Here is a 144179-nt window from a genome sequence, read left to right on the forward strand (position 1 = left end):
ATGTATTTGTTTACAAAGATTCTGCTATAACTTATCTAGTTACGTGGTTTCTCTGGCTTAAGATTTTTTCCACCACTTATTCTATGTCTCAGTTAATCAGTATTTAAAGACCTATTTTCAGAAGTGATGGAAAAAAATCACATTTTTTTTTCAGGAATGAAAAGTATGTGATTAGTTTTGTATCTTCAGTTTTTGGCATTGAAATCTCTTTAGACTTACAGAGTTTCCTCGTAGCTAGGATAACTTCAAACTAACCTATGTGCTTCCTTAAGTGACCAGTCAGGAAATGTTATCTAAACCCAGCCAATACTAACAACTCAAACATACTTTTATGACCTCCAACTGGTTAATTCAATTGTATTTTATCTGCCCGTGCAACCTGCTGGCACAAAATGCCACAACCTGTTTTCTTAATAAAAAAAAAAAAAAGTTGCCAAAAAGTTACCACAATGCTCTTTTTTTTTTCTGCTGATCAATCCCCTGATTGATCTTTTCCTGATCAATCTCCATCCTAATATTTAAAGGATTCTGAGGATCTAGTTCAAATGTTCTCTCCTAAGCATATCTAAGATTTCCTGTGACTGTTTTTCCATCTCAATACCCGAAGTGTTAGTCAGTAACAGAAACATTTTCATAAGAGCTGAAGGAAGATGAGCTAGAGATTTGTTATTTTACAACTCACATGCATGCTTATCAATAGATTACATAGGAATATAAGAACTGGAACGCACCACCCTTTGAAACTGATGATTTAGTTCTTAGCAGAAGAAAGAGAGAATCTTGCAGCCTTGTTGTCTTCCAAAGAAGTATTCATAAGAGAAGCTTATGGCTTTATGCTTGATTACAACAACAGTGTGGCAAAACCAGTGATAACTGATAAACACATCTATTTCAAGACCATGAAGTAAACTTTATTTGCCCTGTAATTTTCTGGAGAAAGGTGTCTTAGAGTTTTTAAGGGTTTTTTATATATTCTAGTTTTTTCGCTGACTAGAAGCTGTAAAAATGGATAGAGCTATCCTACATGAAGGATATAACTTTTATAAATATTTCTTTGGGAATAACATTAAGTTCTTAACAAATATACAACAATTACTTTTTAAGATATATTTTTAAAAAGTAAATCAGAAAAGGACTAAGCAGTGGTTTTGGTTGATAACAATATGTAGCACTGTGTCGGTTGTTCTCAGTGTGACTGGCAGCATTGTAATTTCCAACACCAGCAGCGTTGGAAAGAAGGTTAAACTGTATTAAAAGTAAAGGTGCAACCTGTTACTGGGTACTGGGTTTGACATGTGCCTTTAAAAGAATAGTATCTATTTAAGGAGAGAAAGAGATACTTTAAACTCCTACACGTAAGCACTGTTTCCAAACTCCCTTTGAGAAAACTCTGGAAGCTGCTGGACTTTAAAGATTTCTGTTGGAATTGCTGTTGGAGTTTACCAGCTCCTCTTGCGTAAGTTTACACAGTGTGACGATACGACAGCTGCTCTCAGCAGATTAGTGCAATTGCGTACTATTGTCATTGTTTCTATCCATAGCACGAGATTATAGAAAATTGTCAAACGTCTTCATATTATGAACTAGTGACTTTAAATTATTCTCAGGCTTGTAGGTACGTGTTTCCAAAAACTTTTTAATCTTAACTAATAAAAGCTCATTGCTGAAGGTTTTACAAACAATGGTAAGTTGATCTCAGATATAAAAATATATAGGAATGTACGCTAAAAAAATGTATAAGGAAAAATTAATCTGTTAGGGATGACTAGCACTAGTCATTAATAAACTTTATTTAAACTTTATCATATGACTGTTATATATATTATCATTCTAGATATTATATATACTCTCTCTATATTGTAATTAGATATATATTAAAACTCTATGTGACTAGCTACACTAGCTTTTTGTCTCCTATGATGTTCTCACACCATCACTATGTACTTTACAAGGTAGAAAACAAAAAACATGTGCTTCTGTCTTCTGGTTTGCCAAGCTTGTGAACCATTGTATTTAATAAATTAACGAATTTCTGCAGCAAAGACTAAACAATTTCTAAGTTTCTAAGAAATGGTTGGCAGAGTTTTTAATGAGTCATCACAACTGCTTCATTTTGGGGAATCTGGGGATTTTTTTTTATATACAAAACTAGATCCAGCTTTTTTATATTTTGCCAAAGGTCAGTGCACTTTTATGTTTGTTTTGAAATCAGTTTAAATAAGTGAGTGATTTACTCTCATAGGATCAAAGTTTGGCCCACAATACTATGCATTTTCTCTCCGAAAGACAAATATTCTGAGCATGTATTTGATAAAGGTTTTTTCTTAATTTTAATAAGGTGAGGTAGTTCTTCGATAAAGAGAACTGAGGATTCTGGGCAGCACTTTTAAACATTGCTATGAGCAGTCCAACTGAAGCAGAAACCTGTTCAGTGAATGGGATAAGGTCCTACATTCTTGTAGTCATTTTGCATCCATGTTTTCCAGCAGCAGTTCAGATGAAAAACAGTCCAACTTTTCAAGTGCATAGTATGATAGGAAAAATGCTTACTGTGTCTTTGGCCAACTCATTTTTCCATACTCTCAGATCACTAGGTGTAAAATGGTGCTTTTATAACTTATTAAAATACATTATTAATATTATTATCACAAGAATAATGAAGACACTATGCTATTCAGATGCTAAAGGGGACTAAGTAAGTATCTTAACTAGATGTAGTATAAAAGCTTCCTGATTACCAGTTTATTCCGATAACATGAGTGTGGTTCCATTACTGTGTCATCCTCTCAAGCATTTTGTCTTTTTAATTGATCGATTTTACTTTCAAAGATTGATATACACACCTATAATTATTCTCATTTATTGATGTACCTACAGAAATGGGAACCTTTAGTCCCAAACTGTCACTGTAACATTAAAAATTCTTTTGGCTCATAAATGAAGCCTTCGAAACCAATTTACCTCAGGAACTCATCAGTGATGAGGGCACCATGTCGCTGTGGTAGTGAGTGTTTAAAATATCACTGTGTGGGTAGTATGTTGACATGCTACTTTTTACAACTCAAGCCCTTCTGAGTAAACAAAACGTAGAGTAAAAGTAAATCAGAAGTAACTTTATGTTTGCAAGTTCAGATTTCACTTTTAAAAATCATATATTTAAAATCAATATGAGCTGTATTAACCTATTCTCATACAATTTTGTTTATGTACTTTGTTTCATGATTAATCTACATTTAAAGATTGTTTGCTGAGCAGAACAAAGTCAGGGTATGAGGTGCTGCAGCAAAACTCAATGGTTGTATTCTCATTTTTATATCTTTGAGTGTGTAGACTCCAAGTACTGCTGAGGGCAAAGCTCCTAACAGGTTGTAAAAAGGTTATATAGCTCTTGGAAAGCATGTTTTTAGATATTTATATCTATATCTCTGTGTGTGTCTATGCCTATTTAAGTATAAATGTATTTCAAGTGCAGTATTCCTCTACATCCCTCTCCCCTCCAAATGGAATGATCTGTTGCTATGACCACTATTGCAGTGAGTCAACATCTATTTAAATCTAATAGGTTAGCAACGTGCAGTCAATCACTGGATTTCATTGGCTGAATATTCCCAAGGTTTTCTAATTAGTAGAGTATTCCTTACTACTTAAAATGCCACATAGTTTTTTCAGGCACATACTGCTAATTTAGAGCATTCTCTCCCTCATTCTAATAATTTCTCATTCTAGAATAATTTCCTTTTCTAATGTCAGGGATGTTGTTAAATAAAGACCCCATATGAGTATATGAATATGTGCAATCTAAGTACAGAATTGTATTTTTAAGACACACACACTGTCAACAAAACAAAGTGCAGATAAGCTACAAAAACTTTATCCCATGCTAAGAGAAATTAGCTTGGAAGAGACACGATGTGATTAAAACAAGCAAACTCGCTTCCAAGCAGCTCCATCAATTAGCATTTAAGAATACTTGAGGTAGTTTAACTGACACAATCTATGAAAATCATGTCATAAATCTGTTTGTAAGAAATCGTAATCAAATCAGGAAATATGTATTTCATATTCATACCTTATTAGTAGGAGATCCACATAAGAACAAAATTTAGAAATCCAGAAGGCAAGAATCATATAATTGTGGCTGTTACATTGAGGGTGGAAAAGAGCAGAGTGAACTGCCCAAATACTGTATTCCACAGTAATAACATATAAGCTCATACCTTTGTCTATACATGGAGCTGACTGATGCATCAGTATGTTTTCATTTCACTGACTTAATTGCCCAGGTGCACTGACATATCGAGTCTCTATTTGCCCTCCTTTTCTGTTTCCCGTCTGCATTTCTCCGGAATTCCACACTCAGATGTATGGTTCTGCTCTAAGGTTTCAGAACTGTTTAACTGCTTTGATAGTATGTATTCTAGCACCTTCGTTAAAGAAAAAATTTACAGTCTTCTAGCACTGTGAATCATTATAGAGGATAAACATTTTTGTTAATATCAGTTATGTAGTTTAGGTTAGGGTTTTTAAAAATATTTGAAAGAATTAAGTATTATTCTCTTTCTCTGGCAAGCAGACTTTAAGAATATCACAGAATCACAGAATCACAGAATCAACCAGGTTGGAAGAGACCTCAGGGATCATCGAGTCCAACCGCTGCCCCTACACCACCCTGTCAACTAGACCATGGCACTAAGTGCCATGTCCAGTCTTTTCTTAAACACAGCCAGAGATGGTGACTCCACCACCTCCCTGGGCAGCCCATTCCAATGTCTAATAACCCTTTCTGTAAAGAAATTCTTCCTGATGTCCAACCTGAACCTCCCCTGGCGAAGCTTGAGGCTGTGCCCTCTTGTCCTATCGCTAGTTGCCCGGGAGAAGAGGCCAACTCACACTTCACTACAACCTCCCTTCAGGTAGTTGTAGACTGCAATAAGGTCACCTCTGAGCCTCCTCTTCTCCAGGCTAAACAACCCCAGCTCCCTCAGCCCTTCCTCGTAGGTCAGACACCCTCCAGACCCTTCACCAGCTTGGTCGCCCTCCTCTGGACTCGCTCCAACACCTCAACATCTTTCTTGAAGTGCGGGGCCCAGAACTGGACACAATATTCAAGGTGCGGCCTCACCAGTGCTGAGTACAGAGGGACAATCACTTCCCTAGACCGGCTGGCTACACTGTTCCTAATAGAGGCCAGGATGCCATTGGCCTTCTTGGCCACCTGGGCACACTGCTGGCTCATGTTTAGCGGGCTGTCGATCAGCACCCCCAGGTTTCTTTCCGCCGGGCCGCTTTCTAACCACTCTTCCCCCAGCCTGTAGCACTGCATGGGGTTGTTGTGGCTGAAGTGTAAGACCCGGCACTTGTTCTTGTTGAACCTCATGCCGTTGGTCTCGGCCCATCTATCTAACCTGTCCAAATCCCTCTGTAGGGCCTTCCTACCCTCCAGCAGATCGACACTGCCACCCAGCTTGGTGTCATCTGCAAATTTACTGAGGGTGCACTCAATCCCTACGTCTAGATCATCTATAAAGATATTGAACAGCACACGCCCAGAACTGAGCCCTGGGGAACACCGCTAGTGACCGGCCGCCAGCTGGACTTTGCCCCATTCACCACCACTCTCTGGGCTCGGCCATCCAGCCAGTTTTTAACCCATTTAAGAGTCTACCTGTCCTGGTTTGGCCCAAACCAGGCCCATTAGTCTTAGAGAAACCAAGGTCACTGCTAAATTCCTCACTGCTTACGAGTGAAGAGCCGAAAGGGGGTCGCACCTGCAAGGAGGAGCAGACAGGGCAGGTGACCCAAGATTGACCAACGAGGTATTCCATCCCATACACGTCATTCTCACTTTCCTATTTATCACTAACCCACCGTCTCCTGGAGGTGGGGCCCAGGAGGGACGGGCCCTCCTGTCTCCCACTGGTTGGTACCAGCTTTGCCAATTCTCCAGTTAAAAGCCTGCAGGTGTGATGGTGGGGGGAGCTACTGCATTTTCCCCTCTGCCTGTGCTGGGGGGAGCAACTCTGCCTGAGGAGGATTTCCAAGCTCTCGATCTTGGTTTTGTATATATTTGTATATATTTGATTATTTCTATTATTCTTATTATACTCTTTTTCATTACTATAGTTTATTAAAACTGTTTTAACTTTCCAACCCGTAAGTCTTTCTCCCTTTTCCCTTTCCCTTTCCCTTAGGGTGGTGGGGGGGGAGAGGGTTAACAGAGAGCATCTGCCACTGGGTTAATAGCCGGCCCAGCTTTAAACCGTGACACCACCCATCGAAGCCCCGGGCAGCCAGTTTGTCTAGGAGGATGCTGTGGGAGACAGTGTCGAATGCCTTACTGAAGTCTAGATAGACTACATCCACAGCCCTGCCCTCATCTACTAAGCGGGTCACTTGGTCATAGGAGACCAGGTTGGTCGAGCAGGACCTGCCTTTCATGAATCCATGTTAGCTGGCCCCGATGCCCCGATTGTCCTGCATGTGCCGTGTAATGGCACTCAGGATGATCTGTTCCATCACCTTGCCTGGCACTGAGGTCAGGCTGACAGGCCTATAGTTCCCTGGATCGTCCTTCCGACCCTTCTTGTAGATGGGCGTTACGTTTGCTAATTTCCAGTCAGCTGGAACTTCTCCAGTTAACCAGGACTGCCGGTAGATAATCGAGAGTGGTTTGGCAAGTTCATTTGCCAGTTCCTTCATTACTCTGGGGTGAATCCCATCCGGGCCCATAGCCTTGTGGGTGTCCAACTGGCACAGCAGGTCACTAACCGTCTCCTCCTGGATCATGGGAGGTTCACACAGCCCCCTGTCTCTAACTTCAGGCTCTGGGGGCCGAGTCTCCTGAGGACAACCAGTCTTGACATTAAAGACCGAGGCAAAGAAGGCATTGAGCACCTCTGCCTTTTCCTCATCCCCTGACACTACACTACCCTCCTCATTCAGCAAGTGGTGGAGGCTCTCCTTGACCCTCCTTTTGCTGTTGATGTATTTGTAAAAGCTTTTTTTGTTGTCTTTGACTGTAGCAGCCAAATCAAGCTCTAATTGAGCTTTGGCCCTTCTAATCTTCTCCCTACACGACCTGGCCACGTCCCTATAGACCTCCCAAGTTACCCAGAAAAACACTGGAAAAACACTAAACTGGAAAAACACTAAACTTTATCAGGAGCTCCTTAAGAGTTGAATTTCCCAAAGTATTTGCAGACTTATGTGGTTTTATTTGTCTCACAGAAAGGATTATGTATGCCATGATTTAAACCAAGTTAACTCCTTTAGCCAAGAAAGATGAGATTTGAAGGCTTTTTCTAAATGCGTCTTATATCCAAGGATGTTTGCACACTCCTATAACAGAGTACGTAGCTGCAAATCAGAAATTTTCTCTCAGATCTGCTTCTTCTGAAGCTGAGATAGCTATGGGCTAACTATTTACATCTGAAAAATGGAGAGAAATGGCTATTGCACTACTAATTTACAGCTGGCTGCAAACTGGACCCTAGGCTACCGTAGCTACATAATTACTATAACAAAAACCAAATTAACATTAAAAGATTAAAAAAAAACCCCAACCCCTCAAATTCAAAAAAAAAGGTAACAAATACAGGAAACTATACTTTCTACTGAAACTAGCAGTTTGAAAATGCTAGTTTAATACTCAACTCTGCCACAGGCTAAGCAAGACTTTTACCCACTTACTGCCCCAGTTTCTCTGACTGTAAAAATCTGGATAATCTTATTTATACACTCTCATACAGTAATTTCAGATCCAACAGGAAAGAAATGTTAGAGAAGTGTGAAGTATATTTTTAAGAAGAACACAATAACTGCCCAAACAGACAGAATCTGAATTTCCAGTCCATTACGATGGCTCCCAAGTGCTACAGTCATCACCTCCATCGTCTGTTAATACCCACCCCAGTATCCTGTTTCTAAAAAGTGACTAAGACTGGATGCTTCCAAAAAAGATTTAAGAAACAGGTATAACCAAGGGAAAAAAAAAGTCTACAAGTAAAGTTTCTTACTAATCCCCAGCCTGTGCTGTTCTTTTTTTCAGACAATTTGGGTTTTGCTGGAAAAAAAGTGGGAGTTTGGGTTCTGTTCTATTTAGGTCTGTTTATATAGTCTTGTGGTCATTTTCATGCTAATACATGAGTATTTCACAGAAAAGAAAAGAAAAGAAAAACAAAACATTTCATCTATACCTTTCTCTTCCTCTGTTACCCTTCTCCAGAATGACTTTCTTCAAGTTCCTACTTCTTATATTAGATGAAAAAAACATATTTGAAAGATGTTTCTCAACATTTTGTGAGACTTCAACCCTTAAAAAAATCAGTGACAAACAGCCCTCTGTAAAACATAGGGGTTTCCCACGGTGCAATAATTTACAGATTGCATCTATAAATCTGAGTTGCAGATTTTTTAGTCTAGTCTTCTTGACATTATATCCGCATAATTACTAATGACAGAACTTGACACTCTCTTACCACAAACACGACTCTTTATTGAGGTATTCAGTCATATTTGATGATGATGGTCTTTTGTCAAGGCTTGATACCGGTAAAGGAGATAAAAATTATGCAAGTAACATCACCTTTCTTTCACAGCTGTTTCTAATTACTGACAGTTTGAAGACTTAATGGAAAATCCTTAAGGTTAAATAAGCATAAGCTGAAATAAAAAATAAATCAGTTTCCCTTTGATTTTCAGGGATTTTATTTATTATTTTGTAGTTTTCATTTGAAAACAACCAACTATTCAAAATTTTTATAGTTGATACACTGTATCTCATAGGTCTTTGGTATTTCCACCTCAAATTGTTCAGAAATCATGAAATAACTTTCCAAAATTAAGGAAATTTGCAGCAATATTGTGAATTATTAATGAAAATATAAACTGTGAGTTGTTTTCTTTCACTCTTTGGTTTTGGAGCACTTAGAATACTTCAGATAATATTTTCCACCTTTTTTTACCAAAAAAATGGATTAATTTTCCACCATTTTCCCTCATTCATGAGGCTAGAAACATTTTTTAACATGAAAACTTTTTTCTATATTTAACAATTCTAGAAACAAAGCAAAAAGTAGTACAAAAACATGAAGTTTTTTAAGACCTTCATTACATACTTTTTCATGGAAAAGTTGTGTATTCCAATATTCTATGATATGAAAGGAGAAGAGCATATATTGTTGTATGACAATAAAAGAGAGCTGGTAAGAAATATTTACAACTCAGAAGTCTACTGGGGACTCCCCAAAGCCATTCAGAATCCCCTTTGGTATTCTACTTTAAGTGATTACAATGTCCTCACAGAGGACTTACTTTCAAAAGAATAATCATGGAGGGTGTTAGTAGCTTCTAGAATGTGTATTTTTATTGTATCTTAAAGTGACAGCCATCTGGAAAGGTGTAATTGGCACCTACCCTAATGTCAGTGATTCGTATAAACTTTAAGATATATGTGAGAAGGGTGTGGGGAATTCACTTACCTATCCTCAAGCAAAAGAGAGGTTTATTTGTAAGTATTTTATCTGATCTTAAACTTTGGAAAATTTTAAATCCTAAAGATTTCAAACTTGTAATTGTCATTCCATAGGAAATATCAAAATAAACAATATTAATTGCAAAAATCTTCCCTTTCATACCAGAACACATCCTTCCTACCCTGGCTATATATGAAAGATGAGTTCCTTTACCAAAAAAAAACAAACCCCAAACCAAACCCCCCCAAACAAGCTAAAACAAGACACTGACTCTCTCTATGCCTCTTCAGCACATGATACAGAATCACAGAATCGTTAAGGGTTGGAAGGGATGACTGGAGATCATCTAGTCCAACCCACTGCTAAAGCAAGTTCGCCTAGAGCACATTGCACAGAGTCATGTCCAGATGGGTTTTGAATATCTCCAGAGAAGGAGAATCCACAACCTCCCTGGGCAACCTGTTCCAGTGCTCTGTTGTCCTCAAAGTAAAGAAGTTTTTCCTCATATTCAGATGGAACTTCCCATGTTTCAACTTGTGCCCATTGCTCCTTGTCCTGTTGTTGGGCATCACTGAGAAGAGTCTAGCCCCTTCCTCTTGACACCTCCTCCTAAGGTATTTGTGAGTATGGATAAGATCCCCTCTCGGTCTTCTCTTCTCCAGGCTAAACAGACCCAGCTCTCTCCGCCTTTCCTCATGTCACGGTTTAAAGCTGGGCCAACTATTAAACCTGTGGCAGATGCCCTCTGTTATCCCCCCTCCCTCCCCCCAAAGGGAAAGGGAAAGGGAAAAGGGAGAGAGACTTCCGGGTTGGAAAGTTAAAACAGTTTTAATAAACTATAATAATGAAAAAGAGTATAATAATAATAATAGAAATAATCAAATATATACAAATATATATACAAAACCAAGATCGAGCTCCCCTGAAGTCAGCCACGTCACCACCGGCACTGCAGGGCAGGCTCCGGGAAGGCCCAGGCTGGGCTTAGCGACGGTTGAGAGCTGGATTCAGGGATGCACGGATCGGGATCGGGGGCAGCAGGAAAACAGACGGAGTCCTCCTTGGACAGCGGCCATAGCAGAAAGAGAGCGAGACCCTCGTGATCCCCCCCCTTTATACAGAGAATGACGTGTGTGGGATGGAATACCCTCATTGGTCAATTTTGGGTCACCTGCCCTGTCTGCTCCCCCCTGCAGCTGCGACCCCCCTTCGGCTCTTCACTTGTAAGCAGTGAGGAATTCAGCAGTGACCTTGGTTTCTCTAAGACTAAGTACAGCAAGAGCCTTACTGCACAACATCCCTACCGGTACCTCAGCGATAACTACAAACTTCGAGCGTTACCAGTCCTGGAAGCAGACACTGTCTGCAAACATGCAGTTAGTTTCAGAAAGTGCAGTTACTTAGAGGAGACTTAGCTGAAAGTAAAAATCACTGAAAGGAAAATCGGCCTGGTTTAGGCCAAACCAGGGCATTCCACCCCTTATTCCATACCATTCACGTCATACTCAGATCACCACTACCTTTTCATTTTAAAATATATGCAGATAACATTAGTTTATGATTCATCTCTATACAGAAAAAAAAAGTTCATCAAGTTCATTTAGTTCAGGATTGTGGGTTTCCATCTGGCTAGGAGTCTCCCAGGGTAGGAGAGATGGTATGAGCTTTGTCACAGTTTGTGCCCACGGGTTGCAGGTTAAAGATGTCAGTCTCGAGGAGGTTACTGGACGCCACTTGCAGCTAGCTCCGGTCTCATCACCACTGCTTCAACCTGAAAGACACTTATGAACACTGTTAGTATTATGCAGCAATTAACATCATGCTGTTCAGAATTAAGTATTCTCACCCAAGATCAGATCACCTTCAGGGACACATTGGACTTCACCATCCTGCAGCATCACCCACCAAGTACATCCAGGTCCTTGAGCAAAAGCAATCCCATGAATGGGTTTACCTTTGCCCGTAGCAGGAAGAACCCAGACAGTTTTTCCCAACAGATTCCTTTCATGCACCACAGGGACTTTATCTGCTTCTACTGTATGTAAAAGGTCTGACTGAGCAGGGCCAGCTCGGTTGATAGATCCTCTGGTGTTAACTAGCCAGGTAGCTTGTGCCAAATGCTTATCCCAGTTTTTAAAGGTTCCACCCCCCCATTGCTTTTAGGGTAGTTTTTAACAGCCCATTATACCGTTCAACTTTCCCAGATGCTGGTGCATGATAGGGGATGTGATATACCCATTCGATGCCATGCTCTTTGGCCCAGTTATCTATGAGACTGTTTTTGAAATGAGTTCCATTGTCCGACTCAATTCTCTCTGGCGTGCCGTGTCACCACAAGATTTGCTTTTCAAGGCCCAGAATAGTGTTCTGTGCAGTGGCATGGGGCACAGAGTATGTTTCCAGCCATCCGGTGGTCGCCTCCACCATGGTAAGCACATAACGTTTACCCTGGCGGGTTTGAGGGAGTGTGATGTAGTCAATTTGCCAGGCCTCCCCATATTTATATTTCAACCACCGCCCCCCATACCACAAAGGTTTTAACCGTTTGGCTTGCTTAATTGCGGCGCATGTTTCACAATCATGGATAACCTGTGCAATAGAGTCCATAGTTAAGTCCACCCCTCGATCACGAGCCCATCTGTATGTTGCATCTCTCCCCTGATGACCTGAAGTGTCATGAGCCCACCGAGCTAAAAATAGTTCACCTTTATGTTCCCAGTCCAAATCTATTTGGAATACTTTAGCAGCCTGATCTGCTTGTTGGTTGTTTCGATGTTCCTCAGTTGCCCGACTTTTAGGTACGTGAGCATCTACATGACGTACCTTCACGACTAGTTTCTCTAGCCGAGCAGCAATATCTTGCCACAGTTCAGCAGCCCAAATAGGTTTACCTTTACGCTGCCAGTTGCTTCGCTTCCACTGCTTTAACCACCCCCACAAGGCATTTGCCACCATCCATGAGTCAGTATAAAGATACAGCCTTGGTCACTTTTCTCGTTCAGCAATGTCTAGAGCCAGCTGGATGGCTTTTACCTCTGCAAATTGACTTGATTCACCTTGTCCTTCTGTGGCTTCTGTGACTCGTCGTATAGGACTCCATACAGCAGCTTTCCACTTCCGATGCTTTCCTACAAGACAGCAGGATCCATCGGTGAACAGGACATACTGCTTCTCATCCTCTGGTAGTTCATTATATGGTGGGGCTTCTTCAGCACGTGTCACCTCCTTTTCTGGTGGCATTCCGAAGTCTTTGCCTTCTGGCCAGTCCATGATCACTTCTAAGATTCCGGGGCGATTAGGGTTTCCTATTCGAGCCCTCTGTGTAATTAATGCAATCCATTTACTCCATGTAGCATCAGTTGCATGATGGGTAGTAGGAACCTTACCCTTGAACATCCAGCCTAGTACTGGTAATTGGGGTGCCAGGAGCAGCTGTGCCTCAGTACCAATTACCTCTGAGGCAGCTCTAACTCCTTCATATGCTGCCAGTATCTCTTTTTCAGTTGGGGTGTAATTGGCCTCGGAGCCCTTGTATCCTCGACTCCAAAATCCTAGGGGTCGACCTCGAGTCTCCCCTGTCACTTTCTGCCAGAGGCTCCAGGGAGGACCATTGTCCCCAGCTGCAGTGTAGAGCACATTTTTAACATCTTGTCCCATACGGACTGGGCCAAGGGCTACTGCATGCACAATCTCTTGTTTAATCTGTTCAAAAGCCTGTCGTTGTTCAGGGCCCCACTGAAAATCATTCTTCTTTCTGGTCACTTGATAAAGAGGGCGTACAATCTGGCTGTAATCGGGAATATGCATTCTCCAGAAACCCACAACGCCTAAGAAGGCTTGTGTTTCCTTTTTGTTAGTTGGTGCGGACATAGCTGTTATTTTGTTGATCACCTCTATCGGGATCTGGTGATGCCCATCTTGCCATTTAATCCCTAAAAACTGGATCTCCCGGGCAGGCCCCTTTACCTTGCCTCTTTTTATGGCAAAACCAGCTTGCAGAAGAATTTGGATGATTTTCTCCCCTTTGTCAAAAACTTCTGCTGCTGTATCACCCCACACAATGATGTCATCAATGTACTGCAAATGTTCTGGAGCTCCACCCTTTTCTAGTGCAGTCTGGATCAGTCCATGGCAAATAGTAGGACTGTGTTTCCACCCCTGGGGCAGTCGATTCCAGGTGTACTGGATACCTCTCCAGGTAAAAGCAAACTGTGGCCTGCACTTTGGTGCCAAGGGAATAGAGAAAAATGCATTAGCAATGTCTATAGTGGCGTACCACTTGGCTGCCTTTGACTCCAGTTCGTATTGAAGTTCTAGCGTGTCTGGCACAGCAGCACTCAGCGGTGGCGTAACTTCATTTAGGCCACGATAGTCCACAGTTAATCTCCATTCTCCATTAGACTTTTGCACTGGCCATATAGGGCTATTAAAGGGTGAGCGAGTCTTGCTAATCACTCCTTGATTTTCTAATTGTCTAATCAGTTTATGAATGAGGATCAGGGAGTCTCGATTGGTGCGATATTGTCGTCGGTGCACCGTGGCAGTAGCAATTGGCACCTGTTGTTCTTCAACTTTCAGCAACCCCACAACAGAAGGATCCTCTGAGAGGCCAGGCAAGGTAGACAGCTGTTTGATGTCCTCAGTCTCTAGAGCTGCTACACCAAAGGCCCATCTATATCCTTTTGGGTCCTTAAAATACCCTTTCTTAAGGTAGTCTATGCCAAGGATGCACGGAGCATCTGGACCAGTCACAATGGGGTGCTTTTTCCATTCATTTTCAGTTAGGCTCACTTCGGCCTCCAATACAGATAACTCTTGAGATCCCCCTGTTATTCCCGAGATACTGACAGATTCTGCCCCTTTATGATCCAATGGCATTAGGGTGCACTGTGCACCAGTGTCTACCAAGGCTCGATACTTTTGTGGTTTTGATGTGCCAGGCCATCAAATGCACACAGTCCAATAAACTCGGTTGTCCCTCTCCTCCTCCTGGCTGGAGGCAGGGCCCCTCTAATTAAAGACTGGATTCGTGCAGCTCACAGGGACTGGACCTTCATTTCCCCTATTCACTCTTGGGAAAAAGGGATTTGAGGCCCATCTACCGTGACTGGGGTCCTGCTCATTGGTAACTGGAGAAGCCATCCTCCTAGGAAAATTCTCACTGATATTTCTGTTAGCTTGCAACTCACGTACTCGTGCCTGTAGGGTACTGGTAGGTTGTCCATGCCATCTGTTCATGTCCTCCCCATAATCACGCAGGGCAAACCACAGGATACCTCGTGACGTGTCCCGTTTTCTTTGAGCCGGTCCTGTAGGAGGGCGTTTCCTCCTAAAGGCTGCAACACGGGCCTGTGTAGGTAGAGAGTCAAGTTTATTCTCTATCCTGGACAGTTTGTCTGACAGTTGTTTAAATGAGTCCTTGTTTTCCTTTGTCAGTTTTTCCACATCCGAGACACGGGCCTGCAGTGGGGAAGAAATACTATCTTCATACTGTCGCATATAGTTAGCCATTTCGCCCACACTAGGTCGTGCCATAGCATCTTCTCCCCATACTAATATTGACAATGTATGGGCATGTGTTGGTGGAGCACCCTTCACAACCTTCCGGAACATGGATCCGTTGCATTCCACTTCATCAGGATTTACAGGATCTACAATGTCCTGAGGGTGTTTATAAATGATCTCTTGCACAGCTAGTTCTCTAAGGTAGTTAATACCTTTTTCTATAGTGGTCCATTTGCTCAGGTGGCTCATAACATCATCTTTATAGGGATACCTGCTCTTTACAGCTGACAAGAGTCGCCTCCAGAGACTGATACTGTTCGACCTTCTTGGAAGCATCTTATCAATACCACCATCTCTGGACAGGGATCCCAACTGTCTGGCTTCTCTACCATCCAATTCTATGCTATCTGCCCCATTATCCCAGCATCGGAGCAACCAGGTAATAATTGGCTCACCGTCATAACGACTAAAGTCTTTCCTTATACTTCGCAGTTCTTTCAGGGATAAGGAGTGGTAGGTTATCTCTACTTCCGAGTCCGAGTTCTCCTGTGATTGTTCTGCTTTAGAAGGACCTTTCTTGTCCTTCTTGTGTAATGGGTCTTCTTTAAAAAGACGATCAAGGAAACCCCCCTCTGTGTCAAGCCCTGACTCTGACTGAGAAGGGCCCTCACCTGGGTCATGTGCTGGCTCTGCCTTGGAAGGCTCTGAGTCATCATCCTTCACTTTACTAGCTGATTTCTTTCGGTGTTTTCTCCTGGTTACAGGGGCAGCATGATACCTACCGCTGTTGCTGCACTGACATCTAATCACATACCACACCAGAAACACATTCAGGACAACCGAAAATAAAAGCATGCCACCTAGACAGCACCATCCTAATTTCGCAAAATCTAGTGGAATCACCTTGGCAGAAAAGGAGAAGGTACTATTTCCCAAAGTAAAATTGGAAGTATAATCATTAACAGAATCAGCTAAAGGACTCCCAGAGTGCGCAGATAAAATCTCTGCTACCGAGGTCAGAGTAGTAGCAACCCAGTTTATCACGACATAAATCAGTATGAAACGCCATAACAAAACAATGCATGTTGACCAGTACCCAGCAATGATAAACTGCACATAAACACTAACAAACAATGGCAAGTAAGGTATTATTACACTTAACTCTGTAAAAGGCTTAATAAAGAGACGAGATAGCACAGCAATCAAAAATGACATCACCATCTTCACTATCTGTTTTAATTTCCAACCCCTCGTAAATCTCAAAGGAAGAAATCTGATACTCTCTCAGCTGAGCTCTCCGGGTCTCCTCCCACTGGAGCTGGGATTTGACTTATCAGAGCAACCTGTCGGAGCTTCTTTCAAGCCCCACGTTGGGCGCCAATAAATCTGTCACGGTTTAAAGCTGGGCCAACTATTAAACCTGTGGCGGATGCCCTCTGTTATCCCCTCTCCCTCCCCCCAAAGGGAAAGGGAAAGGGAAAAGGGAGAGAGACTTACGGGTTGGAAAGTTAAAACAGTTTTAATAAACTATAATAATGAAAAAGAGTGCAATAATAATAATAGAAATAATCAGATATATACAAATATATATACAAACCCAAGATTGAGCTCCCCTGAAGTCAGCCACGTCACCACCGGCACTGCAGGGCAGGCTCCGGGAAGGCCCAGGCTGGGCTTAGCGACGGTTGAGAGCTGGATTCAGGGATGCACGGATCGGGATCGGGGGCAGCAGGAAAACAGACGGAGTCCTCCTTGGACAGCGGCCATAGCAGAAAGAGAGCGAGACCCTCATGATCCCCCCGCTTTATACCGAGAATGACGTGTGTGGGATGGAATACCCTCGTTGGTCAATTTTGGGTCACCTGCCCTGTCTGCTCCCCCCTGCAGCTGCGACCCCCCTTCGGCTCTTCACTTGTAAGCAGTGAGGAATTCAGCAGTGACCTTGGTTTCTCTAAGACTAAGTACAGCAAGAGCCTTTCTGCACAACATCCCTACCGGTACCTCAGCGATAACTACAAACTTCGAGCGTTATCAGTCCTGGAAGCAGACGCTGTCTGCAAACATGCAGTTAGTTTCAGAAAGTGCAGTTACTTAGAGGAGACTTAGCTGAAAGTAAAAATCACTGAAAGGAAAATCGGCCTGGTTTAGGCCAAACCAGGACACCTCACAAGAGAGATGCTCCGGTCCTCTGATTATCTTCGCAGCCCTCTGCGGGACTCTCTCCAGTAGTTCCTTGTCTTTCTTGAACTGGGGGGCACAGAACTGGACACAGTACTCCAGGTGTGGCCTCACTAGGGCAGTGCAGAGGGAGAGGATAACCTCCCTTGACCTGTTGGCCACACTCTTCCTAATGCACCCCAGGATACCATTGGCCTTCTTGGCCACAAGAGCACATTGCTGGCTCATGGTGAACTTGTTGTCCAGCAGGACTCCCAGGTCCTTCTCCACTGTTTTCCAGCAGGTCAACCCCCAAGCTGTACTGGTGCATGGGGTTATTCGTCCCTAGGTGCAGGACCCTACACTTGCCTTTGTTGAACTTCATTAGGTTCCTCTTCGCCCAGCTCTCCAGTCTGTCCAGGTCTTGCTGAAAGGCAGCACAGCCTTCTGGTGTATCAGCCACTCCTTCCAGTTTGTGTCATCAGCAAACTTGCTGAGTGTACACTCTGTTCCTTCATCCAGGTCATTGATGAATAAGTTAAACAGGACTGGACCCAGTACTGACCCCTGGGGAACACTGCTAGCTACAGGCCTCCAACTAGACTCAGCACCGCTGATCACAACCCTCTGAGCTCTGCCAATCAGCCAGTTCTCCATCCACCTCACTGTCCAATACACGTTAATACTAATGAGTATAAATTGCTACACGAGGCTGTCATGTTCCGCTATTAGTTTGCCTAGCTTACAAGATATTTAGAATAAATTCCTGAGTTGAGCAGTCTTTCTGTGTGACAGCAGGATTATCAGTTATTTGTAGGAACTTACGCTAAAGTATAACTTACACACTGAAGTATCTTGTTATAGTTAAATAAGTACCTTACTACATATATGGCTTTAATAACCCTTGAGAAAAATGTTGGGAGTTTTGTTGTTCCCAGTTTCTAGCTATAGTGCTAGCTGGTTTAGCTAATTCTGCAATTATGACTTCTCAAACCTGCAGCTGGAATTTGAGAAATTCCAAACTCATCACTCCGACAAACAATTTATGCTTTTCTTTTCGCACTCATCTTTATAAATAAATGAATCCATTCAATCTCATCTCAGATGAGAACATTCTGTACATAATAAAATATAAAAGGGCTCTAGTCTGAAAAAAAGGTTGTGTACCACAACGTAGAGACTTCAAATATGTAATTTTTGAAGTTCCTGTTGCTTGGAGTAGAATTCTGACTAATGTGTTAAGGATCAAGACCCACAATAAGGTGCCTGAAGAAAGCTGAATACTGGACAAGCTAGGTATTGAGCACCTGGAGACAGAAGAACTGAAATAAGCTCATATGACTTTTCTCTGTAGAGCTAGGATGCATTTTTTCAACAACGTGAATATTTCCTTGCAGGAATGTCTGCAGAAACTTCTCTGTAAGACAAAGGTCTATGATTTTCCTTTGAAAAATGAAATGTGCTATTCTTTCCTTTCAGGATGTGGTTGAGAGGAAGAAAACAGCTATAGAAAAACTTATAACTCATGCTAGAGCAGGTGTGGTTGGAGCTCCCTTCTTTGGTTTACAGAATTAAAATATCGCAGTCCAGGAGACTGACATAATTAATAAATGACACGTAACAGTTCTCCTTCTGGCACAGCTGGCTTTTCTTTACAATTACATGGCTTCAACAGGAGGAGTCTACTTCCAAATTAGGGAGACAGGCAATTTAAATTCACATCTCCCCAGGGAAAGAGGAAAACTGAACCCGGGTCTTGTGGTCCTGAGTGAGAGCTGTAGTCACTGAGATGCCAGTAGTTTAAAATAAATCCTTTATATTCCCTGTGAACTATATTTCATCCTACAGCTACTAGTTCTACTCTCCTTTGGAAGTTAAGCATTGCCCCATTCAGTGTGTAGGTGTGGATTAGATTTAGGTACCATACAGGCAGTGAGCTGCCCCACAGATTCAGGCCTGAAATATTATGGTTATTTACACAAAGGGAACATTAGACGTTGATGGAAACTGAGGCATTATTTGAGTTTATGGACTTCAAGGATTAGTTGGGAATTAAGTAGAGAATTAAGAATTACAGTTCAGAGTTTAGACAACTGCCTTAGTCCAAAGCCATCTTTGACAATCTAACAGGCCTTTTATTTTCACTGCCTGTCCTAAAATCTGGGAGGGAACAAGGGACTCACACAGAACCTATGTCACTGAGCAAATATTCAGTTTTCTCCCTTCTTTGGTCTGTGTGGCCAGCCCTGTTAGCAGTGTCTGTGTGCTATCAGGAATACATGCTCAGACTTGCCACTGGCTGGACCGTGGGGCCTCAGCAGCCTCACTTCTATGGGCCTGGAACCAGAGGGGGCCACCTGCATCCTGAAGTCCACCAGATGTGGTGTCCTCTGACAACATATATCACAGAAAAACAAAAGGAATCAGAAAAATAAAAAGCTCTGTTAATGCTAAAGTATCTTTTTCTCAGAAAGAGAAACTCAACAGAGCGCACTGTTCAGTTGCAGGGAGCACTCCACATTTCTCAGTGTTTCAGGGAAACCGAATTGTTTCACAGATTACAGACTGCAGATATTTCAGCTGAGATTTGAAGACAGTGCATCTCCTCCTGGCCACACTTTGAATTCTTTCCTAGGGCAGAAGCCCTGTGAAGCTGTCTTAAACACTTAGTGGAGAGTTCACTGTATGTATGGTTTTACTACCTGTGTTGTATCCTGGAAATATGCATAAATCAGACTGAAACCCGCACTATTTGTAACAGAAGTTGGCAGGATAGATTACCATAACTCCATTTTTGTGATCTTCAATAGCTACAGCCAGGAAAAGAGAATCCTCTCCTTGAAGTCTCTCCCATGAAGGAAAACATCTGCCCACAGACATAACAGCTCACATATACATCACTTTCATCCCTGAGGAAAAAATTAGTGTAATTTCTAGAAGAGGAGACAAGCCATCCTTAATCTGTGGATGTAGTGGGGAACTAGATTTACTTGTGAACAGAGTTTTACTTCACTTAGGATATACAGATTGTGTCCAAGGCATGGACCCAACATATTTAATTTGATTTTGTTTCGTCCTTGGTATTACCTCCTAGCTTGTTGCTATTACTTCTGTCCTGCACTGCTTCCAGTTTGTCAAGCACCAAAAGTCTAGAAACAGTAACCTTGAGCTACTGAAAGCTTCTGAAAAATGAGCAGACTAATATAATTGCATGAAATTACAGATTAATGTGGATTTTTTTGTGAAAATTAATGGACTATGAACAGGAGTTCTTCAGAAAGAAAAAACAATTTGAAAAAGGTTTATGAAGGCTATCTTAGAAGCCAGAGTGTCCCAGAAGCCCTTCTAAAAACACGGCAGAGCAGGATAGCTACTGCACACATGCAATATAGTGGTAATGGCAGAAAAACTTTAAGACAAGTCAAAGTACATAACATACAACTGATCCCCACTAGAGCAGTCTGGGAATGTCTCCTTAAACGACTCCCTAATAAGAAATATTATTTTGTGTAGAAAAAAATGCTGATACTTTTTCTGTAATTTCTTGGAAAAGAAAACTAATTCGGTGTGTCTGGAAACAATTGGATGTGAATTGAAATCTTTCCATTTATTCAACTGATTATAAATTTTTGCTTTCAAACCATTTAACAATAAACAGTATTCTCTTCTTATGGCAAAGTGTCTCTTGAAAATTGTGGCTTGAACCATTTTTCGCATGAGATTTTGGGATGACTTTGATATCAATCACCTAGTCCTTATTGCTGAGTGAGTAATGGCTTTTGCAGGTGAGCTAATAAGGAAAACAATAAACAACTGCTAAGTTAAGGCCAAGAACAGGTATACTGAGTTCTGGAATGTCAAATTCAGAACAAAGGCATAAGATTTCATGTGCAGGTGGTCAACTTGTCAAAGAAAGCAGAGATTTAAGTATCCTTAACTGAACTACCTTCATTATAATACTAAAAATCACACCCATAGGTCAAAAAGACCCTTGCCCAGGTGAAGACCCTTCCCCTGAGGATGCGTAGATCGTATGAGTATAACTAAGCATTTATGCTAATTGTAATCAAATATACTAACCAATGAAAAGTATGTTATGCAAACAGAGGGATGATTTCATGTAATTGTTTGTGTATAAAAAGATGTTGGGATTTGCAGCAGGTGCTTGATTTGTGAATGATTCCACCGAGCACCCTGCGCATAATAAATACTGTATCTCTCCTGAGTGTGTGAGATTGGTTCATTGCACGCTGGGCACGAATCTGCTTTTCAGACAACTTTTTCTTCTAAGTTACAGTGTATCATTTTTTTCTGACAAAGCAGCATAGTGAGTCTTGAAAAGTATAATTCAGCCAAGGACTGACGACATTAAAGAACAGAATACCAGTTCCCTAAATGATGATTCTCAGGACATTATGGGAAAGTGTAGTTTAATCTTAAATTGACTCAAAGTGTAAGATTATTTTTCTGCATATATTCATTTATTGTCATGATTTATGAATTTCCCAGTACGTTTCAGTCATGCAAATATTTCCATATTTTATTTTAGGTTCCATTGTGCTAGTAAAATGCTTTCCTACAGGATGGAGATTTCAGTATTTGTTAAATTTATTAGTAACTTTTGTAGGCTTATAATTGGTTTAAAAATAACATGGTTTAATTATAATCTCAAAGGTGCGAGTGTCAATGCAATTTTTTAAAAAAAAGTTTTAAGGTGAAGGGTTAGTGCGATTAGTGACGCCACTACCATCTAGTGGGGATCTTTGTTGCTGCACTATGTCCACAGTGGTGCTCTGGAGTAGCAAAAGCAAATGCCTGCTGGTAGATACTTGAATGACTTCAAGCACATTTGGTTGTAGAGGAGTAAAGACATGAATGCTCATATAAGTTTATATTTTAAAATGTTTTATAACATCTCTCTTTTATTATATGTAATGATTTCTAATATCACAATACCTTTTCTGTTGTCCAAAACATTTTTTAGTACATAAGTGGATGTCTCCCTCTCTTTAAAGTCCTTTTTTCTCCACTATAGTCATTCTGACTCAACTTGTTGAAGTTTGGGTTTGTTTTCTTTAAGCGTCTGTTGTTTTGTAAATTTTTCTGAACAGGAGAAAAGGGAAAAACTGTGAAAGGTATGACTTATGATCATACAGGCTAAATCTTACTTGGTGTCCTTTATAAATAGCCCAAACAGTGTCTTTTATAATAGCTCAAAGTTTTTTCTTGATGTACAGAATAAAAGATAAGGCAAAAGCATTTCAATAATCCTTTTGAACAGAGCATATAATCTTCCTGACAATTTTTCAATAGGACTTTGGTGCAGCATAGAAAAGCAACCTTTGCCAATCAGCTGTCACGAAGTATGAATAGAAATACGTGTATCTTCCAGATCCACTACTGGACAGGAACCATGAAGAGCTGGCTTTGTTTGTTCCTGACATAAAAAATGCACCAAAAAATAGCTTCAGATGAAAAACAGACTCAGCATAGAAACAGCACGACCTCATGAGGTTCACTTACTGTACAGCATAGTCAATTCTCACCTTTAGAAAAGTAATGCACCCAGAGACTGCAATAGCTCTTTCAAAAAGAATCCCAGAGGGGTCAGTTACTGTTTAATAATGCCTTGTATCATTGTTCTGAACTTATTTTACTGGTAGCCAACTACTACACTCTGCCTAAAAGAACTTATTGAACATTTGGGCTTACAATAAAATAGAATATAGTGGAACAAAATAAAGAAGAAGTCAATTTTTACATTCTGATTGGGTGTTGAAAAAAAGGTATTTTTGTAGCATCTTCAAGGACAAAAAGCAAACCTTCTAAACACAGAATATTTGATGTATAATCTAGACAAAATGTAGAGAAATGAAAAATGTTTAAATGGATTTCAGTATTTTTCCTTTTAAAAGGAAAACTTTTCCCATGATTTACTATAAATTACACTTCCAGCTTCTACCAGTGTTTATTACTGCCTCCTAAATATATTCCTTTCTTTTTCCTTTCTTAAAGGAAAAATGGGATAGCAAATCACTAACTTAACTTAGCATATGCAAACTTTTAGAGTGAAGTTACGATCTTGTTTAAATGGTTAACTTCATAATTCCTAGCATAAGAATTTCATTCATCTTACTAAAAAGTCCCATATTTCTCATCTTATACATGTATTTCTTGAAATGTATTTTTTGCTTGCAAATCTTTCTAGTTATTAATATGATATGAGTAAGTTCAGGTTAGGTTAAAACTGAGGATCCTATTCTATAGGTTGACAAATCCCTCATTTATTTTCAATGTTGAGATTAAGAGTTTTATTCAAATTTCTGCCATGGTAATGTCTTTGCTTCCTGCCCTGGAGTTCTAGCAGTGACAGTAAGGATGTTAGCAGTGATGTGACTGCCATCTCTAACAGTTGTCAAATAGGATGATGAATGTCCATGAACAAATGAGTAAACCTTAGACTTCCAACCTGAAATAAAGTACTTCTCTTCAGAGGCTTAGGAGAATAGCAAGGGAAAATAAGTAAGACAAAGAAGAAACAGACAAAGGGCTAGTGAAGACCTCTAAAACCAGAAGTTAATTCAAGGAAGGAACAAAGGATTTTTTTCCCTAGCTGAGAGGAAATCTTTAGTTGCCACATCAGCTGAATCTGAGAGGAACTCGCTGTACAGGTCAGAGAGGAGACTGTATTATCTGCAAGAGTTACCTAAATAAGGAAATAAAATAAGGTTCAAGACAGAAGACTGTAAAAGGAAGGTGGTCCATTCCTAGAATACACAAGAGCACTGAGGACACCAAGGTAAGTAGCTACACAGCTACGTTTTCAAAAATTCAGTAGTGTTCCCTGGTATGGGCGTCTCAATTAAGAGCAGGGACCTTATGCTGTCACAGGATGCCACATCTGGTGGACTTCAGGATGCAGGTGGCCCTCTCTTATCCCAACCCCATAGATGTGAGGCTGCTGTGGCTCCATGTTGCCAGGTCCAGCCAGTAGCAAGGCTGAGCATGTATTCCTGATAGCACACACACACTGCTAACAGGGCTGGCCACACAGACCAACACAGAGAGAAAACAAACAGTGCCTTTGAGGCCACCCACACCACCAGACACCACACTCACACAAACATGAGCAGCAAGGACAGCTTGATCTGGTTCCTCTGGCTGCTCATGACTGAAGGCCGCTGGTGGGTGAGAAAAAGAGAAAAACTTATTGATGTGCAAGCACTGTTCAGCAGTAGCCAAAACACTAAATCAATGCTATTTTAGCCACAAATCCAAACCACAGCACCCTATGGGCTGCTATGGAGGAAGTTAACTCCAGTCCAGCCAGCCCCAGTACAGCATCCCATAATGAGTCTTGCTTATTCCCACAGTCTCTTTAAGCCGTATCAGAAGCTTTACACAGTCCCATAATGCTCTTCCTCCTGCATCTGTAGTAAATCCTATACCTACTCAGACAACCACCCCTGATTGATAGCCTGGATGGCATTATGGAGAGAGGGGTTTTGGCTGACTCATCCTGGTGGGTTTCCCCCTGGGGTCAATGGCATAATTAAGTCTCCTCTGATGGCATTTGGAGAAGGTGGTTCTGTGATGTCATTTCAATTATCAGGTCACCAGGGCTCTTCTGCCTGTGTTTTCCCATGATTCTTGCTGGGCAGCTGTGTTCCCTGTGATTAGCTTTGAATCACATAACCTAGCAAATTTAAAATTAAATATTATAAATACAGATGAAATATATAATTTCTATTAAAAATAATCATAATAATTGGTGTTTCAATTAGTTATATTTATCTTCAATTTGTTTCAACTAGCATTTTGACAAGTTAATCTTAATAATATATAATATGGTTTATCCTAATGATTTGAAACTAGCATAATGGAATTATGCAGAATGAAATATTTCAAGACCTCTGAATCAAAATGTGGTTTTATTTTTTACTGGGAGATTTTGAAAATTTGTTTTTCTCTTTCCAATTCAAAACATCAGAATGGTTTTAGTAGCTTTGAGAGGGTTTTTATTATTTAAGTTTTGCAAAGACTAGGAAACTGTCGTGGTTTAACCCCAGCCAGCGACTAAGCACCACACAGCCACTCACTCACTCCCCACCAGTGGGATGGGGAAGAGAATAAGAAGAGTGAAAGTGAGAAAACTTGTGGGTTGAGATAAAGACAGTTTAATAGGTAAAGCAAAAGCCACGCGCACAAGAAAAACAAAACAAGGAATTCATTCACTACTTCCCATGGGCAGGCAGGTATTCAGCCATCTCCAGGAAAGCAGGACTCCATCACGTGTAACAGTAACTTGAGAAGACAAAATGGCATCACTCCGAATGTCCCTCCTTCCTTCTTCTTCCCCCCAGCTTTATATGCTGAGCACGACGTCATATGGTATGGGATATCCCTTTGGTCAGCTGGGGTCAGCTGTCTCAGCTGTGTCCCCTCCCAGCTTCTTGTGCACTCCCAGCCTACTCACTGGTGGGGTGGTGTGAGAAGCAGAAAAGGCCTTGACTCTGTGTAAGCACTGCTCAGCAATAACGAAAACATCCCTGTGCTATCAACACTGTTTTCAGTACAAATCCAAAGCATAGCCCCATACCAGCTACTATGAAGAAAATTAACTCTATCACAGCCAAAACCAGCACAGAAATGTATTAGCAATTAAAAAGTTCAGTCTCATAGTAGAATATGTACTGTTATTTACATAATAGTAAAAATTGTGACTTCCATATTTCAGCTTTTTTAGAAAATTTTAAAAAGTTAATTTCATTACAAATTATCAACATGAGAAAGTTTGCAAAACAGGTTCAGATAAAAAATTAAAATGAAATCTGATAGAGAAGTATATTGTATTTTGAGACATAATTGTAAGGTAACGCTGAATTTCTCACTTAAATCTTTAAAGTGAGAAAACCATAATATTCTCTGCATATATTTACTAGAGTTCCTTTTCTTTACATATACAAGTCCCCTAAAAGTTATAGTTCATGTTTTTCTACATGACTCGTGACATTGCCTTGTCCTTCTACAGTATCCCACTGCTTACAGAGGAGTTTTGAGTATTTGTCATACAGAAAATGAATATGGCACAAAGTCAAATTTAATTAAAGCTTTGACTTTGGCTCTTTTTCTACCACCAGAAGCTTTAAAAGCACTTCTGAACTGATGATGCAGCTTTTCTGTTTCCGCTTAGATTTCCCAGACCTACCTCATGCTACATACACTGACAACACTGATGCTGTTTAATATCTGCGTAAGTGATCTGGACGATGGGATCAAGTGTATCCTGATGAAGTTTGCTGATGATACCAAACTGAGTGGGGAAGTGGACACTACAGAAGGGAGAGACAACGTGCAAGAAGACCTGGATAGGCTGGAAGAGTGAGCTAACAAGAACCTTATGAAATTCAACAAGGCCAAGTGTAAGGTCTTGCACCTGGGAAAATATAATCCAGGAGTGCAGCACAGACTGGGTTTTACCTGGCTGGAGAGCAACTCTGTGGAAAGGGACCTGGGGGTCCTGGTGGACAAGCAGCTCAATATGAGTGAACAGTGTGCTGCTGCGGCAAATAAAGCCAACAGGATGCTGAGTTGCATCAACAACGGCATCACCAGCAGAGATATGGAAGTCTTTATCCCACTCTACTCGGCTCTTATCAGGCCACACCTGGAATACTGTGTTCAGTTTTGGTCCCCACTATGCAAAAATGATGTGGACAGTCTGGAGAGCGTCCCGAGAAGGACCACAAAGATGATCAAAGGACTAGGAAGCCTGCCATATGGGGAAAGGCTGAGAGAATCGGGTTTGCTCAGCCTTGAGAACAGAAGGCTTCGTGGAGACCTCATCACTATGTTCCAGTACTTAAAGGGTGGCTACAAAGAAGATGGAGACTCCCTTTTTGCAGTGAGTCACATGGAAAAAACGAGGGGTAATGGGTTACAAGTTACACCTGGGGAGATTCCGATTGGACACAAAAGGAAAATTTTTCACAATGAGAACATTCAGCCATTGGAATAACCTCCCCAGGGAAGTGGTGGATTCCTCAACATTGGAGCCTTTTAAGATTCAGCTGGACAGGGTGCTGGGCCATCTTGTCTAGACCATGCTTTTGCTAAGAAAGGTTGGACCAGATGATCCTTGAGATCCCTTCCAACCCGATATTCTATGATTCTATGAATTTGAGCAACATGTTGAACTTCTTTTTTACCTCCTACTTTCAGATCAATTAGATAAGGGTAATGCTGTAATAGCGTCATATTAGCACAGGCGCTGTGCCTACAAGGCTAGGGACACATTTGGTTGTAGTGATATAGTATTTAAACATTTTATTTATTTGTTTGTTTTTTCAGTCATCAAAGAGGTCAATGAAGTTGGCAGTTGTGCAAAACTGCAATCCAGACAGCCCCATTGTCCAGTAATGAAAACTACTCTAGAGCTTCATATATTAATTTGCTCAAACCTACTATTGCATGTGTTCAAACCACACAGCTACTCAATATTGTGACTCCTGCCTGGTGGTGTCTGATTATTTGAACCCCTAGTCTGATTACTTTGCACTTCTTTCTGCTGAGATGGATGAGCCACTTGAGAGTAATCCATGCAAATTAGTTTGTCTACTTTGTTCCTGTGCATTTGCAGAGGTTTCTTCCTTTTCCTATTTTCTGCCATCAGTAAATTTTACTGCCTCTGAACTATATTTTTCAACAAATCATTTACACCCTAAGTAAAAAAATCTCTTCAGTCTTTACAAGTCATATGAAAAATCAGGGTAATCAGTCTGTGTAATGAACATTCTTCATTTTTTATTCCGAATTGCAGAAAAGGTCTAATAATGTCTCTCTGCTCCCTTAGAATAGAAGGCAGTCTAAGCATGCTGTTATCATACAGAATATCTTTTACACGTCAGTCAGAACATCTCTACCAACAAGTCAATACGACAAATGCATTCCTTTTAAGTGAGTCGTATTTCTTCAATACATTTTGTCCACTTTGTTTTTCTTATGCCTGCAACATTTTTATTAAGAGTAAGTCTCATAACTTTTTGATACATAATGCTTAAATTTAGTCTATGTAGAAATTACGCTTAATTCCTCACACTTTAAAATACGATAATGGAATGAGAATTCTCAACATGTCATGATTCAAATTTCAGAAAGTTTCATTTGCTTTCATAAAATTCATAGGATTCAACGCTTGTTGATTCTCTTCGTCTGGAAGTACGACAATGCCCTGCAGCAGAGTTTTTTCCATCACTTGTATATACCACACTCATATTCATGGTATTTTGTTTGTATTCTGGTCAGATTATACAGGAAAAAAGAAATCATATATGATATGTATTTATAGATTCACAGATTTCCATCTGACATGCAGAGGTGGTAAGATGTCTATCTAAAACACACACACACACACACACACACACATACACACATACACAATCTCTGTATAAGCTAACTTTGGTAATCAGTAAGGCAGACGGAGAGCCCACCGAAGGCACAGGGCTTCCAATATCTTCCAGTTGGCTATCAAAATGTCTTTCAAAGCTGTTATTAGGTTTCATAATCTTTTCAGAAGTTTTACCCCTATGTAGTCATTTCTCTAGAAGCTGTTTTACTTCCTCCACCCTATCTGTATTCAGTAGTTTTTCTTTACCAGACTTGTTTTCCAGTCTTTTTTCCCCATGTACTTTGGCCCTCCAGGCTAAACATAATCACTGTTCTGTCTGATGTATATTTTCTAAATCTCGCTTAATAATTGCCACTGTCTACTGTTTCTTTGTTATGCAAGCACTCATTCATAGATATATTAATGTCTTTGTAGATTTGCCTGCTTGATAGCGGATCATCCATGTCTCTTCAATGATATTATTATTTTTCACAGACATATACAGACAGACATATAGATCCATTTAAATAGATACATCAGTACTGATTCATCAACTTGGGTATCCTGCATCAAGTAGTGACTGAAATCTGAACGTCTTCATGTAAAAAATAACCGTGATTTGTGTATGTTTGCACAGCATTAAACACAACTAAATTTAATTGTGATTAAAACATCGCATATTAATTTACTTTAACTTTACCAGTAGTTATGCCTACAGATACTTAATTTGTTAAATAGCTGACTTTTTACTATGGATGGGTTTATAGTGCTTCAGGGAATGAGACATTTATCCTTGATTAAAGCTTCTGTACATGACCATAACAGAGAAAATAGAAACTGACATACTGCTGATTTTGTAACAGAAAAATATTTTCTGGATCACATTTATGCTTAACATTATATAGATTTGCAAAAAATTATTGAAATAGTTTCTTCTGTTCTTTATTCCCTAGGTAGCTGTATGCATTGATGCTGAAAATACTACTTCACTGGTACATTTTTGAGTAGCAACAGGAAGCATTTAAAAAGCTTCTGTTGTATTCAATTTTACTTTTTTTTCCATTTCTGGCAGGTGGAATATGTCTTTCCAGTTTTTCAGAAAGTCACAGAAACACTGCTTAGTTTGGTGAGGGTTCTTGGTGCTGTACTTTCTTCAATTAATAATGGAGCTATTTTAATTTACTTACACTGCTGAAATCAATGCCACTCTTCCAGTTTTCTAGGCTTGTTTCAAAACATCAGCTTCATGACATATTTTGAACTGTGTGTTTTTTCTGTGGAAGGTCTAGTTTGTGGTACAGACACCACATATTCAAAAGACATGTGTTTTAACCCACCATCACAGATCTCCACCCTGTGTTGCTGAACCACAAAGATGAATTATTCCTTCTGCCATTTTTGTTTATGTGTGCTTCTTCACAGATCATGGCAGTCCTGCTTTCCATGATATATAGGTTTCATTGACATGAAACTTAGGTACCTGATATTCTTAGGTGGATATGTTAACAATAGATTTCGTGTGACCTACAGAAGATTATCAGCTATAATTCACTACATTTCTAACCGTATCTTGAGAAGATTTACTTCAATGAAAGATTGTACTTTGCTTTAATTTGGAGAAGACATAGCTTGAGTGGAAGTAAAGCTTGAGAAAGGAGTAAATGCTGTGACATGCAAAGTGCAAGAAATGGTAAGGGCATTTGGCAGAAGGAGAGATGTCTCACTAAGAACAAAGAAGGAACATGGAAGAGGCCTGAGTTTAATTGGAAATGGGAATGGGGAATTTTATTACTACAGCAAGGAATGAAGAAATAATAATGGTGAAAGGATAAAAGATGAAAGAGTATTGTCATAATAGATTCCCAGCAAAATGGGACAGGATGAGACAACACTGGGAAGTATAGCATCATTCAGTGAAAAAAACATAAGACAAAGAAATATAGGAGAGAGAGGACTGTCATTCTCAAGAAAAGTGAGTTGATATCCACAAATGGACTCAGAAGTGGTAGTTACTAATAGTTGTGGTATTTGAACCTGCAGCTATCAAAACTGATCTGGTTGTGTCTCTAGGAATGTGATATATTTGTCATATAGTCAAGGTGATGATGTCTATGCCTTTCCTTTACCACTTTTTCTTATAACATAGATTGTAGGGACCCACCTCACATGTATTAAGTGAGTAAGTTTCTTTGAATACTGATCCCAGCTTGCTTACTTATTTGGATAAGATAAGGCTCTGAAACTCCTTTACTGACTAGAGAAGTATTCTTGGGATACTGCTTTTCTAATTTAGGAATCTAGGTTGAAATTAAAAACACATACTAGTCCATAGTCTTTCCTCAGGGTTTTTCAAGTGAAGGTTGTGACCAAACTGAATTGATGCTCTGATTTATTTGTGGATAAAAAGCAAAGAGTTCATATTTTTATTGTTAAGTATTCCTCTGTAGTGTAGACAGTGACATTTATTTTAAACACAAAAGGCTATATTTTGAGAACTCTGGGATTCAATAACTGATATCAAGTTGTTCTTTCCATTTTTTATTTTAGTACATGCAATCTTAGAATTTGTGTCTTATCTACTATCACTTTACTAGTTTTACAGTACGTGAAAAAGAAATAGTGACTTTCTGGAATTATGCTTATCAGTTGAAGCAAGTTAAGATCATCTTTGATTAGGTTAAGAGATATATTCTTACCTACCTATTCTTAATTATGATATTAAATTATTGCAGTTGGAATGAGTTCTTTTAGGAGTCCATATGCTTTTACATCAAAAAGCAGGAAAAATTCAGGCCAAATAGGAATGAGGTTTTAATTTCTTATCTCTAATGCTCAGATGAAACGAGGCAGTACTGAGTGTTCAGCTGCCGTGAAAATCTTTTGAATAAGTACCTTTCACATTAAAACATACAGATTTGGTCTGTTCAAAAGATCTGCAGAATTAGAGGCAGAAATCTCACTTGATTGTTGGTAGATTTATGTCAAAAGAAGAAAACGATGCATAGGAGAAAATTGCACCTTGCACGTACCACTGACATTTCCATTTCAAGCTTTATTCTAACTGCAGACTGCACCTGAAAAGAGATTTAATTTAAACTCAGTTCTTAAAAAGTAGTCAGATGCAACAGCAGAAATTATGAAATGCAGCTTGACACAACCATCGTTGTGTATTCAGAGTACAATCATCAGACTCAGCGTGGAGAAAGAAATGCAAGCAATTATCTAGTCTGTAGATAATTTCTTACCCATAAGTGTATAACTGAGATGTTGTGGGTGTGGGAATCACATAACTGTAAGGAAAACGTATTTTATATACTAATGCAGTAAGAAGTTGGCAGCTTTTAAAAGGTCATCATTCTGCAAGATTGTAAAGATGATCCCCATTTGTAGTACTGTTGTTAAAAACAGATGGCAAATTGTGATAAAAAGACCTTCACCCTGTCATTTACTTTAGCAAGTAATAATTTTATAAATTATTTGTAAAACATGATATCATTTGTTGGTCTTATTCAAAACAAAGTTGCATCTACCACAGTGGTAGGATGTCAGATATGTTTAAATTTAGGATTTTAATACTCACATAATGTCCATATTAGCAGGCTTTGACATAAATAGATTTAGAAAAGCCAGCACTTCTTTCTTTGCATGCAACTCCTGTACACTTTCGAAGCAAATACTTAAAAAATCTTAATAATATTTTAAAAGATCTTACTGTTTCTAAAAGAAGATAAATATTTAACCTATTTTTTTATTTAGTCCCAATGGTTCACAAAAGTTGTATGTGCAAGTGCAATTGCTTGCATGATAGTGAGACTTCCTTATGATTAGTTGCTTTATAGTTTAATTAGATTTAATCAGAAGAGCCTTCAAAGGAAACTTCTCAGAGAACAATTCTGCTATTGAGATTATAAACAAGTTCTATTATAAAAACTAGTTTCATTGCATCAGTGACTTACCCATCTATTATTTTAAAGGTGAAATACATTGATTATCCTATGCTCTGGTAGTGTATCTACTAAAGTAATTTCAGTCAGACGCAACCACATCAGCTTTTCCAAAACTGGCTTGTGTGGCAGATATTTAATGTAACAGAGATTCTTGGTTTGTGTGTTTTACATATTCAGCAAATATTCCTACTGCTGCCAGTGTAAGTTTTAGGCTTTGTCATCGCTCTTCCCTCCACCACCACCACTGTTTCCAAACTTGCTAAACAGAGTTTAATTCAAACCTGACTGCAATGATTTGCATGACTCCAAGAAATGCGTCATGCCTAATTTGTCTGAAGATGTTGGAATCAAATATAATAAAGTGAAAGATGGAAATTCAGATACCTTAAGAATTAAAAATAAGCCCACTAAAATCTGCCTTTCAGGTCACCAAATGATCTGAAGGAACAGTGCCATTCTAGGATTTCCATGGCTAAATCTCACTTCTCTCATGTCATTTCTAAATAATAATTTTCATTTTAAAATGATACAGTGATACTGTATGCTTCACATCATTACATTTTATTCCTTCTTATTACTCTTGCCCTCACCAGCAGTGAGTTTTCTCTCTCATATTTTGTTCCAGCTCTGCATAGTCAACATCTCCTAAAATTAAATGCATTTTATTAGTTCTCTTCTACTTTTGTCCCAAAAATCTTTTCAGAAGACTTTTGGAGTTTCTTCCTTCCAGGAGAGGTTGTCTTCTTTTTTTGAGGAGAAAATTGTACAGTTCATAATTGTTCTAATTCTACTCTCTGGAAGGGGAAACCTATTGTATTTCCTTGTCAAAAAAAAATTGTCAAAGAAACCTTTGAGGTTAGTATGGCATGACCTCAGTCTAGCAAATTCATGTCATCTTTAGCCCCACTTATCATTTATCTAAATCATCTTGGTTATGTTTATTTTTTGAGAAAATTCACTCTAATTGTTTTTCTCTTAGCCTAACGCTCAAAAACTTCTAAGCATTACATCTTAGAATATTTTTCAAAAATATTAAGCTGGAACCAGCCAATGGGAATTACTATTTTTTCATTTGAAAGATCTGAAGTGAGGAATAGTCATTGGCAGTTCAAAATTGACCATATGATAGAAGATGTAAGCCTGCCGTAACATTTGCATCTCTTACTAGCTTTAGTTATAAATTAGGGATGAATTACTTTCCCTGGTTAACATGCTGGTAAGCTATTTGTAAGACTCCATTCATGAAAAAAGTGTATGCTGTATATCTCCTTCCTATATTTATATAAAAATATTAAAATATTATTAAAATTTTGAAGGAATATAGCAAAATTTTTGCATCATTAAAATTGTTGATTTGCAATTAAAAGAGAAAAAAATGAAAGAAATTAAGAAAGAGTTGAAGAAAACTGTTTTATTGGTGATCATTTTGAGAATAAGTATTTCGAATTGCAATATTGTCTAGTTGTCCTGGTTTCATTGGAATTTGGTTTCAGTTTGTGGCCGGCCATGGTGATCAAGGCCCTTAGCAGTTAAATCCAGGGCAGCTGACTGTGGGTGGCCCACAGGTGTATTCTATACCATTAACGTCAAGTTGACTATAAAGAGAGGGCTTGCTAGGAAGAAGTGGGCCTCTTTCTGCTCTACTTCCTTATGATTCATGGTGCAACTTGTCAGTGCTCTGTAGATAAGTATAGTTTTGTCTGTTTTGTGTTGTCATTTTTATTGATTTCTTCATTTCATTAAATCTGTTCAACCTACAGGTCTCTCTCCTTTTCCCAATTCCCTTCCTCATTTGGGGAAGGGACACTGGGTGATAGAAAAACTGTTTATTGTTTAGCCCTGGGTGTGGGCTAAAAGTGGACACTAGTGTTACATCTGATTTTAAATGTTCCCATCTGCTAGTATCCTGAAAGAACATGAGGCTTGAGATGCATGTTTGTGTGACAGGTTATATACCGTTTATTAATTATGCAACATAAATAAGTCTGTGTATTAAATCTAAAAAGAAACATCATTAGAAAGAGCTCTACTAATGTAAACACTATGAAGAAGATTCTAAATTGCAGAAATTGACCTGAAAAAATCCCTATTTTAAAATGAAATCTTTTATTGCTGAGAAAGCAACTTTGTGCAAACTATTTTTCTTGGTACTATTTCTCTCTCTTTTGGGGCACATCTGTTAAAGCACTATTAGTTTTGGCATTTTCCAACCTCCTAGTAGTTGATTTTGTCATCTTAAGTCTTTTGCTAGAGAACGTGTGTGAAATGTAACTACTTTCAGCACGTACCCTTCCATTTATCCCTTTGAGATAAACAACTCCAGTACTTTCAGTCTCTCTTCATGGGAGATTGATCTGTGCCTTTGCTCTTTCTTACCAGCACTCTCTGAATCTTTAATCCAAAGACAAATTCTCCTTTGAGGGAGGAGGGAGAGCAGATCCTCATTGTCTCCGGTATTCTAAAGGCATGATACCATTCTACATCTGCATTCATGTAACCTGATTCTTTGTTTGACTGAAACTGCTCACTAAGCTGTAGATTTCACTGAGCTGCCTGCAGTGATACCCAGGCCCTTTACTGAATTGATACCAAAATTTTATAACCCTATAAACTGAAAGAATGAATCCCTTTATTCACTATTCAGTATGTGTTTATCAACATATTCTATCTTCACACATGTTCATCTGCCTCAAGGGGTCCCTCTAAAGTTTCTCAGAATCTCTTCTGGATGTAGCTAACCGAAATGACTGCAAACATTGTTACTGGACTGTTTTCATCCCTTTTCTTGGCATTGTAAAGAGTTTATAATGTTGATCACTGAAAGTGTTATGGGAAGCTCATTAAGAATGTAAGCATCAGCATATTGTTATTATTATTTGACTATTAAACCTGGATTGGTTTCCATACAAAATTACGTAACCTTGTTCTCTTTGGGGGTAGAGACAATGTAATTCTTTACTTGATAATGATGGAATCAGTCTCAATGAGCTTAACTCAGTGATGACCAATTTCAGTGGTTACTACTGTTGAAGAACTTGTTTAGAAAATCTGTCAACCTTACTATTCCTTTTCATATTTAAACCGAATACAAATCATTTTCTTCCATCAGAAAACTATTGAAATTTATAAGAACATTATTCTGAAGTGGGATGAAAAGTCAAAGCCTCAAAATTTTCAATAGCTAATATTCCTCTCCTCCTGTAATATTTGTATTTTAACTCAAAAAATTATGCTTCAACAACTTCAGAACAATTTTTACAATTTGAACCTTTTCATTAGTGTAGGAGTTACTACAATGTTTTAAAAAGACAAAATAGGTAAGAAGTATTGAGCCAGATCTCTTGCATTTTTTCCTGAAGTGAGAAATTTTCCCAAACAAGTCTTTTCCTATGAGAAAAGCGGTGTTTTTTTAAAAAAAAATTGTCTGTTGACTATTTGCTGTAGCTGTAGTCATTGTCTACTGATAAAGTGCGTTAGAGTTGTGACTCTGGGTATTTCAGTGCCGGAGTAGCTGCAGTCTGGAAACACCAGTGCTAATTTTGACTCAAAGAATGAGCTCAAGTTCAGTTACAGTCTCATTCAGGTTTGTAACCTGCAGAGATATAACAAACTCCCTTTGATGAAGCATTAACTCCTGTTACTGTCATGACATAGCATCATATTTCCTAGCACAACCAAAATTTACATGGTTTCAGACTCTTTTTCTCCACAGTATTCAAAGTAAATGTGTATTAGATTCCACATGTGTCCTGATCAGGACGTTCAGATTTCATTCCCACTACAAAGTCTTATATTAGGTATAATGTACTTAGTAAATTTCCCTCCCTTCCTCTCTTTTGGAAGCACAACACCTGTTGTTCCATTCTCCTGACACTCTTAGCCGCTTCTTGTGTAGATAGTGCATCCATTGGCAACAGCTTCAATAGCAGAGAGACATTCTTGGTTGACTATAAGTTTTGTAATGGCTGTAAACACGTGTCTCTAACTAGACCTGCATTGACTCCTAACAGGTTGGACGCTTTCAATTTGGGTGTCACAGTTAAAAGACAAAGTTTGTAAGACAGTCTTGATCCTGTTGTAAATTAAAATTAATCTCAGGGATAAAGAACTTTTTCTCTGAGAAAGTAATGAATAAACTTCCATTTTTGTTCTTGTCATACTCTTTTCGTGTAACAAGCTGCCAAAACAAAGAGCTGCTTTAAATATCAGACAGACTTTAGAGGGTCCAAAGGAGGGCTATGAAGATGATCAAAGGGATGGCGAACCTGCATTGTGAGGAAAGACTGAAGGAATTAGGTCTTTTCACCCTCAGGGGACCTCATCACAGTTTTCCAATACTTAAAGAGTGACTACAAAGTGGATGGAGGCTGTCTCTTCACAAGGAGCCTCATGGAGAGGACAAGGGGCAACAGGTGTGCATTGCATTGGGAGAGTTTTCATCTTGATACAAGATATTTTTCACAGTGAGAAAAACTGATCACTGGAACAACCTCCACAGAGACCTGGTAGAGTCCCCTTCACTGGAGGTTTTCAAGCCATGACTGGACAGCATGCTAAATAATCTCATCTAGGCTCCCTTTTAATGAAACATTTGATCACATGATCTTGCAAGGTCCCTTCCAACTGGACTGTTCTATGTTATCAACCATAAATTAGTTTCTCTATCTGTTTGTGGTCTGTCATTTCCTCAGAATAGTAATTAGTACTCAATTCAGCTAAAGAAGTTGCTTTAGATGTTTATTGAGATAGTGACTCCATGAGTGGCTGCTTAGGGTGTATTTCTGCAGGATAGGGTATTCAAACAAAAATCCAGATTATGATAATTATTTCTGGGTATAGTGTTTTGACAGTTATCAGAGGTTCTGTTATCTTCTGACCTTTGATCTCAGTTAGCTGGACTAACTATATACACTCAAAACTTAACCTTTTATAAAGGCTTTAAAGTTCTAGGCCACTTGAGTGAGAATGTTCTAATCTGCAAAGGTTGCTTTGTGTCATAGGACATATGTGACTTTCTAAAGCCTGTTCTACATAAAATAGGAGAACACATAAAAAACACCCATTTTCCTCTTTCTGCTTCTAGGAGGGGTAACTTCAACTGCAGCTTTATGGAAAGGTCTAAGGGGACTTTAACTTTCCTTGTCTTTCCACCTTACCCTAGTTAATCCTCTTTCCTGCCTGTCTACCACCACAGTGGAAAATCAGATGATCTCAGTGTCTGCATAGCCCTATGACCTTTGAATCCTTCAAAGCTACTTCACAATGTCTGAAAGTGTGTCCATGTATTTATGTATGGTGCGTCCTGTCCTATACTCTGTCTATATATTTTTGCAGTCTTGCTATATGAAGCCATCCCAATAATATGATTCCATTTAGGAATGAGAATAATCTCTCATGACAGGAAGTGAGTGTAGTACCTGACTCATGTAAAAGGTGGCTACCTCTTCTTCCTGCATTCCTAGGGAAGTCCTGTTCCTGTTCCTAGAGAAGCTCTTTAAATGAGTGGTGTGTATTTCCCTTGGAAATAACTTTAGGTGGAAAGCTTCTTTAGTATTTACAATGAACTGTCAGTGGGACACTTTGTAATTTGCTCAGAGAACAAAAAGAGTCTTTTAGTAATGACTATCTACTTCAATCTGCATTTATTATACTTCTTAAAGCAGAACTGAAAAACAGTGCAGCAGTCTAGTAATCAGAATAGATTTAAGTTTTAGGGGTATAGCTTTGGTGATCTCCTATGTCTTAACTTTCTTCAGCACCAACTGATGTGTAAATATCTGCTGTAATATGAAATACTTTTATATCTACTCTTCTGTAATCTGCTTCTGCCTCTGCTAACAGAGACTGAAAATTGCCTTAAAAATAACATCGAGAAACACCAATTAATATTTTTTTACGGCAAATTTGTTTGGATAGCCTTTCTAAATCTAGTATAAGCAATGACACAATGTTGTGTCTGTTCCAAAATTGTCAGGAATCTGTTGCCCAGTACATTGTTCTTTCTTCTTAGTCTGAAGTGAAGGAATAGAAAATAGTTCTCCAATTTTTATCATCTTTTGAATTTCTAAATGTTTGCATCTTTTACTCCATAATGTGATAATTGGTCTCTGATTAGTGATTTAGTGGGGTTTTTGTTTGATTTGAAATATCACCGGACATTAGACACTCCTACCCTGCATTTGTTTCTTTTTTTCTGTTTTTTTTCGGTCCCTGCCCATTGAAGATTAAGATTCTAATTTGAATCCTCTGCATGATAGCATGTTACAGTTGCACAGTCAGATTGGCCTATACGGCAGCAGGTTTTTCTCAATAAAACTGTGTCAGGATGTTTGATACTCATTTTTCCCACCACCACTTTTCAAGTTCCTAAATAGCAAAGAAAGCAGTTAATTGCTTTGTGTAATTGCTAGAGCAGCAGCTGTAAACTGTGTACAAATGGTAAAAAATAAAAAAAAGTGATGAATAAAGGTTGAACATAGAGAAGCTTTAAAGGAAATTAAGTTCCCATTGAGGTGTGCTAATTACTACATTCACATTTTTGCTTTACTTGAGGTGTACTTCAGACTTAGCTGGAGATATCTTATTAGACTTTCAATCTTAGGTCGTGTCATTACTGTTTCATATAGTTCAGTTTGCCTAGAGCAAATTAAGGAAGTGTTTTTTATTAATGAAGAAGAACATAATCTAAACACTTATGAGAGAAGGAAATAAAAGCAGATGTATCAAAATGGAAGTACTGCTACAGGCAGTCTTTTGCAATGATCTTTAATTGTTAAGAACAGGACAGTACTACGAAGGATTTGGTGTTTTTGAATTGTAAATATAGCCTGATTTCAATCAAATGTTGTTAATCACAAGTAGTGATAAAAACTAGGCTGATGTCAAGGGAAAAAAAACAAATTAGGTTGAAGACTATAAACCAAGGGCTGAGCCTTGTACTATCTCCTCTATCAAAACTATCCCCTTTGAGTTGTTTGAGGAGTATTGTCTGAACAGAATTGCAGGATTTCACTCAAGGCAATGTTTTTGTGACAGTTGACTGATAGATGGAGACATAAAATTAGATGCTCCACCAGGGAAAACTTGCAAAACTAATACAAGCACAAGGAAAAACCTAGGAGGAAATTTTAACAGACGCTTACTACAAATTGGGATTTTTTTTTTTTCCCCCAATCTGTATCTTAATATTAATAGGCTTTCCCCCCTAGGGGAAACCTGCCTTCTGCAGAGCCCAGACTACAAGCTAGATGGTGACTCTGTACATATGCTCATGCTCACACCCCCATACTCCATAACATTTCCAAAACCGTCTGTTTTCTGCTTCCGCTCACTCTTGATTACCTTTGATCAGCTCTCCTCTGCTTCTCCATTCTCCAGAAGCACTTAACTAAGCCAGTAAAGGAGAGAGTGTGTACTGAAAGCACATGAACAGCTAGAATGTCCCTAGGTCCTGTTGCCTAGACAAAAATAAGGACATTAATATAAATTGCTCTACTTAAAGCCCAAGCATTAGTTCTCAACATAATGCCTGTAGGTAGTAAAAAATGCATCGTCATTCTGCTGAAATTAGTAACAAAATTCCTAGTGGATCCAGTACTTAGTGGAACAAATATTTTAGCTCCTGATGAAGATTTTTGGAGTGGTTTGGGAGACACTGAGTGAAACAAACCTGTTTAAACCCAACTGAGGAGTTAGTATTATACCAAAAGTTTTCTAGGGGTCCCCTACAGGGGACAATTGCAATTTCCTATTCTAAAAGCAATCATAGTACAAACAAGGACAACAGTACACATGAAAGAGTCATTTAACAATCATTCAGGAAGGTGTCCCAGTTCTGAAAACCCCCATAAGGACGTGTTTAATTCCTACTCTTTTAAGGAGGTGTAAGTAAATACCAAATATGAACCACATGTGGATGCTATAGAGTATAGGTGGACTTAAATACATATGCAAGTGCTTTACAAAGTTTAGGGCCTGATATGTTATCTTCTTTGTAAATGGTATTTATTTATTAATTTAGGCCTACATGCTCTGGCTGTGCTGTACCTTTGCCTCCACCAAGTTTACCTATCAAGATAGCTCTTGAGGGGACAAAACCCTGAAAAATAGACTCAATAATATGATTTCATAGTCAGAGAAGCCAATTATATTTCAAGCTATTGCCAAAGAGACAGTTTCTCACTTGTCACCATCCTCATCTAAGATTCTTTATACTTTTTTGCTAGCAGTTTGTGGCAGTTTAGTCATCAGGATTAGAACCACACCCATCTGAAAATAATTTTGTTTTTCTGCTAGTTTTTCTATGGATCTGTTGCCTCCTGCAGCTGACAGTACAACCACAGGAACAGGCATGCCAGGACAAGCAGGTGACAAGAATATCCAGATAGGGGTGGAAAGGCTGGACTGTGCTTCTGGCAGCAAGACAAGCTTAGGTTGACTGAAACCAGACATGAAACCAAATATCATAATTTTAAAATAAACCTCACATTTTAACAGCAATTGTAGTGCTTTATTTATTCCTCAAGTATTAAGAGTAATTGACGAGACATTAAAGACAACTATTTCTCCTGCAAAGCAAGAGACAACACAAAACCAGAAATATTTGCTTAAACTCAACAAGAATTCATACAGTATGCAGATATGCTTCCTAATGGTACAATAGTTTTTGCATTCCAGTAGCTATAAAAAGAAAGTTTTGGAGGTAACAAATGTTGTCAAGTGGCATATACCAGTGTGGCTCCATTATTGACAGTTGGTCTGCTCTGAATTATATCAATAGAAGGCCAGATTTACAGTAAGTTGGAGACCAGACTGGAGACATATAATATCTAATGAAAGAAAGGTAATTCTGTTTTAGCATAGTGCTTCCAGAAGCTTGTAATATCTTTAGTACAATAGTGAACTGTAGTTCCTAATGTGACCCTTTCCCTACTTATTAGAATCAGCAAGAGTTGGTGAAGGAGACTCAGAGAAAAAAAATTGAAATGTGAAATGCTTTGTAGCCTATATGTTGAATTACTCATCTTCAGTATTATACAGACAGAATATGGCAAAAAATGAAAAAAGTTTGGGTAATGAACATTCCCATGTAAAAGAAAAGTATCTATAAAGGTAATAATTGAAATTGAAAGGGAAATCATCCATTTGAACAGGGGAAAAAAAAAGTCTTCATAACATTTCTTCCTTTTTTTCCCCAAAACATTGTGTTAGAACTCCCTAAACAACTGCATTACAAATAAACAAGAATAAGTTTGATCAGCTAATTTGCTTCTTAATTTTGTCTAGAAAATGCAATACTTAGCTGGGATACATTAGCAATTTGTTTGAAGAAATAGGGTTGTTCAACAGTATGCCATAAAAATTCCCTCCTCTGTCAAAATTCCATGTATTGAAAGTTCTCTTTTACCCCAGCTATTCATTTTTTTCCTTCAAAAGCAGCTATTACCATCTATTATACCAAAAATTATAGAACACTTAATCTATGAACTCTCAAATATTCTAAACCCCTGTGAACTAAAAAGCCACATGGCGTTTTTGTCAGCAGTGATTGTGAATCACATAAGCAGTGTTTATGAATGCATGAGACTTCTTTTCCTAAATTACATCAACCAGTTTAGCCCTTACATAAATTACTTGCAAAGCTCCACTGGAGATTTGGACTGCCAACCTACTGTCTTTACTCATACATCTATTTCACACTTTGGTGGAGTTACTGTCATACAATACTATTGCTGTGAAATGTTATGAGCAGTATGTAGCAAGTACAGTGTATACACCTGTGTTTTTTGTTCATATTTATGCCATTGGTTTCACCCAAGAACAAATAAATCATTTGATAGTTTTAGAATTGCAAATGTTTGCCCCCTGAGAATATACCCCCTGTAGACCACTCAGGAACAACAGACCTGTGCAACACCTTTTGTTCAAAGATCAAAGCCACTTTAGGTCACAAGAATACTGAAACATACCAAAGAAAAATAAAATAAAAAAGAGCTACGTTTTTGCCCTTCACTACTTGCACAGTATTTTTCAAGTTTTTAAATAGTTTTATTTTTAAAGCAGCTTTCTTGTTTCTTCTAGAAACCTGTTTCCTAAATTTCACCCAAAACACTACTTGTCAACATTCATACAACCTGAGAAGATTTTGCAAAAGAAAATATTCTATTAGCATCTGTACTGACTAAAGCTGGTTCATAAGTACTGTTGATTATCCAGTTGCTGCAAAGTGACAAATAGATGTTATAAAATTCCAATATGCATTTAAGAACTGATCAGATATAGAAAAAGACACTAGGAAAATACTCAAACAGGGTCGGAATGTGCAAGGGAATTTATTATTAATATGAAATGACAAAACAAAGTGTAAACCCACTTTGGAAATTTCAGTCTTGTTCAAAAGGGAGAATCACAGGGAAAAGGGAGGGAATTGAATACAACAGAAGTAAATTAGAATTGATTGCAGCAAAAAAAATATTTACACCATAAATGGAAGAATTTTAAAGATCTGAATTTCAGTCCAAGGGAACATCTACTGAGATAACTGAGGAAGCCTAAATTGCAGTAAGATGACTCATGTGGAATAAAATAGAAGCGAATATAACAGTAGCGAAGCTCACGAACAGTCTTAGCAGGATTATAAAAATTACCTGGTTGTAATATTTATTTAATATCTTCACAGAGGAATTCTCTTATTCCACTAAACCTTTCGTTCTCTTCAGTGGGATTTTTTTTTGCCAGAGTCCTAGCGTATCATGTAATCACAGATTAAAGATATAAGGGAAAGAAGAGAGAAGTAAAATCAGAGACAAGTGGTGGTATTTTCTTTTGGAACAGCTGGTACACCTCCACAAACCAAATATCTGCAGAACTTATGTGATTATTAAAGTTTTTCATAATCAGAAACATTCAAGTCAGGGAATACCTTCTTCATGAACATAAAATTAAACATGAAGATAAATTGTTTACAATCAAAAATTAAATAATCTCTGCAGTCCTGAGACAAACACTTGGATGAATTCAATCCCTGTACAACAGGCTGCATTGTTAAATAATTCAGAATATAGATGGTATGCCCACAGCAAAGGAATTTTAATTCTTACTAAGTTTTGAAACACAAACTTAACCAGTTTAATTACCACTGAAGGCTGTATTTGTACAATTACTTGCTGGCTGGTACAGGAGACTGAGAGCAACATAGCCACTCAATAGGAAATTCAAGCCATATTGAATTACAAAGGCATGTTGTCCAAATCTAACCTGCAGTGCCCGGTACTGCCTTTGCCGGAGCACAACCAAAAGGGGTAGGTCATATTTTAGTTAGCTGAATGTTTTTAATGTGCAGAAAATGACTATAATTAATTAAAGGATTGCCTTATCAGGAATGGTTTCAAAAGAGCGCTTGTGTTCTGTCTTATTTGTCTTGGACATAATAAAATAGACATCTTTATTTATTGGTGCATCAAACATTAAACCTTGATTTTTAGTAATCATTGACTTAATAGAAGAGATCTAGCAAATTAACTCCTTTTCATTACGTTACTTCAAATTGTCTCACGCTACAGAAAATCTGATGTAATACAGTTTGATATTGCTGTAAATATCCAAAGCACTTAACATTTGCTAACAAAAAACTCATTCAACATATATAGATTTGGCAACAGAAATGAAATATTTACTTCTGATAGGTTTTTTAGTCACAGTTTTCACTGTGTTCCCTGACAGCACTAAAACAGAAGTAATTGATTCATCTTCTCATTCAGGGATAACAAGTGCTCACCTTAGGGCTTATACAGCTGCAGTGATTCAGTACCCCAGACATGCTGCATGTAGCAAAGAATAACAGCATCTTCACCAGCAGGACAAGGATTGATATGGGGCCTACCCCAGCTGTTTTTATTACTTTTTCATTAAAGCCAGCAGAAAAAATTGTATGAGTGGTCCTCATCACTCCACTGCAAAATTAGCCCTGTTAACCTAAAACTCTGAGGTAATGTAATTCTGATAGCTTAAAGGTTTGTGTCCACCCTGTTGGATTTTCACAGAGGTGCATGAGAAGCTATCACACAGTTTATTCTCATTGCTTGAGGGCTGATAATAAAAAATAACGTCACGTAATTATCATGAGACCACGGTCTGCTTTTCAGGGCATGTGTCTGAGTATCCTTCCCAAACACTTAACCAGCACTGGCAAATAGTTGAATCATGCGAGAAGAGAGTATTTTGCAACTAGTAAATGCTATTTGAATGTAATACTAATTGAAAGGTTTACCTCCCCTTCAAAAGCCATGACAAATGAGGAAATTCTCTGAGAACTATTACACTGCTAGTTGGAACTTCTTAATACAGTCATTTTGGTGTTATGTGGTAAAAAAAAATTACAGATAACCTTTAGATAAAAAGATGGAGTTTGTTCTAGCCATTCAGGGTGATGACTGGTGGGGAGGTTTCGTGGATACGAGTGCCAAAGAGTAAATTCATTCAGAGCTTCATCACAAGAAATATGATGTGTACCTTGGAGAAATAAAACAGTCAGATTCCATGGAGAGTCTTTCAAATACTTGCATTTCAGTATCATTCACCCTATAGACCAATTAACATGTCTTTATAAAAATGACCCATTGAGAAACAACTGTGTTACTTCACCATCATCTGTGGGACAAGAAAATTATGTTTCCATCAATCACTTGTAGTAGAATAAAGTAATTTTAATAGAGAATTATAACAGCATCAATGCCTCTAGCTTTAAAATTATTAGACTTTATCGTACCCTGAAACTTCTTATTTTGTGACAGCATCCTTTTCTCTTTCATATTATCTCTGAAATATTGCAGTTTACAATGCAGTATAATTAACTACATAATACACATTGAAAATACTGTCCTAATTTTCTAGTCAACTCAGTGACGATTGTGAAATAGCTGTTGTGCAGTATATTAACACTTTGTAAATATGTGTCCGTAGTTGAAATAGCAGTCATATCCCTGCTTTGTCATTGGTACAGTGACTCTGTTTAACTTCGAAATGCCCAAAAAACTGAAGGGTATAAATGATTGTTTAGGATAGTCTAAGCTCTGCTACTTTTGAGAAACAGACAGATGAAAAACTAATCTTACACAAGAGAACAGGCTGTTTCATGTTTTGATTATGCAAATTCTTACTACTATTACTGAACATTCAAAGATGAGGTTTGCCTAAGTTAAGATAAATCTTAGTCTTCCTTTCTTTTGCAGTCCTAGAAGGCAGATATCAACCAGATATCAATCAGATAGCAACCTGAATATTCTCCAGGCTGCTATGTTTTTGCACCACCAAGAGTTATGTGAATAAGTGATTTTAAAATTAAAAAGGGGGATTATGGTTCAAATAAAAACTTAAGACATTTTCTTTTGAAAATCTATCAGCAGCAGCATATTTTTATGCTATTTTCCTAAATGTTTTCCTTTCCATTCGTTAGAATTATTTAGCAAATATTTTGAACAACCTTAAAACTACATGCTTCAGTGAATAAGTTGTTTTTCTGGAAGACTAGTTTTGTCCCTGTCAGTGCAGACTTTATAGTTTAATCTTTATGACTCCATTGAAGCTCTACTTTTTAGCTGTTTCTTCAGCACATTTTTGAGGGCTGTCTTTCTGTTATTCTTTCACAAGTCAATGTAGAACTTCCCACAAGCTTAGACACACTCTTCTTAGATTTTTACAGTTCATCTCTTTGAGAGTATGTGTTTGAATTAAATAGATGAGTGATTCTGAAAACACTCTGAAAGTGCTTCAGAACTAGGCATGTTACTCTTAGCCTCAGAACAATACAAAGTTAGGCAAAACAAAGGCAAACATACATACATGTACATACATACATATCCTGTATTATTTTCCTTTGTGAGTAGTTTATGATAACCCCCCAAGGAATCCCCTTTCCACCTTTTTCTCTTGTCCTCCTGGATGTATGAAATATGGAGAAATTGCCTTTTCAGAGTCCTGGTTCATCTTGTTTTCTCTCTAAAATGACTGACGAAAGATTCACAGCCCTGCAAACACTTTTTGTTGCTCCCAGTTCTTTGGTAGGAAAGCTTCTACTTCCTAAAGACTTGCTCGCTCATACAGACACAGATTTTGCTGTTTTCTTATCTTGCTGTTCAGATAGTATTCTGGTGTTGCAATTTGTACCTCAACCAGCCACCTCAATTTGATGGTTTATTACAGCTATAGCATTGGCTATGTCTCTAGTATGCCCCCTCTTCCTCATGAAAATTTTGCACAAATATTTTTTTTATGTTTGGGTTGGGGGAGGTCATGATTCATGAAGTTGGTGAATCAAAGAATTATTCAAATTGTGTTTGGCAAGATTTTCTCAAAGAGGTAGGGGTTTCAACTGTATAGGATCTTATGCAAATATCCGTCCTTCCATATTTTCATTTTCCCTTCCACTTATCGACTTAATATGCTTTCATCCCACTGTATTAGGTAATTGTGTGCCTACTCACGTGCCTTATGGCCAAGCTCAGTGAACCTAGCACCATCTACTCTATATTCACAAACACTCCCTCTCTTTTAAGTTATTTTTCTGGTGCACAGGCACCCGTGCTTTTGTTAGTTGTTCCATTTCTTATGTCAAAAGAAACTCAACAACATCTTTGCTTTTTTTGATGCTAGGAATGAAGTAGTGACTCTCCAGAAGTCTCCAGACTTCTCCTATCCTCATAGATAGGAGAACAGTGGCAAGCTCATTCCACAGCCCAAAAGCAACAAGTGCAGAGAAATAAGCAGATCTCCTAGGATCAGCTAATCAGGTGGTTTCAAGAATAGGAACAGCTTTAAGAGCAGTTGATTCAGAAACTTATTAACCAAGTGCCACTACTCATGCTACATTTCTTTACCATAGCTGTGCTCAGATCCATCTGCCAAGCAACCTCTCTAACACAGGAATAAGTGGCCCATAGGACTCTAATGAATCACTGCTGTAGTCTGCCGAGGTTTGAAAACCTCCCTCATGGGTATGGGTGAACTATCTTTTCTGCTTTTTAATTTTTCCATTTATTTTGTAGAGGGACTGAATGTACTTTATCCTTATTTGTATTGTGATTTACAGTCTTCTAGGGAAGCACAGGCAAGTGTGTAATGCAGATGCAGCTGTCACTGGCCAACTAAACAGTAACTAGAAGAAACATATTTTGCCTACTGACATTGAGGTATGCCTACCTCTGGGTGGGCAAAGAAATCTTATGTCACTGTCTTCCTGTGGCGTCTTTTGTCTATGTCCTTGAAGTATACTCTCTGAATAGTTAAATCTGGTATAACGTGCCTCGCTCATCCAACAGTGAACTCAGCTCAGGAGCCCTTTGTTATATTCTTTGATCCTTGGAGATCACATACATACTATGGAGCAATAAGCTCTAGAGGCAATAAAGGATTTAAAACTGACAGTAGTTAAAGGCTTCAAGAGAGGGATCAGAGGAGAGATTGCAAAGACATGTACCTTCTAAACATTGCCGTATAAATGTCAATGTAACTCTTATTTTGTAGAAAAAGGACTTGAAGATGTTAGGGCAGAGGCTCTGACAAACAGCAGTTGTAGGGACAATTAATTTATCATAGAAAAAAAGTGAAGAAATACCTTTTAATTACCAATAATCTCAACACCCAGGAGTGACTTTAGTAATAACTAAGGAATTACCCTGCTTTCCTGGCAATGAGTCTAGCTTGCAAATGAAAACAATTCACACATAGAAATAAAACATGAATTAGTAATTGGGTAAAGACTCCTGATTAGTGTGATAGACTACTAACAAACAGGACTTCTAACACTGAGATTGAAGCTAGAAGAGGTGTTTGAACCTCACTGTCCTTAGTGTCCTATATGAAATCATACACTTAACGATTGATCAGTGGCTATACACAATTCAGGCACTTTCAAAGGAATTAGTTAATTTTTATATACACACACACACATATATATGTATCTATATACATTAAAAATATATATATAAAATGTCCTTTTATAATGCTAGATCCTGCCTAGTTTAAAGTGAAAATGCTTGCAATGCATTTGATTCTCTTTGAAGGTCCACTGCAGAAAAGGCTTGAAAATGCCAGACAGACTGCCCACCTTTCAGAGTCCTCAGCATGAATTCTGAAATAACTATGAACAAGGAGATGTCTAATGGATGGTAAAAAGCATAGTAATCAGTGTTTGCATATTCCTTTCTATAAAAGGTTTTCAAAATTATTTTAAAGACCTAAATATTTTCAGGTTGTGTTTAAGAACAGGAAGTTGTCGCACAGAGTTCTCAAGTGTTACAGAACATTTTTTGTCCAGATATTCTGCTCTTGATCTTTCTGACTCTTCAGTCTTCTAACTCTTCTGACTCTTTTGGTTATGATGGGGAACTTATTAATGTGTGGCATTTGGATGTGAAATTCTAGACTGCTTTTTTTTTTCCCCGTGCTAATTAACCTACTTCTAAAGCTAGAATTTATATTGCAGAAAAAAATCTAAAGATGTGATGAAGTATTAACACAGAGAAATCTGAAAAAGCTGATTTTTCTACTGTTTTACAAAATTATTTACATAAAGGTCTAAGATTTTTCAAATTTTAGGGTAAAAACTCTCATCCTAACTTCATGCTAAAGCTTTAATTTCCTCGAGTCTTTTCTTAAAAGGACTGTCTAAAGTCAAGTCCCGACACTACACTTGCACTCAAGTTCATTTTCAGTTTATCATTGACTTGACCGATAGCGAAGCCCACACTCCTCTGTAGTCTGTGCATTTTCTTTTATCTAGGTCAGAATGAACATGTCACGTTATAAATATTTTAGAAACTTTGCTTTCTGACCTAAATGGCCTACAGTTATTCTTAGTTTTGAGGTAATCTGTTGCATGTAGCAAATAGAACTTTATCTTTCACTAGGCTGTTGTTATTTGAACAAGAACGCGAAAATAATTTGGCATATACAAAACTCTTCAGTGAAACAGCAAGCCAGATGTTAGTGTCAGGAAAGAAAACTGAAACATAAGACATTAGGTAAGATACACTGAAGTACAAATCTCAAAACAAAAAAACTAGAAGTTTAGAAATGCTGTGGTGCTCAGAAGTAGACAATATGTATACTGAAAAACATCAGTAATGCTATATCCCAGTGAAGTAGGAAGTGCTATTCTGTTTAACAATGGAAAGTTTAGAAGAATCTGTGGAACAGTCATGATATGAATCCTCAACTTTTGAGACCTTGCCTAGACTGGAACAGGCTGCCCAGAGAGGTTGTGGAGTCTCCTTCTCTGGAGACATTCAAAACCCGCCTGGACGCGTTCCTGTGTGATCTAGGTAATCCTGCTCCGGCAGGGGGATTGGACTAGATGATCTTTCGAGGTCCCTTCCAATCCCTAACATTCTGTGATTCTGTGATTCTGTGACCTTTAAACATGAAGTCAATCCTCATTATATCATATAGTAGAATTCCATTAGGTCATTGAGTACCTCCCCTTCCACAGAATTGGATCCATTGGCAGATTATTTCTCCATCAAGGCCAGGGAAGATGTGCAATCACCAAAATCAGAACACACCCACCCCAAAATAGCCATTCCTCCTTCCTCAACACTACTTTTAAATTCTTATAATGTGCTGCTTTTGCTCTTTTTCTGAAAAGGTATATTTGATCAGAGAATTGACATCAGACTGTTACTGACACTAACCTCTTGCAAGCCCCTGTCATCAGCAGATATGAGCAGCAGCCACAAGTTAAGGATGGCTAGAAATACTATATTGTGTGAGGAAATGTGGTCTTTAGCCAGTATGACTTTGTTAAAAGTTGTAACTGGCATTTTCACTGTTGAAAATAGTCATAGCTCAATTTGATCCAAATTACATCCTGTATTGCAGTTGAGATAATTATGACTGAAGAGAAACCCAACAAGAAATCTGAGATCAACAGTGTACTGTCTGCAAACTTAACCTTTCACTGAAGCAGAATAGATGGATGTGGTTTAGCAGAAAGGTGTTTTTTTTCCTTTCTTTGCTTTCTTTGTGTCTCACAAAAAATATTGTGACAATATTTATCTCATATATTGGACAAAGTGAAAAAAAAACAACCTGGTGTTGTTACTGATCAAGATTCAGATACACTCTCAGGGAGCCCTGACAACTTATAGTGTAGTAATATATGCTAATAGTTTTCTAAATTAGTATGTATTACTTTCAAGTGAATTCAAGAAATTTCTAAAACTCTGTCTCAGTGTAAATTCACTAAATGATCAGTGACAGTCTATCAGAATAGTAAGTTTTGGAACTTGAAGAAAATAACTAAACACTGCAAATTTCGTACTTTATTAGTAGTAACTGAAACCATTTTAGACTCCTGGTCTCCAGGTTAACATAGCAACCCCCACAGTGGCACATATCTATTTAGATGGCCAAACCTAACATTGTCTTTGTTTTTCAGTAAAATGACCATAGTAATCTTCTTATCTTTTTGAGACAGATAGCTTAGCAAGGTTTTTAAAACTCAGAGCTGCAGATATAAGGTCATAAACAGGTCATGAGTTAAATGGAATTGTAGTGGACTAGTTTATATATTTTTTTTAGGTTTCACTGCTCTATCTGAAGAGTGTACATAGAAGGTAGACTATTCATGTGTCTTTCCCTTTTCCTTTCTGTCACAAAAGAGATTTGACCCAATCTCTAATCTCCAAGGCAGAAGAATTCAGATTTCCTTAAGCTACTGAGACTTAAACTCATTCTGGAGCTGCATGTTGGCCAAGTGTAAGAGATTCAAACAGTCTGTGATCTTCCTGTGAGGTAAATCTGAAATCTCTCTGCTTTCTGGTATGGCCTTCCTCAAAGCTTTCTAGCTGTCATTTTTATAATACATGAACAACCATTGGCACAAGGCCCAACGCTTCAGTGCCCTGCTTTGGCAGCAAGTGCTTTAATCACTAAGCACCTGAGGTATTTTGAGTCTGCCTATAATAAATATTCTGCAGTTTTTACATGCGTGCTTGAAAATCTTCCTCTCTTTTCAAGCAAACCTGCTAAATCCATTGGTTTTTTTCAACTGCTGATTCCTGGGCTGTGGAATATGGAGTGTGGGCAAGAAGTCTTAATCTTAGTAAGGACAGTAAGCAAGCCTTGTGTCAGAAGGCTTACAACCATAATAAAATGTTCCACACTTCAGTCAAAACTTCTACATATCCATCATAAAGAAAAGTGGCTCTGCCCCATATGGATTGATTCAAACTTTTTTAATGACAACTAACCTGTCAGGGATGCTGTATATAAGTTAAAAATGCAACAAAAAAAAAAAAGGCAAGAGCTGTGTAGTCAAGATTTAAATGTTTTCCTAGTCTATATTTTTATTAAATATCAGAAACTATTTTATCTTTTTGTCATTATAGGATTTATAATGATAACGGTTGCAAAACAGACTAGCAGTAATAAAAATAGGGTCATAACTGAGATAGGAGTCCTGAAATACATGCCCAGCACAGCTATGTAAACTCGTTGCCATCAGCATTTATTTCTTCTGACTACATTATTTGTTGCTACTGGTGACATTATACAGAAAGGCAATGTTTCCTTTCATTGATACTTAGTTGTTGGGAATAGGTTTCCTATAACAGCATGGTGGTCTGAAATTTCATGACAATGTCTAAGTGACTTCTAAGTTAGAGATTTACAGCAGATAAAACATCTGAAACTGTCTATCATCAGTGTGATTTTTACATTTAATTAAAACCATGTCTGAAGTCTTTTAGTATGGTTTGCAGAGTCTGTTGGCAAACCAAAATGCCTAGTGAGAATTTATATGGGCTGGGAATCTGCTTCACTAGGTCTTTTTTTAAAAAACAGAACATTGAATACATTATTCGAATGATAAATTTTATCCAATATAAAATGCAAGAAATCGCATCAGTCAACGTCATGATCTAACCCAGGAACTAACTCAATTCTTTTATAAAGTGAAATGATGAACAGGCTTAGAGAAGACTTAAGATTCAGTTCATATCTAACAATACAAGTAACAAAAGCAAACAGAATCTAAACATAAATACAAGAGTCATCATATTTCTGTTACTAGCTATTATAAATATCATGTAACATTTATTTTCGTTTGCTTAATCTGACATAAGCATGATTTTTGTTTATTTATACTCTCTCCTGGTCAATATACTTTTTTCCAGGGGAAACATTTTGTAATCGGTGGAGACAAACACACACATGCACTTTTTTTTTTGTTATTAAATGTGTTTTTTTAGTCTTTTTGAGTTGCAGCTAATTACATACGTCTTGCTTACACTATGTGGTTGGCAGACAAAACAAAAAAACAAACATACAAAAAAACTAGTCAGAGATTTCATTAGTCCACCATTAAGGTATTCTCAAGTGAAGAAATCTGGTTTGTTAGTGGTTTTAACTGTAAAGGGAGTGCTAGACAAATTAATTTCTGCACCGTTTGTTTTACCACAGTGTGCTAATGAGGCACTAAAATATTAAAAAAGTTTTCAAATCATGAATAATAATGAAAAACAAGGGTTGTAAATAGAACCATTTTCATTAGACCAACAAGTATAATTGGGAAAAACAGACAACCTTTGGGCTGACAAGTCATCTTCATATTCCAGTTTTAGCTTATGTGGTTACTTTCATATTTAAGAAAAAAAACATTCTGCACTTCAATACAATCATTAGTTTCCAGAAATTGGCTAAACGTACTAGACTTTTCAAAAAAGTCATAAGGTAGCAATATAGTATACTGTGATATTTAAAATTAGACTTTCTGGTTCTATAACTGATCTGGAAAACCAGAAAAGAAAATATTCTGAGTCAAACTGAAAAATATATTTGTTTTGGAAAAAAAATGAATAAATAATTTGAGGTTTAGCCAAACTGAATCTTTTGGTTCAGCTTTATTTTTTTTTTACTTTTTTAGTCTTATTTCAGTTATTCTGTTATGAAAAATACTGTTGCAATACTATTTTGGCTTGAAACTTTTTGAGCGTTAAATGTACTTAAATAATTCATTTTGATATTGGAACATTTCAGTGTCCATGTCCCGCAAAATTGTTTTTTCTGGTAAACTTGCATTTCACCTGTTGAGATTATACTTGGAATTGTAGTGGAAGTTGCACTGTGTTTTATGACTCCTTTTACGGTTGCATAGACAATGTTAATCATTTTGTGCAGAAAGGAGGAAAGCCAGATGTTAATATAACTTTCCATAAGGTTCTATAATTTTCAAATACAGTTATTTGCCTTGATGTAGGCATACTGACGTAACACTTCACTCCTGTGTTGTGTAGGCTGCAAGAAGGAATGACACAGGGCTCCTTCTGTGGATTGAAGCACAATAAATTTGTCATCTCTCATGTGCTGGTTTTGGCTGGGATAGAGTTAATTTTCTTCATAGTAGCTAATATAAGGCTATGTTTTGGATTTGTGCTGAGAATCATGTTGATAACACACTGATTTTTTTAGTTGTTGCCACACAAATCTTACGTTAAGGCAAGGACTCTCTCAGGTTCTCATACTGCCCCAGTCCTCCCAGCTGTCTTGTAGAGACACAGCCGGGACAGCAACCCAAACTGGCCAAAGGCATATTCCATAACATAGGACATCATGCTCAGCATATAAACTGGGGGAGTTGGCCAGGAGGAGCGATCGCTACTCAGGGACTAGCTGGGCAGTGGCGGTGAGCAATTGCATTGTGCGTCATTTGTCTTCCTTGGGTTTTGTTTCTTTTTCTCTCTTTTTGTTATCTTCCTTTTCATACAATTATTCTTATTAACTTTAGTAGTAGTAGTAGTATTTTATTTTTATTTCAGTTATTAAACTGTTCTTATCTCAGCCCATGAGTTTTACTTTTTTTGATTCTTCTCCCCATCCCACTGGAGGGAGGCAATGAGTGAGCGACTGTGTGGTGCTGGGATTAAACCACGACATCTCAACATTCTGAAGGCAGTGGTTTTCCTTTCAGAGGGGTAAACAGGTGTGCAGTCATACACTTCTACTTCTTACAAAAAGAAAATTAAGTCTTTCTTAAGAGAAATATTACAACAGATCCTTAATAGGGAAAAGGCTATTATATTTTTTACTTCGTGCAGGTTGCATAGCGCATAGAACAGATGTTCTTGAATCCAAGGCCATAATCATGATTGGAAACTGTCAGTATGTAATTGAGTTTGCAAATCGCATTCATTTTTCTGCCACTGTCAGTGCAGAGCATGGATTAAAAAAAATGCTAAATCATAGGCAACTACTTATCTGTTTGGTGTTGGACTGAGTTCAACAGAATCATCTCATATTATCCTCCATTTTATTTTACTGCAGGCATAAACAAATGAATTCCAAAAGATTTAATTAATGTGCTCTGATGTTATAGAATAAGCATTAATGAATCTACTTTTCGTTACATATTTCAGTTTATGAGCACTTCTAGAAGACTAGATCAACAGATGCAGATATACGAATGCTTTGCTAATGATACAAATAGATAAAAACTTCTCAATTCCTTAACTAAAGGCGCAAAGCCTCAGGAAACACAACTGTTCTGAATTTTTTGGCATGTATCATGCACTTAACACTCAAATGAATGAATTTATATCACTTGAATGTGAATTCATGTCCCTCAGCTGTCTAGACCAATGGCTATCTGTTAGGATGACAGGACACATTCACCAGGTTGGACCATTGCTTGAGGACAGATATGTCAAGAAGCGGCTGGTTTAGATGTGTAGCCTGTAAAATACTTTAAATCTCTTTATACACAAAAGCCTTAGAGTTGAATGTCACCATTCACTAAATCATATCCTTTAAACCTACATGCCACAGAAAGAAAATATATTCAGAAACAGATATAAGGAATGTGAAGGAGCAGCTGTGGCTATCAGTAACTTCAACCACGTTGAAGGTTAGGAAACCGAAGAGCCCCAAGCAGGTTATAAACACAAATTGGAAGGTCATCTCTACAGCAGCCTATAGTGTCAGAGGGGCTAAATGGATTGCAGAGAAATGGCTCTATTGGAATCCAATGGAAATAAATAGTATTGCCATTATCACCAGGCACCACTGAGACAGTTGTGTTGCCTACAGTGTCTGTAGTTGGGCACCTTGCCCAGAGAAATGTGACTCCAGGTAGATATAGCTGCAGAGGAGGGTTACTCATAAACATAGGTAGAGGCATCTGGAATCTGTTGTTTTGGTTAAGTAAAACTAAGGCAGTGTGGGATTATGACTCTGGTCTCTAAAAATACCACAGAAGGACAAGAGTTATCTAAGTTATGATAGAATATTAATGCAAGAAGAAATAGGACTGTGAATACATCTGGGAATTTGGAAAATTATTCCAAAGCACTAGGGCAACGAAGTTCTGAAAATTTTTCCAATACTAGAAGGGCCAAAATTACCTGACTCCTTTTAAAATGATAGTGTCACGGTTTAAAGCTGGGCCGGCTATTAAACCTGCGGCAGATGCTCTCTGTTAACCCTCCCCCCTCCCACCCGAAGGGAAAGGGAAAGGGAAAAGGGAGAGACTTACGGGTTGGAAAGTTAAAACAGTTTTAATAAACCTATAATAATGAAAAAGAGTATAATAATAATATTGGAATAATCAAATATATACAAATATATATACAAAACCAAGATCGAGCTCCCCCGATGTCGGCAACGTCACCACCGGCACTGCAGGGCAGGCTCCGGGAAGGCCCAGCCTGGGCCTAGCGACGGTCGAGAGCTGGATTCAGGGATGCACGGATCGGGATCGGGGGCAGCAGGAAAACAGTCGGAGTCCTCCCTGGACACCGGCCATAGCAGAAAAGAGACCGAGACCCTTGTGTTCCCCCCGCTTTATACCGAGAATGACGTGTATGGGATGGAATACCCTCGTTGGTCAATTTTGGGTCACCTGCCCTGTCTGCTCCCCCCTGCAGCTGCGACCCCCCTTCGGCTCTTCACTCATAAGCAGTGAGGAATTCAGCAGTGACCTTGGTTTCTCTAAGACTAAGTACAGCAAGAGCCTTACTGCACAACATCCCTACCGGTGCCTCAGCGATAACTACAAACTTCGAGTGTTATCAGTCCTGGAAGCAGACACTGTCTGCAAAACATGTAGTTAGTTTCAGAAAGTACAGTTACTTAGAGGAGACTTAGCTGAAAGTAAAAATCACTGAAAGGAAAATCGGCCTGGTTTAGGCCAAACCAGGACATTCCACCCCTTATTCCATACCATTCACGTCATACTCAGATCACCACTACCTTTTCATTTTAAAATATATACAGATAACATTAGTTTATGATTCATTTCTATACAGAAAAAAAGTTCATCAAGTTCATTTAGTTCAGGATTGTGGGTTTCCATCTGGCTAGGAGTCTCCCAGGGTAGGAGAGATGGTATGAGCTTTGTCACAGTTTGTGCCCACGGGTTGCAGGTTAAAGATGTCAGTCTCGAGGAGGTTACTGGATGCCACTTGCAGCTAGCTCCATTCCCATCACCACTGCTTCAACCTGAAAGACACTTATGAACACTGTTAGTATTATGCAGCAATTAACATCATGCAGTTCTGAATTAAGTATTCTCACCCAAGATCAGATCACCTTCAGGGACACATTGGACTTCACCATCCTGCAGCATCACCCACCAAGTACATCCAGGTCCTTGAGCAAAAGCAATCCCACGAATGGGTTTACCTTTGCCTGTAGCAGGAAGAACCCAGACAGTTTTTCCCAACAGATTCCTTTCATGCACCACAGGGACTTTATCCGCTTCTACTGTATGTAAAAGGTCTGACTGAGCAGGGCCAGCTCGGTTTATAGATCCTCTGGTGTTAACTAGCCAGGTAGCTTGTGCCAAATGCTTATCCCAGTTTTTAAAGGTTCCATCCCCCATTGCTTTTAGGGTAGTTTTTAACAGCCCATTATACCGTTCAACTTTCCCAGATGCTGGTGCATGATAGGGGATGTGATATACCCATTCGATGCCATGCCCTTTGGCCCAGTTATCTATGAGACTGTTTTTGAAATGAGTTCCATTGTCCGACTCAATTCTCTCTGGCGTGCCGTGTCACCACAAGATTTGCTTTTCAAGGCCCAGAATAGTGTTCTGTGCAGTGGCCTGGGGCACAGAGTATGTTTCCAGCCATCCAGTGGTCGCCTCCACCATGGTAAGCACATAACGTTTACCCTGGCGGGTTTGAGGGAGTGTGATATAGTCAATTTGCCAGGCCTCCCCATATTTATATTTCAACCACCGCCCCCCATACCACAAAGGTTTTAACCGTTTGGCTTGCTTAATTGCGGCGCATGTTTCACAATCATGGATAACCTGTGCAATAGAGTCCATAGTTAAGTCCACCCCTCGATCACGAGCCCATCTGTATGTTGCATCTCTCCCTTGATGACCTGAAGTGTCATGAGCCCACCGAGCTAAAAATAGTTCACCTTTATGTTCCCAGTCCAAATCTATTTGGAATACTTTAGCAGCCTGATCTGCTTGTTGGTTGTTTCGATGTTCCTCAGTTGCCCGACTTTTAGGTACGTGAGCATCTACATGACGTACCTTCACGACTAGTTTCTCTAGCCGAGCAGCAATATCTTGCCACAGTTCAGCAGCCCAAATAGGTTTACCTTTGTGCTGCCAGTTGCTTCGCTTCCACTGCTTTAACCACCCCCACAAGGCATTTGCCACCATCCATGAGTCAGTATAAAGATACAGCCTTGGTCACTTTTCTCGTTCAGCAATGTCTAGAGCCAGCTGGATGGCTTTTACCTCTGCAAATTGAATTGATTCACCTTGTCCTTCTGTGGCTTCTGTGACTCGTCGTATAGGACTCCATACAGCAGCTTTCCACTTCCGATGCTTTCCTACAAGACAGCAGGATCCATCGGTGAACAGGACATACTGCTTCTCATCCTCTGGTAGTTCATTATATGGTGGGGCTTCTTCAGCACGTGTCACCTCCTTTTCTGGTGGCATTCCGAAGTCTTTGCCTTCTGGCCAGTCCATGATCACTTCTAAGATTCCGGGGCGATTAGGGTTTCCTATTCGAGCCCTCTGTGTAATTAATGCAATCCATTTACTCCATGTAGCATCAGTTGCATGACGGGTAGTAGGAACCTTACCCTTGAACATCCAGCCTAGTACTGGTAATCGAGGTGCCAGGAGAAGTTGTGCTTCAGTACCAATTACCTCTGAAGCAGCTCTAACTCCTTCATATGCTGCCAGTATCTCTTTTTCAGTTGGGGTGTAATTGGCCTCGGAGCCCTTGTATCCTCGACTCCAAAATCCTAGGGGTCGACCTCGAGTCTCCCCTGTCACTTTCTGCCAGAGGCTCCAGGGAGGACCATTGTCCCCAGCTGCAGTGTAGAGCACATTTTTAACATCTTGTCCCATACGGACTGGTCCAAGGACTACTGCATGCACAATCTCTTGTTTAATCTGTTCAAAAGCCTGTCGTTGTTCAGGGCCCCACTGAAAATCATTCTTCTTTCTGGTCACTTGATAAAGAGGGCGTACAATCTGGCTGTAATCTGGAATATGCATTCTCCAGAAACCCACAACGCCTAAGAAGGCTTGTGTTTCCTTTTTGTTAGTTGGTGCGGACATAGCTGTTATTTTGTTGATCACCTCTATCAGGATCTGGCGACGCCCATCTTGCCATTTAATCCCTAAAAACTGGATCTCCCGGGCAGGTCCCTTGACCTTGCCTCTTTTTATGGCAAAACCAGCTTGCAGAAGAATTTGGATGATTTTCTCCCCTTTGTCAAAAACTTCTGCTGCTGTATCACCCCACACAATGATGTCATCAATGTATTGCAAATGTTCTGGAGCTCCACCCTTTTCTAGTGCAGTCTGGATCAGTCCATGGCAAATAGTAGGACTGTGTTTCCACCCCTGGGGCAGTCGATTCCAGGTGTACTGGATACCTCTCCAGGTAAAAGCAAACTGTGGCCTGCACTTTGGTGCCAAAGGAATAGAGAAAAATGCATTAGCAATGTCTATGGTGGCGTACCACTTGGCTGCCTTTGACTCCAGTTCGTATTGAAGTTCTAGCATGTCTGGCACAGCAGCACTCAGCGGTGGCGTAACTTCATTTAGGCCACGATAGTCCACAGTTAATCTCCATTCTCCATCAGACTTTTGCACTGGCCATATAGGACTATTAAAGGGTGAGCGAGTCTTACTAATCACTCCTTGATTTTCTAATTGTCTAATCAGTTTATGAATGGGGATCAGGGAGTCTCGATTGGTGCGATATTGTCGTCGGTGCACCGTGGCAGTAGCAATTGGCACCTGTTGTTCTTCAACTTTCAGCAACCCCACAACAGAAGGATCCTCTGAGAGGCCAGACAAGGTAGACAGCTGTTTAATGTCCTCAGTCTCTACAGCTGCTACACCAAAGGCCCATCTATATCCTTTTGGGTCCTTAAAATACCCTTTCTTAAGGTAGTCTATGCCAAGGATGCACGGAGCATCTGGGCCAGTCACAATGGGGTGCTTTTTCCATTCATTTTTAGTTAGGCTCACTTCGGCCTCCAATACAGATAACACTTGAGATCCCCCTGTTATTCCCGAGATACTGACAGATTCTGCCCCTTTATGATCCGATGGCATTAGGGTGCACTGTGCACCAGTGTCTACCAAGGCTCGATACCTTTGTGGTTTTGATGTGCCCGGCCATCGAATGCACACAGTCCAATAAACTCGGTTGTCCCTTTCCTCCACCTGGCTGGAGGCAGGGCCCCCCTAATTAAGAAATGGATTCGTGCTGCTCACAGGGACTGGACCTTCATTTCTCCTATTCACACTTGGGAAAAAGGAATTTGAGGCCCATCTACCGTGACTGGAGTCCTGCTCACTGGTAACTGGAGCAGCCATCCTCCTAGAAAAATTCTCTCTGGCATTTCTTTTAGCTTGCAACTCACGTACTCGTGCCTGTAGGGTACTGGTAGGTTGTCCATGCCATCTGTTCATGTCCTCCCCATAACCACACAGGGCAAACCACAGGATACCTCGTGATGTGTTCCGTTTCCTTTGAGCCGGTCCTGTAGGAGAGCGTTTTCTCCTAACAGCTGCAACGCGGGCCTGTGTAGGTAGAGAGTCAAGTTTATTCTCTATCCTGGACAGTTTGTCTGACAGTTGTTTAAATGAGTCCTTGTTTTCCTTTGTCAGTTTTTCCACAGCTGAGATGCGGGCCTGCAGTGGGGAAGAAATACTATCTTCATACTGTCGCATACAGCTAGCCATTTCACCCACAGTAGAACGTGCCATAGCATCTTCTCCCCATACTAATATTGACAATGTGTGGGTATATGTCGGTGGAGCATTCTTCACAACCTTCCGGAACATGGATCGGTTGCGTTCCACTTCATCAGGATCTACAGGATCTACAACTTCCCGTGGGTGTCTATAAATGATCTCTTGCACAGCCAGTTGTCTAAGGTAGTTAATACCTTTTTCTATAGTGGTCCATTTGCTCAGGTGGCTCATAACATCATCTTTATAGGGATACCTGCTCTTTACAGCTGACAAGAGTCGACTCCAGAAACTGATAGTGTTTGACTTTCTTGCGAGCACCTTATCAATACCACCATCTCTGGACACGGATCCCAACTGTCTGGCTTCTCTGCCATCTAATTGCATGCTATCCACCCCATTATCCCAGCATCGGAGCAACCATGTAATAATAGGCTCACCGTCATAACGGCTGAAATCTTTCCTTATATTTCTCAGGTCCTTCAGGGATAAGGAGTGGTAGGTTATCTCTACGTCCGAGTCCTCCTCCTGTGATAGTTCTGCTTTAGAAGGATCTTTCTTCTGTGATGGGTCTGCTTTAAAATGACGATCAAGGGAACCCCCATCTGTGTCAGGCCCTGACTCTGACTGAGAAGGGCCCTCACCTGGGTCACGTGATGGCTCTGCCTTAGAAGGCTCTGAGTCATCATCCTTCTCTTCACGAGCTGATTTCTTTCGGTATTTCTTCCTGGTTACAGGGGCGATTGGTACAGATTCGATAGATGCTGGGGTCTGAGTAGATGCAGTGGCTGTCGTGGGAGTGCTGAGACTCGTTAGAGTCTGAGTAACTGCAGTGGCCATCTTGGGGGGTGTAGCAGGTGTGGTGCACGCTGCCGAGGTTTCAGTGGATTTAGTGGCTGTAGCGGCAGCACACGCTGTAGGGTCTGAGGTGGCTGCATAACACCTACAACTGTCCCTGCACCGATATTTAATCTTATCCCACATCAGAAACACATTCAGGACAACCGAAAATAAAAACATGCCACCTAGACAGCACCATCCTAATTTTGCAAAATATAGTGGAATCAGCTTGGCAGAAAAGGAGAAGGTACTATTTCCTGAAGTAAAACTGGAAGTGTAATCATTAACAGAATCAGCTAAAGGACGCCTGGAGCGTGCAGATGAAGTCGCTGCTACTGATTCGCAATTAAAACTGCCCATCATTGTGTCATAGAGATAAGAGGTCGGAATAGTAACTGCCCAGTTTATCACAGCATAAATCAGTATCAAACCCCATACCAAAACAATACATTTTGACTAGCGCCCACTGCTAAACTGCATGTAAACATTCATAAGAAGCAAACAATAACACAGTGCCCACGGCAGGTAAGGCATCATTGCAATACTCAACTGTGAAAGAAACTCTATAAAAAGACGAGATAACACAGTATTCAAAAATGACATCAGCATCTTCAGTATCTGTTTTAATTTCCAACCCCTCGTAAATCTCAAAGGAAGAAATCTGATACTCTCTCAGCTGAGCTCTCCGGGTCTCCTCCTGCCGGAGCCGGGATTCGACTTATCAGAGGAACCTGTTGGAGCTTCTCTCGAGCCCCATGTTGGGCGCCAATAAATCTGTCACGGTTTAAACCTGGGCTGGCGATTAAACCTGCGGCAGATGCTCTCTGTTAACCCTCTCCCCTCCCACCCGAAGGGAAAGGGAAAAGGGAGAGAGACTTACGGGTTGGAAAGTTAAAACAGTTTTAATAAACCTATAATAATGAAAAAGAGTATAATAATAATATTGGAATAATCAAATATATACAAATATATATACAAAACCAAGATCGAGCTCCCCCGATGTCGGCAACGTCACCACCGGCACTGCAGGGCAGGCTCCGGGAAGGCCCAGCCTGGGCCTAGCGACGGTCGAGAGCTGGATTCAAGGATGCACAGATCGGGATCGGGGGCAGCAGGAAAACAGTCGGAGTCCTTCCTGGACACCAGCCATAGCAGAAAAGAGACCGAGACCCTTGTGTTCCCCCCGCTTTATACCGAGAATGACGTGTATGGGATGGAATACCCTCGTTGGTCAATTTTTGGTCACCTGCCCTGTCTGCTCCCCCCTGCAGCTGCGACCCCCCTTCGGCTCTTCACTCATAAGCAGTGAGGAATTCAGCAGTGACCTTGGTTTCTCTAAGACTAAGTACAGCAAGAGCCTTACTGCACAACATCCCTACCGGTGCCTCAGCGATAACTACAAACTTCGAGTGTTATCAGTCCTGGAAGCAGACACTGTCTGCAAAACATGTAGTTAGTTTCAGAAAGTACAGTTACTTAGAGGAGACTTAGCTGAAAGTAAAAATCACTGAAAGGAAAATCAGCCTGTTTTAGGCCAAACCAGGACAGATGGTTTATATATTTATGGAAGGAATTACATGAAATATGCTGTCATAGCAGGAGACTGACATGATGGAAGAGAAGATTAATTTTGATTTTGTAGTTCCGTGTTTATGTTTATTTTCAGTATGTTCATCCTTAAAAGTGCTACAGTACAGACTAATAAAAAAAAAGCTGCAAGCAAAAATTGCTTTTCTGTCTTTTTTTTTTTTATGATTGTGTGATTGAAATCCAACATAATTTTATTTTCTAAACTATTAGCTCTAACAAGCCATAAAGCCACCCTCTTTATCATCATGACACCAGTGATGCCAGTCTTTATGTCCTGCTATTTCTGTTTTGGTACACACATCTTTGTTTTTTATCCTATACAGTTATTTTTGCATGGCAATTCATAGTAAGAGTGCATTACCCTTCTTTAAATGCCTAACTAAAAGTTATGTCTACTACAAAACATTTAGAAAGGCCTCACTAACTGATGTTCTTCTGCTGCAACTACTGCTTATTATGCTAAATGTGTTCACTTGGTTATCTTGCTCTTCCCCTTCTCCCCGTGTGTTTGATGAACCTATGTGTCCTCCAAGGTAACAGTCTGAATCTCCAAACACACGGGATGGCTACTGGCTTTCTTACATTTTTTTTTTAAACTCTCTTCTCTAAAAATAAAATTTGCATGTCACTTTCTTTCATGTAAAGATGGGAAGAAACAAAAAGAAGAAAAGATTATTTTCTTTTAAAAAATTCTTTTCTTCCATTCAATAGCTGTGAAGTTAAAATAGAAGGCAGGGAGCAATAAAACCTGAAGACCTACTCTGCCTACATTCACAGAGAAAACCTCGGAAACTTTGGCATACTTTCAGAACATCCATACACCAGAAATCTGCCACCCTGAAATTATTTAAAAAATGAAAATAGCATCTGTAAAGGCAAAGAAATTTCTTCCAAGACCAGTTTCAAATCTGCATGAGAATTTTTAACATACCCTCTATTTAATTCTAGGGTGTTCATCCCTCCATATCTTTGATCTATGTGTTTTAAATGCTTGGCCTGGTAATGGGCAAATGCATGAAAGGGGAAGAAAGATTCTGTTTTAAACAACTAATAGTAAAGTGCATCTGAGGTGGCTTTCCATGGTGGCTCTGCATTCACAGAAAGGCTGAGGAACTGAGAGGAATGTGTCTTCATATGAGTTTATACGGTCTTTAAGAAAATAGTGCCCTACAGGGGTATCCACTGAATATAATATTTTAAACTATTTTGATTTTTTTTGTATTGTCCCACTCCTTGTTTTTGTCTTTTCATTTCCTGCTTTCTGTGTGAAAATATATAAAATGTCTTTGTGAAGCTGAGGTTTGTACCCGTACAGAGAATGTCCATGCTCTTTACCTCTCCTGGAATCTTAAGGAGGCCCAGTGTAAAGGCACCTCTATAGCCATGCAGACAAAAGCAGCATACATGTTGCTGTTTGTCTTCGGCAAGCTCCGTTCGGTTGCTGACTGGCCTGAGGCTATCCGCACCCCAGGGCCATTGAGCACAGACACCAATGTGAGGATGCAGCAAATGGCGTTTATTCAACTGTGCAACAGCATTATATAGTCGTCTTGTCTCGTATGAACTCACGCGATACTTACATGTCCTGTTCCATTGCCATGTCTATGTTTCCGTTACAGCCCGAGATTTTCTGGTCTCCGTACCCTAAACTACCTACACATACAGTCCTTGGATAACCCTGTATATAGGAGGAAAAAGTAGTTTTAAGTTTTCCAGGCATTTTGCCCTGTAAAAGTCGGTTTTAATTTGTACATAACTTCACCAAACATTTAACAATTTGCCCCAACCTTCTTCATGCTATATGTCTACCTCAGGCTGACTTACTTCTTCCCATCCTGGTGATTCAGCCAAAAATGGCAAATATTTCTCAAAAAATGCCATTGTCTTCTAGGGAAGGTGATACCAGTTGCACCCCTTTTTAGCTATAATCAATGACTAGGGCACTTACTGAGATCTCTGCTCATAGATTCTGCCTTTCATCTTCCAAATAGTGTATTTGTCACTGAGTTTTTTTGTGAAATGGTGCACTTTCAGGTGGAGATGAGCCACAAAGATTTGTTACTGACGCATAGTGTACTACTTGGATACTAATAGGCATCATCTGCACTAAATGCACTAGAGACCCAACAGAAAAAGGATGTATAATCAGACATTTATAAAGTGTCACGCCCTTGTTTGGCAAAGACAAATTAAGACTGAATGAAACACCTTCATATTCTTTCACCAAAGGTTTTGAAAACTGAGCATTTTCTAAACTGAAACACAAAGCACAATGACGGTAAAAATAACCTGCAGTTACTGTAAGCAAAGTGTTTAGGGAAAAGGAAAATCATGGCTCCATTTTCCAAAACTTCCAATCAGGCCTTTTTACCTAATAAAAGGAGAATAAGATAAACTACTGATTAGTCTGAGAAGTAATGTTATGTAGAGAGTAGAGTGACTTCCCAGCATATAATGACTTTTGTTTTAAATGTTGGATTTACTGCACTAACTAGCATGAATTGATCAGTCCTTTTTTGCATGAGTGTCATAGTTAGTCTTTTAAACCTAACAATTCCGCTAAGTATGGATAGCCACCATATATGCAATATAAAATGCAATTTTTTCTGCTTTCAGAGAGCTTATCTCTTAGTAGGCTGCTCATGAGCAACAAGTGAATCAACTGACATACCTGGTGCAACAGTATTATGCCACTGGAGGTGGGTTGGCAGAGACAGGATGTCACCTGGCTATGTATGGAAATGAACCAGAACATCACAAAAATAATTTTAGATGTTTGAAGAAGTTAAATTCTTATTACAGTGGCAGCGAGTCATCATTATTTTTCAGTAAACTACTAAAATTTGGACTATTTATTATCCTCAAAATTTCAAATCCCATGAAACTTGTATTTACTTTCTGTTAAAGCTATTATTCTACTTCTATTCAAATTCTTCTATGGAATGATATCTTCTATAGAATAAAACTATTCATTTGATTTTTAGAAACCTTTGGCTTTTTACTCAATGTACATTTTTTAAACCTTTTCAAGTTGCAACATAGAATATATGAGATATAATTAAAATGTTTCAGACAATGCACTAACTCTAACATTTGTAGGCTGATAAGCAGTTAAGCACTACTTTTTATTATTTCCAACATCGTATCTTAGACCTTGCTAGTCTGATGACTCAAACTGCCAGATTGAATTTAATGATAGACCGTGTGGGATGTAATGTTACTTTTACAGGATTTGTGCCTTATTGGCGTAATGATTTCGTAAGCTTGAACCCACATATCTTGCTATGCATGGGATATAGAGTACTCTGCATATGCACTCTGCATATGCACAGAACATAAACGTACTTTCAAATAATGTATAGGGCTTTCAGAATTATTACGACAATCCTGATAAAACATAGTAAAAACTGCTGCTTAGGGAACTAGGTTGATTTAAAACATTATATTAGTTTTTTTCTGAACACAAGATTTTCTTTTTTGCTTGAATTGGTATCACTGAGCTTTGTTCTTAAGCTATTGCTAAGTGCAAATCACGCTATCAGTAATTCTCTTGCCTCTTATTTATTTGATGTTTCAACTTCCTATCTTAAAAGCATTATCAGCTTCTCCAGGATGGAATTCATCCTCAGTCAAGCCCTTCAGTTCCTTTTTTCAGAAATATTTTTATTTCACATGAAGTATTGTCTTCATAAGCATAGCTTTGTTTTGCTACTTTTATTTCCATTTTGATCTGCTTGTTAACTTTTGATCCTGTTTCGGCTTGGATTTTAAATGATTTCTATGCAAAATTAGTTTTGACTTTTAAGAAAGGTTTTTTCTTTTCACAAACAATGGGCAACTGGACACACAATTCTCATCTATAAACACTGTTAATTTTGATGAATAAATATTTTAGGATAGGGCAGCAAAGTACCTGGCTTAACCCACTAAACATGACAGAGACCTCATACTGACATCCAGGTACATGGTCAGGAGGGGCACAAATAGCAAGCAGGATTTTCGAAAAGAACATTAAACTACAGCAGGAAACTGCAACATAGTTCAGTTATCACTTTTAAATCAGAGCCTCTGCTTCTGTGCCTACAGTGCATGTTACAGGGCTATGTGGAGCTATATTTGAGCTAATCAGAAAGAGAGTAGCACCTTCCTGCAGTAATTTATCCTGTAGGTAAAGTAAGTAGCATTCTGTTCCATGATACTGCAGTGGAAATTGTCGGACATAGTTCTGTCCTTTCAGATGCCTGGAGGTGTTGCGATGTGACATGTAGATGTACGCTTATTACTGTGTTTGCATTTCTAATAATTCTCAGCTGTCCTTGTTTCTTCCTAGCAGCTTTTTAGACTCAGGCACTACTTGCATCCTTCTGCTTGTTTATTTCACACAAAATTATTCTATAGCTGTAAGTCACCAACATGCTGCTACTTCTTAATCCTTTTTTTACTTAAAAACCAATGTTTTTTCTTGTAAGACTGTGTTGTGCAGAAAACCTTGGGAAACTTTATGCAATATACTGGTGAATCAGGATGATTTCAGAGATTGTCTCTTAAAAAGAGTTTTGAAACATTTTCTTATATAACTGCACAATGATGCTTTGGCCCATTGATGTAAAATGACGGTATTTTGTTTTAGCTTGATCGGTTTTCACCTTTTGAAAACTGCAGTCATTAGTCTACATTTATTCACCTTGCTTTGTTGTAATTTTCAGGGAAGTTCAGACTGACAGACTGTTAAAGACTTGGGAACTGGTAGATTAAATCCAGACTTCCAGGTCAACATGGGGAAAATATTCATAAAGAAAAATTATTTTACTCTCTATGGGACTAAGATTCCATTATTAGATATTTTCACAGGGAACATCACAGTGAAAAACTTGAGGAGCAGGAGACGGACAACAGTGAGCATAGAAATGTTGAGAAAATTGATAATATATGCATAAGGTGGAAGAAGTTTTCAGTGGTCCTATCTCATATTTTTGTTGCTATAGTTACCTCTCAGAATATCTAATCTTGTAGATAAGGTTAGGCTCTATGAAGTTGCTCCATCTGACTTAGCAAATTATTCCTGTTTCCTAAGAACATATGTTATGCATACTGATGTGTGCCCTCCTGCTCTGTTCTAATCAGTGAGGACTAGCAATACTTGATTATGCAGGATAATATATTGTCCCACAGAAGCATATTTTAATATTGGCAGGATAGGATCTGAACCTATACACATCACACACCTATTTATCCCAGTATACCAAGCTAACCAAAGCCCCTTTGGCCAACTTCCTCAAGTCTTATGAGAGTGTCAAAAGGATGAAGCTGGACCAGAAGAATTTTGTATTCTTGTAGAAGAATTGCGGTGCTTAGGGATATTGTTTAGGGATATTTTTTAGCGGTTGACTTGGTAGCATTAGGTTAATGATTGGACTCGATGATCTGAAAGGTCTTTTTCAACTAAGACGATTCTGTGATTCTGTCATTCTGTGATTCTGTATTCAGATGGGGAAAGACCAACGATCGAAATAGTAGCAACCTAAATGCCTTATCTCTACACCAAAATCTTCTCCCACCCTTTCAGCCTCACTGTGAAAAAGGAATCACTGAAAGTCAGTGAAGTTGAAGCAAAGCCTTGGTGTGACTTGGTATGGCTGTTATTGGCCTCTCTGCCTTACAATGCTCCAGTCACATTTTGTCAATACTGTATTCTGTCAACTTAAAGACCACACAATTAAGAATTTTCTGGTCTTACAAAAGGACCCATATGTCTGATGGTATTTTGAGACTCCCTCTACTATATTTTAGACAAATACTGTTTATATTAACTTTTACTCTGCTTGGAGAAGCTGTGAAGTTAATAAAATGATGAAATCTAAAAATTTCAGTTTTCAGTCTCACTCTGTTCTTCTTCTTATAGTTCTGTACTAGTGATTTTACCTTTTCTATAGGACTGAAAAAATTTTTGCATGTAGTTCAATGTTTTATCCCCAACAGGGTGCAAATAGCCAGTGTGATTCCTTTATTAAGAAAGCTAACTTTACTCCCAAATACAGTGTCTTGTTATTTTCCTACATTTCACCTTTCCCTTTAACTTTTCTCTTTTGTAACTTATATAATGCATCATTAGCATAGCATACACAGATTCATTCCTTAAATTTCTGTGGAGGTATTTAGGTTACTTTTTTCAGTTCCAAGGCTTTGCTAGAGCCATGTTTTTTACTGTAGTTGTACCATCACATGGGACACACATTTGGAATATCTCTGACGATAATCAAGAAACTCTTGATTACTTAAAATTCATATTACATAATACATGAAGGAACAGAGTAATAATTTGTCTTTGGTCTAAAGTTTTTGTTCATGCTTTATATACACCAGTAGGTGCTGTTAAGACTAAATTTATCCCTAGTACTGAATTTGTTTTTAAAAAAAGCTAAAAAATCAATTTGAGGAAGGCTCTGCATGGAACAATACGCATTGCTGAATCTGCTCACTTTTTCCTTTTTACTAGACCTTATACAGCTTTATATCACACAGCTAGGAACCTGCAAACTTCAGAATACATTTTGAAGAAAAGACAATTTAAGATAGCAAGTATAAAGGAAACATGGGATAAAACAGTTATGAAAGGCATAGAGTAATGCTGGCACGAGAATAACTGGAAATAAACAATGATAATCATCTTTTGAAACCTTGGGAAGGCTTTTAATCATGAGAGTAAGAAAGCTACAGAACAACTTTCCAAGTATAGAGGAGGAGAAGACCTCCAAAAGTTACAGTCAAAATAGTCTTATGGCCAAAGATAAACACATCATATATACTAAGAATTTACTCTTAGTCCAGAGAATGTTTTAACAGAAGAATAGTCCAAATTATCTAGTGAATACAGAAAAGGGTCATTAATATTACGGTTAAAATTATTATATAAAAAAACCCTTCCTAGTATCATTCCCTCTTCTCTGATATTGTACTCACCCTATTAATATTCCTCTGGGTCCTAAGACTGAAAATTTCAGTCTTTCTCAGAAGAGTGAGGAAAAGTTAGGATTTGCTGTTGGCATTGAGATGTTCAGCAGGAGAAGCAAGATGTTAAACTTGGAGGTTTTTTCCTCCTCAGTCTTTTTCTACCTGTGTTTATTTTTCGTATTTGTTTAACACAGTCTGCTTCCTTGAAAGTTGCTTCCAGCCTCCCCCAGCTCCTGTTACCACAAGGGGCTGTTGTTTGTAGCAACGTGGTTCCCTGCAGCTTTACCACCCGGATTGTTCCCAGTGCTCAAGCTAAAACTGACCACTGCACAACTGTTAAACCAAGATAAAACCAGCTCAGGCCAAGGTGAGTGGAGACAAGTTCTGCGTCTTTGCTCTGTCAGGTCAGTGCACAGCTTGGCGCCTTCTCCTGGCAGTGGCAAAAATCATGTTTACTGGGTTATGGAAGACACAGTTTGAGTATTTACAAGGGGTTTATATTTTCCTGTAATTTCAAGAGATTGGACTCACTGACACATGAGTGATCTCAGCTTCATATTCCTTCGTACTTAACTCGTGTGCATGATAGTGGGCTACACGTTTTTTACAGTTGAAGTATTGGAAGCATTAGAAGTGTGAGGAAGAGACAAGGCTCTTTACTAACAACAGTTCACTAAATGAAATCTAGTAATTGACTTACTCCAGCAAAATTTTAAGTTTTTCAAAATGCCCCAGATCTGAAATAATTTTAAGGATGTAACATAAACACTTTTGACCAAAAAATTGCCTTTAGGAATTTTTTATTAAAATGTCAAAGGTTTTGATGGAGGAAGGGTTCTTATGTTTTGTTTGGGTTTTTTATGTTTCTGTTTATGATTTGTTTTTTTAAGGCTATCTGGGTTGAGGGCTCCATTTCCAGGAGTGATTACACATTTATGTTACATATTTACATTAGATACCAACTGGAAAAAGTGTTGCAAATTAAGTTAACTGAATTCTTTTAACTGCATTCTTTTGTCTGAATAGTCTTGCTTAGCATTAGTAGCTAAAGGTGCTGAAGCCTTAGGCCGCAGGCTGGATACTTTTGCCTAGAAAAGTTGAACTTATCTCGAACTGTTGTGTAGTTACGTGAAGGAAGACCGTCAGCAGAAGTTGCAAACCGTTCAGATAAGAACACCTAGGGTGGCTCACATGGAGACAAAGTAATCCAGTAAGCACAAGGGAAGCCCAGACCATAAAAGTACCGTTAGACCAAGAGGTGCTTGCAAGGCGCACAAACAGTGCATGAAGAACAGGTGCACAGATTGTAAGGGTATAAATGCCCAGGGAATTCTTTGTTCTGGGTCCCTCTCTGGAGGTTCCCAGCTCAAGCTGCTCCTATGGCCATACCATTCAATTAAATTATTTAATTTTCTGAGACCTGGCATCTGAGACTGTGCTTCGAGAAACCTAGGGCGAAGACATTTCTTTAACAAAAGTATAAATCTTCCAGTTAGAAATCTTAAAAAGGAATTAATTCACAGAATGGAGACTCACTACTGAGTCCACTAGAGACTGGATTACCTAAATAAGTTAGTGTTTCATTGCCTTTTTCTGCTTGCATGTAATTTGCATGGTGTCATGATGACCTGCTTGCAAAAAGGATGGTAGATACTCCAGCTTAAAATGCTCAGATATCTCACAGTCACAGAGCACACTCATGGTGGATGTATCTGCAAACTCCTCAATATAGTGAGCAGCATAACATAGTGATGCTCTTATCAAGTAAACACAACTTCGTCCTTCACCCTAACTATGTGAGATGTGAGATCACATTTTTCAATCATAAATTTTACAGTAAGATTTACCTGAATTCAATTGGATTTGATTCTGTATTTTTTAAAAGATAAAATTTTCACATTGCTAGAAATAATCTCTATGTTCTCTGAAGAACTCTCCCTGTCTCTAAACTCTACTGGTGTAGAAAAGTTGCTTTTCCTATGCTTTTCATGTAAGTGTATGCTCTCTACTTTCAAACAGTTGTGACTGTTTCATCACAGTACAGGTTCAAATTCTTAATCTCCCCAGCTTCATCGCCCTTTTTGGACACACATGAGATATCTTGCATGAGATATGTGAGATTATTTTTTCTCGGTTCAATGTGCTCTGAGTTTATACTTTTTCCTGTTCACTATCAGATTCTTCTGAGCAAGGAGGTGTGGGTACACTTGCACTGGAACTGAATGCTTGGTAACTGCTTCCCAGAGCAATGTAAGGGCTACCCAAGTGTCAGCTGAAAATGAATTTCATCTGTTTTTTTCCCTGGACAATTTTGATACAGGAACCCTTCTAGAGAGAATCCAGCCTCTGATTTATCTTGGGGTCTTGGGGTGTGCTTGCATGGCTCGTTTCTATAATCGAAGTCTGCTTCCTTCCCGTTGCTTTCTGGCCAAAGTTTGAAAGATGCCCCCCAGCTTGCCCCAGGCCCTGTTAAGCCAAAGGGCTGTTGTTTGTTGCACAGTGTTAAACCGGCAAAGTGCTACATACAGTTTTTACTAGTGTGCAAACTGGTGCTAGATGAAACTGAGTGGAGAGCTTGAGAGCTCTTCTCTTGGAGAGCCTGCAGCATTTTAAAGCAAGCTTGACAGCTTGACATTTAGCATGATTTGATAAATAGGGTCAGATGATAATTGCTTACTTTGTCTTAAGATGACTGGCAGTAGAAGACAACTAAAAAATTCTGGGTGCTTTCAAGGAAAATGAATTGGGAAGAATGCAAATCATCTAACAAAAATCAGTCTCAGAATAAAGTGCAGTCACAGACGGTTTCATGTTAGCTGCACAACATGTGCTCAAGGTAATGCTGAAGTAAAGCAATGACAGGTGCTGAAAAATTTGCATTTAGTATTCTGAAATGCATTCTCTTTCCTCCCCCCAAGATTTTAAAAAAAAGCCAAAACTTCAATTCACTCAAAGAAGTAGCAAAACAAAGGTGATGATAGCAATTCTTCTATTTTAAACCAATGCTGTTTCATTTATTTTGATAGCAGAGTACATTTTATGTAACATCATTTCATTTTACAAACATGGGTATTAGTGGCTGTTAAACTGTATTATGTAGCAGTTTTTTACTGTGCCTGAAGGGCAGAGCAGAATTTATTGTCTGGCAGTTATTTAAAACAGTTATAAATGTTTATGTTTTATCTAGAAAACCCCATGAAGTGTTTTTATTTGGAGAAGAAAAGGGTAAGTATTTGGAGCATGTATGAGTTAATCTTCAACTAGTAGTCTTCAGAAGAGAGAGAAAAGACATTGGAACGGGCTGCCCAGGGAGGTGGTGGAGTCACCATCTCTGGATGTGTTTAAGAAAAGACTGGACATGGCACTTAGTGCCATGGTCTAGTTGACATGGTGGTGTCAGGGCAATGTTTGGACTCCATGATCCCAGAGATCTCTTCCAACCTGATTGATTCTGTGATTCTGTGAAAATTCTTAAAATTGTCATTTTCCTTGGAAAAAAAAATCCTTAGAAAAACTCTTCAAACCTGTAATTAACAATGAGTGTTCAGTAACAGCATATGACCAGACCAGCCTGTGAATGCTTAGAGTCAGTGAATCTCTGCAAGGTCTTACACCGGTAACCATCACATGGACATAACTGTCCATTTGGGCCTGGAGATATGTAAATTAATCTAAGTGAAAAAGAGACACTGTGTATGACATAGTTTGAAATAAAATTTTTTGGTAGGAAAGTTCATTCCATTGTTATCAAAGGGAGTTTTACTGTCAGATTTATCTGTCATTGTACCCACCATTTAAGTCTGCTGTCTTAAGATGCTCAGGAGGATTCAGTCACATGACAGATGATAGATCATTTCTGCTTTCTACTGGGTCAAAGGGTTTTATGACTGCTCAGTATTTCAGGGAAACAAGCATTTAAAAGAAATAAAAATATCTTAGAAATATAACCTCTAGCAATCAAATACTTTTTAAAAGTGAATTAAACTATGGGAAGCCTTTGGTATTTCTGGATTGATAACATTTGGATGGCTCTAAGGATTAGAAATCTTTTCTCATCCATTAAAGACAAGCTTTGATTACATGTGAGTGAACAGAAGAATCCTTAGTCTAAGAGCATCTTCATGTCACATTGCTTTAATTCCAGTAGTAAATGATTTTTCTACTAAATTGGGATGAGTACTGAGTTATTAGTCTTAGGAATCTTAGAGTTTTGCCTTCCCTTTGTGCATGCAATTCTTCTTTAAAGCCTGATATTAAACCCTAATTTTGTTATAACAGCAATTACAAGATGAATGAGAAACAGAAAAAGAGTCAGAGAAGTCCCACCAGGTATATCTGGTTCCTCTGGCAAAGAAGCTCTCCATTTAAATTTTACACAAAAGGCAAATGAGTGAGAATGGCAGAAAGGAGAAGGTGATGACGGTTTGAAAAACAAGTCCAAATTGTCTAATAATCACCTTAATTTTTTCCCAAGACTTTCACTCTAACAGCATTAGATACAGAAAGAGGGAAGTGGGAAAGTAGGAAGTAAGAAAGGAAGGCAGGCACACAGACAGGCAGACAGGTAGGAAGCAATTAACATCCTAATTTTTCCTGCTTTAATTAAGTTTTGCAAACCTACTCAGTTTATGATATATTAATGCTGAAAAATCTCTTAAGTGGCTGTTTATCTTTTTTTTTCATTCACGTATCCTCAGCATATTCCTGAAGGTATTGTCCAATACAGTAGTTCAGGTGTATGGTTTGGTACATGCTGACCATCAATTGTGAAACAATTTACCCAAATTGACTCTTTACTGGTACACCATCTCAGTTTCAGTCCATTACATTTGTTTGTCCTTCTCCTGAGCAGTCTCTCATCTGGGCTCGGGAGTGCCTGGGCACTGGGCGTGCTGCAAGGGAAAGGGATGGGAGCAGCACATGGTGCTGCGGGCAGGGCACCTGCTGGTGTTGTGGGGACATGCCCGTTCCCTGCTCCTCCTTACCTGACCTTGGTGAAGCAGTGGGCTGCTGTCAGGACCCACTGTGGACTGATGAGGGACCCTCCACATACATGCCCCATGCCCATGCCTGTATTCGCGGGAGCCTGGATGCTGACAATCCAGGGCCAGGCTCCTGGCTGGGCATCTGTGCCACCCACGACGCATGACGTGCCATCGTAAGAAGCCATGGGCCGGAGCCCGCAGGTCCCTCTGTAAGCAGAAACTCATCACTGTCCTGCTCGATGGCTTGCTGCTCTTCAGGCTGAAGGGCAGCCGTCTTCCCTCCCCACCAGGCGCTGCATGAACAGCAGGGCCAGGGAACCCCGTGGGGCACATGTCTGCCCGTGCCTGCTTCTGCTTTAGCCCCGCACACAAGTTGTGCCAGCAGCCTGGCTGCTGGCAAGGAACTGAGGCTCCCACATGGGCTTGGGGAAGCTGTGTCGTGGCCACGGGGGACAAGCACGCACCCCGCAGTGAACCCCATAAGTGTTGCCCAAGCTCCCTCCCAGAGCCTCGGGCCACTTACCCACAGCTGTCCCACGCGCCGTGCACAGGCCAGCACACGGCCAGCAGGATGATGATGAGGGGGAGGAAATGCATCGCTGTCAGGAGCTCGTGTCAGCTGCAAGAACCGAGGGCTAGTCGCTACCAGTGCAGCAGCTGACGTAGTGCCGGCAGCACTGACGGTGCCCGTGGTGCCCGTGGCCCCGGGGATGATGTCACAGAGGGGCTGGTTCCGGGTGCTGGGCACGGTGGCCAATGGGCGGGGGGCAACATGGCGGGTTCCAAGCACGAGGGGAGGCACAATCTGGGATCACATAGTCCCGACAGACCCCCACTCAATGCTCTGCTTGCGCGATGAGGGTGCGCAGGCGCCGTGGCAGGCAGCAGCGCCTGGCTCCCAGCGCTGCCTGCTAACAGCTAGCAGGAAAGAAACAAGTGTGGCATCACAGCCTCTTTGGGAAGGTCACCGCCACCCTGCTCTCTGCAGCCATTTGCCACCAGGTCCTCTCCCAAAAACATACCCCAGACAACAGAACTACGACGGGCGCTATGCACATTTGGCCGTTGAAGAACCAATCTGGTTGCAGCCGCGGCAGGCAGGCCGGCATGCGCAAGTCAAATAAGCCAAGCGTACCCAAGCAGCGTCAAGCCTCCTGCACAACGCACAGCGAAACGCAGGTGCAGCACGGTCCACGCTGGCTGTGTCAGCCACTGCAACGCCCTTGGCCAGCCTCGTGCCCTTGCTGTCTATGAGCTCCAGTGCTCTTCTGGGCCAGCGATGACAAGAGCAGTTGTGGCACCTGGTACGCGTGGCCAAGGACAAGCAATGTTCATCTCTAGGTAGAGAAGGATGCTTCTGCTCTCCGCCCCACATGCCAATCTGCAGGGCTTTGTTAAGCCCTGGATCAGCCTCATCTCCTCAGTCAGCCTTCTACAGCTGTGAGGTGGAGCCTTGCTCACATGCTGGAGTGCAGGGCAGCCGTGAAAAGAAAAAGTCATCAGCATTTTAATGCCTTTTTCTGTTTGTACATCTCAGGTAGAGATCTTCCCCCCCCCCCCCGCCCCGCCCCGCCCCGCCCTGACTGGATTTATAGGCTAATGTTTGTGTTTCGTTTGTTGCATCAATTTACACAGGTTCTCCTGAGAACCACCGCATGTAGTTAGACTTCTGTCAGCCACACTGCAGCGTGCCACTGCACCTGAGGCCAAATAAGCCACTTCCCTTAGTGTTTACTTGGCATTGAAATTAGTTTCTGACTGGATACTCTATCAGACTTGCAGGACGGTGACTTCTTCAACTGCCCAAAATACAGACAAGTACTCATCAGACCACAGCTGCATTCACTTTGGGTAGTTTTGCTTCGCTTCTAAAACTGCCTGATCCTTTTAATGTGCCATTTCAGAATCCTCACTTGCAAGGGAAAAAAAGGTGCCAGTGACCACGACCTCCTGAATATCCCTAAACTAACTTCCCAACCAATGCGGCAGCTGGCATGAGAGAACTTGCCGTGGCTGGTTGAAAAACACTGCTGCTTTTATTACTGAAGCCTCCGGATCTTGCCTGTCGTACCCCACGTCACTCCAGAACAGAGGAATTTATCAACCTTAAAATGCTTGGGAAAAATAAGATTCACAGAGTAATGAAATGCACCACATTCTTCAGCAATCCTAACTCTACCACTACGAATAGCTCAGCAGAGTAAAAATAAAACCAGCAAGAGAAGTGGTAATTCTGCACAATTGAAAGTCTTCAGGTCAAACTACCCGCCTTTCCAAATCACGCTTCATGGCAGGCCTTCTCTGCAAGGTGCCTTGGATGATCAGCATTAGTTCATAAAAGGTGAAGACAGAAGACGCTGCGAACTCTTGTATAACACAGGCCCCAAGAGGGTGGAGTTCAGGATTCTGCGCGGAGGAAGCAGGGCAATAAGTAGGACCACAACCCTGGACTTCAGGAGAGCTGACTTGGGCCTCTTCAAGGACCTCCTTGGGGGTATCCCATGGGTTAGGGATCTAGAGGGTGGGGGGGGTCCATGAGAGCTGCTCAATATTCAAACTTCACTTCCTCCAAGCTCAAGATCAGTGCATCCCTAGGAGTAAGAAATCAAGCAAAGGGGGCAGGAGACCTGCATGGATGAGCAAAGAGCTTCTGACAAAACTGAAGTGGAAGAAGGAAATCTGGGGAGTGTGGAAAAAGGGACAGGCTACTTGGGAGGAACTTGAGAAGGTTGTCAGAGCATGCAGGGAGGCGACAAGGAAGGCCAAGGCCCGCTTGGAATTAAATCTGGCAAGGGACATCAAAGACAAGAAGAAGGGCTTCTTCAAGTACATCAGCAGCAAAAGGAAGACTAGGGAAAAGGTGGGCCCGCTGCTGAATGAGGAGGTTGCCCAGGTGACGGAGGATGCTGAGAAGGCGGAGTTACTGAATGCCGCCTTTACCACAGTCTTTACTACTAAGGCCAGCCCTCAAGAATCCCAGACCCTGGAGGTACAAGAGAAAGTCTGGAGAAAGGAAGACTTAAGAATTCTTAATGCACCCCAGGATACAATTGGCCATCTTGGCCACAAGGGCACATCGCTGTCCCATGGATAACTTGTTGTCCACCAGGACTCCAAGGTCCTTCTCCACGCAGCTGCTCTCTAGCAGATCGCCTCCTAACCTGTACTGGTGCATTTTATTACTCCTTCCCAGGTGCAGGACTCTGCACTTATCCTTGTTGAACCTCATTGGGTTCCTCTTTGCCCAGCTCTCCAGTCTGTCCAAATCATGCTGAATGGCCGCACAGCCTTCAGGTGTGCTTCAGCTTAATGCATGCCCCCAAAGCTGTCGGCATGGCACATCATTTTGTCCTGTCCTCTTCCTGGCCTCAAAGTGCCAGTCTCCATCCCACGCTGGCTCTGAGCACCCTCCTCTCCGAGCAGGCACGCTTCCAGCCCTTTTGAGTGACTCTGGCCCTTTGTGCCCTACTGTCTGCCTGCAGCCTCTTTTTGCAGGCGCCGCGCATGAAGTCCTTGCCTTGCACAGGAGACTGAATCGCACTGAAGCAAGGTTAACTGTGAAAACTGGCAACTTTATTTCAAGAGCTAAGTCAGCTTCAGAGGGTGTGTGCGCTCGGAGGAGCTGCGGCTGCCTTTGCATGGGCACGCATTGCCCCAGGGGGAAATGGTGATGGCAACCTGCAGCCTGCACTGGATCCTGCCCATCTTGCTGCTCAAGCCTTTTACCCCCTTAAGTACTGCAGAAGCTCCTGCAGCAGATTAAAGAAGTCCATGAGCTTCTGGAGTGGAAATGGACAGGGCCTAAAGCTGCCCATTTGCGTGGGTGTCGGCCTTGGCCTCTGAACGGGGGTTGTGGTGAAGAGTGGCTGTGGCGCTGGAGTAGCCGTTACTGCTGGGCGCAGTCCCATCTGGACCAGGATCCAGTCGTAGAAGTACTGAGTGGAGGTGTAGGCTCCGGGCTGCCTTTGTCTCACACAGCCTTTCCCCCAGCTGGTCAACCCAACAAGCCAGTAGTAGTCAGCGCTGTTGTCTTTGCACACGAGAGGACCACCGCTGTCACCCTGCAGTGGAGCAGAGAGCATTAGGTGGTGCTGGGTGGCCGCTGCCAGCACTCCAGCTGGCTCCTTCTCTCTCACAGCACCTGCCAGAGCTGTGCTCACTGCACAGAAAGGCTCTGCTCAGGTGCTGGGGCCTGCAGAGCCTTGTGTGGGAGGGGGTCGTGGGCCTGTCGGGTGGGGCTCTCTCTCATCTCTGCACAGTGCTGCTGGGTGTGTGGGGGACGTGTGGTCCAGGCCTGGGATCTGGGCCTGTGGGCTGCCAAGAGCACTGGCTGGGCTTTGTGGGTCTTGCCTGTCATACCCCACGTCGCTCCAGAACAGAGGAGTTTATCAACCTTAAAATGCTTGGGAAAAATGAGATTCACAGAGTAATGAAACTTACTACATTCTTCGGCAATCCTAACTCTACCACTATGAATAGCTCAGCAGAGCTCCCTTCAGACTTATCTTAAAGCTGGAAAAGACCTTGAAACAATGCTGATAAGCTGCTCTGAGGGACAGTACTGGCTATTTTTGAAACTATGAACTCAAGAGCTGGAAATGCAAACAAAGGGCTGAAGTGGCAGAAAATGAAACTCCCTGTCTAGTAGATCCCTTTTTCTTTGCTAAGTTACATCTCTCTCTCTCTCTCATATCTGCTGATGGCTTACATTCTCTTCATAATTTCTTTGCAGTGATCTGAGTTGTGTGATAGCCTCTGATATAGTGTTTGACTGTTACCAACATCCATCACGTGCAGTCAAAAATGACAAGTTATTCCTAATGTAATTTGTATGCCACTGGTCTATTTTTATACTTGTAAGATCTATTTACAGCCAATAATTTGTGCAAATGCCTTTACTATATTTTCTACAGCTTTCCTGAAGTCTGTTCACTGTATTTTAATTCATTTTTTAAATTCCTTTATTTACTAGGTTTTAATTCATTTTTAAGCTATAGTCTGACCATAATGAATATTTCTCCTGCTTAAAAGTGAAAAAGCTGACTTCCACCAAAGATTCATATTTTTAAAGCAAAAAAAAAGCACACACTCTTTTCTGAAGACATTCCAATGAATTGGAATGCCTGCGAGGTCATAAAATGAAAAGCTTTTACTTTTGATAAGGGCCTTGAGGAGAAGAATGCTCAAAGTGGAAATCACAGACAATGTATGACACTTGGTTTCTTTACAGTCCTTTAGGCATCTTCGATGTTATCTGCCATAGAAATAAGACAGGACATAATGACTGGAAAAGTATTCAAATTGTGTATACCTAAATACAGGTAAACTGTAGTTGTCCTTCCCTTTCTTCTTCTTTAAGGACAAAGATTCCTTAGAGCCTCTTTTTCCAATTTCTTCCACTATTGTGTTTACATTTAAGCTTTTGAAAGAAACATAGACTTATTTTTTTTTTACTGTTTCCTCTGTGTTTTTTTCTGCCAAAAAACACTGCCAGCTTATTGCTCTAAAGAGATCTGCTTCTCACACTTTGTTCTGCGTTCTTAGGCCTTCACTGATAAGTGAACTTCAGCAACACTATGACCAGACTTTTAGGCAAAGCAGTGACTCAATTTCTTTAAAAGGGACACAAGGGCCAGCTTTTGACACAGCTTCAGTGCTAATGCAAAATTATGTTAGCAAAGCCAGTATAAACAAGTGAGGAGTCATTAGGTTCAAGGGATGGCACAGACAAGGTGATTACCATGACTGTATTCTTGATGGACTGGTAGACTGACAAATTACAAGAGGAAAACCAAAAAAAATGAAATTAATTAATGCAAAGACTCATTGTATTGTCCATTCAGACCTCTGGTGTAATGCAGCCATATACATCCAGATATATCTTCCAGATATGTCTATGTTAAATATGCAGTTGCTGGTTACGGTGCAACACTGAACCACCGAGAAAAAGAACAGCAGAGATCAAAATACTGACAGTGACTGGAGGCCTCCACAATGGCAGGGAACTGACCGGCTATCATAAGCATACACATGGCCCAAGCAGATGAAACTGTCCATTTCCCATCCAAGTTGCAAAGAAAGCCAACTTTTCCTCCTTCTCTCCCTTCCCCTCCCCTTCCCCTTTACCCTCTGAATTTCAGGAAAAAAATCTTCCTGCTCTTACATCTAGTCCTTGCTATACTACAGAGTAACGTTTCAGAGAAAGAAGAAAAAACAACTGCAATCAAGAACAAATCTGATCAGTTGTGCCTCTAGGAATACTGTTCTTCCTAATCCCTGTGGGTGAGTAGCTGAAGCCTCGGGGCAATATTATTTTCTCTAAATTCAACGAAGAAGGAAATGAATAAACCAACACATAAATTCACAACTTTATGCTTGAAAAGAATGATCCCAGTGAACTAACTCAAATACTCCTATGGGCCTGGAATTTCTTCTAGAAACTATAGTAAACTATAATATTTAGGGAAAAAAACCTGCTCTCATCCAAAACACACTGAGGGGTGGTTAGTCTACCATTTTTTCTGGAAACTCTTTAATTGCCCTTACAGCCAGAAAGTTGCTTCTAATTTCAAGGTTGAGTTTGTCTAACAACACCTTCCAACTATTAGATCTTGTTACACTTTGACTGGAAAAATTGAAAAGTACTGCATTATCTGATTTTTTCCTGTGCATAGGTAGGTTTCCATAGGGATTCAGAAACATTTCACACAACTCCTTGATCAGATGAGCTCTTAAAGCCTTGTTTTTCAGCTACACATAATTTTTGGAGCACTAATTTGAAATGTCTTTATGATTTTAAGACACTTCTCTACATATGAATCCCAGAAGGGGACATAATATCTTAGCAGTTGGTTCATCAGTGTAACATGCAGATGCAAACCTCAGTTTCTATCTGCTCTGGGACATTCTGCTTCTTATGAATATAGTAGCATTTTGGTCACAACACGGTGCTGAGAACATATCCTTAGGCAATTATCTATAGTTCCGTTATAGTCCTCTGTGTGTCTCCCTCAAGTGATTCTTGAATTTCAGTTGTTTTAATCTGCCTTCTTTTCTTCCTTGTCTCTGGCTAATATACAAACATATTGGTGATCATTTAACCAAGTAATTCACATCACTCCGTGACTCTGTAATATAGGTATTAACGTACCATAATTCCTAGTCTGCATGTCATCTGCAGACTTCTCCAGGAAGTATTTGATATCACCATCCCAACAGATGACAAAGAAACTAAGTAGGGCCAAAAAGAGAATTGGTCTCTAAAAGATCCTACTTGAATAACTTCATTCAGTGGACAGCAGGATGACCATGAGCCAGCAGTGTGCCCTTGTGGCCAAGAAGGCCAATGGCATCCTGGGGCATATTAGAAGGGGTGTGGTTAGCAGGTCGAGAGAGGTTCTCCTCCCCCTCTACTCTGCCCTGGTGAGGCCGCATCTGGAATATTGTGTCCAGTTCTGGGCCCCTCAGTTCAAGAAGGACAGGGAACTGCTAGAGAGAGTCCAGCGCAGAGCCACGAAGATGATTAAGGGGGTGGAACACCTCCCTTATGAGGAGAGGCTGAGGGAGTTGGGTCTCTTTAGCTTAGAGAAGAGGAGACTGAGGGGTGACCTCATTAATGTTTATAAATATGTAAAGGGCAAGTGTCATGAGGATGGAGACAGGCTCTTCTCAGTGACATCCCTTGACAGGACAAGGGGCAATGGGTGCAAGCTGGAACACAGGAGGTTCCACTTAAATTTGAGGAAAAACTTCTTTACGGTGAGGGTGACTGAACACTGGAACAGGCTGCCCAGAGAGGTTGTGGAGTCTCCTTCTCTGGAGACATTCAAAACCTGCTTGGACGCGTTCCTGTGTGATATGGTCTAGGCAATCCTGCTCCGGCAGGGGGATTGGACTAGATGATCTTTCGACGTCCCTTCCAATCCCTAACATTCTGTGATTCTGTGATTCTGTAATTCTGTGAAAAGTTATGCAGCATATTCACATGAAGAGATCGGTCTTGTGATGTATAAAACCCAAATGCAACTCAACTCTGGACTTTTTAATCAAGGTTTCCCTCTCTCTTTTTTGTGTGTGTAATGCCCTTTAAAAAATAATTTCTGAAGAAACATTTCACGAAAGACATCAAACATATAAGCAATCAGACCTGCTGGGAAAGGAAATGAAGATGAGACAGGGACAAGTTTGAATCTCGTTAGAATTCCTGCCTGGGAGGTTGTTGTTAACTTATTTTCCTTCTCCTTTCAGAAGCCATTATTTGTGTCAGTTAGAAGAAAGGAAAGGAATGAGAGAGGGAAACACAATGAAGGTCTTCTTAACCTTTAAATGGCACCCAACCTATATAAGTAGTATGACTTGTGGGAGATACTGATGATACTGATGCTATAATCATCTTTATCTGGAGAAAAAAGTGCAAAATTAACAAGACAAGAAAATTATGTAGAATGAGGCGTATTGTTGCTGTATCTAAAACTGCTAAGCTGTACGCAAATCAAATAAATAGAGCTGCTTCAACAAAGGCTTTTATACACTCTGATCTCTCCCACTGACTGGTTTTGCCTTTCACTATGTGATAACTGAAATAAGTCAGTGAAAGAGTAGATCATGGAAAATGTGAGCAATGCAGTTATTGCTAAAGATTGCAAAGCTTCCCCTGTACGCACAACCTTACAGCTTCTTGTTTTTTAACATCACTTATGGAATTATGTCAAGCGAGTAAAGATGAGATGATATTAGGTTGTGTTTTTACTTTTTTCAGTACTTTCTGCAGTTAGTTTTGCCACCTTAACATCTATTCCCATATGAGAAATTCCAAAATAAACCCTATAAAAAAAATGAGTTTTGTTCAGTATGTGATATTTTAATCTTAATAAAGGGCATAACAGAAGACACAAACTTTATTTTCATTCCATAGATGCACAGGAGAGATATAATAAAAGGATATATCTCAACTACCATAAATAATTCTTTCTCAGCCACATATATATGCTTTACATGGGCAAGATGCATGCTTTCTTTGGGCAAGAAGGAAAGAGGTAGAAAAGAATGTGGCCTAACTCCTCAGGAAATCTATAAAACTATAAGGATCCAGAAGCACTGTTAACTTCCTCAATATTGATTTTGTGTTCTATTATACACATCTTTTACTCCCATAAGTAGGTGTACTCTTGGCAAATTACTGCTGTAGTAGGCAAGACAGTGGAAGAAAAGATTCTAGGTAGAAAGCTAAGGTATAAGCCTTCTTTATACAAATAGACTTAATTATATCGGAGCGAGGGGAATTTGTTCTTTCAGGAGGACAACCTGCTTCCCTTCTTGGACCACTTCTCACCAACTTAGTGAAAGAAAACTCAAGGGACAATATACATTAAAACGTGTAAGAATGACATGCCCTTTATTCAGGAGTAGCAAACAGAGGGACAGCTATGTACTAAAGTACTTCTAATTCAGTACATCTCCAAAGATGCAGATTCTAACAACTGATATGCCAATTTTCACAGCATCTTGGCAGTTCACAGTAATGCACATCTAACGTCTGCATTTACTGCTGTCAGTTTTTGATGTCTAATATGCACAACTTAAATGACATTATCAATTAGAGTGTCATCTTCATCAACAGCAACCTTCATTATATTCTTCTGCTATGGAAAAGAACAATTTGAGGATAATAAGTATTTGAAATTGAAGGAAATGGTGACAGTTTTCTATTCTAAAGTTGCTGAGCCTACAGCCTGCAGGCACCCTCATTGCAGCTTTGTTTTCTTTGTGTGATGTTCATGACTCCATATTTTTCCCATCTAAGTTTTCTTTCTGAAACAGTATGCGTCTGAAGAAATGTATTTTTCTACTATCATGGCTCTCAGACACAAGATAATCTTTATCTGGAGTAGCTGAAAAGAATACTCACTGCCTTGCAAACTGTAAGAGAAAGGTTAGGATGTCAACAGTTGTGTCATGGGATTACTCCAGCCCATACTCTTCTTCACTCTGAGAGTTCTTCACTTTTAGAAGGAAAGCTAGTTACATCTTGGTCCGCGTGAAAGATAATCGAATCTGGAAAAAGTAGAACATATCTCTGTGCTCCTGATACACAACAAAGCTGAAGATAGTGCTCAAAAAGAAATAAGGAGAAAAAAAATTGCTGAACTTTCAGCCCTGTCATGATGAATTTCAATCCATTATCATTTACCATTGCTTAGTTCACGAAAACTAATGTTTGCAAGAAGACAGAGACTTTTAACCTCTGGTTGAACATCATGACCAGAAAATATACTTGGAGACATGACAAAGGTTACTGTAGGCAGAGTAGTAGCAATGTCATGTAGATAGAGTCTGTGATGTTTCTCTGTTCTATGAGTGAGTCTGCACAGCAATGAATACAGTAAAAATAGACGTATTGGTGCTAAATGAGTCAGGTCATATGTTGGTAACACTGCAATTGTGGTATCATGAATATTAATAAAACCTAACTGCGTATTTACTTCGCTTCTCAGGAGGTAATGGCAGCTACTTATAGAATCTACCAGAATCCAGTAGATCTGGAATGAATATAGCTACACTATCACCATCTGGGTCTTGGCTACTGTATTTTGTCACTTGTTTTGGAATCCAAGTACATCACTGATACACACCAGATGCTAAATTGTAATTTCCATGTCATTTGTCAGTGGGGAATACCCATGTATCTCCAAATGATCACCTGCAAGATTACTGAGCTCTTAGATCAAGGTCAGTCAACTTCTAGATGACTTAATGCGAGCATTTGCATGAAGCTTTTGAAAGACAGGAGCAGTTCACAGGTCATGTACAGTGACACTTTATTTTAAGTGCTTTCCACTTTACTGTACTTCATCTTTGGCAACAGCTTAGTCAAAGTAGAACCAAGAAGATACAGGCTGCAGATTTGCAGAGCATGTGCCATATAAAATGAATTTTCTTGATTAAAACATTCAGTATACACCCTTCTTTCCACTGATTGAAAATACATATATCTACTACTGGCTTTGCCAAAGGCAAGTCTTGCCTGACCAGCCTAGTGGCCTTCTATGATGGAGTGACTACATCAGTGGACAAAGGAAGAGCTATGGGTGTCATCTATCTGGACTTCTGTAAGGCCTTTGACACTGTCCCCCACAACATTCTTCTCTCTAAATTGGAGACTTATGGGTTTGATGGATGAACTGTTCAGTGGATAAGGAATTGGCTGGCAGGTCACATCCAGAGAGTAGTGGTCAATGGCTCAATGTCCAGATGGAGATCAGTGATGAGTGGGGTCCATATTGGGACCAGTACTGTTTAATATCTTCATCAATGACATAGACAGTGGGATCTAGTGCAGCCTCAGCAAATTTGCAGATGACACCAAGCTGAGTGGCGTGGCTGACACGCCTGAGGGATGGGATGCCATTCAGAGGGACCTGGACAACTTCAAGAAGTGGGCCCATGGGAACCTCATGAGGTTCAACAAAGTCAAGTGCACAGTCCTGCACCTGGGTCAGGAAAACCCCCCATATGAATACAGGCTGGAGGATGAAGGGATTGAGAGCAGCCCTGTGCAGAAGGACTTGGGGGTACTGGTGGATAAAAAGCTGAATGTGAGCTGACAATGAGCGCTCGCAGCCCAGAAGGCCAACCATATTCTGGGATGCATCAGAAGAAGCGTGGACAGCAGGTCAACAGAGGTGATTTTGCCCCTCTACTCCGCTCTTGTGAGACCCCACCTGGAGTACTGCGTCCAGCTCTGAAGTCCTCAGCACAAGAAAGACATGGATCTGTTGGGGCAGGTCCAGAGGAGGGCCACAAAAATGATCGGAGAGATGGAACACCTTTCCTATGAGGACAGATTGAGAGAGTTGGGGTTGTTTAACCTGGAGAAGCCTCCAGGGAGACCTTATTTTGGCCTTTCAATACTTAAAGGGAGCTTAAGATAGGGACAGACTTTTTAGTAGGGTCTGTACCAGTAGGATAAGGGGTAATGGTTTTAAACTAAATGAGGGTAGATTCAGACTAGATATAAGGAAGAAATTTTTTATGATGAGGGTGGTGAAACACTGGAACAGAGAGATGGTAGATGCCCTATCCCTGAAAACATTCAAGGTCAGGTTGGATGGGGCTCTGAGCAACCTGATCTAGTTGAAGATGTCCCTGCTCATTGCAGGGGAGTTGGACTAGATGACCTTTAAAGGTCCCTTCTAATACAAACTATTCTGTGATTCTGTGAATAATCAACTTGGAGATTCAGCAAATGTAACAGAAAATCCTGCCATGGATGTTGGGAAGTTTTACTGAAGATGGGATGATGCAAAAGGAGAGGTTTATAATTCCTAATGTAACTATGCCTCATTGGAAATTTCTGAATTTAGCTGTGTTGTCAAGTTATTGTTCTTTCCCTCTTCTCTTTATTTTGAAAATTATCCATACAGATCTACCTTTACTTAGAAGAAACAGCAAAAAAACAGAGCAGAAAAAAACCCATAGGAAACTACTGAGAGAATCCTGTTGTGTAAAACACATCTCAAAGATAATGAAAGCAACTTCAAGGTAATATTCAAGGTAAACCCATTCTTACAGTTCCACAATTTTTTTAAAAGAGTATAAATCTAGTTGAAACAATTTAGTTCAAGTTTCTGAAGATTTTGTTTATTTACTTGTTCCATTCATATTAAAGATGGATCTGTGTCATGCTACTTGCTAAATAAAGCATAATTACTCTTTTCCTTAACAATTGGAGGGATTTCTAAAAAAGGTAAAACTTGAAACTACCACAGTGCAATAAGCAGAAACAAAGCATAATAGGATTTTTTTTCTATACAACACTGAGGAATAAAATTCCATGCAGAAGTTTATTTACTATTGGTGGGAGGAAAAATGGAAACGGTGAATGTTTTCAGTGAAGGCTTTGATACAAAAAAAAAAAAAAGCTGTGATTCGAGAGGTATTTTTTCCTGTGGTTTATTAATGGCCATAGCAATTTTTTACATAATTCCAGTATATGTTTCTTAATTGATGTGGAAGTCACACACACAGTGTCTTGCTGTTGCACATATACAGTTAAAAAGCAAAAGCAATTTGACCATATTAAGCTAATTTTGCTAGACAGATTCAGTTCATGCTTCAGCTGTCAGAACAACTGCTGCCTTCATACTGTTACTGATTTTGACGTTCCTTTGAGTGGCTGAAATATCACAGATTCAAGGTAGGCTACATAATGATGATGCTTTATTCTGAATAATTTTAAAATGTGAGGTTAGATTAACAAAATGTTTGTACTGAAGAATTTTCAGTTTTTCCCAAGCATAGAAACATTTGGACTACTGTTGCACAACACAGGGAACAGATGATTGATAAAATAAAATTCTTCTGCAGATGTACATATGACTATAAACTAACACATGCACAAATTACTTTTGTGCATTTGTTCATTTATACCACTAATATATGTAGCTTAGTAATGGTCAAGCTTGTGCAGTCTTAGGTCATTCTTGCCAAAACAGAGTTTAAAGGTCTTCAACAGTTCACAGCTTCAAGGTCTCAGAGCAGTGACAGAGAAGAGTGAGGAGAAACTGCAAACCAGTCTGATAAATTACATTAACTGTGCATCTTTGAACAACTCACCTGCATGTTTACTATCTTGTCATTAAGACAAACAAAAATGCCTTCTGCATTGGCTAAAACACAACAAATTATCTTACCCAGACCCATCTCCCCAGAGAAGAGTAAACTGCAGAACACAGTAAGATAGTTCATATGCTGTTGCAGTATACAGCAGGTTTACTGCCAGTGAGAGGGACATGAGCATAGAATTTATGTTTCCTAAGTTCCCTACTTCAGTCCACAAAAATGAACGGGTCTGCTATGGAAGCAGTATTACTAAGAAAACACACCTTGCGGGAGTCACAGTTAGTCTGTGGCAGAATTTGTAAGCTGTATAATGAATGAGACAAGTCATATGACAGCTATTTTTCAAACCCTTATCCCAGCATATTCAGCCTGCACTTGCAACATGCTGCACATGCTGAAGTTGCCTTTCCTTTTTTATCCAGCCTCATAGTCCCTTTTAAAATGCATCTCTGACCTTCAAAGGTTTTGCTCTGTTGCTGCTGTTCACCCATTCTTAACCTTAATTAGACTGTAGCTGCTATAGTGACACTGCTGTAATCTGCCTGGAAAACTGCTATCATTTTGGATGCAATTTCCTCAGACGAAGAATGCATGTGTACATGTACTGGGGGCATGTGAATTTAGACTTTAAATACACTCCATATTAGTATGCATCTTTACATGTAAGTCTAGTGACTACCTTTGTGTAAAATAATAATTAGTTTAAAAAAAAGAGAAATCATAATTTGTTGAGTTTGAGCTGCAAAAAGTCAAGGGATTAGAAAAATTTCCTGTATTACATTGTTCTGTTTATATAGAATCATAGAATCATAGAAAGGTTTCAGTTGGAAGGGACCTTAAGGATCATCTAGTTCCAACTCCCCTGCCACAGGCAGGGACACCTTTCTTCTAGGCCAGGTTGCTCAAAGCCTCATCCAATCTGGCCTTAAACACTGGCAGGGAGGGGGCAGCCACAACTTCTCTGGGCAATCTGTTCCAGTGTCTCACTACTCTCACAGTAAAGATTTTCTTCCTAATACCTAATCTAAATCTACCCTGTTTCAGTTTAAAACCGTTCCCCCCTCATCCTGTCACTACTTGCCCTTGTAAAAAGCCCCTCTCCAGCTTTCCTTCAGGTATTGGAAGGCTGCTAGAAGGTCTCCCCGGAGCCTTCTCTTCTCCAGGCTGAAGAGCCCCAACTCTCTCAGTCTGTCTTCATAAGAGAGGTGCTCCAGCCCTCTGATCATCTTCGTGGCCCTCCTCTGGACTCATTCCAACAGCTCCATGTCTTCCTTATGTTGGGGCCCCAGAGCTGGACACAGTACTCCAGGTGGGGTCTCACGAGAGCGGAGTAAAGGGGCAGAATTCACCTCCCTTGACCTGCTGACCACGCTTCTTTCGATGCATCCCAAGATACAGCTGGCCTTCTGGGTTGCAAGTGCACATTGCTGGCTCATGTTGAGCTTCTCATCAACCATCATGTAACTGCTGTGAGTTTTCTCTGCAAAACGTGAGTTCAACTTTGGTGTAGAATTTCAATCTTTGTCTTCTGCCAGTGAATCTAATTATAAAACTTATCTGTTCTTATTCTGAGTGTTTTCAAATTTGAGTCCTGACTGGTGTCAGTGCAGAATGTCCAAATCACACAACTAGTGTTATCTTCACTGTACCTACTAGTCTCCAATGTCTTCATTGCCTCTAGTCAAATGGTTTGTTACACTCTGTATAACTATGTAATAAAATGGAAAGCCTTCCAGCTGATGAAACCCCACTTTTTGACATATGCCTATCAGCAAGGGCATAGCTTTGTATGTTACATGAAAAAAAGACCTTTCTTGCCTTGTTTTTATCTTTCCTACAAGGATTTCAAGGAGTAGCATTAGCTCCAAGACTAGTTTCCACAAAAATAGTAACTTCTTTAAGTATTCTGCAGTAAATATCAGAAAATATCAGATGACACAAGTCTCTGTTAAATAATCACTTATCAGGTAAAAATCAAATTTTTTATTCTTTTCTAAAGATGCAAATTTAAATAATCTGTCAAACAGCTTCCATCTACTAGAATTTATTAAAGTGTCGAGTTTGATGTATTTTTTAGGCATGCTTGAAACATAGGGAGGTATTTCATTTCAGAATATAAGAAATAGCTTTTCCAGAAAGCTATCTATAAAACAGAGATTAATTTCCAGTTCATACTCAGTCTTTTCTTCATCAGTCTGTATCTCAGTAAACTAAGCTACATTGGTCCCATGTTCTTCATATGTGGTTTTTATCATTTAATGTTCTGTGAAGTGCAAGTAAACTCTGGAAAATTTGGCTAAAATAATAAATATCAATTAAAAATATTGACCCATATGAAGAAAAGACCTCAAATGTGTCCTATTTAACTATCCCCTAGGAGGAAGGAAAAGCAATTCAAGAAAAGAATTAAATAAGTTTTCCCCCATAAATGTCATATTTACAAAACTGTTGAACATACCATTATTAGGAATACTTATGCTTACTATTTCCCCCAATGTCCTGATCACAGGATTCTATTTTTCCCATTTTCATTTACTGGTAAGTATGGAGATGAAATTATCTATGCCAGTTGTCTGCTCTAGATTACTCATTTGGAAGTTTTCCACTGAAATCCATGAGCGAAGACTGAGAAATGATTTAGGAAACCTTTTTTTTTTTGTACTGAAAGTTAAAGCATAAATTTACCAACAGCTTTCCTGATAGGTTTCATATTATTGTAGTTAATACATGCTCACTCACCTTTTTGCAAGCAAACCTTGTCCACATTCAGTACGCAGGACTGACTATGATTGAGTGAAGAATTGTTTAAAAAAATACTTGTATGTAATTTAGAAATTGAGAGATACAAAGTTGTGATGAAAATCTCAGCAACTGAGTTAGTTAAAGACTTCATCGATCTATCTCACTAACAAATAGTGCAAGCTTCACAAAAAAAAGAGCTGTGGTTTAGAGAGTTGATTGCCATCTTGGAGAAATACCTTTGCTAACTGTGTGACAGTAGGCAAAACATACAAAGTACCATTTTCAGAGATGACTGAAGTATGATTGAGTGACTAAGGAAAGCTCTGAATTAGAGCTTAGAATTCCTAGTCTTTAATGCAACAAAAATTATCAATCATAAGAGGAAAAAGCATGTGAAAGAAGGAAGGATCCTGGTGGTTCGTTTAATCAGGCTGCTGACACTAAGTTTTTCCCAAAAAAAAGCTGTGCCAAGGAGAGTTATGCTTCAGACCCAGATCATAAAAGGAAAATTTTCTCTGCAGTTGTCATTGCATGATGCAGGTCCTCGTTCCTAGGTCTCTGCTTGAGACAAGTATCTGTTGCTATGGATCATAACTGCAGTATTCCCTTAGATCCTTTAGCTGGCCAGAGAATCCATAGTATCTTTCCTGGTCATCTTTCCACAGAAATCTGGTCATTGAATGGGAGACAGGAAGGAAGGAGTGTGACTTGTACAGAATCAAGATGAAAACAGAATTCCTTCCCTTCTTCAGAAGTATGGAGACATTCCAAAACTTAGAAATATCTTGAGACCCATATTTTCAAATATAATAAATACTCACCACTGCAAATGAGATTAATGCAGACTCCTTTGTTCATGTGTAGTAAAGAAGTAAAGTAAAACACCGTGAAAAAATCATTTTCTTGGTTTATCAAAATGCCAAGTTATTTGACATGTTCCTAAGTTCACCTTTAATCTGTAAGATGCCAATTCTCCACATGTGAAACATGAAGAAGAGTATGCATCAGCTGTGTGGAAGTGCTAAGAAAATCAATTATTACAATCTGCAAGGAACTGAGTTACTATTATGAAAATATCAAAAGACTTATGAGGAAATTAAAAGCTTGCTCAACAATATTTCAAGTATACCCACAACCACATTTTTCAGCTGGGGAAAGTGTCCTCAACAAAAGCGAGGCGGGAAGTAAAGGAACAAGATTAGCATGAGTGTTGCATCTGCCTCCATTATATGTTTTATTTTTTTGGGTGAAGATATTAAGACCCTGATTTTTAATTTATTCAAATATGAACTATTGAATGAACAAATATGAATATGCAGACAGGGTTGATTGAGACACATTTGCTATGCTGACTACATTTTATGACTTAGATGAATTCCTATAAAGTACCAGTCAGCCTAAATCCTGAATTAAATCCTTGATCAGAGAATATCTAAGGGAGAAGGAGGGGATAATGCAGACAGTTTTAACCTGCATTCATAAGGATGCTTGTACAGAGATAGAGTATCTTGAAAAGCAAGGGGATGTGGTCAGGTCCCAGTCTGTGAAGACTCGGCACTTTCCTTTAGCAGTTCCTGTGGGTTGAGTTTCCAGGGCAGTGTATCTAGGGAAGTTTGCAACATCCATGTTGTCCTGGTTTCGTCTGGGATGGAGCTAATTTTCTTCTTAGTAGTTATAATAGTGCTACATTTTGGCTGTAGTATGGGATTTGGTATGAGAAGAATGTCAATAATACACTGATGTTTTTAGTTGTTGCTAATAAATCAAGGACTTTTCAACTCCCCATGTTTTGCTAGTGTGCAGGTACACAAGAAGCTGGGAGGCAGAATAGCCAGAACAACAGATCCAAATGCAATGTTCCATATCAAACAACATCATGCTCAGTATATAGATAAGAGTTGGTTAGGAAGTTCTCTCTCTTTTCTGGGATTGCAGTTCCACGATCTCTCTCCTCCAGGATCATTAGCTAGGAATGGGCTGGGCCTTGGTCGGCGTGTGGTGAGCAATTGCATTGTGCACCACTCACTTGTATATTCTACTATTTCTATTATTATTATTATTTTTATTTTATTTTATTTCAAATATTAAATTGTTTTTATCTCAACCTATGAGTCTCCCTACCCTTCCAATTCTCTTCCTTATCCGTGGGTGGGAGGAGGGTGAGTGATCACCTGCATGGTGTTCGGCTGCCAGATAGGTAAGGACCACGACACATGTGCAGGTGAACCCTAGTGCAATGCTGACTGCAGTCTCGTAACTGAAAGGTGTAATTTATATCTATAACAACTACAAGTATTTTTGACCTATTGCCTCAAGAAAAACTACTGGATTTGCCTCAAGTTTCTGTGATGATTGCATCCAAAGCCATATTTCTGCTGTTTTATGACACCTTCCTCACAAAATGTCAGTTTTTACTGTTCCCTCTAAGTCATATGCATGCTATCTGCATGATTAAGCACAGGAAAGTTAATCAAATTCTGAACTTTGTCACTCTTCTTATTTATTGTACAATTCTTGGTATATTATCTAGGATTAGGCTTAGGCTGCCAACTGCATAGGACAGCAACACGAAAAGATATTTGGACTTAGCTAAATATTTCCTTCACTTACTTATTGCATAGTCATTGAGTTCATACACTTAAACAAATTAAAACCTGCATTGGCAAAGTTCTAGCTTTAAAAAGTTACCTTCTATTTGTAACAACCATTCCTGATATATCTTAAAGACCACTTCTAATACCCAGAATGACCACTGTGACTTTAGTGTGCTTCACATTTAGTCTCTCTTTGCTGTATCATCTTCTATACTTTTATCACTTTTTCTTGTAGTATCAATATCAGCTGTTGCCAAGGTTAAAACTGCAACACTTTTTGCTGTACTTCGTATGTGTTGAATACTGATGCATGTTCTATTCCTCGTTGTTTATCTACGTTCATGTTCTTGATCACTGATATTGGTATATGGCACTCTCAAAGCTTATATTCTTTCAAATCTTCATTTAGAATTTATGTATGCTTGATTTCAACCTTTTATGTCTACTATATTGGTACCATACCAAGATATTTTAACATACATTCCATATTTTTTGTATTTATATTACTTTAAGAAATAATAACTACCCATAACTTACCCAAGTAGCCACTGGAATGGTTCTTCGTTTTTGTAGAAACAAATAGCTATTATTTCTTTCATTTTGAATTTTTTAATTAAATTGTTTTCGACAAAAGTTTTAGATGTTATTGACTGGTTCCAGTAGAAGGAAGGAGGAGAGTTTTCCATGTTGTACACACTTTTTCAGATGTTTACTCCTTACCATCATGTAAGAGGAGGAAAAATGGTATCTCGTAAATTGTCATGGGATGGAAAGCTGCCTCCAGCCATTATCAAACACTTTTCCCATACTTTTAAAACCAAGTGCCTTAACTTTCTTTCTGTAGTTGTTTTGCTTTAAGTAAAATATAAAGAAAGTAAGAAACTTATCTCAAAAACATATGATTAATGAACTGATTTGCTCAAATATGGTTTTCTAATGCTAATTTTTTACCTTTTCATTCTTATTCTCTGTTCATGGAGGATATCAGTTCGGTTCTAATGCATCTTTTCCTTGCTTAGCCATTTTATCATACAATTCCTCAACTCCATCTCCGTTACTGAAATCTAGTATCTCAACATCTAGTTGACACTATTTATTTCTTCATTTATCCTCCTATTATAGTTCTTTCATCTTTTTTTTTTCCTTATAGATTTTTCTGAGCCATCTGTTTTCTCCTGTTCTGGGCCTCCAGTGTACTAGTCCTACACAATGCAGATGGCTAATTTCATCTGCTGTTACTATTTTTAAGAGTAAAATACTCACCACTTGCCTCAGTCTGGGGAACCTTGATCTGAGGAGATTTGAAAAGGAGCTGTCAGAGGGACTCTGAGAAGGAATTGAGAGAACACAGCAGAAGTCCTGAGCCTTGTGCAGGTTCTCATATGTCTTGCCATCCATCTAGCCAGAGGGAGAGGGGATTTTGTTGGCTCCTGTACTCTCCTCCCCTCCCAAGTAATGCAGCAGCTCATGGGACGCTCTTGTTGTCTGTGGTTTCTGCAGCCTCCATGCCTGTAGTATTATTACAGGAGCAGTGTTTATCCTAGAGGCCAAGAAGGAATTATTCTCCTTAGGAGATGCAAAGGCTGCATAGATCTTTTCTCACCTTACTGTCTCAGTTGGTCACAAGTTACTAAATTTAGGGCTTCAAACTGAATAGTACATTTCCTTGAAAATTTTGATTCCACAATTTTATTTTTTTATGGAGGAAAGTAAAATCACAGGATCAGCTCCTAAATATAAAGGGACATAGGATGCCATGAGAGACATATGCTGCAATAATCCTTCTTGCAGGATGTGGTTTGTGCTAAGCCAAAGGACAGTTACTCAGACATGTAGATTGCAGGTACTGTCTACAACTTCATTAAATTAATGTGATACTTCAAACCCATTTTCCAGATTTTCTACATCCAGGGCAGTATAATCTAACTATCTGCAATTTGTGTCTATAATCAACCTGTCATATGATATCTAGCTATAATACTATAGCTATAATTGGTCAGGGACCAATTAAGCAATCTGGATATCCATAAATCCATGGGCCCTGATGGGATGCACCCGCGGGTGCTGAGGGAGCTGGCGGAGGTCATTGCTAGGCCACTCTCCATCATCTTTGCTAAGTCGTGGGCAACGGGAGAGGTGCCTGAGGACTGGAAGAAAGCGAATGTCACTCCAGTCTTCAAAAAGGGCAAGAAGGAGGACCCGGGTAACTATAGACCAGTCAGCCTCACCTCCATCCCTGGAAAGGTGATGGAACAACTTGTTCTTGGTGCTGTCTCTAGGCACATCAAGGATAGGGGGATCATTATGGGCAGTCAACATGGCTTCACCAAGGGGAAGTCATGCTCAACCAACTTGATAGCCTTTTATGAGGATGTTACCCGGTGGATAGATGATGGTAAAGCTGTGGATGTGGTCTATCTCGATTTCAGTAAAGCGTTTGACACAGTCTCCCACAGCATCCTCGCAGCTAAACTGAGGAAGTGTGGTCTGGATGATCGGATAGTGAGGTGGATTGTGAACTGGCTGAAGGAAAGAAGCCAGAGAGTGGTGGTCAAAGGGACAGAGTCCAGTTGGAGGCCTGTGTCTAGCGGAGTCCCTCAAGGGTCAGTACTGGGACCAGTTCTATTCAATATATTCATTAATGACTTGGATGAGGGAATAGAGTGCACTGTCAGCAAGTTCGCTGATGACACAAAACTGGGAGGAGTGGCTGACACAACGGAAGGCTGCGCAGCCATTCAGAGAGACCTAGACAGGCTGGAGAGTTGGGCGGGGAGAAATTTAATGAAATATAACAAGGGCAAGTGTAGAGTCCTGCACCTGGGCAAGAACAACCCCATGTATGAGTACAAGTTGGGGGCAGACCTGTTGGAGAGCAGCGTAGGGGAAAGGGACCTGGGGGTCCTAGTGGACAACAGGATGACCATGAGCCAGCAGTGTGCCCTTGTGGCCAAGAAGGCCAATGGCATCCTGGGGTGTATTAGAAGGGGTGTGGTTAGTAGGTCGAGAGAGGTTCTCCTCCCCCTCTACTCTGCCCTGGTGAGGCCGCATCTGGAATATTGTGTCCAGTTCTGGGCCCCTGTCCTGGTTTGGCCTAAACCAGGCCGATTTTCCTTTCAGTGATTTTTACTTTCAGCTAAGTCTCCTCTAAGTAACTGCACTTTCTGAAACTAACTGCATGTTTTGCAGACAGTGTCTGCTTCCAGGACTGATAACGCTCAAAGTTTGTAGTTATCGCTGAGGCACCGGTAGGGATGTTGTGCAGTAAGGCTCTTGCTGTACTTAGTCTTAGAGAAACCAAGGTCACTGCTGAATTCCTCACTGCTTAAGAGTGAAGAGCCAAAGGGGGGTCGCAGCTGCAGGGGGGAGCAGACAGGGCAGGTGACCCAAAATTGACCAACGAGGGTATTCCATCCCATACACGTCATTCTCGGTATAAAGTGGGGGGATCACGAGGGTCTCGCTCTCTTTCTGCTATGGCCGGTGTCCAAGGAGGACTCCGTCTGTTTTCCTGCTGCCCCCGATCCCGATCTGTGCATCCCTGAATCCAGCTCTCGACCGTCGCTGGGCCCAGCCTGGGCCTTGCCGGAGCTGCCCTGCAGTGCCGGTGGTGACGTTGCTGACTTCAGGGGAGCTCAATCTTGGTTTTATATATATACTTGTATATATTTGATTATTTCTATTATTGTTATTGTACTCTTTTTCATTATTATAGGTTTATTAAAACTGTTTTAACTTTCCAACCCGTAAGTCTCTCTCCCTTTTCCCTTTCCCTTTCCCTTTGGGGAGGGGGGGAGGGTTAACAGAGAGCATCTGCCACAGGTTTAATAGCCGGCCCAGCTTTAAACCGTGACAGCCCCTCAGTTCAAGAAGGACAGGGAACTGCTAGAGAGAGTCCAGCGCAGAGCCACGAAGATGATTAAGGGAGCGGAACACCTCCCTTATGAGGAGAGGCTGAGGGAGTTGGGTCTCTTTAGCTTGGAGAAGAGGAGACTGAGGGGTGACCTCATTAATGTTTATAAATATGTAAAGGGCAAGTGTCATGAGGATGGAGACAGGCTCTTCTCAGTGACATCCATTGACAGGACAAGGGGCAACGGGTACAAGCTGGAACACAGGAGGTTCCACATAAATATGAGAAAAAACTTCTTTACGGTGAGGGTAACCGAACACTGGAGCAGGCTGCCCAGAGAGGTTGTGAAGTCTCCTTCTCTGGAGACATTCAAAACCCGCCTGGACGCATTCCTGTGTGATATGGTCTACGTAATCCTGCTCCGGCAGGGGGATTGGACTAGATGATCTTTCAAGGTCCCTTCCAATCCCTAACATTCTGTGATTCTGTGATTCTGTGAATACGTTATTGCCTAGACTTGCAAAAATAAAACCCCAAACAATGCATTATGATTTACTTATGGATTGCATTAATTCTGCAAGTAAAATTAAAAAAAATCACAGTAGTCTCCTCAGATGCCAGTTTCACTATCTAAACTTAATATTGGGATTAATGCTCAAATATTACTATTTAGTACTGGAATTCATAGTATGGGAATTCATGCTCAAATATATTCCTACTTTGCAATTTTTTTTTTTACAAATTTTACTTCACAATTCTTACCTCTTGAAGAGTGCTTAATAGCTATTTCAATATTCATAATGACTAAATTTTGCTGATTCTACAGCAAGTAACCCATTGCTACTCTGAGAGATGGTGGTTCCTCAGTCAAAATGTGCCCAAACACAGTGCTGCTGTTATGTTAAAAAATATTCTTGCAAATCGTTGTTGTTAAACACTTATGAAATTAAACCCTTTGGAGTTATCTGCATTTCACTGTTGAAATGAAAGTCATCATAATTTGAATTGATGATGTAGTCTATTGTCTTGTAAATTCAAGCTCATTTTTGTTGTGCATTTTGTTTTTTCATTTGATGACAAAGGACAGTTTGTAAAGTTATATTAATTTATTCTTGAGTGATGCCGAGTAACTGTGTATTTCAAGTTGTAAACACACTGAAAATAAATATATTTCAGTTTTTAAAGTCTGTTTAATTACCTAAATTCAAATAGAAAAGAACTCATTCTTCAATTTTATACATAGTAATATGGTTTTTTAGACAATCCCTTTCAAATTACTTCTGTCTTCTGCAATTATAGAAGAAAAATTACACAGTGATTAGTTTACTTGAAAGGAAAGAAAGAAACAGGTTTACATCTAAAAATAAAGTGCTGGAAGCTGAGATGAAACCATGTCACTTTTTAAACATAAGCTAGACAACAATTTATGGAAAAAATTCCTGAACTGCCTGTTTCTTGAAGAAGGAAGTAGCAACATCTATTTCATGAGAATAATCTGCCAAGAAACCTATAAATTCTGTTGATTTTAAGTAGCAAACAGATCATTTTCAGAACCTGACAGTTAGTACTGAACTTGTTAGGTATGTGATTTGCCTGTCAGTTAAGATGCTGGCAGAAATTCCTCAGTAACCAGGCTATAAATCAGTAGGAAACTGATGCTTGGTTTGAAACAAAATGTAAATAGGATTTTTTAATCACTGACTTTGGGAAGACATTTATTATTTAGATGTTATGTGTTACAGTACCTTGACACACTGCAGTACGTCTAAGTATTAGAGAGGTTAATATGATGCTTTACCAAGTTTGCTGTTGGCAGATAAGCATTTCTTTTAAATGCCATAAGCGTACCTTGAAATTCTAGAGATAATGCAAGTTAGTTAGAATAAGAATTATATTTTACACAATTTTTTACAAGAAGCCCTACAAAAGTTCAATCTACACATGTACAAAAGTCTTCAAATATTCCTGTGTTTATAGATCTTTGCTCCTTTTTTTTTGGTGAAGGACAAGCCTTTATGTGTATAAATATTAGAATTTACATCCAAAAAACTCATTCATTCTAAAGTTCAAAGTTTCCATCCCCAAACTTAAGCAACTTTGCAGACTTTAACGTATACATATGTCATGGTGAGTTTAATGTATCTTTTTGTCATGTACCTTTGTTAGTCATGTACCATGTTTTAATGAGCAGATTTTGTGATGATAGTATATATTCGGTCTTCATCTAACAAGTCCTTTTGGAAAAAAAGATGCAGCTGGGATTCTGCTTTTCCACAGAAATTGTCCTTTTGTTTACGCGAAGTGTCAAAGTAGACAGAGTATTCGTGTCCACTGACCATAACAACACCGACAACTGATTATAACTTTGCAATGAAGTGGGATGACAGAGGTGAAACATCAGCAAAAAAAAAAAAAAAAAAAGATTTATCAGTGGATTTCTATACATGTAGACATGTGTGTCAGTCCCGTATCCATTTTGCATCAGCTTGTCACATAAATATGTGGCATTGATCCTGCCACAAGCACCATTCTAATTTGCAGATACAGACACAACTTGCTAAACTCTGCTAAGATTTGCCCAAGGGACAGGTGGAAGAATGCAGAGGCCACCTGAGCAGTCCTCAAGAAGGTAAAATTAAATCTTGGATTGAACAGTATCTTGTCATTAGTTTATTTATGAGTAAAGGCAAACTACAAGCAGGCTTCCCCATACCTCGTATGCGGAGCTCATTGTGAAAATTGCCATAGCTTCTGTCGCCCAGCAGTTTGTGTCCTAAGTTCTTTTAGTTGGGTAAAAAGCATTTTGGTGATCATGTACAGCACACCCACTGAGAGACTGGCTCTATCCTGCTGCTGTATTGTCTGAGGTAAGACATGCTAGAAGAGTTTGAATTACATGTGCACTACAGTTACTATACGCAACACATTCATATTTATAAACTATTACTGGTGGCAGTGGCTTCACCATGGCAAAAGCATTTTTGTGCAAGAATAAACACACTAGATGATAACAGATGAGGCCAGAACTTCAGAACTGCATTAACCTGAATTACTGTTTTCCTTGTGAATGAAGAGAGCACCACAGCATGAAGCAGTGGATTTGACATTGTGGCCTTAGGAGCTTTTCTGATTCCTACTCCAAAATCTTTGTCTAATCCCTTTGCTGTTCAGCTTCTCTTCAGCACAAAGTTTTAGAAATATATAATTCCTGGTTTATATGTATAAGATGTATTATATAAAACTTTCCTTTTTAAATACTGTCAGGAACAGCAAGTACAGCCTCCCTGTCAGAGAGGAAAATGCATATATAGTTATTTGTGTGCTTTGAAGAGCAGTTCAATAGAGCTGCTGGATCAAAAGGCAGTTCAAGACAAGAACGGGTTGTAGCAAATCTGGAACTGAAAACGTAGAATGTCAAGCTAGAGATATTTTCTCTATGAAAGGTGGTTTAAAATGAATTAACAAGAAAATTTCATGACCACTAGTGAAAGAGAATGGCACTGTTGGCAAAGTTCTCGGCCTCATTATTACAAACATGGAAGCAGAAGACAGGGTGTTCTTTTACGAATTAGCTATTAAACCCATCATCCATAGATTACAGCACATTGTCAAATGAGTAATAGCAAATTGGCTAAAAAACTGGTTGAAATAGATAGCAACTCCCTGGTTTGGGTAAACAAAAGTTCTCCCAGGTCGCTGCCTCCCTCCCCTTCCTCTTCAAAGCAAAAGGAAATTGGGCTTTAACAGGAGACAAAATTCAGCAAAGTCATTCTCATAGTTCAATTAACCTTTGCAGACTGTTGGTGGTGACTGGGTGACAGAAACTGTGTCCAACTCCACACCCAAAACATATCAAAAACCAGAACCAATTTTCAGAAGGCAGAATTGTGAGTTGTTTAGGTTTGGTGGATGTTAGGCAAGAAACAAGAGTAGCTCTAATTACTGGTAAGTCCATGAAAAGAGAAATAGAAATAACAAAGTAGAAAAATAAAGCAAAAAGAAACAAAGTCAGAGGCTGTGGTTTCCCTGAAGTGACTGTTCACATTGTTATTTCAGCAGCCTCTTTTCCTGTTGAGAAAATTACTATGTATTCCAGAAATGTGCACACATTATATAATACTGCAGAACATAGTATTGACTCGATAACTTCTGCACTGTTTTCCTCACAGCCTTCCCCTTCACTCTCCCAGGTTTTGTAGGTTCTGTTGGTTCTGTTAACGGCATGAAAAAGAACTTACTATATTGCTGAGCATCCTCTTTTTCCCTGAAGCTCCACGGCAGCTGAAGGTACAATGCCCCCTTACAGAATAAAATCCAGAGCGATTCTAGTCAATCAACAATTTCCTAGTTGCTTTAGTTTTGTTTCTGTAGATTGGAAAGATATCAGCATGAAAGATAAAAATAGTTTAGCAAATAATTATATTGTGAGCAATTATGCTACTATTACTTACTGAGGTTTAAATGAAGAACTTTCTTTAATCAAGTCTCCCTTTGCACTTCATTAGTGCCAAGTTTCTTGCTTTGAAGTTCAAATGTGAAAATTTCCCAATCCTAAAATGTTCATCATTCTGCATTCATTTTGACACTGAAATACTCTGTTGATCTGACTTTAAAAGTTCTTGCCTGTGAGCACACAAAACTGTTGTCTTATTACAACACGGTTCAACATTTTAAATTTTTGAATTAAATTTTTCACCAAATTAAAATTTTTGAAGTACGTCTGATATTTGCAGAAAAGGGGAAAATGGGAAGAAGGAAGAAAGGCAGTGAAATCATTGTTAAGTTCAATTGTTAATGTTTTACAATTACCACAATAACAGTACTGAGATTCATGTTCAATGAAAACTTGATATTGGATTAAGTTTTAAATACTGCATTTCATCTCTAAATATAATGAACGATATCTTGGGAAACTATATGTCTTCTATACAAACATTTTGATCACACAATTGTAAGATTTCTTCTTTTTTTAAGTGTTTGAAATTTATATCTTCTGGAAATTAGGGTGCAAGTAATGCTTTTTTTTTCCATTCAAAGCATCGAAAGAAAAAGGTGTCAGCACTTTATAGATACCAACATTCTGATAATATTTATTGAAATAATTTTAAGCCAATATTTTAATATGTTTATTTTCTCACCATATTCTTCATGGATCTTTTTTCCTTCCACCTTGGAATATAGCAGGGTCCTGCTTCAAACGTGAATGCAAGAATACAATAACGGCAAAACAGCATGATGTTTCTTCTCTCACCATTCTTGTGTGTCTCTCCAGTACTGCCCTGAGCGTTACCTCAGAGTAACAAATCAGACAGGGGTTTTCCCCCTGCAACACAGGTTTGTTATCACAAACACATTTGTTTCCTCATAGCCTAAAATCCCAAAATCTGTTCTGATCCCAAAAAATTCTCATTCACCCCCACCAGCAGTGCTCACACACTTTCATACCTGCTCTTTGCTGGGTTAGGGCAAGGGAATTGTACTGTGATCTATCAAAGTTATCCTATTATCCAGGTGAACTTTCTGTTAGTTAATAAGGAAAGTAAAAACATTATTTTGCAGCTATGTTGTTACATTGTCATGTCTGGGTTGCTTGCTAGTCAGTGAAAGGTTAAGTTACAATATCCTTATAGAATGTTATATTTTATACATTTCATGCTATATAATCGTTTCACAAGGATTAACATATTGTTTCACTAAAGTGAGTTATGGAACTAATAAACTTCTTACACTGTTTAATATAATTATCTTTATCCATTTGATACATTCTTCATTTCCTATCTATGGCATAAAAATATGACTAAGAAATTGTCGCTTAGGAGCTTGTATATCATGCTCCTGAACACTACCTTCTGCAAGATTACATGAAATGATTGCTTTATTTTTAGCAATAATGTTAACCGTAACATATACACACACCTTTTTTTCTTTCAGAAATAACTTTAGCCTGGCTAGGCAGGAAGAATCTTGGCAAAGTAACAAGTTACACTGAATTTACATGTAGACACCTGAAGAAAAAGTGATGTGATGGCACATTCCTCTTTGAGAGGAGTTGCCTACATCTACATTTAGAGCACAATCTTTTAGTTCCCTGAGTGTTTCTCAGGTTTCCTGAAGTTGAGAGAAATTCAGGGATGTCCACCTTAGCTATGGCCATTTAACAAGTCATGAAGAGAAGATGGGTTTTGTATCTGTCCGTGTGTATATGGCTGCAGCAAAAATTACTGGTTCTCAGCATGTGTTTGAAGGTATAAAAGCAGTTGCATATAGATACAGGCAATATCTCTCAAATACCAGTGCCTCAGTATAGCAAAAACTTTGATCATGTTCTGACTCCTACAGGTTCCTGATGACAAAAAAAAAAAGAGCAAATTAAAATCCACATTTCAGCATATCAAAAGAACAGAATAACTTTGTAATACATGTAAATTTGACATCCAGAAATTATCAATGCATACTCAAATGCATAGTGAATGAATTCTGAAGTAAGACCAAGAAAACTAATGCTATAATTTGATTTGTATGTTTCTTAAAACTGATTCTGAAGCTAGTCAAGCTCTGCATAGTCAATAGGTTTTATTTTAGTATCAACTTAACTGATTGGTTGATCAGACAAACCACAACAACAAAATGCCTGTTGGTGAGGCATTGACGTAGTTTGCCTGAGAATGTGTGTCTTGAACCTGAGTGATAGAATATATTAATGTTTTATTATTACTTTTTTACCTGTAAGGCATCATAGAAGATATCAGTAGATCATTTTTTGCAATCAAAGTGGTAACAGTAGAGAAGATTAATTTCTATAATTCTATTTTTAATTATTCTATGCATTCAGCAATTCTGTGTGCTGCTTGCAAAATACATAGTCTGTCACAAAAAAAAATATTTTCTACCTCATGTTTGAGGAAATATTAGATCAAATCTGAAAACATACCAAAGGTATAATTTTTATCCCTCAGATGAATCTTTCAGAGGTTTATCTTCTATGTTGTACAGGACGTAAATTTCTCAACAAGCATGCAAATCAAATTACTTTCTTGTTTTTAGATATCTAGTATCAGACATTATTTAATAGTGAAGCAATTATTTCTGTTATTCTCTGTAACAGCTATAAAGGTTTGTGTTCAAGTTGTTTTCTATACCATTGTCTTGACAATAGGGGTTTTTTTTATGCCCATCATATACGGCTTAAATCTCAATGACCTTATCACAGAATCGCAGAATGGTTAAGGGTTGGAAGGGACCTCTGGAGATCATCTAGTCCAACCCCCTGCCAAAGCAGGTTCACCTAGAGCATGTTGCACAGGGTCGCATCCAGGTGGGTTTTGAATATCTCCAGAGAAGGAGACTCCACAACCTCCCTGGGCAGCCTGTTCCAGTGCTCTGTCACCCTCAAAGTAAAGAAGTTCCTCCTCATATTCAGATGGAACTTCCCATGTTTCAGCTTGTGCCCATTGCCCCTTGTCCTGTCACTGGGCACCACTGAGAAGAGTCTGGTCCCCTCCTCTTGACACCCACCCCTAAGGTATTTGTAAGTGTTGATAAGATCCCCTCTCAGTCTTCTCTCCTCCAAGCTGAACAGACCCAGCTCTCTCAGCCTCTCCTCATAAGAGAGGTGCTCCAGTCCTCTGATCATCTTTGTAGCCCTTCGTTGGACTCTCTCCAGTAATTCCTTATCTTTCTTGAACTAGGGGGCCCAGAACTGGACACAGTACTCCAGATGTGGCCTCACCAGGGCCATGTAGAGGGGCAGGATAACCTCCCATGACCTGTTGGCCACACTCTTCCTAATGCACCCCAGGATACCATTGGCCTCCCTGGCCACAAGGGCACATTGCTGGCTCGTGGTGAACTTGTTGTCCACCAGAACACCCAGGTCCTTTGCGGCGGGCGGCAAGGAAGGCACAGACTCTGAGATCGAGGATGCAAGGGCCTGAAGCCGAAAGGCCTAAGGCTTTTTATTGTTATGCTACTACTCTATTTAACTGCTACAATGCAGGAGCCAGACTAGGCAGTTCAAGATAACATCAACATTCACACGCTAAACACTCATCACCCATCCTGGGAAGAGCCAGTGTTCTGGACTCAAAACACCAACAATCATTCCTGTTTTCAGCTCTGTGTTCAGAACTGACCTTCAACACATGTTTACTTGTTACATGCCTCAAAAAGCCCTGTGAACTGGTCTCGGCTCCTTTATCTCAGAAGCAAGCAAAAACTATTCTCAGTGCAGTGTTCCCAAGCAAATCTTATGCTCCCCAAGTAAAGCACAGCTGTTTGCAGACTGAGGGTCTTCCACATTTCCCCCTTTTTTGTTTATTTGATGACAAGGGTGGTCATGATGTGGGCTTCGGCTTTTCAGAGTCCTCTGATTGCAGACCAGGTCTCTGAAGCAGCACTTGGGGCAAAGGCACACAAGCAGGGACGCAGGCACCGCGGAGTTCAGTTCCTGCTAGAGAGAAAGTGAAAGAGATTCCGGGCCTGCTGCCTTCGCCTGTATATTAGGGATTTCTGCCAGGCGGCATTTTTCCACTGTGCTTTGATCTTTCTCACAGCAGGGCAGGAATCTCAGGCATAAACAATTAGGTGCCCTTGAGTCTTATCACAGGCCTATGTTATCCGAATGAAGATGCTCTACTTGTCCAGTACACAAGACTAAATAACAGTTAGTAGTATGATATATGTGTTTTTTGACACCCCAGGTGCCAGTCACTTGAGCGTGTTTACAATCCTCCTCGCCCATCTTCCGTTATATTCCCACATTCTACCCCCTCGCTCAAGAGACTGCTTCTCCTGGGGAGTGCAAAGCTGGACGTGCACATTTGGCTTGCGGGGTGTAGAGCAGAGCAATATACAGAGGCACGCAATAAATACATATAAAAAAAGGAATAAACATAGATATCTATACAATAATGCTGTAGCATCACTAATTACGAAGAAAGGTCAAAGATAAACAAGACTGTGAACAACATCCCTGTAGTGTCCAAATTTACTTGATTCACACACTCTAGAAGAGATAACTGCTGTGAGAATCAAAACAGTATCTTCTCCTCAGAGCCACCTGCATGTGTCAACAGAAAGGCCTTAACCACACTTGCGTGGAAGCGAAGTCACACAGCAGACAGTACAACTATGGGGGGACCACGACCACCAGAGACCACCCAAGACCTCTCGCAGCATTCTACTTGCTTGCTCATCCAGTCATTTCAGCATTCCCCAAGTAATGCCTGGTGTCGAGTTGACTGTTCTACGTCGCTTGCGTGGTCCCTGTGCTTTCAGCGTCTGCATTTCTGGTACCGGGTTCTGGTTGTGGTTTCTCCAGCTCATGGTATGGCTTCACGCATCTCGCAGGTAGCCAACGAGGACCTGTTGGGAGTAAAACACAAGCATATCCCCTCCCCCATGTCAACAATTCTACTGCTCCACGCCAATCAGTTGGGCCTGGCAGATCTTTATGCCAAACCTTAGGATTTTGTGTAAAGGGAACATTAGCCTGAAAATGTCGTTCCACTGCCGTGGTATCTAATCGAGAAGATGACCGATTTAGAAAATTTAAAATGAACACAGCCATATCTAATTGTTCTTGAGGAGCTGTGGCTACACTCCCCCTTTTTTGTTTTTGCGACATGTGTTTCAAGTTTTGATGTGTCCGTTCAATTATGGCTTGTCCGGTGGGAGTGTGCTGGATACCTGTAACGTGAGACACACCCCACTGTTGTAGGAATAAGGCCGCTGCTTGAGATACATAGGCAGGTCCATTGTCTGTTTTTATTTGTTTGGGGAGGCCCATAAGTGCAAAGCACCTTGTCCAATGTTTCTTAACATCCTGAGTCCGTTCCCCTGTAGCTGCAGAAGCAACAACATAACCAGAAAAGGTATCCACAGTAACATGAACATACTTTTGCCTGCCAAAAGGTGGATAATGTGTAACATCTGTTTGCCAAATTTCATTAGCCTTCAGTCCCCTGACATTTACACCATCATGATAAGTTGCAGTATTATATAGTTAACAATCGTTACATGCCTGAATAATATCACGAGCCTGCGTTTTTGTGAGAGCAAATTCTTTCTGTAAACTGCGAGCATTTTGATGGAAAAAGCAGTGAGATAATTGTGCATGTTGAAATCGTTGAGTAAGGGAGGATGATGTTATGGGCAAAACAGTGTACTTATCAGCTACTGCATTCCCTTCTACCAGAGGTCCTGGCAAGCGAGTGTGAGACCTAATATGAACAATAAAGCAAGGATGCTGTCGTTGCTGAAGCAGAGTTGCAATAGCAAGGAAAAGTTTATACAGCTCTTTATTGCTAATTTCTTTGATAAATGCAGCTTCTAAGCGGTTAATAGCGCCAACAGCATATAGTGAATCTGATACAATATTAATAGGTTCGCTTGCAAACAATGTCAGAGCTAAATGTATTGCAGACAATTCAACAATCTGAGTGGACGCTTCCACAGTAACTGATGTGTGTTGCCATTGTGCCTTTTCTTTCCAGGCTACTACGGCCTTCTTTGTTTTACCTGAGCCGTCTGTAAAAACCGTTTTTGCATTTGGTATAGGGTGAGGCACCATCACTCTCTGTGGCTGTAAACAGAGGGAAGGTAAGGCTTGCAAGATTTTATTCCGTGGCAAAGTAAAATGGATATCATTCAAATAATCAGCCACAGCAGCCTGAAATTCAAGGCTGTCCCTCACCAGAGTAATGTGCATTTCCTTACGAAAGGGTAGGTAAATAATGTCAGGGTCTCGACCTGTCAGCTGCTGTATCCTGAACCGTCCTTTCTGAATCACCATAATGACCATCTCCAAAGGAGTCGTAATTGTTTTTGTAAAGGTGTGTGATAAGAAAATCCATTCCAGGGTAACTAATTGCTGTGATTCTGTCAATTGAGCAAATAGCCCATAAGGCTGGAATTTCGTGTGAATCACAAAAAATAGAATAGGCAAGTGTAAGATTATACGTCCTGCTTGGGAAGCTGTAAGTTTTTGAATTACCAATGCCAATTCTTGTTTTGCTTTGTCAGAAAGGATTCGAGGCGAAGTTAAATCTGAATCCCCCTTCAAGGTGTTAAACAGGGTACTTAACTGTTCAATAGAAATACCCAGCACAGGACGAATCCAATTAATTGTCCCTAGTAGTTGCTGCAAATCATTTAATATAGAGATATTGTTTACCAAACGAAGTTGTTGTGGCCGTAAGGTTCTGGTAAACAGTACCCATCCCAAATACTTCCAGGGCGGTTCTGTTTGTATTTTTTCTGGGGAAATATGAAGCCCAAATTGTTGTAAGGAGTCTTTTAGATGATTTACAGTTTTCATCAGTTCTGTCTGTGTCAAAGCTGCAATGAGAATGTCATCCATATAATGGTAAATAAGAGACTGTTTAAAAATACTTCGAGTCGGCTCTATTGCAGCAGAGACCACTAACTGACAAATTGTGGGACTGTTCATCATGCCCTGTGGGAGAACCTTCCTTTCTGCTCATCTTTTTTCTTTACTGTCGGCTTTGGGCAGTTCTTTTTAATATGCCCCATTTGATTACACTCAATACATTTCATTTCTGCTCGTCCCACGACGAGTTGCTGAGCCAACGCACTTGCAAGTAAAGTAGCTTTATGCTCTTCAGAACCCACATTCTGACAAGCTTTAATAAATTCTGCTATACTTTTGTAAGAGTTTTTTAGAGGGCCCAAAATTCTTTGACAATCTGCATTTGCATTTTCATAAGCCAATTGTAATAACAGCGTTTCTACTGTATTTTCATCATCAATCTGCCTGCTCAGTGCTGTTTGTAAACGATCAATAAATGTAACATAGGGTTCTTGAGCTCCTTGCCTGGCTGCCGCAAAAGAGGGCTGGCGTTTCCCTGCCTCAGGAATGCGTTTCAGGCACTTTAAAGCCAATGCAGAGATCTGTTGTAAACGCTGCCGAGGTAACCGTGCCTGTACCTCTGGTATTGCATACTGATTAACTCCCAAATATTCTTGCCTATTTTCCAAAGTGTCTGCAGAAACAGCCTCCTGGTACTCTGCCAGCCACACTGAATACTGTGCAGGTGTTAAAATCATCCGTAAAAGTGACTTCCAATCATGTGGTGTCATAGTATAGGATTCCCCAATGACTGTTACTAAATTTGAAGTATAGTTACTGTGCAAACCATAGTCTCTCACCGCGGCCCGTACTTCCTTAATCATTTCATAACTAAGGTATTGATACTCAGGAGAATGATATGGACGATAGATTACCGGCATCGCCGTCAGCATGGCAAAATCTCCTTTACGAGCAGCTTCCTCTCTACAATTTTCTGCCAGCGTTTTGTATTTCGTTACATGAGACTCTGATGCCTTTTCAGCAAAGCCAATAGGTGGCTCGGCAGACGCAGGATACGGAGGAGCTGTTGGTGTTAACTGTGCTCCGTCCGTAGCCGCTGCCGCTGCTGCTGCCGGCTGCGAGACCCCCCATGCCGAAGGGACGGCCGCAGCCGTTTCTTTTACCGATGTTAATGGTGGGTATAAATTGGACTGTATGTCTGGATCTGTGAAATCAAGATCGTAAGGATCGTCTGATTCTCCAGAGACTGTTTCATATACAGGCTCCTGTTGCTCCTTCACATCCACTAAGGTGTTAATAGGAGTGGATGCCAGAGATTGCAAATACTCCTCTGCAGGCTGGAGTGCAGAGACTGCTGTAAAAACAACCCTCCACGTTGCTTCTAAATCCTTTAGAATATCAGACTGCAACGTGTTCCGTTTTTGTATTTCTACTCCCACTTTCGCCCAAATCTTTGCATCGTAAGTCCCTGATACAGGGAACCAGGTACAGTTGTGTTTGATCCATACTAATAACTGCACCAATTTCACTAATTGGACCTTATAGCCCTGTTCGCGTAATATACGCTGTAATACCTCAGTGTAGAGCTTATGCTCTTGGGAACTAACCTGTCCCATGTTTATTGCGATCGCGGAACTCACTGATTCTGGGGACTCTCCGGTCCTGGGGATTCTCCGATCCTGGGGATTCTCCGATCCTGGGGACTCTCCGGTCCTGGAGACTCACTCTCCGGTCCTGGGGACTCTCCGGTCCTGGGGATTCTCTGGTCCTGGGGATTCTCCGATCCTGGGGACTCTCCGGTCCTGGGGACTCACTCTCCGGTCCTGGGGACTCTCCGGTCCTGGGGATTCTCTGATCCTGGGGACTCTCCGATCCTGGGGACTCTCCGGTCCTGGCGCGCACTAGCCCCTGACAATCCTTCGATCAGAGTCGCCGCCGCTTCTTCGTTAATCTTCAACCTTGTTCGGGCGCCATTTGCGGCGGGCAGCAAGGAAGGCACAGACTCTGAGATCGAGGATGCAAGGGCCTGAAGCCGAAAGGCCTAAGGCTTTTTATTGTTATGCTACTACTCTATTTAACTGCTACAATGCAGGAGCCAGACTAGGCAGTTCAAGATAACATCAACATTCACACGCTAAACACTCATCACCCATCCTGGGAAGAGCCAGTGTTCTGGACTCAAAACACCAACAATCATTCCTGTTTTCAGCTCTGTGTTCAGAACTGACCTTCAACACATGTTTACTTGTTACATGCCTCAAAAAGCCCTGTGAACTGGTCTCGGCTCCTTTATCTCAGAAGCAAGCAAAAACTATTCTCAGTGCAGTGTTCCCAAGCAAATCTTATGCTCCCCAAGTAAAGCACAGCTGTTTGCAGACTGAGGGTCTTCCACAGTCCTTCTCTGCAGAGTTGCTCTCCAGTAGATCAGACCCCAACCTGTACCGGTGCATGGGGTTATTCCTTCCTAGGTGCAAGACCCTACACTTGCCTTTGTTGAACTTCATTAGGTTCCTCTCCACCCAGCTCTCCAGCCTGTCCAGGTCTCGCTGAATGGCAGCACAGCCTTCTGGTGTATTGGCCACCCCTCCCAGTTTTGCGTCATCAGCAAATTTGCTGAGTGTACACTCTGTTCCTTCGTCCAGGTCACTGATGAATAAGTTGAACAGGACTGGACCCAGTACTGACCCCTGAGGAACACCACCAGCCACAGGCCTCCAACTAGACTGAGCACCGCTGATCACAACCCTCTGGGCTCTGTCATTCAGCCAGTTCTTGACCCACCTCACTGTGCACTCATCTAAGCCACACTTCTTGAGCTTCCCTATGAGGATGTTATGGGAGACAGTGTCAAAAGCCTTGCTGAAGTCAAGGTAGACAATATCCACTGCTCTCCCCTCATCAACCCAGATAGTGATGTCGTCATAGAAGTCTATCAGATTGGTCAAGCATGATTTCCCCTTGGTGAATCCATGTTGACTACTTCTGATGACCTTCTCCACATGCTTAGAGATGGCATCGAGAATGAGCTGCTCCATCACCTTTCCAGGGATGGAGGTGAGGCTGACCGGCCTGTAGTTGCCTGGGTCCACCTTCTTACCCTTTTTGAAGACTGGAGTGACATTGGCCTTCCTCCAGTCCTCAGGAACCTCTCCTGTTCTCCATGACCTTTCAAAGATGATAGAGAGTGGCTGGGCAATAACATCTGCCAGTTCCCTCAACATTCGTGGGTGCATCCCATCGGGGCCCATAGATTTGTGGGTGTCCAGTTTGTCTAAGTGATCTCTAACTTGATCCTCCTCAACCAAGGGAAAGTCTTCCTTTCTCCAAACTTTCTCTTGTACCTCCAGGGTCTGGGATTCTTGAGGGCTGGCCTTAGTAGTAAAGACTGTGGCAAAGGTGGCATTCAGTAACTTCACCTTCTCTACATCATCCATCACCAGGGCACTCTCATTCAGCAGCGGGCCCACCTTTTCCCTAGTCTTCTTTTGTTGCTGATGTACTTGAAGAAGCCCTTCTTCTTGTCTTTGATGTCCCTTGCCAGATTTAATTCCAAGCGGGCCTTGGCCTTCCTTGTCGCCTCCCTGCATGCTCTGACAACCTTCTCAAGTTCCTCCCAAGTAGCCTGTCCCTTTTTCCACACTCCCCAGATTTCCTTCTTCCACTTCAGTTTTGTCAGAAGCTCTTTGCTCATCCATGCAGGTCTCCTGCCCCCTTTGCTTGATTTCTTACTCCTAGGGATGCACTGATCTTGAGCTTGGAGGAAGTGAAGTTTGAATATTGAGCAGCTCTCATGGACCCCCCCCCTGCCCTCTAGATCCCTAACCCATGGGATCCCTGCAAGGAGGTCCTTGAAGAGGCCAAAGTCAGCTCTCCTGAAGTCCAGGGTTGTGGTCCTACTTATTGCCCTGCTTCCTCCATGCAGAATCCTGAACTCCACCATCTCATGGTCGCTACAACCCAGGCTACCCCCAACTTTCACATCTCCAACCAGACCTTCCTTATTTGTTAACACAAGGTCTAGAGGCGCAACTCTCCACATTGGCTCCTCCACCACCTGTGTCAAAAAGTTATCATCAATGCTCTGTAGGAACCTCCTGGACTGTGGGTGCCTAGCTATGTTGTATTTCCAGCAGATATCAGGGTGATTGAAGTCTCCCACGAGAACTAGGGCCTGTGATCGCGAGGCTACTTCCATCTGTCTGTAGAAGGCCTCATCTACTTCCTCTTCCTGATCAGGTGGCCTGTAGTAAAGCCCCACAACAGTGTCACCCATGTTAGCCTGCCCCTTAATTCTTACCCATAGGCTCTCTACTTGTTCTTCATCCTTCCCTAGGCTCAGCGCGATACATTCCAGTTGCTCTCTCACAAAAAGGGCAACTCCACCTCCTCGCCTTGCTGACCTGTCCTTCCTAAAAAGTATGTAGCCATCCATGACAGCATTCCAGTCATGAGAGCTATCCCACCATGTCTCTGTAATTGCAATGAGATCATGGCCCTGCGACCTCACATAGATCGACAGTTCTTCCTGTTTATTCCCCATGATGCATGCATTGGTATACAAGCATTTCAGAGAGGTAGCCAAGCATGCAGGTTTCCCAGGAGAGGCGCAAGAGGATCTGTGATATCTATACATAACCTTGAGGAGGGGTATTCATGAACCTTATCCATGAAAGCAATAGAAAATATTTCATATAGGAAATACTGTACTGCATATGCAGAAATAATCTGACTTCACTATCCTTTCACAGCTAGCAGCTGTAATTTGAGTACCAATGCGGACTACTGCCTTCACGACTATAACACAAAATACTTTCTTAATACATAAAATATTAGTTATCCAGATAACACTGGAGCAAATCTGTATATCCTTTCAGGCTGTTAATTTACTGAAAGGTGGGGGGTTTTTTGTGGGTATTGAATGTTGAACTTAAATGTTTAAATATCACTATTTGCTGAAGGCAATTACTTTGAAGAATGATGCTGATCCTGACAAGAGCAGATGTCTACTTATATGCTCAACCAACCTCAACTAAAATTCACTTTCAGTAATGAGTACTTCTAATCAACTGCTTACAAATAATAAAGGGACCAAGAGTTATTCACAAAAAACATTCCCCAATAACCAGTGAAGTGGTGGAAAAAAAGTAAGGTATTAACAAGTCACAGAGTGTAAAAGACAAAATTCTCAAGTTTATCCAGATGAATGGTTCAGCTTTTTAAAACTGCAATTAGTTCAGTTGTAACAACAGATATTTTTTTAAAGTATTTCCCTGCATTATCCTAAAACGAAATGAATGTTCCTGTTTGCTTATAAGGAGTGTAAACAGGAAACTTTCTCACTGTGAATGAAAGTCTCGGCCTTAACTTGGTCACTAATTTTCAAAATCTCACTTCCTCTGTGTGCCATAAAAGCAATTAACCTTGCAAAAAAACTGTGCCCTTTTTCATCTGCTTGAAACATCAAGCAGATTGCCTTCTTTGAAACAGCAGCCAGATAGCTGAGTTATTAAAAGCACTTTAGGATCTTCAAATGAGGAAGCTGCCAGTGTGCCATGTGTCATTCCTTGCTTTTTGCAAATTCTCGTGAATTCCATTTGTGTACCAAGAAGCAGAAAATAGCTTAGGTGTGTCTTCAAGATCAAATCCCTGCCTTTTCAGCAGTTCTCACCCTGCATTCACCATGCACTTTGTGGCCATTTTGGAGCATGACTTCTGTTTTGCCCTGGGGACCTCTCCTCTCTTACACCAACCCACAATCACATTTGTCAAGTTTCTGATAAGGTCATGAATTGTCACCTTTGTCCATCTCCCTTCCTCGTGCTCCATGGCCAAATGTTCTCAGACCTTTGTAGAATAAAGCAGTGGCCTGTCTCTTGTGCTTTAATATCTTCAGCAGTTTTCTTATAAAAATTAAATAAGTCAAAGAAGCTTCTGTGCAGCATGACAGCTATGGAGGCATAACTGCCTCTTAGCAGGGTCTTGTCCTCAAAGCAAGATAGCAGGGAACTACACCGGCAGAAACCTTGTACCACAATCATGCTTTTTCTTGTGATGTAATGCACCTATCAGTGCAGCTGATATGGAAAGTTTTGTGTTTCTGAGGGAAATTAAGGGAAGACAGAGAGACAGGTGTGCCAGGTGATCAGCGTGACAGAACAGTCTGCAGGGAAAGGTGCCCTGGGCTAGTGACAACTGACACTGGTATATTTTTGTTACATTACCTTTTTGTAGAAATAACACCTTCTTTTCAATTACCCCTCTTTGTTTCCTCTTCACTGTCATTTTCCTTTAAAAAAGATTGCAGAACTGCCTTAAAAAATACATATATATAAAAATGGAATGATTAAGCTCTTTTATTGCTTGTTCCAACCAATTCCTCATAAACACACTACTTGAAAGTGGCTTTGACTACCTCTCAGGAGGAATGACTTGCCTGTTCCAGATCAGATTAAACCCTTTAAGAGAATAAGCATGTAGCAATTTAGTCTGAGCAGCTCTTTGACCCATCTGCCTTTCCCAGTGATGCTTCTGTTCCCCTTGCACATACAGATCTGACAGATTTTTTTTTTAATGCTGTACCTCCTGGCCTGCAAACCTTCCAGCATCTGCAATCATATGAACATTAGAGATCCTGTCCCCTGCTTGCATTTTATTTTCTCTCTCCTTTATGTAGGATTTGGACCAGTAAATTCTCTTTTATAAACAAAAGTATAGTTTTGAAAGGATTTCAGAAAGAGAAATGCTTGTACCTGTTTCACAGCTAGTTTTTCATTTGTCAGTTTGTGTGATCCCCATGCAAGGGCTTACAGCCAATTCTGCAGAAAATCTTCAGGGTAATATTTAAATAAAATCTTCAAACTTTTTTTTTAGAGAGGAGGAGTGGCATGTGTATCACGAATTCTTACTGTGGTAATTGTTTATGTAACTGAGAAACATAAAGCTAAAAGGAAACACTGGAGACATTTTTTCAGAAGGAAGTATAAATTCACCGGAACGTAGGGACAGGTGTAGAAAAGCATGGCAGAAAGAAATGTTATTCTCAATAACCCTGAGTCTTTCAAATTCATATTTCACTTAAGATGGGTAAAATACCAGATGTAGGGACCCTTCTCTGTTCAGAGCCTAAGTATTCCTCAGGTGAAAATTGGAGTATCAGTCCTTATTGCACATACAGAAAATAGGTATCTTCCAAATCAAGCTTAGGACTGCTGATAAGAATTCTTCCATGAGGAATATTGAGTTTCTTCATGGTCCAGTGTCCTTTTGCTTTTGGGTCAGCCTAGAACTGGGGTTAAAATTGAAAGAAAAAGAAAGGCCAGACCCACAGTATGAGTGGGTCTGAAAAGGATTAGGCAAAAGAGACTGAGGATGGCAAAAATTCCTCTCTGGAGATTTTTTACTCAGTGAAAGGGCTGCCTTGTCCAAAGCACTGCCTAAGGTTAGAGCTGGGACAAGACAGAAAATCCAGAGCTTCAGCTGGAGCAGGACTGTATAAGGACTGCCAAAGTCTTGCATGCAAATTGCTGTTATGGGCAAAGGAAACATAGGATGCCTATGGAGCTAGGAATCCTTTGTTAGTCTCATTAATATTTTAACAGTCTAATAGTCCAAATTGTCCAGTTAATACAGAAAAACCTCATTAATAATGAAGGTAATTCTAATATCTGCCTCTTTCCTCTGTTGTTAAACCTATCCATACAGTGTCCCTCTGGCTCCAAAGGCTGACAGTTTCAATATTCCTCAAGAAGACTGGGGGGACAGGGAGGTAGTAACAGTTTTCCACTTATTCTTTTGCATTGCAGCAATCACAAATAGTATTCAAAATGAAGGCTGCTGCCTTTCATTTTCCTTAGGGTGAAAAAAACCCCACAGACATTTTTTAATACAATAGCTCAGACTATTTCCCACTACACTAATCTAACTTGCCAAAATGTGGAGACATATTTAGACATTTTGTTGGGATCCTCTTATCTTCCCCATCAAGATTATCTCTGCAATATCCACAGTAATGATCACTCAATACACATATGCACCATAAATACAAGACTAGCGTTAGAACTTATTGCAGGGGAAAGAGAGAGATTCAACTTTACATTTGAAAAGAAGGTTATTTCCAAGAGAGCAGTAATTGGAAGCTGAGCTCTATGAGCTTTCTTTATATTCACATAGTTCCTCATTTCCCATGTTCACTGTAAGAGCTGATATGTAACAGATCATATGAGAAGAGAGTTTTGAGAAACATCATACTGCTATGGTAAGTTGAGCCCTTTATCTTATGTGGAGTACTCTTTAGTGAAGAACATACAGCATGAGAAATATTTGATTAATTCCAAGCCTCGGTATCTGAACTCGCCTTGGGTACTCTTATTCTGGGGGACTTTATGAAAAATTTATAACATCGAGAATGTTTTGAAGTGCATTCTGAAAATAACATAACAGTTTGTATTGGGTTTGTGTGGCAAGGTTTTAGTAATGGGGGTTCTGCAACAATATCTTCTGTGAGAAGATGCCAGAAGCTGCCCCCATGTAGGACACAGCTAATTCTAGCCAGCCCCAAGATGGATTCGCTGCTGGCCAAATCTGAGCCCATCAACAGTGGTGGTAATGCCTCTGTGATAACATATTTAACAATGGGTAAAAACCACTGTGCAGCAGCAGCTGAGAGAAAGGAGTGAGAATATGTGGCAGAAACAACTTTGGAGACAGCAAGGTCAGTGAAGAAGGAGGGGAGGGAGGTGCTCCGGGTGTTGGAGCCAAAATTCCCCTGCAGCCCATGGTGAAAACCTTGCTGAAGCAGGTTGTCCCCCTGCAGCCCGTGGAGGACCCCATGCTGGATCAGGTGGATGTTCCCTGAAGGAAGCTGTGATCTCGTGGAGAGCCTGCGCTGGAATAGACTCCTGGCAGGAACTGCAGCCCCATGGAGAGGAGCCCATGCTGGAGCAGGTCTTCTGGCAGGATCTGCGGCCCCACAGGGGATGCACTCTGGAGCAGTCTGTTCCTGAAGGACTGTACCCCATGGAAAGGACCCATGCTGGAGCAGTTCATGAAGAACTGCATCTTATGGGAAGGGCTCACATTGGAGAAGTTCATGAAGGACTGTCTCCCATGGGTGGGACTCCATGGCGGAGCAGGGGAAAAGCGTGAGGAGGAAGGAGTGGCAGAGAAATCACATTAACAAGTGACCACAACCGCCATTCTCCGTCCCTCTGCAACACTTGGCGGGACGAGGTAGAGAAATCAGGAGTGAAGTTGAGCCCAGGAAGAAGGGAGGGGTGAGAGGAAAGCGGGTTTAGATTTGTTCTTATTTCTCATTATCCTACTCTGATTTTGATTAGCCATAAATTAAATTAAATCTTGCATCACTTCAGCCTTGAGAATAATATTAATTTTCATGATGAAAGATGTATTAAAACATTTAACTTCCTCACACATATCCTTTCACATGCAAATCCAGCCTTTCCGCGATACTTTTGGAAAATAAATTTTAGCACTTGTGAACTGAAAACGTACTGATTTTCAGACTGTCAAGTCAAGGAGAGTGCACGTGGCCCCATATCCCTCAAATGACATCATACACTCCAGTACTAAAACGTACACCTCAATACTAAACAACAAACCTTTGACTCTCAGTAAGAGATCGAAAGCAATAACTAGAGGATATCTAAGGAAAACAGGTGAATTCAAAAGCACTATTACTGTTTGGTCTGTCTGCAGCTACAAGGACTTTGAAGACATAGCAGTGAAACTGCACACTTCTTATTTCATTGTCATGGTTTAAAGCTGGGCCAGCTATTAAACCTGCGGCAGACGCTGTTAACCCTCCCCCCCACACCTGAAGGGAAAGGGAAAGGGAAAGGGAAAAGGGAGAGAGACTTCTGGGTTGGGAAGTTAAAACAGTTTTAATAAACTATAATAATGAAAAAGAGTATAATAATAATATTGGAATAATCAAATATATACAAATATATACAAAACCAAGATTGAGCTCCCCCGATGTCGGCCACGTCACCACCGGCACTGCAGGGCAGGCTCCGGGAAGGCCCAGGCTGGGCCCAGCGACGGTCGAGAACTGGATTCCAGGATGCACGAATCGGGATCGGGGGCAACAGGAAAAAGGACAGAGTCCTCTTTGGACACTGGCCAAAAGCTCAAGCAGCAGAAGCAGCCCGAAGCAGCAGAAACACCCAAACACAGTCGAAGCAGCAAGGGAAGGGGGCAGAAGAAGGGCAAGACCCTCGTGATCCCCCCGTTTTATACTGAGAATGACGTGTATGGGATGGAATACCTTCGTTGGTCAATTTTGGGTCACCTGCTCTGTCCACTCCTCCCTGCAGGTGCGACCCCCCCTTTGGCTCTTCACTCGTAAGCAGTGAGGAATTTAGCAGTGACCTTGGTTTCTCTGAGACTAAGTACAGCAAGAGCCTTTCTGCATAACAGCCCTACCAGTGCCTCAGTGATAACTACAAACTTTGAGTGTTATCAGTCCTGGAAGCAGACACTGTCTGCAAAACATGCAGTTAGTTTCAGAAAGTGCAGTTACTTAGAAGAGACTTAGCTGAAAGTAAAAATCACTGAAAGGAAAATTGGCCTGGTTTAGGCCAAACCAGGACATTCATAAAGACAAGTGAAGAACACTCTTTCTGTAATGCTATGGAAATGCTCTTCTGCTCAGTAACACTTTTGAATGAGAAAAGCTGACTTCAGCTACAGCAGGATGTATCTACCTACCTTTTTTATTTATTTCCGAAAGGTAAACTTAAAAAGCTGTGTACAATAACATTTCATAGGATTAAAATTTAGCCACCTTTTGTTCCACTACGCAGTTGGAAAACATAAAGTACACAATCATCTTTATATGTGGTTTGTTGGAGGGAACACAGGCAGGGACTAGTAAAGAATTAACAAGAGCTTCCCAGGGCTAGCTAACAATGTATTTAAAAAAAAAAAAAGAGAAAGAACACCCACAAAAACTTGAGAATAAATAAAAACATGCAACAAGCAAGTAAAAGATTTAAATAGAAAATTTAAAAAGAAAAAAAATGTTCCCATGGTCCAATATGTTTTTCTTGGCAGAAATAATCTCCTGTAATGATTCTGCTTTCAATAGCACACACAAGGACAAAACAGAAAAAAAAATATACTGTCTTTTCTCCTTTCTCTCTTTTTCCCTACCCTTTGTTATTCTCTATGCCTAAAATCAACTGATATTGTTATTTCAATGTAATTTTGAGGTTTTGCTTTGTCTTCAGTTTTTGGCCTGCAGGTCAGTTCTCATCCTTTTTTTCTTCACACTTTTAATCAGTGAAATCTCATATAGTTGCACTTCTACACTTTTATTTTAACAGAAAATGTCGTCTTTTTTTTTTTTTTTCTGGTTGGAATGTGAGGCACTAGCTTGCATCCCTTATTTCTGCAACACTGAATATCACTGGGTACAAAATTGTCTAGTAATGTGGGAACTACTGTTTGCTGGTTTACTACCTAAAAATATAAAAAAAAATGGTTCACATGGCTACACATTAAATATGGAGAGATTTGTAGTTGTGTGCCCAACTCAACATGTGGAGCTCTCAACTTACCTGAATGCTCCTCTTTAGTTCACATGACCCAGCCAGGCGTGTAGCACTTAAAGGCATGGGATAAAGATACACATACAGTCGATTTGTAGATGATTTGTCCTTTGGTATTACAGGTCATATAACAGAGATTTCACTGTGCTACTGCCCAAGAAACATAGTTGCAGCAGCTGCCTTAAGCACATAATTTTTCTAGATGTAATCAGCTACCATCAATCACTGCAACAACTCTTCCTTTCAAAGGCAGCACACAGCAGACCCTACAAGAATGAAAACTTCAACAGAGTATAATATTTCAAAAGATCTGCGTATACTGTTGTAAACTATGCTTTCAAGAAACCTCTGTACGTGTGAAAAACACCACTGACATACTGAGGATGGCTCTAACAGATACAAAGTTCATTGCCTCTGATTATAAAACATAAAAAGCTACAATCACTTTGGCTGTGGACTACCCTTTTATTACAACGCTTAACTATAACATTAGCTCTAGTGTCTTGCATAGATTTGTTTCTTCCAGACTGGAGGTGGCAATTATATACAGAGAATTCCCGATAGCAGCTCAAAAAGCAAAAGAAATGCTAATGCTTGACGGGCTGGAAGAAGTAGTGAAAGGACATAGCAAAAATAGAAATGAAAGTACCAAAGTGCCATCGTAATAGAATCTGTCGCTACCAGAAGCTGTAACGCAGACACAGACTCGAGGGAATTCTTTGCTCACCCCACTTGGGATTAACTCCAAGTGGGAACATCCTCATGGTTTCCTCGAAAACTTGTGCCATAGGGCTTCCTGTTTGCTAATCCATTTAGTTACTCCAAGGGGATAACACAGGACTGAAAGTTAAGCAGGTATGGGCTAGCAGAGACAGCAGTGGGCAGAACATCTGTAAATAACTAAAGAGACAGAAAATAGAGACTGTGAATTCATGCAGTGGCAGCAGAAGATCACATGATTTAGTGGAAAATGATTTAGTGGAAAATGAAGACGCTTGCACAAAGCCCTGCAGAGTAAGGAAAAGGATAACATGTTAATAACATTTTTTTAACATTAGAGAAAAAAAATGTATCCATATTAATATAATGAAGAATATTCAAAATTTTGAAGTTCGGAGGAAAGCGGTTAAATGAAGCGGTTGTTAATTTTCCTAGCGCCCAATATGTCCACCGTCCTTTGCTGGTTTTCTTGCTGCCGCAGCTCAAAGGCCTCCACAAATGCTGACCAAAAATCGTTGCTGAGCTGCCTGATCAGGTCAGTTATACATCAGCCACTGCTGCAACCTTCTAGTTTTCCCCCACCAGCAGAGCACAAAGCATCAAAAGACTTCTCAGTAATATTTGCCTTGGAAATAAGACCACAAGCAAAAAGGAGATGCAGACCATAAGTATTGTTGGATACAAAAGCTAAAACAACATGACTCTTCAGAAGACACTCTAGATCAGAATTACTAATCAGTTGGACCACATGCTTATGAGTTCATGTTAGTTTTATTAACATAAATATTTCAGTTATGAAATTGTTTGGAATTATCACACTACTTTGTCTGGATGCAGTTGGCTGTGTAAGTACCATGTATCTTCTTCTGTGGCCAAGCTGCCTTTTTGACTTGTGATGGCTACTGCACCTCAGGACAGGCAGAAGATTATGAAAGAAACAAGTGAACATTCACAGCTGAAGTGAACACTTCTCATGTACAGTGGGTCAAGCAAGAGGAAGAAACCCATGAAACAGGGAGTCAGTAGCCCTATTTGTAAATTAGGACACTCGGGAGGAAAGTGGGTTTGCTTGCCAGGCCCCAAAGATGACAGAAAACAGATTTTTGTTTTCCTAAAAAAACAGAGAATACTGGGAGGACTTTACTCAGCTGAACATACTTCGATTACAGAGCAGGCCTGTGAAGGAATATGCTCCCTGGTGACACTGGCGATTGGCAGTTTAGATTTGCTGTCAGACCTGTTAATTTGATCTGTCTCACCTGGGTATTCAGAGATTTTTTTTTTTTTTACTTAAAAGAGTTATTTCGTTCAGCTTAGTATTTTATGTTGTCTTGAGTGGCCGCTTTCAGGACAGATGCATTTTGCTGTCTCCGAGGCCTTCCTCACCTCATGGAAATGGGGAGTTTTGCCTCCGTGCTTCAGCCAGCTCAGGGCCCCCTTACAAAGGGCTTGATCAACTCAGATATTTCCAGGAGTGTATGCTGGGTGTGAAATACTCCTACTCTTTTCCTAAATCAACAGTATTTAACATATTACTTCAGTGGTTTTTTCCCTTTTGGGGCACACTTCTCTCATTGGGCACACGCTAAATCTATTATTTGAGAGTAGAAAGCAATCAGCTCTTTGCAACGCATACTTGCCATGGACTTACAAATGCTCCTTTTGACTGAAAATATGTTCCCTTGCTTAAAAGGTATATCTGTGATTAATAGAAGTCAGAAAATTGCTGCATTAAGTCATTCCCCCACACACTTTCTGCAAATAATCATCATGGCAGCCCTGTTCAGAATGGTGATTGCTGGCTTTCAAGGCTCTGAGGAGCTGCAAAAACATTTTCTTTGTCTCTAAGCACAGAAATGTGTTGGTTTTTTTCACACAGTTAAAATCCTTCCATATGAATTCTCAGTAACCCACTTGCACAGCTGTTTCAGAGGCAAGAAGCAGCACTCACTTAGCAGTGTGTATAGGTAGATACCTGTGGATTTGCAGCAAATCAAGACAAGTTATCTGAGACTTTTACCCTGGACCATGGGCTGATTGGTGACAGAGATGGTGACTGAAGCTAAAGCTGATCTTGTGTCAAGAATTTAAACATGGAAACTGTGCTACTTTTCCAATCCCTGATATGAATCATCTGCCACAGAGAAGATGTGCTGCCAGATCCAATTCTTGTCTCTAGTGGGTTGGGAGAATCAGAAGTATTAGCCTCCTTTGCCCTCTCTCCTCATTCACTAACGTGCTTGTACAGCTTTTCATCTATTTCTTCATCTTTAATAGAGGTGGTGAACCTTTATACAGACATCTATTTAGTCAGCTTGAGGCTAGAAATTTAAGAAAAGTTACATTTTCAATTTCGCATTCTTTAGAGGCCTGAGAAGTAGACTATCTGTTTCAGGCGATTTTCTGGATTTGTATAGGATAACTACTAGAAGCCCTGTATTTGTGAGCTCTTAGTAGAGAGGAAAGGATGGAGGAGCTGCTGATAAGTAGTGTCTAGGAATTGGCTGATTTTCTCAATTCAGGTCCCAAGGAAGTTCATTAAAAAGCATGTAGGATATCAGGAGTCCAAACTTTGACTGAAAACCAATAAACGCTAATTAACATGCACCATGAGATCTGATGCAGCGTTTGGAATGCCAGCAGCTATAGACCATCTGAGCCTGAAGAGAATAGGCAGTTATTGAACCACGTTTGGTTTAAATATAAATTAAAATAGGTAGCCTTCAAGAGAGAGGAGGTAGCAATTAGTTGTGATCCTCTACCCTTCCCTTACACAGTGTCATAGATGACACATTATTTCTATCACGGGTATAGAGCCAAATTACAGGCTGCATTAATTATGAAGGCTGACCATCTATGCTAATCTTTGCTATTTGTCCACAAAGTAATTTGTGTAACTTTCTACAGCCAACCTGAATACAAAATTATTTGCAAGGAACACTATTCTGAAAGGTCACCTGCCCAAAGCTATTTATACTAAACAATCAGAAGGCAAACACTCACCTATCCCCTACTTACACTTGCATTCTGCAAGATATAAGCTTGTCCTCTGAGACAAATATTTTTTTCTTTCAAATTCAAATTAATTTGCAAGTTTATATTCTCAGAAAAAAAAAACGGGATTAGTGATGGGAAAAAAATGAGAGCAATTTAGCTCATGGTTTTTGAGAGGTAGCCTTTATAGATCTGATTATCATAAAATCCTTAAATCTTTCTGCAGGAGACACCAAAGGACCCCTCATCACAACTGAATATTGTCAGTAACATTCACTTAAAAAAAAAAGTAATTCATTATATTCCTATTTCATGCAGAAAAATAATGTTAAATTATTTATGTAAAACATAAATAAAAAATAAATTTTGTAAACCAACATTTATTTGAGGGTGGTAATCAAAGTGTTCATCACATTATGAATTTAAAATTAAGACAACAAATACAGTGACTCAACCTGTGAGGCAAAGGGAGGCTGAGATGACAGCACCACAAGCAAAATTCAAGAAAATACATCTGATCAAGTCCTTCTGGAGCCTGTATTAGTGACGCTGGTGCCCTGTCCCAGGTATTTGTGTAACTATGGAGAAACTGAGTTGCAGTGGTGTAAATGAGATTAGAATGAGCCCCCAGAAAACTTAATATGGACAAGTGAATTACAATGTGACTCATCTGCAGTGATATGGGTTGACTAGTACTCTCTTAACTTTGTTACAGAGTCAAGTTTAATTATTAGCTTACATTTCAAGTTAATAAGAGGGTTTTTGTTTCAGCCCTTCTTTAGCTCAATACTTAAACTTTGCTTTAGAAATACCTTTGAGATATTTGAGAAAAAAACCATAGAAAGTCTAATAGGATTAAAAATAGATTGGATTGTATGGTATGATAATATTCAGACTACAGTTTGGCAACATTGCTTAGTCTTCCAAATATACTATTTCTATTTGGTAACATAAGATATGTAAGAGTAGTAAAAGTTCTGCTTTTACTGATACTATTTTCCATTCTCCTTAGTATGTGAACACACATCAATTACCATCTGAAGAGGTTAATGTCTGTGTCACTGTTTAGGAATCAGTTGTCTAGAAATATCTGATAAAATGAGAATTCTTTGACATCTTTGAGTCCTTGAAAGCCCAGAAACACTAGATGTGCAGCTTAACTAAGGCTAGATTGTACGGTACTTGGATAAAAGGTTAACTTTTGTAAGAAAGCTGTACTTTTATGTGGATCACCACCCTGTAGGTTCCACAAAAATGTTGGACATTGCAAATATAGTTTTGGAGTCAGTGTGGAGTGACCAGTAGTGTTCAGTGGAAATGGACATGTAGAAAATAAGGAGTCTTGTCACGCTGCACTCAAATATCATCAAATAAAACGCAGAGAGAGAGTGTCCTTGAAACAGAGTCGGGAGCACAGATCTTTTCTCTCTCACATCAACATCCCACCACTAGACTAGACAGGTTTTCATGTTCATTCTCTTTCTAATTTACTCCTGTGACAAGAGAAAGATCCTCTCGCAGCCACTATGCAGAAAAAGGCAGATTGCCTTCGACAGGAAACCACACCCACGGCTCCCATAGCATGGATGAGTGGCCAACTTAGAGCAGTTGGATAAAAGGCCATGAGGAGGGTTGCCCACAGTAGGTTAATCCTACAGAAAGCAACAACTGTAGATTCATACACAGAGCATGTATCTTAAACTAATTCTCTCTGATGCACAAGAGGCAGGGGAGTACATTATGTCTGGATCACAACAGGGTTTAGCCACAATCTGCACACCAGTCTGCTTGGCCCTATCTGTGTTTTTACAAGAAATGTCTGTTAGCAGTCATCTGCTTTGTTGCAGAAGACTGACAGGAACTATTTCAAATGGGGATAAAGCCCCTCTTACCTCCAGAAGAGAACATCTGGCTACTACAGAGCTAACCTGCAATCCCCACTTCTTTTTTTAGTATTTTCAATTAGTGGGATTATATGAAATTGTGTATTTTGAGGTGGTAAATATTGCTGTGTCATGTAGGGGGCCTAAATAATGGTCACCATCATCTCTGAGTGGTGGAAATTACCATTAATCTTAAATACAGTGAACTTCATTGGAACAACTTTAGGAATCTTCATTGTATGAAATTATTACCATACTGTCCTAAAGCTGTTAGATGGCACTGTATTTTGTTCCTGCAGGAATTATGCACAGTGAAGGACTCCTCATAAAACAGGGCATCTGGGCAGAGAGCTTCTGCAGCCAGGAGTGCTGGTCTGTCCATATAACTCCAAATCCACCTTTTATAAACTATAAAATTTTCACAACACACACTTTAGCCTGTTTTTCTCTATGGTAGTACTTCTTTGGAGGGAGTCACTATAAACTTAGAATTTTTTGAAAAAAGAAAGATTGTTTTTCGTCCCACACCTTCTCATTTTGCATGAGTTATGAGACAAACAGTATGTCTGCTGAGAACACTTTAGGTAACACTGGTAACACTAGTATCACTTGGTAACACATTTGGATCAAATGGAGCTTGACCCAAAGGATACTGAGGCAGTCTTCCATTACCTCTGATTCAAAGTCCTGTGCGAAATACCATGCAAGCTTTATTGTCCTTCCAATTTGTCTTCTGTTGTATTGGAGAATATCTGCATGCAACCTTTTGGCTACAGATAATACAATTTATCTAGTGTGTGCTTTGCATATTTCTTGTAATGACTCTCAGCGCTGTCTAATTTGGTATTTCCTGCTTTGATGTACCTTGACACTATTGCGTATTCTGAACAATTTTACAGCATAAAAGGGGATGACAATGTAACAGAAAAAAATGCTTAAATCCACGCTGTGGACAGCTGAAGCTGATCTCAAATGGATGATGACACTGCCATCCAGTCTACACTGACACAGAACTGCTCTCCACTTATCTCAAGACATTAAAAAAAAAAGAAGAAAAAAATAATATTAAATAAAGATTGCAACCAATGGTGAACTAGATAAAGAGACTTCTTTCAATGTGAAAAGAGCAATTTCTGTGGAGTCTGACATCCTAAATATCACAAGTAACTGCACTTCACCAAAATGCCTATCTCTCCATCCCACTGCTTTAGAAGTGAGAACTGGAAGGCTGTTGCCAAGTTTAAACTCTGTGCAGCAGGGTCTGGCCAAACACCATCAGCTGGAACCTGGGAAGTAAACACAAGAATTCAGAGAGGTGTAACATTGAAGGTAAGGCTGGATTGCCACATAAGCTCATAAGCAGAAAGAAATAACAAGTAAAAAACTGGGAAGTAAGTAGTATGACTGGTCAGATGCATCAGACATCACCAGACTAGGCTACATAGAAATGATTCTGTTCTGCAGATTTCCAATGATGACCAAAAAAATTTAAAAAACCCTCTTGCACAAGAAAAAACTGTTCTGAGAACTCTCTATTTTCAGAGAAAACTTTTAGACACAACACGTAACTTTGAAGCTAAGGAACAACTTCTTGCCAAAATAAATTCTGAACGGCATCTTACAGAGCAACTATGACCTTCAAATAGTCAAAAAGACATAGTTGCTTTCTTATTACTTTAATGGATTCTACCTACTCTCTGTCCTCCCCCATCTGCACCCTGACCTAATTAATGCTGCCCCAAAACCAGGCTGCTCTTCCCATTTCTCTGAAGAGTGCATATACTGCTGCTGAAAGAAAAAGAAAAAAAAAAGTGCAATTCCTAAATGAGAGAAGTCTTAAAAAGCATCTCTCTGAGCCTCTAGGCTGTGTTCTGAGTACTTTCACACAGGCCACACTGAGTGGAAATGTGAGACTGGGTTTTTTGAATGTTGCTGTTCTTTTCTGTAAGATCCAAGGAGAACTTGGCACCAAGTTCCTGCTGTGTAGCTTTAACCTGCTTTTGTTCTCACTTCCACATGATAAATTACTTTGGCAGCAATATATCACCTGAGTATGGTTTTTGCTACCAGGTAATTACCACCTTATAATTAAATAGCTCTTCAAAATGGTTTAGTCTCTTTGGCTCTGCATCGTTTGTAATTGAATCCATGGCACTGAACTAAGTGATTTTCCATAGGTCTTACAGTCAATGTGAGAAAGAGTTTGTACATTTGAAGTTGAAAATAACATTAAGGAAACATCTCCATGGGCTTATCTTTCTGCTGGCTTCTGGTCTTTCTGGAATCTGACCAGTGCTGCTACTGGTGGCCTTGCCTGTCCTTAGTTTTGCCAGGTAGAAACTGCATCAGTAAAATGCTTGCAAACAGCTAAACCTGCTGAGGATTAAGCTATCCATCAAATACACTGGTGGATTGTCAAGATCATTCTTCCTCTTCATCAGTAAACCTTAAACAAGTGCATTATTCTGTCACCAATCAACAGTACAATCTTACGGTGGCTGATCAGTCTGAGCTCTGTCTTGAAGAATAGCCACCCAACTGGTACAGAATGAGAAGCCAATATTTAAATTAAGAAGAAATCAATAATTAGAATCAGTTTCAATCATGGCTTAACAAGAGCCTCCTCAATCACAGGAGCTGCCATGGGCTATCTGTGTCTTCTATGTTTAACCAAGGGAAAAGAGCAATCAGGAGATCTTAAATGCCAAAGCCACTTACATCTTGAGGCTCTTAATTCCTACCTAATAAGTTAAAAAAAAATACATTTTTTTTGTACATTAAGTATCACAGAGACTGATTTTCTTCTGCCCATCAAGTGCTCCAATTTCAGAAGAGAATTAGAGTTGTAAACATGGGGTCAAGTGTGGGGACCCACAATATAGATTAAGGAGACAAAACCACATGTGAGAGAGCAGTCTTAACAAACACCTCTCCACTCAGCATTTAACACTGAGAGGTTAGCCTTCCTTAGGCCACACAACTCATTTTTGCTGATCCCTGTCTCAGATTCTGTGCTCTGCCCAGTCATTCCACTCATGACTATGGGCTCCACTAAGCAGCAGAAGTATCTATGAGCAAGATGATGCAGCATCAAATACTGCAGTATTCAGATTGTGTCTAACTTGTTCAGGACCTGTCAGGAGAAGTCGTAGCTTTTACTTGCTCCACAAAGGTGTTTTTCCTCACCAGGGGGATTGAAGTAATGGAAGGGCTGGCACTTGCTAAGCTTTCAGCCAATACAGAATTACAACAAATCAGACCAAGAATGCAAAACTGTTCCAAACTCACTCTGTTTTCGGGTAGAGTGTATGAAGCTAGCCTCAGGCAGTCTTGCAAATCTCTCCTTGTCCAGCAATGTATAAGTCTCTGAAGCAGGAAGCATGGTGCTGAGGCTGGCCCCTGAGAAGGCTTTTCTTCAGGGGTGAGGTGGGAGAGAGAAGAGTAAAAAGAAAGGAGGCACTTTCATTTACATATGGAGACTCTGAAACTTATGAAGTCTGAAGGGGCTACACTAATTGTAGCTTTTATCTGAAAAGATCTTTCAAAATAACACCCTTCACAAGAACAGAAAGATTAATCACTAGTCTTACCACCTGAGAAGCACCTGGGGAATGGGATCTTCTTGCATGTCAGTTTTGTTTTGTTTCTGCAAACAAGAAGCACAGATCTGGGACTCTACTTCTCTTAAAACTGAAACTGTGTTCAAAGAAGTACCATGACCTCTGTATGCTGGGAAAGTCACTTCATGCTAGATGTGTAACTTACCAACAGGGAGAAGAAAAATTTAGTATGAATACAATCTTCATCTCCATATTCGAGGTCCAGGATATAAATATTTTAATTAAGTAATTACCTTTTTCTTTTAATCAGGTCACCTTACTTACCTTACTTCATGTACCTTGGCAACACTCTTCATTGGGATGGAGAGGAAAAGACAGTGATTTCTATCTCTGCCTGCTCTACTGTATTTTAAACAAGGCAGAAAACATTTTCCCCAATGCCTAAACAAACTCTAATACAGATCATATTTAGTAGTCATGATAAGAAAAAAGATCTTGATTCATAGAAGCTTCAATATTTTCAATTATACTGGAGGCTGAAATAGGTTTTCAGGCAAAGGACAGTGTTTCCTATAGTTGGATATTATACAAATTTGTCTCTGATTAGTCCTTCCAGCTTCTAGTAGTAAAGACTGAGTATCCCAGGTTATATAGGCAGACCTTCACCTATATGATCCGTCGTTGAGCCCTTCTAAATGGAAAATATTTTTTATCAATGTGCATGAGTTTTCCTCTGTAAAAACCATTAGGCAATAGTCTCAGTAGTTATTAATCGCTGGAACTCTTGTGTTTCACTGCTGATTTACATTACCTGAGGATATGCTTCATCCTGTTCCTTACCCTATTTATGCATAAATCCCAGTGCATGCATGTTATCTATTCCACTGAGCCTATCAAAGTGTCGGAGACTTCCAATGATGCAGACAAAAAATCTTCAAATGGAGAAGGAAACAGTCTGCTGAACTTCTGCAAAATAGTTTCAGACAGCAGAAGAACGCATTTGGACAGAGAAGAAAAAGCTGGATGCTAAGAATACCAAATTTAATTTTGATCTGTTTTGTATCAAAGAGTACATGGTTTTTAATTAGATCTCAGGCTCAAAAATATTATGGCACTGCCAGAAAGAATTAGAAGCATTTAGCGTTATCAGGGAGAAACCTGGGGATTTCCACACTGGCTGAAGAGCGTTGATTACAGTAAGTAGTGCACCATGGCTAGCTATGTTTTTGAAAGATTTGTAATGTAATTAGTTTTCATGCCTTTTACCAGATTGAGAGCACTGCAGAATGAATTCTTATTTACTGACAAAACAAATCATGTCATGAGCATTAGCTATGTAGGTTTTCTTATACTGCAAAATACTCCCAACTTCAGACTGAACATATATTTATATAACTAGATTCTGCAATCGTTGAATTTAGATAAGAGGGGAAAAGTTTGTATAGAGATGTGATATCTTTTATCAGATCAGCTGAGAGCTGGAAAAAAAAAAAAAGACACACTCTGGGGCCCGAGTCCCTTCCTCAACTGCTGTACTGAAACACCAAGTACTGCATGCTACCATTAGTAATAAGCTTCATTCTACAGGGTAAGACTAGGCAAACTGAAATGGCCTTAGAAAGGTAAAGAAATTCATGCAGTCAACATATTGGGTACAGGATAGTAAGAGGCCATCTAGTGAAGCATTTAGACACCCTTCCTAACACATCGTACCTCAAATAGTACTCAAACTGTCTTAAAAATAATCTTGATGTTTGTCAAGAATACCCTGTTGGAAAGCTACTTCAGAACTTCATTTATATAATTTTTCAGTTGTTCTATTAATCATGGCCAGACCATACCAATTTGCTCCCATGCTGTCATTTTTTTTTTCAGATTAAATACCACTCCCTCCTCCCTTGTATGTATACAACGAGTACTTAGAGAACCTTTTCCACCTTCATTCTTTTGAACTAAGAAAGTCAAACTCTTGTAGTTCCCATTTGTATGAAACACTGTCTCTGTCACCCTGATTACCTTGAAAGGTCTTCAGGTAAGGACCTGTTTTGAGCTTGCCTTTCTTGAATTCAGCTAAGCAGTGTTATCCAGAGAATTTCATAACGTTTTCATCATGCTGCCTACAATAGTATTAATTCCCTGTTTCTGCAAGCATATTAGATCCCAGTCCGTGAGATTCATTAGTAATTCTGTCCAGAACAATAACATTTCTGCATGAGCCACTGTTGCTGCAACTTTGCTCATTTCCTTATCTTTCTTACTTTATTATTTCTTGAATGAACCTATCCCATAGTTATCATAGTTTCCCTGGATAATACATCAAAAATGCTTTTTCTTTTTTAGAAAAGTCAATTATTTCTGTTTGGTACGAGTTACCTTCTGTAATCCCATTTTTTGCATTGAATCCCTTCCTATTTTCTTAGTTTCTATGCAGCTCCTATTTTTCTTGTCATCATTGTATAATTTAAACACACAAGTCTGAAATCAAAGCAATGGAACTTTAGTTGCTTGTTTGATTTGGTTTTTTTTCTCAAATATAAGTTGTATATTTCCTATTCTGAGGGTTCCCATAACCCTCCATTGCCTCTCTCCTTGGTTTTCTTTATCAATGCTACCAACACAACTGATGCTACAGGTGCACCTAAAAATTCTTAGTTGCTAAGAGAAGATTGATAACTGGTTTCAGCTACTTAACATCATTTAAAAGTTATACAGCTGTCACTCCAATACACAGGTCTCTTTTAAAACTCACTCTGGAAATTCAGAAGTTGTTAGTCCCTACAAACAGTATGTATTTTGCAGCACTCAATGTGCCAAATGTGGGCAGTTACTCAGCACATAAGGAATTTATACAGCAACAGAGGTACTTAAAGCCAGTTTGGAAGACCCAGGTGATTTCCTAAATCACCAGTGAATTCTGGTCCATAAAAACTTTGAATTTCACATGAATTGCATGTTTATAAGCTATGGGGTTTGTCAGAGATTGTTTTTCTTATATAAGATTGGCTAAATAACTATGACAATGCCATCTTTCTGCAATTTCTTTAAGTGGGGAAAAAAAAAAATCCAAAAGCTGCTCCTGAGACTGCATGTGGATGGAATACCTCTCAAGCCACTCAGGCTAAAAATGTTGTTAGCACAGAGGAGCAAATACATGAAGCAATTCCTAAATTAATTGCTTCAGAGTAGACGCTTGTTTCCTTCACTTATCCATCAACTTTCGTGCACAGTGAAACAGTATGAGTATTGAAAGTGGCAGTTGGACTACAAAAGCAATTTTATGAAGCAGACGTTTAAAATATCAAGTCTGATTAGATAAATTATTGCTATTATCTACAGTTCAGACGTCTACCAGGCTGTCAGTGCTTGCATTCAGTTATAGATAGTTCATGTATAAAATTCACAGCAGGATGTGACCGCTAACTGACAGATAAAAACATTAACATCTGTACATTACACTGTGAATGAATACATAGCATTTTAGGTGATTCAGCAAATCATTAATAGTAACACTGATTTTATGCATGCTTTCATTTTCATCTTGGATCTATATTGGGCATACTTAATTTGAAATAATGTTTCCTCATTAAGAGAATAATTAAGGACCACAAATAGGTTTCTGTTTATGGCAGAGATGATGTTTTGATTATGTATCCCAAGATAAAGTGAAAGCATCTGGCTAGGAGTCTCAGTACTGTTGAAGTAAAAACAACATGTTTCAAATGGATGGTTAAGTAGAAGTTACTTATACTGCAAAGCTGAATTACTTTAAAATATACTGGAGTATTCTTACATTACAGTATTGCCTGATTACTTGTTTCCCATATCAAATACTCCTTAGAAAGCACACTCAGTCAGAAGATGATAAAAGTTCCCTCTTTAAAAGTATATTCTGTAAAAGGAGGAACTTAAAATAAGGGAGACACCTTGGAACAAAATTTTTAAAAATAGAAATATACTAACAGAGACATTCCACTCTCTTTTTCCCCCATCTTATTTCTCCTGGCGATGAGGAAATATTCTAGTATCCCAAAGAGCCAGAAAAATAAACAAGCTCATATCATACATGAAATCCATTCCTCAATCAAGTGGCCACATCTGATGTGATTCTGACCATCAAACAGGAATTTTTCTTGGCAACTGTCCATGCCTGTCGGACCACTGCTGTACACTTCTGGTGTGGTGAAGTACAAGCGTGTTCAAACCAGCTTCCTGGAGTTCAAGCAATAAATTCCTTTAGTACTTGAAAGTCTGAAGAGTTAAGCAAGCTGCTAGTTCATATGGATGATGATGTTTTTGATAAAAAGAGAACTTTTTGAGTTCTTTCTCTTAATGATTGAAGGATCAGTACATGAGCTAAAACAATGCAGTACCATTCAAAGTAAACTTAACACCAAAGGGACTGCAAAGAGGGCTTGAAAAAAAAGATCTAACACTCCTAATATGTCTTAGAAAATTAAACTTCTTGGACATATCTAGAGTGAAATTTAATGTAATATATATAAAAGAATATTTTCTCTTACTCTTTCTGCTTAGATATATATACTTACACACACACATACACATTAGGTATAGTGTATAACATAGACTGTAACTGTTTTTAAAAAGATTACTGCTATGGATTTTGTTTGCACCTTAAAGAGCTATTTTTAAACTGGGGGTAGGGAAGCAGAAATTATGCCTTGTGTCTCAGCTTTATTAATCAGACATTATATGCAATTATATACAATTTCTCTATGTGTAGTCCTGTTTCGTCGGGAAGCCATTAATAATACAGCTTTATCCACTCACAATAACAGACATCTTCTGAACAGTTCACTTCATTGAAGCTCAGTCTTTGGTTTTATCCACACCAGGAAGGAAACAAACCACTGGCAGGGTCAGTTTTTTATCCTGGATGAATGAATATTCAGCAAAAGATTGAAAACTGGCAAACTCCAGAAGGAATACATACTTTAAGTATCTCCTAATTTAAATAGTGAAATCTCCACAGGTATGTGGGCCTTCTGTAGAAGATACACACATTATTCTTTCGCCTAAGAATTCTACAGGTGTTTATACAGGACTGAAGTAAGGTTTTTCACTGACCTTGGGATGTCCCAGTACAACTAATCCTCAAAATCACGACTGATAAAAATAATAATTGCTGGTATCAGGTTATAAATCCAGACCCACAAGTCTGCAGTAACTCAAATGAGAAATCCAACTTGAAATCCAAAATAATGTCAGTCACTGCTGATTTCAACTAGGAAGAGACATGGGAAAAAAACAAGAGTCCTGAAGGCAAAATTTGCAGTGTGCCCTTCTGTGGCCTGAAGCCACAAATCCTTGCAAAATGAAATATAAAATTTTAAATAGAAACAAATGTTGTTTATGAAACTGATTAAAGAAAAGGCTACTGGAAAGTAGGTTTTAGTGACAGAAACTCCATTTATCTAACAAGTGCAACACTTTTAGCTTTTCACTGAGTGTGAAGCAATTTCTTGTGACCTTTTCAAAAATGATTGAGAAATGCTGGCTTTACTTTGTGTCATATGCAAAATTAAAACTGAGATAGGGCTTCCACCTATCAGAGAAAAAGAACAACAATAAGCAATTAATATAACACTCCAGTGATTTGTAATGGTTTGAATACTGGAGACAAACACAGTACTCTACCCACTGGGATTCAGGTAAAGCAAGCTGTAGGCAATAAATAATGTTCTCTTCCCTTCAGAACAGAAGTCAATAAAACTTACCAAAAGTTTAGGATTCTCGAAAGTTGTAATGATTAATAACTTAAAAAGATTATTAAATAACTTAAAAAACTTAAAATTTTTAAAAAGGTTTCTCTCATTTGCATTATGTATTTTGTGCCTTTGCCATGTACCTCACTTATGTTTCTCAAGTTGGGCATCTTTGTTCTTGTTTTCTCCCCGCAAACACAGAGAAAGATCCTCACCATTCGCTTGCCTCCCGGAACTCAGGGTGTAAGAATGAAGCGGCAGCCAGTATTAGGCTCCTGACAAAGCCCTGGGAGATGTGACCTGGAAGCTTAATCCTAATTTCCAAACAATCCTTTGGTGTGGGTCAGAGCACAGAACAATCCCTCCAGGTACCTGAAAACCGGATTTACAGTTTCCACTCTGAATGGTGCACCAACATACTTTCCCTGCTGCCAGGGAGCAAGAGGGTGGGGAGGTTGAATTAACTGGAAGATGGTAAAATAGAAGTTGTAATTTGAAACACTCCTCTGCTTTAATTCAGCATAGGATATTATAGTGGAAACAAGGCTGGTGTACTGAAAAATCAGAGAGAAAACTAGTCCCTTAAAGTACTGCAAACTCTCAAGATTTTATCAAGTCTCACATTCCTTGGTGTGTGGTTTTTAAAGTAAATTCATTTTAAAACCTAAGCAAGAAATAAATCAATCTTATTCTTTTACTTTTGGAGAAAAGCTTACAAATGTGATCTCTGATGGCTCAAAAACAGAAGGCATAGAAAATATACCCTTTGAAATTCATGGCATTTTTAAAGACCTGAGTCATGATTTTTGAAGGCTTGAAGTTGACAGTGATTTGTTTAGTTCAGCATAAGTATAAGAAATGGTAGAATCAATAAAAAAACAACTGTTTTACTGCTATCACATATACTTTTAAAGGTATAATACACAACAGACAGTCTTGCGTTCTCTATCTTTTCACATCAAAGAGTGTTTTATCTCAGAAACAAATCAAAATTTTTAATCAGATTCCTGTCTGGAGAAGGAAGGGTTCAAAGATGTGTGTGCTTCACAGTCTGTATACCAAATAAAAGTGCTGTGATCTCACCTAGAGCTGCATTACCATTATGGCTTTGGACAAGGCTGAGTAGAGTTTCTGCCTCATTTCAAACCGAGCTCTTTTCCCCAATTTGTTCCCATCTCATGGAGAAAGAAGGAACGTTCCTGTGCTTAGTGGACCGCACCCTAGGGCACAGGATGAAAAAGCAAGGTGTCACTGGGACTTATTCTTTTTCCCTAGCTCCCCTGGGAATGGGTTGCCCTGCCCAGTACGCTACCAGATCACCAGTAATCCTGTAGCATTTCGCTGGAGAGAGATAAGATCTCCACCAGTGATGGGTGGAAGGAAGAGGGGAAAGTGAGGTAGGGTTTGCTTTGAACTTCTCACGTTCCACATTTTTATAGAAAAATCCAGAAACTGTATACTCATTCTAAGTCGATGGAGAAGACATAGGGACAGTGTGTTGCAGGTGATCCAGAGTCAGGGGAGAGCAGGCAGCACAGAATACAAAACAAAGAGGACAGCAGCCAGAACAAGTACCATAGCACCAAGCCATCTGGGCAGTGCGTGCATTCAGGGTTGCTTCACTGTCCATCTGTAAATAGTCCATTTACTTGTACTGTCTCCAGTCTTAGTCAAACTTCTGCAGCAGTGATGAGCCCTTCAATGGCTTTCCCTGAAGAAACGAGGAGTATTGCCTCCTCTCCAAAATCTGCTCATTTACTGATTCCTTCAGGTTTTTTTTATAGAGTCGTTGCCAAGTTATTGAGTATCATTTATAATACTAGAACATGGTTGCAAAACAACTGAAAGCTGCAGCAGAGTTAAAAGCATGTGGTTTAAAAACAGTTCAAAGTCTACCTAGGTAACCTCAGAAACGTGTTCAACGAGAATGGGATTGTGCTCAAAAATGAAGCTGAAAAAGGCCATGCCCATATGTTCAAGTGGGAGTAACAAGTGCAACTTCCTGAATTATATCCACATACAAAAATAAAAAATGGTGGCGTTTGTTTCTTATCAAGCTGGGGATCTTCATGCAAACAACTTATTTTTAACAACATAAAAAGGACTGCAAAAAGGCATCTAATTTATCCTCTGGAATTCAGAAGCAAAGTTGTTACTTATTTGGAGAAAAATGGCCCCATTTTCACACACACCAAGACATGATTTGGAAGTTGGGAGAATTCAGGTATTTTTTTTGGAAAGTCAAAATATACAGGAACTGCAGTGATGGGTTTTTTTCCAGCAAATTTGGAGATGACACCAAGCTGGGTGGGAGTGTCGATCTGCTGGAGGGTAGGAAGGCCCTACAGAGGGATCTGGACAGGTTAGATAGATGGGCCGAGACCAACGGCATGAAGTTCAACAAGAACAAGTGCCGGGTCTTACACTTCAGCCACAACAACCCCATGCAGCGCTACAGGCTGGGGGAAGAGTGGTTAGAAAGCAGCCCGGTGGAAAGAGACCTGGGGGTGCTGATCGACAGCCCGCTAAACATGAGCCAGCAGCGTGCCCAGGTGGCCAAGAAGGCCAATGGCATCCTGGCCTCTATTAAGAATAGTGTAGCCAGCCGGTCTAGGGAAGTGATCGTCCCTCTGTACTTGGCACTGGTGAGGCCGCACCTTGAATACTGTGTCCAGTTCTGGGCCCTGCGCTTCAAGAAAGATGTTGAGGTGTTGGAGCGAGTCCAGAGGAGGGCGACCAAGCTGGTGAAGGGTCTGGAGGGTCTGACCTATGATGAACGGCTGAGGGAGCTGGGGTTGTTTAGCCCGGAGAAGAGGAGGCTCAGAGGTGACCTTATTGCAGTCTACAACTACCTGAAGGGAGGTTATAGAGAAGTAGGAGTTGGCCTCTTCTCCCGGGCAACTAGAGATAGGACAAGAGGACACAGCCTCAGGCTTCACCAGGGAGGTTCAGGTTGGACATTAGGAAGAATTTCTTTTCAGAAAGGGTCATTAGACATTGGAAGGGGCTGCCCAGGGAGGTGGTGGAGTCACCATCTCTGGATGTGTTTAAGAAAAGACTGGACATGGCACTTAGTGCCATTGTCTAGTTGACAGGGTGGTGTCAGGGCAATGGTTGGACTTGATGATCCCTGAGGTCTCTTCCAACCTGGTTGATTCTGTGATTCTGTGATTCTGTATGGAATTTGCTGCCTGTGTAGGCTGCAAGTACTTTCTTAGTGGGTTTTTGAAATTGATTTTTGAATATAATCAGTGAATAAAAATGTTGTGATTTCAGCATGTTCAACATCCTAGCAATAGGGTTAATGAACTTCAGAGAATCACACAGAATCACAGAATGGTTAAGGGTTAGCTGTGTCAATCCTCTTTGGCCCATGCTGCTGGACCAGGTGAGTTCTGCTAGTTTCTGCCCACGAGCACTGACCACCTCTCTGTATCACAGCCAAACGTTGAAAAGACCTTAGTATAGTTTTGTTTTCTACACTTAGAATAAAGGCAAACCCCAGTAAAGCAGTTAGCTTGGGAAAGGTCTTGTGTATGTTTAAAAATACTGTTTGTCAACAAATCCCAAGAAGAAACTATGTCTGTTGTCATGGATCAGTTTGGTAAATCACGTTCAGCTGTAACAGAAAAGATGCTGTACGTGTATGATAAAGTGGTACTACCAGAAATTTTAACATACTTTACTTTTGAGCAGAATAAAGAAGTAATTGCTGGCTTTGAAAATGGCCAGGTAGAGTGGTCCATCAGAGGACGCGTTCTGCCTGCTTTTTTGATGTTTTTAAGAAGTAGCAATGGGTGATGCAGAATTACAGCTGTCCCAATAGCAAACATTAAAATTACTACAAAAATCAGTTTAAACTAACTATTAAAATAGTAAATTAAAATAGACACCTTATAAAGTGACTATATAATATTAAAACCCAGGATAAAAGTATTCATATACAACTCATCAGTTGCAATGATTACAGCTTTTTAGAAGTTTTGCTATAAACCATTTTTACTCCATCAGAAATGCCAATGAAAAAACTATGTTTTCTAGATAAAAGTTTTTCTAGGAGAGTACTCAGATTGAATTTCTGATCAGAGAGAAAGTTCACAGAGGCCAGGGCACTTTTATGTGATATTGGAGGCTCAAGATTATTCTGCTGCTTTAAGATGGAAAAAACAGATGGATCTGGACTTCATAATGTCGGCATGTGCCCCTAGCTGTAAGTGATGAAAGTTATCTGGCTATATATTCAAAGCTGTATGCTTTCCACAAAGAGCTGAACAGCAACAGCAATAAATGCCTGCCTCTAAACACAGTGGTTAAAATCCCATCCTGGAATGTGGGAGACCTACATTCAAGATCCTATTCCAAATCATACAAAGCCTTCCTGTCTTTACCAGCCTTTCCTTCTGACAACAGGCTGTCTCAGTCATTTTAATTTCCTTATTTAATGAGCTTAACTTCATAAAGAACTTCTCAAGTAGAGTAGAAAATTAATAAAACATGTAAAGGACAGCCTCAGGTATTTGATCCCCACTATATTGCATGTTTGCTGATAAATTCCATTCCCTGTGACAGACAGGTTTAAAAATGATCAGATTCAGGAAAGGATAACACCAGCCTTTGCAAGAAATTAAGAACCAGGAAAAGCAAGGCTTCTTGTTGGACCTTGCATGTCTTTTGGAAACCTGACACTTTTCATGTAGACTACCAGTATGACATTGAAGAGCCATGTATGACAGTACTGTCATCTTTAAACATTTCAAAGCATATATTTCAGGGATTTTTAAAATTATGCAGAAATGTCAGATGACAGGATTTCTCAAATGCTTTCTATAATTAGCTGTTTTCCTTCACCATCAGTGGAGGAAAATCAACTGAATCAATACAAACAACCATATGGCATTTCATCCTATCACATGTATACCTATTGAGTTTATATTATGCATGTTGTTTCTCTGAAACCTGTTTTAGGAGTGTTCAATGTCCTGGACATCTCCCTGGAGTTAACAAAGCAGGAATAATTGGAAATGTATTCAGTTCATGAATCTGGCATAGTCTGATATCTATTGTCATCAGATGTCAACTACAAACGTACAAATGATGTAAAACTTTTTATAATTAAATTATGGGGTTTTTAGGTTTCAGGCATTGCTTTATTCACTCAACTGATGCAAAATTAATATTTTTTCTCTTGAATCATTCTTTTATTTTATCCTGTAAAAGGTAGATAATGAAAACAGTAAACCTACCAAAACTGAACATATATGTGAAGAGAAAGAATAAGAATTTTAATTTCACAACAAACCATTTTACCGATCATTTCTAGCCAGTTTTCTCTCCTACCACTTGGAAATTTTTACTGCAATAGTCTTTTAATTGAATATAGGCTGCAGTTTGCAGGGGTGTGTTTGTAAACTGGCCACTGGAGAGAGGCAGTGGAAGCCTAAAAAAGATTGAAGAGAAAATAAAATGTTCTGGTGAGTAGTCCTGGGTTTAATTAAAAAGATCTTTAGATCTTTGTCAGAAGCTAAAAAACTTGAATCACTTTTCAGCCAACTAGTTTTTTTGAGTTTATGCAGCAGGGATTCAGCTGTTCTAAAACAAATTGAGAGAAGCATTTCTTCTTGTTAAACTCACCACAGAAACGCTGGATGCCCTCAGTATTTAACAGGAGCAATACAAATTCCACTTACCAAGGTCTCTGTGTGCTAAGTCAAGCCTTCTGAAAAGCCTGTTTCTAGACACTAGGTCATCTGTGTAATTATGGGATCAGAGCAATCTTTCCATGGAGCATTTAATTTTCAAATTCAACTACTTGGAACATGCCTTGGAAAGCATAATGTGCTTCTGCAAAATTTCTGAGTAGAGACATGTTTCAATTCTTCTCTTTCACTTCTAGTGAGATCACTCATTGCAACCATTTCCTAAGTAAGCTGGGCAGGGAGGGCACCACAGGAACCCACTTGCACATCAACCTTGCAAATTGGTCGCGTTTCCAAAGCAACACAGTTAACCTCTCCAATACTAATCGGCCTGCTTCCTAAGCCAAAATTATGCAGTAGTCACAAAAAGAATGTTGAGTTTAAGAGTAGTATTGCTGTAGCTGTGATGGTTTAAGATTACAAAACAGACAAAGTTTGTAGGGGAGATAGATAGAATCTTTCATAGATTAGCTGGCCTGCCCTCTGGTCTTCGGATCTTTATGACTGCATATTTTCAACCTTTCTCTGTAACCATGAGTGAAACAGAGTTTGTTTGCTTGTTTTTAAGGAAAGATGAAATTTTCAAGTAATCCATATCTAAGAAAAAAATATGACATTTCAGCTAAAAATATTAGCTTAATATAACTTTCATGCTAAGCAATTATTTTACATGTCTGTCAATTTGCCACATACAAAAATCAACTAAGTTTAAAAACAAATAATAGATTTGTAAGGTTTTTGTCTTTCTTTTTTTGTGTACCTGTTTATATTTGGCTCCTCTTCATGTCTTCAACTACAAAACTCATGCACCATCTTGAAGTTCCCTCTCTCATTCCATCATTTGATCTACTGTAACAGCAATGACCACACTTGAAATCAGAGCTGAGTTTGTTTTCCTGATTCATTTCTTTGGAGAAGACCAGGTATAGTTGGCAAATATGAATTAACTACTTCTCAACTCTCCATTGGCTACTGCTGGGATTCTGACGGCTTTTTATATTAAAATAAGTTTGTGTACTTCAGAGAATGCATAACACTGAGATAATATTTCTTCTTTCTCTCAGGCTTGGGAGTCAACAAAAAAGAATTTGTTCCAATCTAAACAGTAGAATTCAACGTCCTTTCACAAACATCCACCTCAAGCTTTCTAAGTTTCCTTTGAAGCTTTTAGTTGGAATTTTTTTTATGTCCAATGGAAGCGAAATAAGAAAATACGCTATAGAAACAGAGTTGTCATTGAAACCAGTCTCTCCTTTCTACATGGAAGTAAGGCAAGAAAAGAAGCACAAGAGTCCTTATAATCTGTTGGTGTCAAAGATATCTCTTGAAGCACAGCTGGTGCACAGCCAAGCATTAAAACTTCCCAGATCATGGGGAGAAGAAGTGCCAGGGATGACAAACTCAATGATGGAATAAAACTGAAAGATGGTAGTCCAGAACATTATCCCTAGAAAAGTTGAAGCCCTATGTCATGTCCACCAGTTGGTGCCTTAGATACTCTACAGCTATCTTAGGTTAGCCCCGCTCAGCTGGATGTTTGCTGTGAATCCCAGTCACTGGGTCCTCACATCCCCCAGGTACCATGACTAGCATGCAGGCAGATAGTTGTGGTTTATACATTTCATTTTTAAACATGCAAAAATATAAATGAGGTATTAAGCACTGAGGATTAACACACACAACCCATTGTATGGACTTCAATTTCAGTGCATAAAAATAAGATATATCAGCGTTGAGGTCCCCTTAAAAGTGCTGTCAGTGAGACTCCAAGAACACATCTAGCATTTCTGAATTTTAAATAACTTTGTTCCACATCTGCATAAACAACTTACAGGACAGTAATAGGACTGTTAAAAATAATTTAGAAATAGACTATTTTAAAATCTAAGAACAAATGTAATTAAACACACTGTCTTTGTTTAACTCCAGCCGGCAACTAAGCATCACAGAGCCACTTGCTCACTCCCCCCCCAGTGAGATGGGGGAGAGAATCGGAAGGGTAGAAGTGAGAAAACTCATTGAGTTGAGATAAAGACGGTTTAATAGGTGAAGCAAGAGCTGCACGCACAAGCAAAGCAAAACAAGAAATTCATTCACCACTTCCCATTGGCAGGCAGGTGTTCAGCCATCCCCAGGAAAGCAGGGGTCCATCATGCATAATGGTGACTTGGGAAGACAAACGCCATCACTCTGAACATCCCACCTTCCTTCTTCTTCCCCCAGATTTATATGCTGAGCACGACGTCATATGGTATGGAATATCCCTTTGGTCAGTTGGGGTTAGCTGTCCCAGCTGTGTCCCCTCCCAATTTCTTGTGCACCCCCAGCCTATTCACTGGCGGGATGGTGTGAGGAGCAGAAAAGGCCTTGACTGTGTAAGTGCTGCTCAGCAGTGACTAAAACATCCCTGTCCTATCAACACTGTTGTCAGCACAAATCCAAAACATTGCACCACAGTAGCTACTATGAAGAAAATTAACTCTATCCCTGCCGAAACCAGCACACACTCCTATAGTCTATCTCAATGCATCCAGACTTCGTTTTGAAATTTCCAATTTGCCTGATTGTTTCATTGGACTTATCTTATTTTATGCATAGATCGTAGAGAAGGCCCTTTTCTCTCTAAGAGATTTGTTCCTATCATAAACAAAGACAGAAATTATGCAAAATTTCCAGGAAACAATAGAAGCCTTTAGTGCTCATTCAGGCATTCAGCATCTAAATCAGAACACTTAAAGCACTTGTTTCTGTAAATTCAATTTAAACTTGCTTTTGACTTAAACAAAATACATTATTTGTATTGTGCTACTGTATAATACTAAGG

Source organism: Nyctibius grandis, chromosome 6, assembly GCF_013368605.1.
Source record: "Nyctibius grandis isolate bNycGra1 chromosome 6, bNycGra1.pri, whole genome shotgun sequence".
In the NCBI taxonomy this organism is placed as follows: Eukaryota; Metazoa; Chordata; class Aves; order Nyctibiiformes; family Nyctibiidae; genus Nyctibius; species Nyctibius grandis.